This window comes from Phyllobates terribilis, unplaced genomic scaffold (genome assembly GCF_046119375.1).
Source record: "Phyllobates terribilis strain yellow unplaced genomic scaffold, ASM4611937v1 Scaffold_12__6_contigs__length_324123572, whole genome shotgun sequence".
NCBI classification, from domain to species: Eukaryota; Metazoa; Chordata; class Amphibia; order Anura; family Dendrobatidae; genus Phyllobates; species Phyllobates terribilis.
In genome coordinates, this window is record NW_027362772.1 from 37,047,919 (window position 1) to 37,190,248 (window position 142,330).

General features: G+C 45.8%; 1 protein-coding gene across 2 annotated transcripts; it reads right to left on the reverse strand.

Annotated features, from left to right (window-relative positions):
- Positions 1-5,824: 5,824 nt before the first annotated feature.
- Positions 5,825-76,954, reverse strand: LOC141171998 (sialic acid-binding Ig-like lectin 13). 2 transcript variants are annotated; one of them, XM_073655756.1, is made up of 11 exons: positions 76,808-76,954; positions 68,032-68,148; positions 57,451-57,834; positions 35,011-35,277; positions 32,790-32,828; positions 31,414-31,671; positions 30,565-30,606; positions 13,379-13,648; positions 10,885-10,981; positions 8,158-8,272; positions 5,825-7,581 (listed from the first exon to the last, which is right to left on the reverse strand). In XM_073655756.1, the coding sequence occupies exons 2-11, from the start codon at positions 68,072-68,074 to the stop codon at positions 7,432-7,434; spliced, it is 1,665 nt and encodes a 554-aa protein (XP_073511857.1). In that variant the 5' UTR covers positions 68,075-68,148; positions 76,808-76,954; the 3' UTR covers positions 5,825-7,431. The 2 variants fall into 2 exon arrangements, with proteins under 2 accessions (XP_073511857.1, XP_073511856.1); XM_073655755.1 differs by having other exon boundaries at positions 5,829-7,581; positions 10,885-10,984.
- Between the last annotated feature and the right edge of the window lie 65,376 nt (positions 76,955-142,330).

Genomic DNA, 142,330 nt, shown 5'->3' on the forward strand with positions numbered 1-142,330 from the left:
GAAACTGCACCACCAGTCTCTGTGATTCCTTGCTGCTCCAGCACCACTAGCACTGGGACCCTCACAACATCACTCCCATCATCATCCACATTAGCTGCCCTGAGGCAATACTTCTCCCGTGGGGAGTCAACCCATACTCAGCTGCGCAAACAACATCAGCCTCAGCGGTCTGCAGCGCAGCGGCGGTCCCCACTGACCGCAATCCACGGGTGGCGTAGTCGGACACTAATTACCATACAAATAGACTGCCACTGGTTTGACCACCCTGGGCACGGACCGGGTCACCGCCACGGAGAACTACAACCCCCAGCGATCCGGCTCCGGGTATTCCCCTTGCACAGCAGCAGCAACACAGGCCCAGGGGGCGCGTCACTGGCATCCAGCATGCCATCCTTCAGAGACACTGCAGAGCGCAGGCATGCTTGCGACATTTGTCGGCACCGCACGCGCAGGAAAATTTTCCCACGCTGTCAGTGACGTGCATGAGGTGAGCTGAGTTCATTGGACATGAACTCGGCTCATTTGGATGCCGTCACAGCCAGACACTGAGGAGCTTCACTGAGGAGCTTCTCAGTGTCTGCGGCATGGCAAGCTAGATGGCAGCTTTCTGCTGCGGTCCAGCCTGTCATGTCATTGTAGCAGAGCTGAAGCCGCCCTGGGAACCATGGAAAGGTAAGGATGAGGTTGGTTTATTATTTTGCTTTTATTTCAGGAGATCGTTGGCTTCAGCTGGAATGGGGGTGACGGTAAGTAGAGTTTAATTTAGAACATTAAAGTATTGTGTCTTTATTTCAATTAAAGGATTTTATTCTGGCTGTGGGTGTTTTTATTTTACATTTTACTTACACTATGAAGTTAGTAATGGGGGTGTCTTATAGACGCCTCTCCATTACTAACCTGGGCTTGTTTTCAGCTGGCATTATAAGCTGACATCAACCCCAACCCTATTACTCCACTGCCACCCCTACAGGGCAGTGGGAAGATCGAGGCTAAGTGCCAGAATTGGCGCATCCTATGGATGCGCCATTTCTGGGGCTGCTGACAGCTGGTGTTCCTAGCCTGGGAGGGGGCCAATATTCATGGCACCCTTCCTGGGCTATTAATATCAGCCCCCAGCTGTCTTCCTAGCCTTTGCTAGGTATTAAAATAGGGGGGACCCTACGTCATTTTTTTTTGGGTCCCCCATTTTAATAGCTAGTAATGGCTAGGTATTCTGCTGGGGGCTGATATTAGTAGCCTGGGAAGCTCCATGGGTATTACCCCCTTCCCAGGCTTCAAACATCTGCCCCAGCCGTCTGCCTAACCTCCGCTAGAGACTAAAATTACGGGGAACCCCACGCCAATATTTTTTTAAATAAATCCTTTATTTTAACACTAAATGACAAGTACAGTAACCAATACTGTCACAGTACTTATTATATATGTGACTGACATGTTTCTATCTATATAATGTATGTGTGATGCTCTATTCTTCCTGTTCTAAATTGTCGGGTACCGATGTATGCCGCTGTTGAATTGCCGGCCGGCTTTTTTAAAGAGACAAACACACTATTATTTTTTTAAATAAATTCTTTATTTTAACACTAAATGACAAGTACAGTAACCAACACTGTCACTGTACTTATTATATATGTGACTGACATGCTTCTATCTATCTAATCTATGTGTGATTCTCTATTCTTTCTGTTCTATATTGTCAGGTACCAGTATATGCTGCTGCTGAATTGCCGGCCGGCTTTTTTAAAGAGACGGGTGCATGAAAATCGGAGGGCACTAGTGTGTTCCAAGTGCCCTGCTATGTTTTTTATTCACCCTCCTATATACCCTGCCTGCCTGTCTGCTTATATATACTGCCTGCCTGATGTTTAATTGAGCACTGTTCCCATCGATTTGGGCAATTTTTGACCTTCTGCAGACCGCCGGGGGGACCGCCAGAAAAATGCTCGAGTTTCCCATTGACTTACATTGGGCTCGTTGCTCGGGTCGAGCACCCGAGTATTCCAATGTGCTCGACCCGAGCTTCGAGCACCTGAGCATTTTAGTGCTCGCTCATCGCTAATCTTTATAAGATGTTGGTGGACCGAGGGCCGTACTAAGGATAGGGAGGTGTGATGATGACATAGCAGTGGGCATGTATTGGGGGGTGATGCGCAGCAGCAGGTCACGTGGGGGCGGCTCACACAGGTAGTCATGGTGATGATTGAATGCTGTATAATGTAAAGACCTAATATGGGGGAAGAGGATGCTGGACATAGTAAGTAAACGAACCTGTGGAAGAGACAGGTACTAGCAGGGGGAGTGGAATACATTAAGGGAAGGAAGGTAGTAGATAATCCCCTTGTATTGGGGAGCTGCAGCCGGTGGGGGAGGATCTCCCAGGTAGTCATGGTGATGATGGACAAAGCATTGGGTAGTGTGTAAGACCTCACATAGATAAAGGGCTAGGGAGAGAACGCTGAACATAGCAGGTAATTACACCTGTGGGAATGTAAGGTTTAGGGATAGAGGTATCTTAGGTTAGGGGGGGCTTGTGGACATATGCATAAAAGGGTCTCAGGGGTGACATAGAGGTGAATTAATTGTAGGGGGGGGTAGAGCAAGTATAAATGACACTGTAAGTACTCACCCAAAAGGACGGGAGGTTTTCAGTGGGTCTGTAAAGGAAGGAATAAGTTAGTAAATCCAGACTATCTCCCTATTGAGTCCCCTAGGGGAGAGGGTTTGCAAGGTATAAATCCAGTAAGATTCCCGTTGTTTGAGAAGGCTGATGTGGTTACCACCCCGTCTGGGTCTGGCTACATGTTCTATAACCTGAAAGCGGAGTTGGGCTATGGTATGTTTGGCTTTTGAGAAATGGTCAGGTAATGGGAGCCAATTTTTGCTGCATCGGATGGTGGATTTGTGACTTGCAATACGGTCCCGTTTGTGTTGTGTCATCTCTCCTACGTAGAGTAGGCCGCAGGGGCACTTGATGACATAAATGACAAAATTGGAGTCGCATGTGAAAAAACCTTTGATGGGATAACTTTTGCCTGTCCTGGGATGGGTGACAGTGTCAGATTTAATGATATTGGAGCAAGCAGCACAATTTAGACAAGGGAATGTCCCGTTGCGACGTGTACTGAGTAGACGTTACGATGGGAGTGTCTGTGTGCTGCCGAGGTCTGCTCTAACGATTTTATCCTTGATGTTGGGTGATCTCCTAGTACACATAAGGGCAGGAGTTGTGAATGCCGGGATCTCTGGGTAGGCTTTGGACAGAAGAGGCCAGTGTTTTTTGATGGTGGCATGTATTTTTGGCATGAAAGGATGGTATGTGTGGACGAATGGTATCCGTTCGGTTTTTGTGGTGGGTGGGTGTTGAGGTATCGGGCCAGGGCCCGGTTTTTTTCTTGTAGGAGGAGTTTGGTGGGGTAGTTACTTTCCTGAAATATTTGTGACATGTCTTGTAATCGCTGGGGAAGGATATTGTGGTCTGAGACAATCCGGGTGACTCTGTGGAACTGAGAGCGGGGGAGACTATTCTTAGTAGTTTTAGCAAGGCAGCTGGAATAGTGTAGCAAGCTGTTGCAGTCGGTGGGTTTAGTGAATAAGTCAGTAGTGAGTTTGCCACTGCTGTCCTGGATGACTAGTGTGTCAAGGAAAGAGATTTTGTCCATGTCGTGGTTGAGGGTAAATTGTAACTCGGGTCTAATGGAGTTAAGATAGGTAAAGAAGGTGGTGAGAGGTTCAGCCGGTCCCTGCCAGATGAGAAAGACATCATCGATATAATGGTAGTAGGTGGTACAATATAATTTAAATAGATCATGGCTGTAGAAAAATTCCTCCTCGAATTTGTGCATATAGGCATTCGCATATGCTGGCGCTACGTTAGAACCCATTGCAGTCCCCCGTATCTGTATGAAGAATTTATCCCTGAATAGAAAGAAGTTCTCATGTAGTATTAGGGAAAGTAGTTCCAAGCAAAATTCAACCGACGATGGTGATAGGTTGGATTGTAGAAGGAGGTGTGAGGTGGCTTCTAAACCCTTGTCGTGAGTTATGGAGGTGTAGAGGCTGTTGACATCCATAGTGACTAGTCGACTACCTTGTGGGAGACAGGGGATATTTCTGCAGCCACCACACGTGGGACCCCCTACCTAGAGACGTCCATGACGCAGGAACTGCAGGTATATACTCGCCTCCACCAACGCCGTCCCTTTTCCACACTATTGACATCATTGGTAACTGGTATTACCTCTATTCCAGCTCTCCACAGGCTGATGAACCCTGGTACCACTGTGAAGGTATTCATATCCATTAATTTATGTGCTTTACCCTGTGCTCTATGACACTGACCTGTATCCCCTCATTATTTCAGCTTCTAACTGGAACATTCATCTATATACTATGGTGTCTTTCCATTAGCTAAACCAGATACAAGTAAGTAAACTCCCTACCCCTTTACTTAACACTTGGGCTCCCCCTGGTACTCATTGACTGTTTTTAAATGTTTTTACTGTTTTTTTATCTGTATATAACATCCCTCCGCCTCTCTCCCATCCTCATCCCCGACTATCCCCCCCCCCCTCCCTATTGGCACCACCTATCCCGATACCTTCTTTCCCTTTATTCTGAATTTTGTGTCCACTAAATTGTTTGCCTATGTATGACTTTAGCCATGCATTCTTTGTTATTTATTCTCACCATGTTATTTGTCTCTCTTGCAGTAGTGACTTAATGAATAAGGCCAGTGTGGCCGAAAGGTCTACCTACTGTCGCCTTCACCATTGTCTTTTTCCTGTCATTAAGAAACCCAGGCAGCAGAGTGGCAGACCTTTATGGTGTTACCAATTGTGGTTCTGTGCTCCCACCTGGTAATGGAGCAGGTCCTGTACTATGCTAATCCGGTCGCACAATGGAGAAGACCCTGGTGGAGCTCTCTAGTCTTACACAAGATCGATCTTCCAACAGAGCCTTCATCCATCAAGTCATTATAGCTCAATATTAAGTCGAAGGTCGTTAGATAAAACCCCCATAACTTACATACCAATGGACAATGGTCATTTAAATTATGTATAAAAGAAAAGAGGTCGATGGAGCACTAAAGTGATCACTGGAGAAAACAAATTTGGGGCTAAAAAAATTTAATATGCCCTTTCCACAACGCGTTTCGATAGTGAACTATCTTCATCGGGTGCTACAAGGGTATGAACATAGGATAAAACATATATGAGCAAAGCTTCACAATGATTGGTTGGTATACTAATTAGTTTTGCAAAAATTAATTCAAACGCTAATTAGTTGAACCTGGGTTCACAAGGAACCCTTCATGTGCCGGTGTGCATGTGCCTCCAACAGTCGAACATGGACAACTTTCACATGAATTCAAAAGCCGAAAATACATTGGATAAGAAATGGAATATAGCAATACATATTAATAGACAATATCAAGAAACACATTGTCAATTGCAAAATACACACAAGAATTATTGTGTTATAACATATTACATATTACTAATAAGTTTTGCAATAATTAGTTCAAACACTAATGAGGTGAACATGGGTTCACAAGGACCCCTACATGTGTCGGTGTGCATGGCCCCCAACAGTCGCACATGGACAACCTTTACATGAATTCGAGGATCAAAAACATATTAGATAAGACGGAATATGGCAAAACACATTGAGGGACAATATTGAAAAACCAGTATAAAATACACACAAGAATCGCAATATTGTGACATATTACAAATACAAAATTAATAATGAGAAGAAGAGGAGGAGAGGGGGAAGTAAAAAGTGGCAAATATAGATCATTCTAAAAGGGGAAGAACAATATCCCTAAGAGCTGGTCACATTTTCAAGGGCCAAATTCAGACCTTCAGGGGCTAGTGTGCCCAATTTGAAAATCCAAAAACTCTCTTTATTAATCAAACTCACCAATCGATCAGAGACGGTATCAGATACACGGTCAATGATAGTGAGCCTCATATCTCCTGGATCTTTTTGATGGACAATACTGAAGTGTTTCGATACACTATGTAATTGATAACCTATCTGGATATTGTGTCTATGTTTATTTAGACGTGCATGCATGGCTTGTATCGTGCAGCCCACGTTCTGGAGGTCACATGTACACTCCAGTAGGTAGATCACATGTGTTGATTAACAATTCACACCATATTTGATAGAGAATTTCTTTACTGTGGTGTGTGATGAGAAAATCTTTTGGGCGCCATTTTGAATGGCTCTACAACATAAACACTTTGGCATATTGCACGGAAAACACCCCGGACAGATGCCATCCTGTGGTGGCTGTATTTTGGACTTCAAAGATGTATTACTTGGTGCTATTAAACTTCGTAGATTTTTATTCTTCCTATAAATAATACTTGGTTTATTGGGTATGAAAGGCCCTAGAATTAGGTCACCCCTTACTAAACCAAAATTTATCCAGGATACTGTGAATGGCGACCCTAGATTGATTAAATGTAGTCACCATACTCCATCTAGTCAACTCTAAGGCTGTGTTATTTTTATTTTTACCAGTGGATGACTCAATCCTATCAATGCACATGTCCTGGGTAAGGGCCCTAATTTTAGAAAAGGCATCCTTCAATAATTTTTTGGGTTAACCTTTCTATATAAACCGTTTCCTCAATATTTTAGATTCCACCAAAAATTCAGAGTCTCTGGTGCAGTTTTTTCGGACCCTCCAATATTGCCCATAGGGAACATTGGTGATCCATTTTGGGAGATGTCCATTATCAAACCTCAAATAACTATTTACATCCACTAGTTTGAAGAAGGCTGATGTGAACAATCTTCTCATTGTGTCAAACTGCACCATCAGGTCCAAGAATTGTAGGGCAGTTTCAGAAAAAGTTGCTGTGAAGGATAAACCCCACGAATTGGAATTGAGTTCATCAACGAACTTCAATGCACTGTCACTAGTGCCCCTCCACAAGAAGAAAAAATTGTCTATATAACGGCGGTAAAACACCACATTGTCAACCGCCATGGGGGACTGTGCGATGAAGATGGACTCAAAGACCCCCATAAACAAATTAGCGTAACTGGGGGCGAATCTCGTCCCCAAAGCACAGCCCCTTATCTGACGGTAGACCACCCCTTCAAACGTGAATACATTATTGTTCAATATGAACATAATAGATGTTTTGAGAAAATTCTTTTGCTCAGCTAGTCATTTAAATGTCCATCTACGTGTTCTCTTCATCAAGGTCATCTACTGTATGTTATGAGCTTATGGTGCTTATACAGTTGGTAAATCCAGCTCCACATATATGAACAATCAGTAAACTGGAAAAATATGGGTCACGAGACTATGAAAAATATTACATACATATCTTACAATTTGTAAACCCATCCATTAGGAACAAAACAAAGTTTGTAAGTCATGATAGGATCACACGTCATCCTTGGATCAGTTTATTTCACGTTAATTTCTGCATATTCTGTTTCTGGTTGACTTGGAGGCACTTTGGAGGGTTTAGCAGTGAAAGCGATGGTGGAATAGTGAAGTTCATCGTCTGAAGTGACACCACTGGGATCCAGTTGAGCGCTGGCATCTGCGGACTCCTATGAAAAAAAGGAAATTGTAACTATCAAATATAAAACTTTTTCGCCCCAAAATTATGTGCACATCCAACGTAATGGACATTCATGGCAGAATACAAGAGTACCGACAACCTTTAGAGGGTTGGCATAACGGGATGAATGGTTGTGGCTTGATGCCACCTATGTGCAAAGTCTAAATTTTCAATGGTCTTGATCACTATTCACAGTGGAGATACCAATGACTTATCTTCAGAAAAAGCTAGAAACTGTACATAATGTTGTAGTGTGAATAAAATGTACACTTACATTGAGACTCTGATGGGATGATTTCCAATAACTTTTTATTAATTCATTAGCAAATTTCCTAATCATGCACAAACATATTTTCCTACTAAATTTCAAAATAATTGTGCAACTGTACCCACTGAATGGAGGTACAAACACCTATTTGAGTTGCTGATCTACCCAGTGTGTATAAATTAGGGTTCCCTATAGAAATACGCTCCTTTTCACACTTATGGTTTTGTGACAGTCATAGTTGCATATGCCATAGGAATAGTACAGAAGTCATCTATAGATTCTCATTACTCCACGTACCTCGGCTTTGTGCTCAGTATTGCTGACATTCATGTATATCTCATTTTCTGGCAGTTCCTGACTTGCAGATGGTTCTTTTGCTCTCTTATAGCTCTTGCCTTTCCGCCATTTTTTCCTGGAAACAAGTTAAATAGAAGATCAGAGAATGATATACAGTATATATTCCATAAAAGAAGCCGTCCTCCTCCTCCCATCAAAGTTTTCATAATCGTAATATATTGCAATCATCATATTATACAGCACTGTGTACTTACAATTGCTCATTTTGCCTTTCTACCCAATTAAAGTTCTCTTATCAATTAGCTCTATGAAATCACATGATTAAAATTGACTAGCTAAATAATTCTGAGCTCTTTGTAGATACAGGATGTCTCTTTTCCATGCATGAGTCATTATTAAAACTACAATTCTACATCACTGCACAGTCACTAGCAGGTGGGAGGAGGGGAGCAGCTGGGTCAGGAAGTGAAGATGGGGGTGGATCTGGGCTGCCAGGGACTTTAAAGTGATGCAGAATTGTAGTTCTGATGATGATTCATGCAGGAAAAAGAGAATTTCTGTTTCTACATAGCTCTTAGAAGGATTCAGCTAGTCAGTTTTTAATCACCTGATGTGTCACACATGTAGTGGAAAAGAAAATAATTAACTGGGTAGAAAGGCAAAATGAGCAATTGTAAGTACGCAGTGCTTTAAAATATGATGACTGCAATATATTAAGAGGATAACAAATTTGATGGGAGTGCTTCTTTAATACATATATCATATACTATTACCAAGAAAACCCCATGCTCAGTTTTCCTGAAGTCTCCCTAAAGTCTTCCAAAATCGTCACTGATCAGTGGCCAGTGGCATGGCATGGAAAAGCTGTCCATATTTGCGTGTTTGGTAGGGATAATCAAATCTTTGTAAATTCAAATTTGTCAGGTCTGACAAATACTTCTTAAAATTTTGATTTGCCTGAATCAAATTGCTGCAAATCGCAATATTTAAAAGTTTCTTATTGCTTGAGAAAGATGTGTGCAACACTCTGAGGTCTCTTAGGACTGCATCCAACTCTTTAAGTTCTTAGTAATATCGAATAGACCTCACCATAGAAAGAATAACATGGTGCACTGACAGAGTTTTCATTTTTTTTATTAAAAAATTATTCCAAATTTATCCCTCTCAATAGAGATTGTCAAATCTTTTGAAATTCAAATTGGCCAGAATATTACAAAAAAATAGATTCCAAGTAAATTGTTTTGTCGTGAATTGCAAAACTGCACAGTCTACTCTGAAAAGACACTTTGGGGACTTTTAGGACATTTCACACCCCTTTTCAATCTCTTTATTACAAAAACATCATCTTAATATTATCAAATCGATCTCATTATAGAAACAGATGGTTACTTGGTAGTAACTAACAGCCCACTTAATAAAACAATGCAGCGACAGAGATAGTTTTCATGTTTTTTAATTTTTTATTAAAAAACTGTCTAAAAATCATCACTCTCAGTTATTCGTGATCAGATCTACTATTCTGTGCAGGACACTAACTCAAACTGACGGTGTCGCTGCCAGAGGTAAAATTATTCTGCTGTAACTGAGACAAATAATATGCCATATATCGCATAATGTCTTCCACTTCTTTCATACTAATTCACTTGCAGGAGGCAAAGGATGGCAATTGGAGTCTGCAATTGAAAGTACTACTTCCCAAATGACTGGTGCCAATCGTGGTGTATAGGCTTCTGTTAGTGGCTCCTCCATTCCTAGGCATAGAACGGCTATAAACAAATCTGCAATATTTGTCCAATATTTAAGTCTTTTTCTTCCAATTGCTGATCTGTGAGCTCTGACATTTTCTCACTATCCTGAATCACCCTAAAATGGCTGCTGCATTTGGTTTAGCTTTTATAAAGACTGCGATATTTCCTCTTGATTGGCTATACTATATTATTATATTAAATCATGTCATGTGATTGCTCCAAGACATTATGGGAAAAGCTAGACTGTCACGCCTGAGGTCATGTAAGCTTTTGGTGATTGATGCAAGGTATAAATCGGTGGCAGATATTTTGGGGGTGATTCACATGAACTGAATCTCAAATTGTGTAAATTCACTGAAATCTACATGTTTAATAAAATTCAACATAAATTTTAATCATATTCAATTGATTTGATTGTCTCTAGCTTGTTTATTATCTGTAGCCATGATGCAAGATTTGAAGAGTCAGACATTGACTTTTGGGGTGCCACCTCAAATTGGTGCCATTTGCAAAAATTTTCTGTTCTCAAGAAAATTAATTTGCTTAGCTTTTCTCCCATGTTATATTGCCAATAAGACTCAACACAGATATTGTTGCACTTGGCTGGACATATTCTGAGATGTCTGATTTAATTGCTTTTAAAAATAAAAATAAAAAAAAACAAAAACATGATTTTATGATATTCTGTCAAGAGAATTGTGGCTATGAAGTGGCTATTATGTGAACTGTAGCCTGTCGAGTATTACATTTTAATTGTGAGAAGTTAGAGTCTTTATTCAATAAAAGGTAACAATTGACACAACTGTATTTAAACCAATCAGAGTTTCTGTTTGTTAACAGCACACCATGTGGTCAGGTGTAGTTTTGCAAGTGAATAAACTTTTGATTGCCTATACATACTTACATAAGTTGAAAAAACACCTAGTTCCATTCTTTCTCCATCAAATCTCAGTATTATTGTAACCAGATAGATTCTTACCTTGTAATTAACTTGTACACAAGAATAATTAAAATGGAAATACCCAGTCCACAAAGGAATGCAAGTGCTATACCTAGGTATGGACTGTGTGAAATATCTTCTGTCAAAAAAAAAGAAGAATAAAATTAAAGGTTTGCTTTTATTATTTTTGTTAAAAACTGTTGTGACACTTAGAGAGCCCGACACCATGATAAAACTATTAATCAGAATGTGTCACAGTTACATCCACTAAAAAAGTCACCAAAGTAAAAAATAGGGGAGGCACTTAATCGACTAAGCCAACCATAATATCTGAAAAGGATCATGTGACTCAATCTTTAACTGCTACTTTTATGGTGTTATGGATCATTTATTACATAAGATCTTTTACATAGTTTAGAGGGATCACTCAGATAAAAAAACAGAAAGAGAATGTGTAAGAGAAGTGTAAAAAAGAGGAGAAATAAAAGGTGATAAAGGAGGAGAAAGATACTTAAGAGTATGAAGGTATGAGTATGAGGGTGAAGAAGTGCAGAGAAAGGAGAATGAGAAGGCAGTGGATGATGAAGAGGAGGAGAAAGAAGAGGAGATGGAGGAAACAATCCAGAACAATGGAAAAAGAGATTTAGGAAGAGATTTAGGAAAAAGAGAATAATGAGAATGAAGAGTATGAGGAAGAAGAGCAGGGGTTGGAGAATAACTTGAAGTGGAAAAGAAACAAAAGAGAGGAAAAAAGGAAAGAAATACAAGAGGAGGTGAAAGAGGTGGTAAGTGGAAAGAGGAAAGAAAAGAGACCTAAGAGAATTGAGGGAAATGACTGGTAGAAAGTAGGGCAATTGGAGTGAGTGAAGTGAATGAGAAGGAAAAGGGGAAAAAGGAACCAAGCAAAGAACAGAGGAAATAAATTTAAAACAGAGAGGAAGGGGAGAAAAAGAAGAAAGTGAAGAAGAAAGGAGGAAAACGAGTTTAAGGAGGAGGAAAAGATATGAATGTGAGAAAGTAAAGTAAAAGAAAGTCAAACAGTTTAAAAGATGAAGAAAGTAACAAGGACGGAAACAGGAAAGGGAAAAAGAGGAGAAAAAGTTGGAAAAGAAGGAAGATAAAAAAAGATTGAGTTATGAGATGAGAAGAAGGAACAGGAATAAGAGGAAGAGGAGGAGATGGAGAAAGAGGAGCTAAAAGAGACAAGGATTAAGAAGAAGAGAGTGAGAGAAAAGTAGGAGATAGAGAAAGAGAAGAATGAGAAGCAGGAAAAAGAAAAGGAGGAGGAAAAGGATGAGGTTGAGTTGTTATCCTGATTCTCGACAACTCAACGCAATTGCCTAGAATAAGATATAAGATTCAGCTGCAGAACCAGTAATGCCTGTGGACAAGAGTGGAGCTGTACATAAAAAAGGAAAATAATTTCTCTAATAAAAATAATACTTCAGCCTCAGAATATCCTTACTATCACCTTTACATTTTTTTGGTGCCACATTTCCAGAAGCAGAGCACCCTCTAATGGTCCATGACCGTTCTTCCACATTCCATTGTGGAACTTCCTTTCTTAAGTTGTTCCTCCTCTAATGGTTAATATATTTACCGAGTTTTATCATTTATTTCATGTTGCATATTAAATCTATATTTTTAGATACCTATTTATTAACTTACTAGTACAATCACAAATAATCATTCTGTCTGTAACAGCTTAGAGGGTGATTCCAGATTGATCAAAATTGTGTTAATCTAATAATGAACGGTCCTGTACTATAATTTTTTTTTATATAAAGTGGGGGTCAATTTCCAAAATCTCTGCTTCTAGGCATTAAACCGCAGCCAACACTGTTCACATCCTGCGGGTAAAATGTAATTTGGTCATGAGATGCTAACATAGGTCGGTTTGGAAAAGCGGAGATTATGGAAAGCTTGAGATTCGGAGAGCATAAGCAAGGTTTTTTATTTCACCGACGCGTTTCAGACCATTTTTTCTATTTAATCTGAGAGCAGCATGATGTAGGGCTGAGACCCTGATTCCAGCAATGTATTACTTGCTAGGCTGTGTGTTGCTATTTTAATGAAATCAGTGTTTTCTCAACAGGAGATTATTACTTCAGGACTAGGTGTCTCATGCCTCCTAGTCCTGATGCTCTTGGAAGCTCCGCCCTTACATTGATTTTCAGCTTTTGGTCAATATACAGTGTACACATAAAGCAGCCAATCAGTGATGTGGGCGGGGTTATACACAGCTCAGCATTCTGAGCTCTTGTAGATCTGCAGCTGTGAAAACAATGATTGTATCACAACTGATGCACCCAGTAAACTAAGAAGATACATTGCCGGAATCAGGGTCTTTACCCCTACATCATGCTGCTGTCAGATTAAATAGCAAAAACCTGGTGACAGATTCACTGTAAAAAATTCAGCCATTCACTCACGAATATAACCAATTTATAACATCACATATATAAACTTCGGTTGGGCATTATTTTTGTTTTTTCATATATATATATAGATATAATAAAAGTAATAATACAACCTGGTTTAAGACTTGTTATGTTATGTTTTATGCCAACTTGAATGCGCTGTTCTTTGAGTCCAAATGCATTCCATGCCAAGCATCTGTATACATCGATTATTGAGGATGTCACATTTATTATTGCTGATGATGCACTTTTATTAGTTTCCACTTCAACTTCTCCCTTCACCCAGACCACTGAAGCGGGTGGGTTACCATCCACGTTACACACTAGACTCAGTGATTCAGTTTGGTTGATAATAACTGATTGATTTGCTGGAAGTTTTTCACCTGTGAACATTTAGTCAGAAAGAAAGAAATTAAGGAAAATACTGTTGGTTACAGTTTCTACAGGGGGTCAGTATTGGGTCCTCTTCTTTTTTAATATAATTATTAGTGAACTTGTAAAGGGCATGCAGAGTAAAATGTAAATATTTTTAGATGATACAAAACTCTTCAAGGTATTAAACACAAAGGTGGATAATTTACTATTGCTAAGCGATTTGGAGAATCTGAAGGATCAGGCCAAGAAATGGAAATTATGGTTTAACATAGATAAATGTAAGGTTATGCACTTGGGTGGAAGAAGCAAAATGTAAAATTATAAATAGTAAAACATTGTAATATTGTCACTGAAAAAAAAACTTTTTTTGTACTACTGGACAACAAACTTTCCTTTTAATGACCCATACCAGGCAGCTGCTGCTAAGGCAAATAAAATGAAGGGATGCATTAAAAGAGGTAGAGATTCTACAGACAAGAGCATAGTTTTGCCTCTATACAAGTCAATTGTCTGACAAAAATATTAATACTATGTTCAATTTTGGTCTTCGGTGTATAAGAAGGACATAGCTGAAATAGAGCGGATGCAGAGATTAGAGATCAACATTGTTAAGGGAATGGGTTAACTGCAGTACGAAGACAGATTATCAAATTTGGGGTAATTCACTTTGGGAAAACAAAGACTTAGGGGTGATCTCATTACAATGTACAAATATATGAGGGGATTGTATATGAGTGAAATGTTTGTAAAGATCTTTTTACACCTAGGACGGCAACAAAGGCAAGACAGTATTTTCTACATTTTAAGGATAGAATGTATAAAAATAAATACAGATAGTAATCCTTTAATGTGTGAGCGGTGAAAACTAAGGATTCTGCACTGTATAAGCAGTAAGACTCTGAATGATTTACTGTACGAGCAGTAAGACTATGGATCCTTTACTGTAAGAGCAGTAAGACTATTGATTCTTTAGTGTAAGTGCAGTGAGACTATGGATTCTTTACTGTAAGAGCAGTGAAACATTGGACACTTTACTGTAAGAACAGTGAGACTATGGATTCATTACTGTAAGAGCAGTGGGACTATTGATTCTTTACTGTAAGAGCAGTGAAACATTGGACACTTTACTGTAAGAGCAGTGAGACTATGGATTCATTACTGTAAGAGCAGTGGGACTATTGATTCTTTATTCTTAGAGCAGTGAGACTATTGATTCTTTACAGTAAGAGCAGTAAGACTATTGATTCTTTACTGTAAGAGCAATGAGACTATGTGTTATGCTCGCACCCAGACTGACTGGCGTGAGCGTGATTAGTGATCCCACTGTATCATGAACCGAGGAGTGCCTGGAGGGGCGTAACTAAGTATCAACTCGGTCCGACCAAGGTCACACGGCGTCTCAGTCGACTCCTTGAACCAGGGAGGAACCGAGCAGAGGGACCAGGTGCTATTCCAGGTCAGACTCCGGTCACAGCTGTTGACCCACACCGGGGAATGCAGGAACAGGCAAGTTAGGCTGGTATACAGACAGGTGGGTACTGGCTGGCACGGCTGGTATGAAGACAGGTGGGTATTGGCAGGCACAGCTGGTATGCAGACAGGAGAGGACTGGCAGGCTCGACTGGCATGCAGACAGGTGGGCACTGGCAGGCACGGCTGGTATGCAGACTGGCGGGTACTGGCAGGTAGGAATGCAGGTAGGATAGGGACCAGTTCAGACTGGGACACAGGAACGGAGCCACAGGTGTGGTGGACAGCAGAGCAGAGTGAAGCCGCACATGCGGTGAACAAGCAGAGCAGAACCACCGGAGCAGTGAGCAAACAGAGCAGGGCGAAACCCCAGATGCGGTGAACAAGCAGAGCGTAGCAAACCGCAGGTGCAGTGAACAAGCAGAGCGAAGCAAAACCGCTGGAGCAGTAAACAAGTAGAGCGGAGCAGAACCGCAGGTGCGGGAAACAAGCGGAGCAGAGCGGAACCGCCGGAGAGGTGAACAAGTAGAGCGGAGCAAAACCGCAGGCGCGGAGAACAAGCAGAGAGGAGCAAAACCGCGGGAGCGGTGAACAAGCAGAGCGGAGCAGAACCGCAGGAGCGGTAAACAAGCGAGCAGAGCGGAACCGCAGTTGCGGTAAACAAGAGGAGCAGAGCGGAACCGCCGGAGCGGTGAATAAGCAGAGCAGAGCGAAACCGCAGATGCGGTAGACAAGCGGAGCAGAGCGGAACCGCCAGAGCGGTGAGAAAGCAGAGCAGAACTGAGTAGAAGGTGAAGGCAGACAGGAGAGGGCTCTGTTCACATGGAACAGACTGGAAGATGCAAGAAGATAGCTAGAACACAGGAGGTAGATACAGAGACAGGGAAACAGAACGAGCAGAACCAGATACACACAAGGTACTTGCAATGAAGTAGCGAGTGGACACAAGACTCACCAACAGAAGTACAGAAACAACGAGTTGGAGTTAGGTGCAGGTTCAGACACTGCAGGAAAAGGGAAGGTACAAACATAGAGACAAACAGGTAACGGACTAGGACACTGTTCAGACAGGATCTGAACCAGGAACAAGATACAGGAACGAGCCTGGGAATTCAGCCCCCAGGGTGGCGGAAACTGACTAAAGTCACAAGTACAGGTAGCAGGCCTGGGTATACAGCCCCCAGGGTGGCAGAAACAGACTAGATACAGGACAGGACCTGGCAATTCAGTTGCACAGACAAACTGATTGAAGGTGTTGCTCAGGCACCTCCCACTGGGTGGAGGGGGTTTAAGTATCCAGTGACTCACAGCAATAGGCTGGGGATGCATTAGGACTGTGCCCACAGTAGCTATAAGAAACAAGCAGAAAGCCGCGCTGACGCCCTAAGCAATCAGACAAGAGAAATGGACAGAGCAGGTACTGGAGCAAAGTGTGCAGCATGGACTGACAGGTAAGATTGCGGTCTTGCATGGTGGTAGGTGGTGCACTATGCAAGCATGCCGCCAGTGATGTTACATTACCCCCCCCTTTACACCCCCTCTTCCTCCAGCCTGCAAGAATTTTCTGCAGAGAATTTCGGGGCCTATCCTTCTCCTTAAGAAGATTTCCTCTTCTGTCCACTAGAGGGAACAAAGCTGGTTTCATCATCTTGGTAACTAGGATGCTTCCTTCCATCGGGCCATCCTCAGCAACAGATGAAGTGGGCGAGGTACCAGGAACAGGACACAGGAAAGTCTCTCTCCACTGATCAATATCGGGTAGCACCCCAAAGGATTCACGGGACAACTGGAGGTCCTCCACCAGGTTGGAGGGGTGCAGAGACTCGGGGTTAACCACCACTCTGACGTACACTTTGCCAAGCTTACTGGATGAAGTGGGCGAAGTACCAGGTACAGGGTGCAGAAAAGTCTCTCTCCATTTGATATCAGATAGCACCCCAGAGGATTCAGGAGGCAACTGGAGGTCCTCCGCCTGGTTGGAGGGGTGCAGAGACTTGGAGGTAGCCAATAGAGATGAGCGGTGTTTGACTCGAACTGTTCGCCAATCTCAAATTCGAGCTGTTTTGGGCGGTGTTCGAGCGGTGCGGCGAACACGAACAATTTGAAAAAAATTCGGCTGTTCGAGGTTATGTTCGATAACTGTTCGTGCACCAAAATCATAACTGGATTTTTTCTCAGTAATGCTGAAAATTAATGTTAATACGCAGTTTGAGTGTACAGCGGGGCGGGGGGAGGGGCAGGGGATGGATCTCTGCATAAATAATGAAGATCTCCATTTTTTTTCTCTTTCCCGCATTTACAGTGGGCAGGTGCAATCTGTCAGCCTATCAGCAGCACACACACGGAGCGAACTGCTTTTTTTCACACAAGCAAGGGCATGTGTCATTGGCTGTGTATGTCACATGTCCTTGCCCTATAAGACCCAGCCATTTTCCCCGTCAACACCATTTTCTCACTGCTGCAGCTGCGTATTAGGCGGCACCGCTGTTGCTGTGTGCGCTATACTTTCAGTGTTAATTTCAAGCCAATTTTCGCACAAATCTACAGATAGCTTGGGAGCAGGGAATAGTTGTGATTGCAGTCCTTTTGAGGACTAGGTTACATCATTTCCTACGACTTTTATCAGGCAGGTTTGTGCTCTTAAATAGATAGGTTGGGAATAATGACTAATTGTAATTGCAGTCCTTTTGAGGGCTAGGTTACATCAGTTCCTATCACTTTTTGCCAGGCAGGTCTGTGCCAGTGCTGTGCAAGTTTTTTTCACAGCATTTGGTTAAATCTAGCAAAGCAAATCCTTTTTGGCCTCTTGCAGTGTGTGTTAGTCAGTGGAGTAGCCTATCTGTGTTGCAAGCTACACCACATGTGTATAGAACACAAATTTTTTTACTGCACCTAGTGAAGTAAAACCTTTTGGGCATAGCATCATTCTATTAGTCCATCTATATTAACCTCCACCAGGTTGCAAATTCAAAATAATTTTTATCTGCATCTAGCTCTGAAAAAATATTTTGGCTTCGGCTTGTAGCAGTGTGTGGGACTTATTCTATTAGTCCATCTATACTAACCTCCACCAGGTTGCAAATTCAAAATCATTTTTATCTGCATCTAGCTCTGAAAAATTATTTCGGCTTGTAGCAGTGTGTTGGACTTGTTCTATTAGTCCATATATACTAACCTCCACCAGGTTGCAAATTCAATATAATTTTTATCTGCATCTTGCTCTGAAAAAATATTTCGGCTTGTAGCAGTGTGTGGGACTTGTTCTATTAGTCCATCTATACTAACCTCCACCAGGTTGCAAATTCAAAATAATTTTTATCTGCATCTAACCCAGCCAGTACTTTTGGGCTAATACCACAGTTTGGCCATTCAGCTCTGCTCGGTTCCCATCCATTGCTTTTTGTGCAAACAACTCCAGAGTTGTCAGTTAGTTAACCACCAAAATGAGTGGAAAAAGGCCTGCTGCTGGTGCAAAGGGGAATAGGCGTGTTGGGAAGGGAAAAAAAGGTTGTATCCGTGGGGTAGGTGTTAAAGCAACAGTAACATCTGAAGAAGAAAGACCATCTTCCAGCCAAACTAAGATGTCTACTTCTTTTAGCGGACAATGTGATACGATCCCTTTCTTACAGCCACGCCAATCGCTACAAATTTCAGATGAGGCACAAAAACAGCAGGTGCTTCAACGAATATCAAGTGCTCCTTTAAGTGGGCTCTCCTCCACCTCAACTTCAACATCACAAATAATCCAGTCCTCATAGGTGTCACCCCAATTGCACTTGCTTCCTCACAGCTCCCAAGTCTCCAGCTGCCCGTCTGAGTATGGGGTAGAACAGATGGTTGAGTCTGCAGAGCTGTTTACTCATACTATAGCCTGGGAATCTGAGGTCGGCTCCAGAGCTTCTGTGAATCCAGACGAGGAAATGATCTGCACTGATGCCCAGAATCTTTATGAGTCGGATCCAGGACCAGACGCAGAAGGTTCTGACCATAATGTAGACCCTCGTACCCAAACTGTAACTCCTGTTGGTGGAGACAATGAGGAAGACGATGATGAGACTCAAATACCTGATTGGAGCTACAACTTGAGTTTTTTGTCAGGGCTGGAAGAGGTTTGCTCTGAGGACGACGGGTGTGATAACACACAGGGTGATGATGACGAGGTTGGAGATCCCACTTACTGTCAACCCACAGTCAGCCAGTCGATGAGGTCAGCAGAGGAGGTGGAGGAGCATGCTAGTGACGACGAGGTCAGGTTGCGCCTTCCTGGACAGAGACGTAGTACTGGAAGCACGTCAACAACTGCATCCTCAAACACAACTCTGCCTCTGACCACAAGTCGTGGTGGCTCTTCAGGTCGCATGGGTGCTAAGCCTTGCATAGCCTGGGCATTTTTTCAGATCGATAAGGATGACCCAACTCGTGTTATCTGTAACATTTGTCAGCAAAAGCTAAGTAGAGGCCAAAAAATACATAGCTTGAGTACTTCATGCATGAACCGGCACATGGATATGAAGCATAAGTTGCAGTGGGAAGCTCACTGTGCTACAATGTGGCCTAGCCGGCCGGGCCAACCACCGTCTGCCACATCTTGTACATCCACAGCCTTTTCATCCTCTGTGACTGGGGGGACAGCAGTCACACCTGTTTTGGGACGCAGACCTGCCACCTCTTTACCCGCAACAGCCAGCGTGATTGGCAGGTCATCATTTTCTTTGGAGGTGGAAATATCAGCTGGTGTTCAGCGCTGTCCGATATCGATAGCACCACCTTTGGATCAAGGCAACCTAACATGTCCACCTGCATCTTCCTCACAGACCGGCAGTTTGCCGGCGACACCCTTCTCAACCCCGTCTAAGCACAACACCCAGCCCTCGGTCCCTCAGATGTGGACAAGGAAAAGACCATTTCCTCCTAGCCATGAGAAAGCTAAGAGGTTGAATTTCACCATCTGCAAGCTCTTGGCTACAGAAATGATGCCTTTCCGCCTGGTGGACACAGAGGATTTTCGAGACCTTATGTCCGTCGCAGTGCCCCAGTACCAGATGCCCAGTCGGCACTACTTCTCAAAGAAAGGTGTGCCTGCGCTCCACCAGCATGTCGCACACAACATCACCGCTTCTTTGAGAAACTCTGTGTGTGACAGGGTGCATTTCACCACAGAAACACGGACGAGTAGGCATGGACAGGGGCGTTACATGTCGCTGACTGGGCACTGAGTAACTATGGTGACAGCAGGACAAGGGGCTGCTGTTCAAGTCTTGCCATCCCCACGAGTTGTGCGGCAATCCTCTTTATCTCGAAGTGCCTCCACTGCTTCTGCCTCCTCAACCTCCTCTCGGACCTCCACCTGCACCCAAAGCCTGTCTGGTTATGCCACAAGCTTTCTAACTGCGCAGAAGGGATCCTGCACACCTCCTTACAGTGCTGGCAGCAGGGCTCAATGTCATCAGGCAGTTTTTACTTTGAAATGTCTGGGAAATGTGAGTCACACAGCTGAGGAGTTGTGGTCAGCTCTGGAGAACCAGTTTCATGAATGGTTGTCTCCACTGGACCTGAAACCAGGGAAGGCCGTGTGCGACAATGTTGCAAACGTGGGTGCGGCCCGTCGTCGGGGCAATGTCACACACGTGCCTTGTATGGCTCACGTGTTGAACCTGGTTGTCCAGCAATTTTTAGCCCACTATCCCAGACTAGATGGCCTTCTGCAGAGGACATGTTCGCTGTGTGCTCACTTCCGCCATTCGCATCCCGCAGCTCAGCGACTTACATCTCTACAGAAGTCGTTGGGCCTACCACTTCACCGGATAATATGCGATGTGCCTACCCGGTGGAATTCAACTCTGCACATGTTGCAGCGACTGTGGCAGCACCGACAAGCCCTGGTGCAATACGTTCTGACGTATAGCCTGGGCCAACGAGATCTAGAGGTGGGGCAAATCATGCTGGAGGAGTGGTCTCAGATCAAGGACCTATGCACCCTTCTGCACAGTTTTGAAATGGCGACGAAGATGTTTAGTGCTGACGATGCCATTATCAGCATGACTATTCGGGTGATTTACATGCTGGAGCACATGTTAAACAGAATTCGGAGTCAGGTGGTGGCACAAGAGCAGGTGGAGGAAGTAGAGGAGGAGGAGTTGTATGCGGAAGGTCTAACATCTGCAAGGTCCAGACGGTCAGCAGCACCAAGGCGGCAGGCATGTGAGGGTGGGGGAGATGGTTTTACCAGGGCCCATGGTAGCAGCCAAACTAGTGAGGAAGGTGCAGGAGCCCAGGAAGAAGTGGAGGACGAACAGATGGAAGACTCATCAGATGAGGGAGACCTTGATCACATTTCTGTTGTGCAAGGTTGGGGGGAGAGGGCAGAGGAAGGAAGCATGATTGTTACCTCGCCACCAACACAACAGGGACTTGTGAGGATGCGCAAGACACATGAGTGCCTTCTTGCTGCACTACATGCAACATGACCCTCGAATTGTGAGAATTAGAAATAATCCTGACTACTGGGTTGCCACACTGTTAGATCCCTGGTACAAAAGTAAATTTGCAGAAATTATTCCTGCCATAGAAAGAGATGCACGGATGCAGGATTATCAGCAGAGACTGTTGAAGAATCTTACATGTGCTTTTCCACAAAACACTAGTGGTGCACGTAGTGAATCTCACAGTTCCAACTTGCCAACCGTGGGACCGTCGAGTGTTCAGCACTCAAACCGTAACAGAAACACAGTATCTGCTGATAACATCAATTTTGTGGAATCATTTCAACACTTTTTTAGCCCATCCTTTGCAATGCAACAGGAGACAAGAAGTCTGACACATAGTCAATGCCTAGAGACGATGGTACAGGAGTATCTCCAAGTAAACATTGAAGCCATGACTGTGTCACTGGACCCTTGCTCTTTTAGGGCTCTTATACGGATAAATGGCCCGAGCTCGCCACTTATGCCTTGGAGATCTTGTCATGCCCCGCAGCCAGCGTTCTGTCTGAACGTGTGTTCAGCGCTGCTAGTGGTGTGCTGACAGATAAGCGCACGCGGCTCTCCACTGATAATGTAGATAGACTCATGTTCATAAAAATGAACAAATCATGGATCCGAAACGACTTTTCTACCCCTGTGTCATCCTGGGGAGAGTAAAAGCTTAATGATTTGTTAAAATCACCTCACCAACCATTTTAAGCTTTCAAATTACTAATCATGTTTATCTGTATCTTGGCTGGAAAATAATTTGGGCCTTGTAGCAGTGTGCAGTACTGATTCTATTAGGCCATCTATACTAAACTCCACCAGATTTAAAATTACTAAACATGTTTATCGGTATCTTGGCTGGAAAATAATTTGGGCCTTGCAGCAGTTTGCAGTACTGATTCTATTAGGCCATCTATACTAAACTCCACCAGCTTTCAAATTAATAATCATTTTTATCTGCATCTAGCCCGGAAAATAATTTTGGGGCTCATAGATGCGCAAGACTTATGAGTGCTTTCTTGCTGCACTACCTGCAACATGACCTTCAGATTGTCAGAATTCGAAATAATCCTGACTACTGGGTTGCCACACTCTTAGATCCCCCACACTCTTCGATCAACCTTTTCAATTTAATAAAGAACAAAAAAATGGTCATTTTTGAAATTATAAGCATTATCAGGTTATTAGAAACTGAAATCAAACAGTTTTCAACTCAAAACTTTATTCTAGGTGATGTTACATTTGCACATAGGACCCCTTTTTCAAAAGGAGCTTCTGAACTCTCTCGTGCATTGAATTTTTCAGGCTTTGGATGGTTTCTGCTTCAATTGTTTTGCATGAGGACAGAATAGCCTCCCAGAGCTGTTGCTTAGATGTGAACTACCTCCCGCCATCATAGACACTCCTTTTGATGATGCTCCAGAAGTTCACAATGGGGTTGAGGTCAGGGGAGCATGGGGGTCACACCATAAGTTTGTCCCCTTTTATGCCCATATCTGCCAGAGATGCAGATGTGTTATGTGCAGCATGAGACGGTGCATTATCATGCATGAAAATGATCTTGCTGCGGAATACACGGTTCTTCTTCTTGAACCATGGCAGGAAGTGCTGTTTGAGAAACTCCACATACATTATGGAGTTCATCTTTACCCCTTCAGGAATCCTAAAGGGGCCGGCAATCTCTCTCCCCATGATTCCAGCCCAAAATATTACTCCACCTCCTCCTTGTTGGCGCCGTAGCCGTGTTTGCATGGGATGTCCATCAACCAGCCATCCTCCACTCCATCCATCTGGACCATCGAGCGTTGCACAGCACTCATCGGTGAGCAAAACAGTTTTGAAGTCAGTCTTCATGTATTGTTTGGCCCACTGGAGCCATTTCTGCTTATGTACAGTGGATAGAGGAGGTCGACAGGATGGCTTATGCACAGCTGCAAACCTCTGAAGGACCCTGCATCTTGTTGTTCGGGGGACGTTGGACGCACCACCAGCTTCAAAAACTTGTCTGCTGCTATGACAAGGCTTTTTTGCCGCTGCTATGACAAGGCTTTTTTGCCGCTGCTCTTTTAACCTGTCATAATTGCCTGTAGGAAAGAGTCCTCAATATTCCCTTATCAGCACGCACACGTGTGTACTGTGAATCAGCTACATACTTCTTGATTGTGCGTTGATCAGGATGAAGTTTCTTGGCAATGTTGATTGTAGTCATGCCTTGACCTAAACACTCCACAATTTGTTGCTTCTCAGCAGCCGACACATCCTTTTTCTTTCCCATTTTGGCAGAAAATGTAGGCTGCTTAATAAAGTGGGACAGCCTTCTTAAGTAGTCTTGCCTTTCATTGGACACACCTGTTAAACTAATTAGCACAGGTGTCTGCAATTGCTTACAGTGATATAAAGAGCACTGACACACATCACCATCAATGACTTTAAGTGACAAACAAAAAAATTCTTACCTTATCACTCCTAAACTTTTTGCATAATAATTTGGAACACAGTGTACATGTGCTTTTCCACAAAACACCAGTGGTTCACGTAGTGAATCTTACAGTTCTAACTTGCCAACCGTGGTCTGTATGGAGTTGTTCAATGAAGGGCCCAAAATTAAGATAACATAAATGGGAGAGGTCTCTATGAATACAAATTCCTAAGTATTTGATACCCTGTGAGGGCCAGGCAAAGGGAAAGTTGGACTGGATGGAATCCTATATGGATTTGGGGAGGGAGACATTGAGGGCCTCAGACTTCGCTGCATTGATTTTAAAATTTGACCATGTAACAAAGTGATCTATTTCAGCCATAACAGCAGGGATGGATATATGTGATTGAGTGATATATACTAGGACATCATCAGCAAATGCAGAGCACTTGTACTCGGTGCCTCCCACCTCAATCCACCTAATATTGAGGTTATGGCGAATTGATGAGAGCAGGTGCTTCGTCACTAGGATGTATAAGAGAGGAGACAGAGGACATCCCTGCCTTGTCCCATTGGTGATTATGAAAGGTGATGAAAATGTTCCATTTATCTTCAACCTAGGTGACGTATTGCGATACAGGACCGTGGTTTTGCCTATAAAAGGGTCCCCTAGACCCCTACCCCAAGCTTTTTAAGAGAATAATATATGGCGTGCCAGGAGACTCTATGGAATGCTTTCTCAGCATCGAACGAGAGTATCTAATTACAAATTTTTAACTGCATCTAGCCCAGGAAATATTTTGTGCCTAGTAGGAGTGTCTGCTAGTCAGCGGATTATCCCAGCTGTTAAGCAAGCTACACCACCTGTAGTTTGGACACTTAATTTTTTCAAAGGAATTGGTTCGGGCCCCCGGGACACTCAGTGAAGAGCATCAGAGAGGCACCCCAAGGCACAGGGGCTGGGACTGGCGGTAGGATGCCTTGCAGTGGACCGCCAAGCTCGATCCTTATAAAAGCTTTTTAACTGCAGCAGCTTTAGTGGACGCTACTGGAGCTGGAATTACCGCGGCTGCTGGCATGAGACTTGCCCTTCAATAGGTCCTTGTAAAAGGATTTAAAGTGTACTCATTCAAATTAGAGAGACAATATAAATTAAAAAGATTAGACCTGCCTCCACCGCAGGGGGGCTCGCTCGACCCACCAGCTGACAGGCACCAGTTTTGGGAGAGGTGGGCTGGCCGTCAGGGTCCACCGTGGCTCTGGCACAAACCCGGAGACACGGAGGTCGCACAGGCAGAAACGGACTGGCCGTGTCGGCTTCGCACTTTTTTGGCTTTAAAAGTGCATGACATGCCTATATCTGTGTCTCCCCCTCCTTTTACTCCTCCACCTCTTTTCTTTTCGCATGACTATATGTACTTGTCACTTTTCCATGTGTTAGTTATGTCTTCTGAGCAGTTTGTCACTTTTGGACACCTTTGAAGGTGTTTTCTATGTGTTTCTATGTGTTTTTGCTTGCCTGCCATTGGTTTTAACGGTGTTCGAAGGTGTTCGACGAACAGTTCGACGCACAGTTCGGCGAACATATGGGTGTTCGACAAACCGAACCGAACTAGAACACTACGGGGGTGGCTCAACACTAGTAGCCACCGCCTTTATGGACTTATTGCCAGATTTATTAGAGATGGAGGATCCTTGATTAGGGACCAACTTCAGTTTGGTTTCTGAGATGACATGTCTGTGAGGCGGAGCGGTGCCTAAAGCCAGATCATTGGTACAATCATCGAGACTGTGTGGGAACAATGCCTCCGCTTCTCTTCCTTCGGAGACTTCAGTGCACAGTGAGTCAGCGACTAGCAGATCTGGTGAAGAAGAAGAAGAAACTGCTGACTGTCCTGAAGATATGGGGACTGGACATATCTTTCACCTCAGCAGTCCCCCTGGAAACACCATACAGGATCTCCAGACCTGATCGGGCACTAGATCTCTCGGCTCTGGACGACCTGTGGGTAAACCAGACAACACCTGGAATGTGAACTTCTTCATGTATAATGCTCCAATCTGGAGCTTAATTTGTACAGACATATTTTGACTGTTTCTGAGTAGGGCTCGTCCTTCTGCTGACAATGCCCAAACCGGCTTCTGGAGTTGTCGGACGGGAATCAGACACCGACTCTTCAAGGCTTTAAGCCCGAAACTTCCGGTTAATCCGAGGCCTTCACTTGCCACGGAGACAGTCATGGTCATCTGTGGAGAGGAAACACTAACGCCAAGGGCAGCCTCTCCTACAGGCCTAATGTCTTGGGATTCTCCAACCTTCGCTGTACAAAGACCGTCAGGGGGTCCCAAACAACCGCAGCGGGACCGCAATCCGATTTTGTGACTGAGTTCTGGCCTCTGCTTTGCCTGACGAACATAGTCATCCTTCATGGATTCTGTGCGGAGAGCTGCCTCTACAGCCTGGGGAACAGGAGGTCTTTGGGAGGACAGAACTTGGCGTGACGGTTTACCTCTACGCCTTGCACGTCTGGACTGCCTCTTGAGGTTGGGAAGGAAAGTATTCTGTGAAGCATTGTCATCCTGTGTGGGTTCTGTGTGGGCAGCAGTCTCTTCAGGCTGGAGAGCTGGTAGGCTACCTACACACATTACCCATCGGGGCTGCTCCGGGATACTGGGAAGGGAAGCTTTAGCAGAAGCCTCAGGGTTAAGGTCATCGAAGACCATTAAAAAGGCCACCAGGAAGGCCTGCAGGTCAGAGACGATAGGATCCCATGCTTGCCATAGGGGGGTGATCCATTTCAAGGCATCACCCACTAGGTAGGAATTCATGAATGTTACTTTAACCCGATCAGTAGGAAAATAGTGAGCATAGAATTTGAAATGCAGCATGCATTGCTCTACAAGTGCAAGGCTTCGTTTTGGATCCCCATAGTACCATGGTGAATCCGCAGGAACGAGTGCTGATAGATCCATTTGGGCTGGTGCATAAATTGCCTGGGCCACAGCTTGAGAAAAAAAGTTTTTCTTGGTGCACGTATTAGCCAGACAAGGATTCAAAATGTCTCTGAGAGCGAAGGGCTGTGGGGCTCAACGGGAACCATGGCCTGAGCAAACTGTTACGCTCGTGCCCGGACAGACTGGCATAAGCGTGATCCCACTGTACCATGAATCGAGGAGTGCCTGGAGGGGCGTAACTAAGTAACATCTCGGTCCGACCAAGGTCACATGGCGGCTCAGTCAACTCCGTGAACCAGGGATTAACCGAGCAGAGGGACCAGGTGCTACTCCAGGTCAGACTCTGGTCACAGCTGTTGACCCACATCAGGGAATGCAGGAACAGGCAGGTTATCCTGGTATACAGACAGGTGGGTACTGGCTGGCACGGCTGGTATGCAGACAGGAGAGGACTGGCAGGCTGGGCTGGCATGCGGACAGGTGGGCACTGGCATGCACGTCTGGTATGTAGACTGGCGGGTACTGGCAGGTAGGAACTCAGGTAGGATAGGGACCAGTTCAGACTGGGACACAGGAACGGAGCCGCAGGTGCGGTGGACAGCAGAGCAGAGCAAAACCGCAGATGCAGTGAACAAGCAGAGCAGAACCACCGGAGCGGTGAGCAAATAGAGCAGGGTGAAACCGCAGATGCAGTGAACAAGCAGAGCGTAGCAAAACCGCAGGTGCGGTGAACAAGCAGAGCAGAGCAAAACCGCTGGAGCGGTGAACAAGTAGAGCAGAGCAGAACCGCAGGTGCGGGAAACAAGAGAAGCAGAGCGAAACTGCCGGAGAGGTGAACAAGCAGAGCAGAATAGAACCGCAGGTGCGGTAAACAAGCAGAGCAGAGCGGAACCGCCAGAACGAGGAACAAGCAAAGCGGAGCAAAACCGCAGGCGTGGTGAACAAGCAGATCGGAGCAAAACTGCAGGCGCGGAGAACAAGCAGAGAGAAGCAAAACCGCAGGAGCAGTGAACAAGTAGAGCGGAGCAGAACCGCAAGTGCGGTTAACAAGCGAGCAGAGCGCAACTGCAGGTGCGGTAAACAAGTGGAGCAGAGCGGAACCGCCGGAGTGGTGAATAAGCAGAGCAGAGCGAAACCGCAGATGCAGTAAACAAGCGGAGCAGAGCGGAACCGCCGGAGCGGTGAGAAAGCAGAGCAGAACTGAGAAGAAGGTGAAGGCAAACTGGACAATGCTCTGCTCACATGGAACAGACTGGAAGAAGCAGGAAGATAGCTAGAACACAGGAGGTAGATACAGAGGCAGGGAAACAGAACGAGCAGAACCAGATACACACAAGGTACTTGCAATGAAGTAGCGAGTGGACACAAAACTCACCAACAGAAGTACAGAGACAACGAGTTGGAGTTAGGTGCAGGGTCAGACACTGCAGGAAAAGGGAAGGTACAAACATAGAGACAAACAGTTAATGGACTAGGACACTGTTCAGACAGGATCTGAACCAGGAACAAGACTGGGAACTCAGCCCCCAGTGTGGCGGAAACTGACTTAAGTCACAAGTACAGGTAACAGGCCTGGGTATACAGCCCCCAGGGTGGCAGAAACAGACTAGATACTGGACAGGACCTGGCAATTCAGTTGCAAAGACAAACTGTGTGAAGGTGTTGCTCAGGCACCTCCCACTGGGTGGAGGGGGTTTAAGTATCCAGTGACTCACAGTAATAGGCTGGGGATGCATTAGGACCATGCACACAGTAGCTATAAGAAACCAGCAGAAAGCCATGCCAATGCCCTAAGCAATCAGACAAGAGAGATGGACAGAGCAGGTACTGGAGCAAAGTGTGCAACATGGACTGACAGGTAAGATTGCGGTCTTGCATGGTGGTAGGTGGTGCAATATGCAAGCACGCCACCAGGGATGTTACACTATGGATTCTTTACTGTAAGATCAGTGAGACTATGGATTCTTTACTGTTAGGCTGTGTGCCCATGATGCGTTTTTTAAATGTTTCTGCAGCGGCAAAAACGCTGCAGAAATGCTTAAAAATGCATGGTAGAAGGCCTGCCATGTTCCCCAATGATAATCCGCATGTGATGTTCACATGCTGCGGAAATTTCCGCTGCGGATTATCATTCTGGAAAAAAACGCAGCACTACCAATTATTTTGTGGAAGCGCTGCGTTTTCGCCGCCATTGACTTGCATTGAAACGCATGGATTCCGCATCACTGCATCTGTACATGCGCATTCCATGCATTCTAATGTGCGGATGGTACCCAGGTCTGGAGGACAGGAGACTCTCCTCCGGACCCGGGTACCATAGAACCTGTGAATAAAAGAATAAAATAAAAAATAAATGTTATATTTACCTTCTGATGGCCCGCGGTGCGCTCGTCCTCCCTTGCCGGCAGATCACGGTGGACTGAAGGACCTGCGCTGACGTCATAGTCATGTGACGGCAGGTCCTTCAGTGTAGTGTACCACGAGCTGCCGACAGCCAGGACGGAGCGAAGCAAGACTACAGGGGCCATCGGAAGGTAAGTATGTATTTATTTTTTTATTTTTTACCATTCTTTTACGGTCACACTATATAAATCCATGCCGGCTGCAAGGATTTATATAGTGTGACCAAGTTGTCAAGCACTTTCCAAGTGATGCTAAAATCGCTTGGAGAGCGCTTGTCAACCCTACATGTGGAAATGCATGTGAAGAACGCTTAACATCCGCTTGTCCCTGGCAGGAAAAACGCATGTACAATCCACATGTACAATCCGCATGCGTTTTTTTCTGCCAGGGAGATGCAGAAACGCTCAGGAAAATCCAGAGCATTTCTGCATCGTTGGCACATAGCCTAAGAGCAGTGAAACATTGGATACTTTACTGTAAGAGCAGCGAGACTATTGATTCTTTACTGTAAGAGCAGTGGGACTATGGATTCTTTACTGTAAGAGCAGTGAGACATTGGATACTTTGCTGGAAGAGCAGTAAGACTATTGATTCTTTACTGTAAGAGCAGTGAGACTATTGATTCTTTACTCTTAAGAGCAGTGAAACTATTGATTCTTTACTGTAAGAGCAATAAGACTTTTGATTCTTTACTGTAAGAGCAGTGAGACTATGGATACTTTACTGTAAGAGCAGTAAGACTATTGATTCTTTACTCTTTAGAGCAGTGAAACTATTGATTCTTTACTGTAAAAGCAGTAAGACTTTTGATTCTTTACTGTAAGAGCAGTGAGACTATGGATACTTTACTGTAAGAGCAGTAAGACTATTGATTCTTTACTCTTAAGAGCAGTGAAAATATTGATTCTTTACTGTAAGAGCAGTGAGACTATGGATTCTTTACTGTTAGAGCAGTGAGTCAATTGGTTCTTTACTGTAAGAGCAGTGAGACTATGGAACTCTCTGCCAAAACATATTGTGATGGTGGATTCATTGAACGAGTTTGAGTGCGGCCTGGATACCCCTCTTGCTGTATGTGTAATTATATTACCACTAATCAAGGAAATGATTCTGATCGGGAAGGAAGGTAACCAGCAGTGGTACATTGCAGATCCAGTCGCATACTATAACTCATAGATTACATATGTGTTCAAAACATATACAATACCTTTGGAAGACTGAATGGTAATTTCCATATTTCTAGGTGGGTCTGTAAGAAAACAATATATTTTATACATATATTTTATAATACTTTCCTATTTCTTTCAGGTTTTAATAATGCCTAATTGGCAAAAAAAAAATTGACATACGTCAACACACAAAAAAATAACTATTAAAGGGGTTATGCTATTAAGAGGAGGGGAGTTCCCCACTTCAGAGTCAGAATGGAGACAGTATAACAACACAAGTAAATGATAATAACTACTTCAACATTGTTGTGTGTCCGGAGACATAGTAAAGAGTGTGGAGGAGCAGCACCAGACCAGATGGTGATTGTAGGTTTTATAATTTTTTTTCCTTTGCCCCTGGCCCGTAAATATTAACTTATACAGTTTTGAAGAACCCCTTTTAACAGTCAGAGTGCCCCATAACATTGACTATCCCATTGCCCCATAAACGTAATAAGCTTAGCAAAAGTGCGCCAAGTGCTCCCGTAGCACTTAAAGCACCCTTGTAACTTTGACAATTGGAGTATACTTATGAAGAGGAAAATCAATTTTAACAAGGTGCCCATATAACAGTGCCAGACACAGGTTCTCCATATTAATCGTTTCATCAACACTATTTACAAAAGGGATACTCTTCAGAGTCTTTATAAGAAAGAGAAGGCTTTAAGGAGTTGTCCGTTAATTTAATATTAATGGCCTATCAACACCAGATCAGTGGGGGTGCAACACCTTGCTCCCCCGCCAATCAACCGGTGGCGGCTGATTTCTGTCAACTGTATAGTGTCCGTGGCCGGTTACTGCACGGTTATTATTATTTCCTCTAATCATTGTATAATAATGATACTTACATTGCACAGTTACATTGATATTTGTGCTTTTTATCACATAGTCAGTCATTACTGAACACGTGTAGACACCGGAATGATTAGTCGTCATGCTGTTTAGTTCTAGTTCCAGGTATTTTCCAGTCCCATTTTGGAGATTATCACTTTTCTCATTCGTCCAGATTATATGAAGAGTTAGGTTACTTTCTACTAAGCATTTCAATATCACTGACGCACCCTCTTCGGTTCTAACAATATTCTCTGTTTTATTTTTTTTCTTCCCTGGAAAAGAAAAAAATGTTAGAAATTAAAAGATTTTAAGTAAATAATTAAAATAAATAGCAGGTATCATAAGTCCAATGCGGCTGCTATAAGAGGGTGCATGGAGAGACAGCCAAGCCCAAGCTGCCAGGTTCTCCTGTGGAAGAACCTGACCACTTTGTCATTCAAACATACAGGGAATTACCACAATGATTGTGCACAGGAGACTGAACAAATAAGACCCAATTTCTTTGATCCCGGTGGGTTCAGAGATTGAAGATTTATTCTTAGAAGACATTCTCTATTATTCTAGATCAGGGTTCCCAAACTCCGGTTCTCAAAAGCTACCAACAGATCATGTTTTTAGGATTCCCTTAGCATTGCTCAGGTGATAATTCCTTCACCAGTCCAATACTAAGGAAATCCTGAAAACATGACCCTTTGGTGGCTTTTGAGGACTGGAGTTGGGGAACACTGATCTAGTGCCTCAAATCAAATCAAATATCAAGAAATCTAGAGAAAAATGTTGCTACATTAGCCATTTTTACACCAGTTTCTTCTAACATTGCCAAAATGGGTGGAGTTGGGCAGGACAGAGGGGGGAGGAATGTGGCGTTTCTTATGCCAGAAATCTTACTCCGGACCCTGATCAAGATTGCTGGTCTTGATCAATTGGGGCCTAAGGCCAGTTTATGCTGGTCTTGATGAGGGGGTTTGTTGAAATCAAGTAAGAAAGTAAGATTTCTGGCACAAGGTACACCACAGCTCATCATGAATTAGATGAGCTGTCGTTTCACATCCATATTTCTCCTCTGTCTCCCTCCCTAGCTCTACCCATTTTGGCATGAAAGCAACAAAAGTCACAAAACTTTTCCGCAACTTTACAGTATGATGTCTAGAAAAACTTTTTAAGAATTCTTGTTACTTTAAACCATCCAATTTTACTACTACAAATGTAGCAGAACTGAGAGCTCTGGTTGTGTTTTGGCACTTCTGGTCCAACATGCAATGGTAGGTATGGTATAAGACAGAATTAAATCTCCAACATCTATAGAGATTATTCAGTTATCTGAACACACAAGTTAGAAAGAACCGTGGCAAATTATTTTCTGTTCATTAGGTAATAAATACAGCCTTACCACCTACAATATCCCATGTGATTCCAATAATTGTAGGACCTGCAACAGAATAAAGAGGAGAAGTAAAAATCTAATCTTAAAATTCATAAATGTTCACATCATGGCTCCAATAGCTATCTCAAACTCCATAATATAAAAATTGACTAATTATTTATCATTCATATTTACCAAAATTAACTAAGCACTCCAGTGCTGGGATCTTATATTTATGGAAACTTAAGGAGTTGGACCATGAATGCGAAGGCTAGGTGATATTTTGCTGATTTCTGTTGGTCAACTGCAGAAACTCCCATGATCACGAGAATGGTGCTTGTCTATCTCTAGCCATCCTAAAGACTATGTATGGACCAATTGTGTGCCTGCTAGACTATCATTCCATTGAAATCGGGTATGGACCATTGATCGTTCCTGTATGACCCCTAGGTATAGCTAAGTTATCACCTATTATGTGGATAGGTGATAACTTCCATTTGTGGTCCAACCCCTTTGATAAGAATGGACCTTATACTGTGATGCTGTTCCAATGCAGAGGAAATGAAGAGTCCCTCACTCTTAGGTCTTGGCAAAACGATCTCAGGGTTCCTATCTAATCACGAGAGGAGAACCAGCTCTTTGCAAGGCAAAGATTTCTAAAAAGAGTCAGGCCCCTAAGCTACAGGGATAAGCTTTTACAGTGTCATAGGGATCCATAGACATACGCTGAATAGCTCCTATGGGGAATTTGGAGAGAGGGATCAAAGGCTTGGATGGCAGTACCCCTCATTTTAATGGATGTGTGAGAACTTTTGCAGAGATTTATCTTCACAGAACTACAATGTTAGCCAAGAATAATGGAATAGAGATGAAGAACCAAGCTTCCAGCTGGTGAATGGCAATCAGCTGGTACCAGTTGGTGGACTGATGATGACACCAGCTCTAGAAGATGTCCAATTTCAATATTGTGCTGTAGGCCTGTGTCACCTCTATTTAAAGGGGTTGGCCAGTACTTTATATTACCCCCCAATGTAGCATTTGTGAACTTCCGGGCCGGTAACAGCTTGTTGCAGGAGTGCCGTGGGTCCTACCCCCATCAATCACATACTAATGGCTTATTCTATGACTAGGCCATCAATAAAAAGTGGTGGCCAAACCCTTTAAGTTACTGTAGGGAGCATTTATATTTTAGTGTTTTCACCAAAATCAGTTGTAGATGCCTCGGCTAACATAATTTCCGATTTCTGTAACTTAAAACAAATGAAAGAAAAAAATCTAACGCTATTAGATTTTTTTAAATATCATCCCTGGTTAGTTTGTTCTGTGTTTGGTGTACATGACTGATGGAACCTAGTCTTAAGCGATTACATTTGAGGAAAATCCAATTTTCCTCAATTTAAAAATTTTGCAAAATCAATTTAAATATTCCAGAAAACAACATTTTTGCTATTCTGATTTGTTACTATCCGGCAAAATAGTGTCTGGCAATTTCCTGAATTCTGAAGAAGCGGGAAAGGGCTGAAAAACTTAGAAAAAAAATAATATTCACATGGCTCTCACGTGTATTCTTTTGTCCAGTCATTGGTGTGGTCTTCGCTGGGCCATCTTCTCTGACTTATGGCACCTGGAGTCTTCTGCACTGACTTTGCTGTGATTCATTATGAAATACATCGTCATCCTTTTGCTGTCTAGGTAGCGCAGGAGAAACGGAAGATGCCAGGTGCCGGAAGTTGTTAAATATGGCCAAGTAAATTCTGTACCAGTGATTGGACTGTAGATGAAAACTGGGGCTGTGTGATGGGACAAATGAGGATATTTTTTATATTTTTATGTATTTTTCTTATGCTTTGAGGTCTGAAGAAGGCTCAAAGCATAGTAATGTACATTTAATTTGCATTGTGTAAAATGTTAATCAAATATAAGCGAAATGCAGAATTCAAATTCTAGTAGCTCTGCTCATCACTAATGTAGACTCAAGTAGAAATGTTGGGAGAGTTAAGGATGGTGTCAGACTGAGGTTCTTGGAACCTTCTTGTATTTGCATCCCAAATTATATCCACAGGACAAATCATCAATCAGATCTAAAGTTATTAGTGAATCATCCGATATCTCAAAATGAGGTTGTCTTCTGCTGAACCTTTAGACCAATTACTGAATCAGAATATGAGACTACCAGAGGATATTTTGATTTTTTGGAGGGCCTCTGCAAACCTGACAATGGAAATTTGCAAAACTAAAATGTACTTACAGCAAACATCAAGAAGAACGTTTTTTCTAGTTGTGTTCCCCTTGGAGCTTGTCACCTCACATGTGATGTTCTTCTGGTGATCATTTAGAGATGGAGTAAATGTTACAGTAGATGAATTCTTCATCCAGACATCGGCCACATCACTTTTCTTCCACTGGAAATTTAATGATGTCGGAGAGCAATTTCTTGGAGGAAAGCAGGTCAGGGTCTTATTGATACCAGCATTCACCGTCCCAAGATCTGAGATGACCGGCTCTTCTGTAAGATCTACACAGTAAAATATGACTTTATCATGATTTCTGTCAATTAAATAATTACAAGAATGTATCCAACAGGAATAAATTGAATTGGAATTGTGGTTAAAATAACCGATCACTTGACTATAAATTATTCCATGAAGCCAGTGCATATGGGGCTAATAAGTTATTTTTTCCACATGGAATCCATGACAATAAGCAGCATGTTACCTATTCTTGTATTTTTTTCTACAGAGAACAATTTACGCTGATTACACTGTTCTACATATTTTCAAAAGTTGTCAGGTTCAGTTATGAAATGAGCCGTTTCTTAATGATTTTGACCTCCTGTATTCAAATCTGACAATGAAAACTTTTAGTTGCCTCTTGTTTTTTTTTTATATCAAAGAGATTTCCCTTTACTGCTATATATAATTAATACTTAAAAGTTTCAGTACTTTGAAATATTATTTTTGCAAACAAAAAAATGCAGAGTATTTTGTTAAGCCAATTTTCTGATATTTAGAGGAAACTTAGCAATTCAAATAAGTAAAACATCTAAACACTATTGCGAATTATAAACAGTTACAAAAATTTCTCTACAACATTTGTTCCTCTTTTTTGCTTGTCTCTTGTACTCCTGCATCGGATCATCTCTTACAATTGTAAAACAGTTATCTGCAAGTATTGATGGATTCCATGTTCCTTCCTATCTTTTCTCCATAGCCAAAATATCTTGGTGAAATCTCTCACTGTGCTCATCGTTCACTGCTCCATAGTTTTGTGGAAAAAAGTCTAGATGCGAATTTAAGAAATGAATCTCTAAGGAGTGGACATGTTACGGCAATGTGGTGGGCATTATGGAAGCCTGGCAGGACGAAAGCCAGGACTGGGTGACAAATGTAGAGGGTCACCACTGAGCAAGACACAGAAGTACTAGGTATTCAGTGCTCAGAGACACAGCCGACGTGAGGAGGGTGGAACTGACCACCATTGAGCAAGACACAGAAGTACAATGTGTCCAGTGCTCACAGACACGCCAAGGTGTGGAGGCTGAGCCCGACCATTGCTGAGCAAGACTCAGAAGTGGAAATGTCAAAACTAGAAAATATCTGAAGACAGATTGTTCACAGGTTTTATAGACTGATGACATGAAAGTGACTTTTGACCAACCAGATGGATGGGCGTGGCTGGATCAGTAATAGGCTAAGACTTTGATGCTGTTCAGACGCCATAGAGCGGTCACAAATTTGATTTACATTTATTTTTTGTTCATCCACTTTACATTTTGTTAATTGATATAAATAATTTACTAAATAGAGATGAGTGGATTGATCTGCAAAGGATTGAGTTTGAGTCAAATTCCCTGAAATTTGGTGTTTCACACAAATTTGAATACTTTAAGATTCCAGTTGCAGATTGCAAATAAAAAAACAACTTGCCCAGCACCAGTTCTGACACTGCTGAAACATTTTGCATTGATGCACAACCTCCTCATAATGATCTGCAGTGATGACATCTAGCAGATAGTAATGGGCGAGCATTAAAATGCTCGGGTGCTTGTTGCTTGGGTCCAGCAAATTGGAATACTCGGGAGCTCGACCCGAGCAACGAACCCAATGTAAGTCTATGGGAAACTCGAGCATTTTTCAGGTGGCTCCCCCCGGGGGTCTGCAGAGGGACAAAAAATTGCCCAAATCGATAGGAACAGTGCTCAAATGACATGGCAACAGCATGGGGAAGCATCTCTGAATCCCAGGTCACTGCTGCCAACAGCGTTGTCAGAGGTATTAAGCCACTTTTACGGACTCACAATAAAACATACAAAAATTAAACCAAAATGGATTTTCCTGGGAAAGATGTTAAGGAACATCCTTTCTAGGGTAATGACTTGTATATAAGGCAAAATAAATAACCAAAACCAAAAATACTCTTCCACATCTTGGGCTATGTTCACACGTAGTGTTTTTGATGCATTTTTGCACTTTTGCATTGCTTTCAACCAAGACAAATGCATTCACTGGGAAATGTAATTTTAACATTTTACAACCTTATCTGGCCATGTGGTGTGTGAGACATCATCAGAGACATGCATACAGTGCTGAAAAGACATGGGAACAGCATGGGGAAGACCCCTGGAAGCATCTCTGACTCCCAGGTCACTGCCTAAAAGTGTGCCCATCATAAGTGATCCTTGGCCCATGCCAATATGCCTCCCGCCATACACCTGTCGCTGCAGATTTGCAACAATCACCATCCATGTTCTTGTCTCATTGCAGCGTTCAGTTGTCCCTACCCCAGGCTGCAATACTTTACTGCCAAATTTTTGACAGCTGCATGCACTTGAAATGTGGCCTTTTAGGCTCGTGGAGGCGGAAGCCGTCCACAACCTTATGGCGGCGCTGACCGGGTATCCATACTCGGTCCCCAGCCACCACTATTTGTCTCGGTGTTGTCTCCGCCTTCCACAAGCACGGGTCCCACATTACCCGTGCCCTCCGCAGTGCGCTAACTGGGAAGGACCCCCTAACCACAAACACGTGGACAGGTGAATGTGGCCAGGGATTGTACGGAGCCAGTCCACATTAAAATAGCAGCCATAGAGTGTCCAGGAACCTTCCCACACACCTTTCTTAGCCAGGGCTGCTTCTCGGCAGGGTTGGACGGGCCCACCAGAGAACTGAAGACTCCTCCGGTGGTCGCTGGCTTCTCCTTCAGGATAGTTCATACTGCCGAGGTGAGGCCATGATGATGATAAAGGCCACCATCTGCTTAGTTTTCTGTTACTTGAAATGCAAGCACAAGTATGCAGCCAGCCAAAACAGGCCACAATACTAAACAACCTCATTCCGGCAGCAGTCGGGTGTCCATACTTGGTCCCCAGCCGCCACTATTTCTCCCGGTAACGTCTCCGCCTTCCATAAGCACAGGTCCCAAAACATTACTCATGCCCTCCCCAGTGCACTTACTGGGAAGGACCGCCTAACCACAAACATGTGGTCAAGTGAATGTGGCCAGGGACGGTATGGAGCCAGTCCACAGCTTTTTTTGCTGAGAGTTGTATTTCACCACAGCCATATTCTTTAGCTTGGTGAAAAGGGTTGAGAAACCATATCTACTCCAGCTGTCATTTCTCCCAGGAAGTCCTCTAAAGCTGCGTGCACTTGAAATGTGGCCTTTTAGGCTCGTGGAGGCGGAAACTTTTCACAACCTCATGCCGGCGGCAGCCGGGTGTCCATACTCGTTCCCCAGCCGCCACTATTTCTCCCTGTATTGTCTCTGCCTTACACAAGCACGGATCCCACAACATTGCCTGTGCCCTCCCCAGTGCACTTACTGGGAAGGACCGCCTAACCACAAACATGTGGACAGGTAAATGTGGCCAGGGATGGTACAGAGCCAGTCCACATTAAAAATGCAGCCATAGAGTGTCCGAGAACCTTCCCACACACTTTTCTTAACCTGGAATGCTTCTCAGCAGGGCCTTTTAGGCTCGTGGAGGTGGAAGCTTTTCATAACGTCATGCCCGCGGCTGTCCGGTGTCCATACTCGGTCCCCACCCGCCATTATTTCTCCTGGTATTGTCTCCGCCTTCTACAAGCGCGGGTCCCTGAACATTACTGCTGGTAATTTTCTGTGGGAATCTGCTTGCCTCCTACCAGCCTGGAATTTTTCCAGTAAACTATGGTACAACGCCATGGTATTAGCACTGCCCCCAGTACCAGTAGCAAAGCCATCCCCAATTTTGTTCTCAGGAATTTTATTTGGTAGACTGAGTGGCCAAATACATTAGTTTCTCACAAAGGAGCTAAAAAAAGAGTGGCAGTAGGTGCAAGTTTCTCCAGCCTGTTCAGAGGGTGAACGGCAGCACATTGGCTCAGTGGTTAGCACTGAAGCTTTGCAGCGCTAGGATCCTAGGTTAAAATCCCAGCAAGGACAACATCTGCAAGGATTTTGTATGTTCTTCTCGTGTTTGCGTGGGTTTCCAACTCAGCAAAAAAGCAGCCATAGGGTGCCTGGGAACCTTCCCACACACTTTTCTTAGCCAGGACTACTTCTCAGCAGGATTGGACAGACCCACCAGAGAATCCTCTGGTGTGCCCTGGCTTCTACATCATGAGAGTTCATGATAGCGCTAACTTTGCAGCTGCTATGGGGCTCTTGAGCGGGGGAGAAAGGTTAGCCCTAAGAATCAAATCCTCTGGTGGGCACAATGTTTTTCAATCTGAAACAGCTTCTCATTGGGAGTTGTATTTCACCACAGCCATATTCTTTAGCTCGGTGAAAGGACTGTCATAGTGGGAAACCGTATCTACTCTGGCTGTCATTTCTCCGTCACCAGGTTCCGCCCATTGTCACACACGACCATGCCTGGCTGTATGTTCAGGGGTGAGAGCCAGAGATCAGGCTGCTGTGTTATAGCTTTCAACAACTCTGCAGCGCTGGGCGGTTTGTCACATAAAGCATGTTATCTTCTTCAGTACAGCCTGTTGCCGCTTGGCCAAGGCAGTGCTGCAGTGCTTTCAGATTGTGACTGATGTGGTCATTTCGGAGATAGAGGAGGAGGTGCAGGAGCTGAACAATGAGATTACATTGAGGTTAAATTGGCGACTCCATTTTTTATACTAAAGAAAGATCCTACTGTATTTTGTTTTTTTTATGGTATTTTTTAAGACAAATGCATTCACTGGGAAATGTCATTTTAACATTTAACAAACTTATCTGGCCATGTGGTGTGTGACACATCATCAGACACATTCTGTTTCATTTATGATGGAGGGACTCTGAAGTCACAAAGCCTATTTTTATAGGGCCATCAGGGGGAGCTTACTATTCTTAAAAGGCCAGAAGTCAGCCCTCGCTATTGTTAGAGAGCCATCAGACGGCTATGCTTTGTTGTTCCCATTATTAACCAATGGGTCTCATATACTGTTATTGCATATGAAGTCACTGTTAGGGCTGCCATAAATTCGGACACAACCCAATACCCCTTTGAATCGGCATAGAGGAGAGTCTCAGTAAAAAAAAATATTCCCATTATAAAGGAGCGGGTCTCCTTTAGTGGTAATGCCCATGCTGTGACTGCAAGGGCTGCCAAAATTTGGGAAAAACCCCACTAACAATTTAAAGACACATAGATCAGGGCCACAGTAACAAATATGACATGTTCCCATTACAAAGGAGCGGGTGTGCTATACAGTTATAGGGTATGCAGTGAGTCCAACGGCTGACCAAATTTAGGAAAAACCCCACTAACAATTTAAAGACACATAGAGCAGGGCCACAGTAACAAGTATGACATGTTCTCATTTGAAAGGAGAGGGTCTGCTATACAGTTGTAACGCATTCAGTGAGTCCAACGGCTGACAAAATTTAGGAAAAACCCCACTAACAATTTAAAGACACATAGAACAGGGCCACAGTAATGACATATTTCCATTACAAAGGAGCGGGTGTGCTATACAGTTATAAGGTATGTAGTGAGTCCAACGGCTGACCAAACTTAGGAAAAACCCCACTAACAATTTAGAGACACCTAAAGCATGGCCACAGTAATGACAAATTCCCATTAGAAAGGAGAGGGTATCCCATAGTGTTGGCCTATGCAGTGAATGCACAGGCTTCCAAAAATTGGGAGGAACTTCAATGCCCCTTGGAAGAGACGTACAGGGCCTCATGAAAAAATGTTCCCATTATTAGGAAGTGGGTCTCCCATAGTGTTGCATTGAATGCAAGGGCAGTCAAAAATTGGGAGGCTCTCCAATGCCCCTTGGAAGAGACGTGGAGGAGGGCCTCATAAAATAATGTTCCAATTAGAAATAAACGGGTGTCCTATACTTGTAATGCCCATGCCCTAAGTGTATGGGCTGACAAACATTTACCCCGGGGGGGGGGGGATACATGAACATACTGTGTAAAATATTTTTTTACGGGCATAGTTAACACCCTTTAAAAAACTTATGTGGATATTGCATCACAGTCCACAGTCACCGTGGTGATATCTTGGTGGAGGACGAGGATGAGGAGAAGGAGGAGGACAAGAGCAAATAGCCAAAATCAGGAAGCGTATACCGATGTGTAGGTGTGAAAAGGTTCATAGGAATAGACCTCCCAATAAAAGACACAGGATTTGAGTTTATGTTACCCTGCTTCCATTCGGTGGTGTTGAGAAGTCTGGCCCAATCCAGCCCTTGATCATTTTTATAAGAGTCAGCCTATCAGCATTGGTAGTTGACAGGCGGATGCGTTTATCAGTTATAATTCCACCAGCGGCACTAAAAACCCACTCTGATAAAACACTAGCAGCAGGGCAGGCCAGGACCTCCAATTCGTAGAGAGCAAGTTCATTCCACGTATCCAGCTTGGAGACCCAATAATTCTAAAGCACAGAGGAATCACGGAGGATGTTGGTACGGTCGGCAAGGTATTCCCTCAGCATCTTCCCAAACTTTGCACTCCTTGTGAGAGTACCTCGCGCCTCAGGGCCTGTTCGATGAGAGGGGTTGTGAAAATTTTCCAAGAACTTTGACAGTGTTCCCCAGCCTCTGCTGGATTGGATTTGTGTCTCTCTAACCTGTTCTCCTTGGTTGTCCAACGAAGTGTGACTTCTGCCGCCAGTGTTTTCAGATGGCTATTTTTTTAATAGTTCTGCAACAAGGGCCTTCTAGTACTGCCCCATTTTTGTAGACCTGTCCACCTCAGGAATAAGAGATATAAAGTTCTACTTCTAGCGTGGGTCTAGAAGTGTCACCAACCAGTAATCACTGTCACCCAAAATTTTGAGAACGCTTTTATGGGAAAGGCAGCGTAACATAAACTCAGTCATGCGTGCCAGACTGCTAACAGGCAAGACTTCCATTTCCTCACCAAGAGGACGAGTGACCATGCTCTCCTCCTCCTCTCTGTCATCAGGGCATCCACGCTGAACAAACAGTATGACAGTGGTGCAAGTAGTACCGTCTTTAGCGTATGAAACTAGCTCCTGTTCTTCTTCCTCCTCCTCCTCTTCCTCATTGTCACCCAATCCACGTTGGGATGAGATGAGGCTGGGCTGTGTGTAATCACCCTGTATGGTTCCTTTCTCCATCTCATCGTGCTCCACCTGCAATGCATCCTCTTTGATTGTGAGCAGAGAGCGTTTCAGAAGACAGAGAAGCTTAATGGTGACGCTAATTATGACGTTATCGCCACTCACTGTTCCTGGACCCTGGGTTTCGGCCCACAAAGTTTGGCGCTTTTTCTGCAATGTGCCTGATCATGCGGGTGGTGGTCAGGCTGGTCGTTTTGCCACTCCTGCTGATGCTGGCCTGGCAGGTGGTGCAAATGGCCTTGTTGGGGTTATCGGCAGAATTTTTAAAAAACAACCAGACTCGGGAAGACTTAACAGTTGCACTGGCAACTTCCATTGTGTTGCTGTTACGAGGAACGGTGGCCTGCCTTCTTTCTGCAGCCACCACACTGCTTCTTCCTGCCTGTTGGGATGCTCTGCCTCCCTCCCCCTGTGTGCTGCTCTCCTTGCTCTGCATGTCCTCCTGCCAGGTTGGGTCAGTTACTATATCATCCACCACTTCGTCTTCCACTTCCACACATTGGTCCTCCTCCTGACTTTCTGGCAATTGTGTCTCATCATCGTCCACTTCTTGTGACACTTTCCCAGCATCACCTTCATGTTACTGTGGCTGCTCAAATGTTTGGGCATCGCTACATGCGATCTCCTCTTTCTCCGCTTCAAGTGGACCGAGCGAGAGGCCTGAATCTATAAATGGAGAAGTGAACAGCTCTTCGGAGTGTACAAGTGGGGGATCAGTTGTCTCTGGCCACTCGACATGTTTGGATGAAGGAGGTTCAGGGTGAGGAATATGCGGTCCAGACTCACAGCTACTGAGACTTGACTGTGTGGAAGACAGGGTGGGGGTGGTGGCTAAGTAACTGGAAGCATTATCTGCTATCTAGCCAATAACCTTTTCACACTGCTCTGTGTTCAATAGTGGTGTTCTGTGGTCCCCTATTAATTGGAAAGGAAGGGACAGGAAGGTTGAGCGAGAAGATGTGGGTGCTTGTTGTGGCACAATTTCGGCTTGCCCACGGCCTCGGCCTCTGCATGGACCATTAGCATCACATCCAGTTCCCCGTCCCTTGCCACGTGCCTTGCCCATTTTAAATGGAGGACAGTATCTTCTGTGGCACCCCAGGGGTCTGGTTTCCACAGTAACAGCTATGTTATGTCTGAGAGCAGATGGGAGGTCTCTTGGTCAGGGATCCTATGCATGCCACACCTCCTGCCCAGTCCTGGGAGGGGAAGAACTTCCCCTATATAAACCTAGGGCTGAGGCAGGGTTAGTGAGTAGAGAAGAAGTAGAGACAGAGAAGAGCAGCAGATATAGGAGAAGAACATCAGGAGCTCTGTGGGAGCAGTGCTATAAGGAGTCAGGGGCTGGCAGCTGCAGAGCTCGCCCTGACTGAGAAGCTATCACCGGACCCGGAGTCCGAGGCTGTGGGGACTAATCTTTATGACGCGCCCCCTGGGCCAGTGTTGTTTTGGGGATACCCAGGAGCCGGATCACATGGGGGTTGTAGTCTCCGAGTGGCGGTGACCCGGTCCGTGCCCAGGGTGTCAAGCTCAGTGTGTGGCAGTCCTTACAGATGTTATTAGTTCTTAGTGTCGACTACGCCACCCGTTGATTTGCGGTCAATACGGCCGCCGCTGCAGCAGGGTCCGCTGAGGCTGGTGGTATGTGTGCAGCTTCGGGTAGTATAACCCCCAACGGGAGGGGTATAGCCTCAGGGGGTCAGGTGTAGAGGATGGTGGTAGTGGTGGTGCAGTGTGGATGATAAGAAGACTCAGAGTCGGGCTGTGCAGTTCAGGGTTTTTACTTACTGCTGTTCTGTTGGTCACTCTGGCCTTGAGTGACCGCCCGAGCCGTGCTGCGTCCACCAGGTCCTGGACTCGGCCAACCCCCAAGCAATTCTGGAGCGTGGTCCTGAGCTCCCTTTCTGACTGTCCTCTCTACTGGCCTTTCTCACCAGGGGTCCACTTATATCCGGCTCCCTCGGGCCTCTTGGTGGGTGCACCTCTTCGGGGTTCCCTGACCCTATACCTGGTGTGCCTTCTTAGTGGACTTAGTGAGGGGCTGCTCCAACTGTAATGCCGCAGCCTCCGGTTCTTAGCTGAGGGTTGTTTCTCTCCTCCACTAATTTGGGATCCGGTTCCCTTGCGTGCCAACCCTTCACCCTTCTGTTCTAATTCTGGGTTCTTGGGGTTCCTTCTTCTCCCCCTCTGGGTCCTTCTCTCCTCCTCTCTCTCTTCTCTCTGCAGGCTCTCCTGGACCTCTCTACAAAAGACTGACTAACCCTCTACAGAAGACTGACTGTCTGACTGACCCTGATCTAAGATGGTTCCCACCTTATATACTCCCTCTATGTGTGAGCTCAGGTGACCAGCACCCAATGAGCTCCTAGCATTACCCAGACTGCTCCCCCTATCTGCCCCTACACTACTGGGATGTTCCACCCCCCTCCCACTCCAGCCAGGGACAGACACTGTCGTACCTGCACATATTCCTAGTGGGAGTACCATCGGTCTGTCCCTCGGAAATGGGATGTATGTAGTGCATGCAGCTAACTGAGCTCAGTTCCACACTCCATCCTTACCCGGGAGTGGAATATCACACCTCTGGGTTGAGGTGCAATACCCCTGTAGCAGCCGAATCCTCAGGGTGCTACATTTACCCAGCAGCAGAAACCGCCCGGCAGGGGATTTCAGGTCCTCTGGCCAAGAAACCCGAAGGCACGGTCACCCGCGTGGGACCAGCACCGCCGTCGTGGAGCGGACGCCACTAGAAGGCCCCGAGTCACCGGCCCTACGGGTGAGCACCACACGGTACACTCAGGGACGTGGGCTACTTATACCCGCCTCTAGCAAGGTAGCTAGAAGAGTACAGTCAGTTTGGGAGGCCTACAACTCCGCCTGGCCAGGGGAGATCCCATCTGCTCAAGGACTGACCAGGCCCCGATCGCTAGCCAGTACTCCGGGAGAGTCTATCTTTATCACCAGTAAAGACCCTGAACTACACCGCATCGTCTCTGAGTGATTCCTGCTACCCCCATCATCCACGTCGGCTGCCCTGAGGCCATACCCCTCCCGTTGGGGGTGATACTACCACGCTGCACAATCCTACCACCGGCCTCAGCGGTCTGCCCTGCAGCGGCAGCTCCTTCGCTGCATTCAACGGGTGGCGTAGTCGCCCAACATCTACCGCTAATACAACGCCACTTAGTCTGACTCCCTGGGCACGGACCGGGTCACCGCCACGAGACTACAACCCTCAACAGATCCGGCTCCGGGTAAGCTCCTGCATGCTCAACGCTGTGCGACACAGGCCCAGGGGTGCGTCAACTTTTGGCGTAGTCGGCAGGATTTCGTGCCCGCAACCACCGGGTACTGCGTGCCTGAAAAAGACTGTTCAAACTTACCAGTGGTGAAGATTCCCGCCATCCGTGGAGGTTTCCCGCCATCCGGCGCCATCTTCTACCTTCTTCCCGCCATCCGCGAAGTTTTCCCGCCATCCGGCGCCATCTTCTGCCTTCTTCCCGCCATCCGTGGAGTTTTCCCGCCGTTGGACGCCATCTTGAAGACGCCGCGCGGGAAGAAGAGGGGCGTGGACTCCGAAAGCGCGCGAGAACTGAAGCCCCGCCTCACGTCCGGACGTTGCGTAAGGTCCTGGAAGGAGCCCAGCAGACGCCGACGTCACAGGAGCGCGACGGAAGGTCCTCAACCCTGACGATCCACTGCGGAGCCGCGGCCTACGGAAGAGGATCATCGCAAGGTAGGCCACGGTCCACTAGGGGGGAGGAAGATGTCGGATACGGAGGAGAGCTTCACTGCCTCAACCCCCGCCAGCGCCACCGCTGCTGCAGTCATGCCTTTCACCATGCCCTATATCCCGGGAGCGGCCTGGCTACCCCAGTACTCAGGGGAGTCACATACCCTGCATGACTTTAGAGAAAAGCTGGATAGCCTCTTCCAGGTGTACCCCCTCACAGAAGAGCAAAAAAGTGAGCATCCTGGTGGCCCAATTAACCGGGGCAGCCCAAAGGGAGGTAAAGTCCTGGCCACCTGGGGGGAGGACTGTTGCAGGGATACTAACCCGGCTGAGGGACACCTTTGATACCCGCACCTCAGCCGAGATCAAGCTTAGATTCTACGGGTGCAAGCAGCGAGCATACGAGAGTATAAGGGACTATGCCCTGAACCTACAAGAGGCCCTGAGAGCCATTAAGCAGACCGACCCTGACGGCGTGGGAGACGAGGACAGGCTGTTGACTGAACAATTTATAGAGGGTTTATATTGCAATGCCCACCGAACCCAGTTGCGGGCAATGGCCTTACAGGACCCTCATCTGGGATTTGCACAGTTCAAGGACAGAGCCATCCGGGTGCTCCGAGAACCGGCACCAGGTGGCGTTGTGACCCACAGACGCCCCACTACCACTTACCACCAGGAGGCGGCGCCCTTGTCGGCAGGGCCTGTGGGAGCTGATGCGCAGGCTTTGAACAATGACCCGGCTCCAGACCTGCACCATCAGGTCCAAGAGCTAGCTAAAAGCGTTGCCGCACTAACCCGAACTGTGCAGTCTTTACAGGTTTCCACTCCAGGGAAGATCCAGCTGGCATCCGGACCGGAGGACATCCCGTGGCGTCGACCAAGGAGGACCCCACCGGCCAGAGGAAGACCCAGCGACCGATACAACGAGGACGGACAACCCATCTGCCGCCGCTGCAATCAACCCGGACATATGGCAAGGTACTGTCCTTTAAACTGGCACAACCTGGGGTAGAGGGCCAAACCCCAGGAAAAAGATCATCAGGCCCATCGAACTGGCGCGACAAATATGTGGGAGGACGTCCAGTCTTGCCTGTGGTACTGGATGGCATCCCTATGAGTGCCCTACTGGACACCGGGTCACAGGTTACCACTATCACGTACGTGCTCTTCAAGCAGTACTGGAATGACTCGGATATCACCCGCTACCCTGACGACGATTTGAGTATCATCGCCAGCAATGGTCAGCCCGTGCCACAGATTGGATTTAAAGAGGTGACCATTAAAATCGGTAGAGTTGAACTGGCGGCACAGGGACTGATCATTGTAGACATTGACAAGCACGAGAGTCACCCAAAGATAACTCTAGGAACTAATGTAATTGAAAATTGTCTTGAAGAGGTGATTTTCCTTTTACAGCAGGTTGCCAAGAACGCCAGCTCCGGCCAGCAGCGAGTGCTCCAGAAAGAGATCCGGGCACTGATGCGACGGCAACAGATAGAACTCTCCGGTGGTGAGATTGGTAGCGTAAGAATGTGTGACCCTTTCCCTATTGCCATGCCCCCAAAAAGTGAAATGATGATTTGGTGCCGGGCAGCTATTGGTCTGAGAGGTAGAGATTACCAGGCAATGGTAGAACCAGTTTACTCAGACAGTAGGCCCACCATTTTGACAGCACGGGGGGTGGTCAATGTACGCCATGGGAGGGTGCCCGTTCGCATAATAAATATCGGGAAGAGGGAAGTGTACCTGCCCCGGTATGCCACGCTAGCCAAATTGTATACCATCAATCAAAATTCCATACAGTCCGTAGAACCCTTGCCTCCATCTTCCCCGGAGGAAAGTAACGGCTCTAAGGAAACAATGGAGGACTGGTGTCAGCAACTACATTTGGGTACTGACTCCACTCCCTCACACCAGAGACAGGGAGTCTATCGGGTGGTTCAAGAGTACGAGAGAGTGTTTAGTAAACACCCGTTAGACTTCGGGCGAGTCAAGGGGGTAGAACATCGCATCCCCACGGGAGACCATCTTCCCATAAAAGAGAGGTATCGACCCGTACCCCCTGCACACTACCAACACGCCAAGGGGATGCTTAGGGACATGAAGGAGGCTGGGGTGATCAGGGATAGCTGTAGCCCCTGGGCAGCTCCACTAGTCTTAGTCCGAAAGAAAGACAACACCATGAGGATGTGTGTAGATTACCGGAAAATCAACCGTATCACACACAAGGATGCGTACCCCTTACCAAGGATAGAGGAGTCTTTGGCTGCTTTAAGATCTGCTAACTTCTTCTCTACCTTGGATCTCACTAGTGGGTACTGGCAGGTTCCTGTAGCAGAGGCGGACCGGGAGAAGACCGCATTCACCACCCCGATGGGACTTAGCGAGTTTACCTGCATGCCGTTCGGACTCTGTAACGCACCAGGAACCTTTCAACGATTAATGGAGTGCTGTCTGGGCCACAAAAACTTCGAGACGGTCCTGTTGTACCTGGACGATGTCATCGTATATTCCAAGACTTATGAGGACCACCTGAAACACTTGGCGGAAGTGTTCGAAGCTCTGGCAAACTACGGCCTAAAGGTAAAACCCTCCAAGTGTCACCTCCTAAAACCAAAGGTGCAGTACCTGGGACACGTGGTGAGCGCTGACGGAGTGGCTCCCGACCCTGATAAGATTACCGCAATTAAGAAATGGCCAAGTCCCTCCAGTGTAAAGGAAGTGCGGCAGTTTCTCGGGTTGGTAGGCTATTACCGCAGATTCATCCCCGGTTTCACCAAAAAGGCAGCTCCTATGCAGGACCTCCTGATAGGCCAGTCCCGGAAGGCCAAGAACCAGAAGCCGCCCTTCAAATGGGAGAAGTTAGAAGAAGAGTCCTTCCGCCAGCTGAAGATGGCCCTCACGGGGGATGAAATCCTGGCGTACCCTGATTACAGCCAGCCCTTTATCCTTTACACCGACGCAAGTAACATCGGGCTAGGAGCCGTACTGTCCCAGATCCAGCAGGGGAAAGAACGAGTAATCGCTTACGCCAGTCGAAAACTGCGACCCACCGAAAGAAACCCTGAGAATTACAGCTCATTTAAGCTAGAGTTCCTGGCAGTGGTGTGGGCAGTCACCGAACGCTTTAAGCACTACCTCGCTTCTTCCCGGTTCACCGTGTACACGGATAACAACCCGTTGACACACCTGGACACGGCAAGACTCGGTGCCCTAGAGCAGAGATGGATGGCCCGTCTGTCCAACTACGAGTTCACAATCAAATACCGGGCAGGACGCTCCAATACCAACGCGGACGCCCTGTCCAGGATGCCAAACCTACCGGACGTAGGAGAAGATCCAGAGGGACTGGAAGAAGTCGAACTCCCCGCGTTCCACCGTCATGGGACTATCCAGTATTCCCATCGGGTAAGGAGTAAGCAAGCCGCTACGTTTAACCCCTTGCCTCACTACAACTGGGAGGAAACGCAAGACAGTGACCCTGCCGTCCGACTGGTGAAGGAGATGCTGACTCGGCCAGAGGCTCGCCTTGACCCAGACGCTCCGGAGGAAGCCAAACAACTGTGGGCTGAGAAGAGTCGACTGTTCCTTTACAAGGGGAAGTTGTGCCGCAGAATGGTTAACTCCCGGACGCATGAACTAATCTGGCAAGTAGTGGTGCCACGAAGAGACGCAGCCATGGTGATGGAGGCATACCACGACGGGGCTGGACACTTCGGGTGGAAGAAGCTGGAGTTCCTGCTGCGCGGGCGGTTCCACTGGGTAGGCATGAGGGGAACCATCGAGAGGTGGTGCAGAGACTGTGGCCCGTGCAACCTAAGAAGGAAGGACCGTGCCAGCCAGAAGACCCCCCTTCAGTCCATCGTCACCAAGCAGCCGTTGGAACTGGTAGCCTTGGATCATGTAAAACTGACCCCAAGCAGAAGTGGCTACGTCTACGCACTAACCATCGTGGATCACTACTCCCGGTTCTTGGTTGTCGTCCCCGTCAAGGACTTAACAGCTCGAACAGCAGCTAGAAACTTCCAGCAGCATTTCTGCCGTCCACACGGGTACCCGGACCAAGTGTTGACAGACCAGGGACCTGCCTTTGAAGCGGAGGTCTTCCAAGAATTCTGCACTCTGTATGGCTGCCGGAAGATATGGACAACACCCTATCATCCGCAAACTAATGGACTTTGTGAGAAAATGAACCAGGTGGTAATGGATCTTCTGAAAACGTTGCCCCTGGAAGAACGCAGTCTGTGGCCTGAGAAGCTGCCCGACCTGGTGGACCTATACAACTACATCCCTGTAGGTTCCACCAACTGTACCCCGGCTTACCTAATGAGGGCACGGCCTGGTAAGCTACCTGTTGACCTGGAGATGGGAGTCCTGACACCCGAGGACACTTCACCGGAAGCAGACTGGGACACAGAGAGGCAGCAGCAGTACCGGAAAGTACAGGAGAGCGTGGAGCGAAGTCTCTGTCTCGCTAGGGAAAGACAAGAGAAAACTTACAACCAGTATGCTCCCGCTGTTCCCCTGGTACCCGGAGAGCAGGTCTTGAAGAGGAAGAGACGGCTCCACAAGTTGGACGACCAGTGGGAGAAGGACCCGTACACCGTACTGCCCTCAAGCCACGACAACCCAAAGGTTTGTACCATCAGTAAAGACGGAGGGGAAACCACAGCCATTGTATCCCGGGATCACCTGAAGAAGTGTCCCGAACAGCTACGGAACCCAGAAGGAGAGCAAGAAGACCCTCGACCCGTAGAGGAAAGGGAAGATATGGTTAGTACTGTGCTCGGAGACTTCCCTCGGTCCTGGACTCAAGTCAATGGTGCAGTTGTGGTACCCGTCCTCACGTTCCTCCAACCAGCATCCCAAGTGCCTACGGAGCAACAGGTAGAGCTGGAAGAGCAGCCGGTCCAGGAGGCAGCAGACTCCACACAAGCAGAACAGGAGGATCAACCCTCTGCTCATAGTGAGCCTGCCGTACCCCTAGTGAGCCAAAGAGCCCGTAAACAGCTGCCCAGTTTACCCTTGACAGCTCCTACACCCTGTAGTTCAGGGCCAGACAGTCAGCTCCGTAGGTCCACTAGGGCCACTAGAGGCCAGTTACCCGCACGTTGGAGGATTTGAAGTGTTTAAATTGTTTTATTGAGGTCACCTGTCTGTTACTTGTAAATAATTATGTGTTTCTAGTTATTTTTAGGAGTCCTTGGTGGGTTTACCGGGAATCCTTGTACAATTGGTTGGAGCGTAACCTAGGAATGGACTAAAGACTGTTAAGGACTCGGGGCAGGACAGACCCCTACCTGGTTACGTCTCCCTGTTTTGGTGAAATGGACACCTTGCTTTTCTTCAAAACTGCACCCGGTTGCGGACACGCCGTAACCATCTTTATGTGTTTTTCTTATTGTATTATTATTGTTTTTACCTTGTTATGTTTTTCTAAAAATATGTTTATTCCTGGAGTACTAAATTTCACTAGGGGGGAATGTGGCACCCCAGGGGTCTGGTTTCCACAGTAACAGCTATGTTATGTCTGAGAGCAGGTGGGAGGTCTCTTGGTCAGGGATCCTATGCATGCCACACCTCCTGCCCAGTCCTGGGAGGGGAAGAACTTCCCCTATATAAACCTAGGGCTGAGGCAGGGTTAGTGAGTAGAGAAGAAGTAGAGACAGAGAATAGCAGCAGATATAGGAGAAGAACATCAGGAGCTCTGTGGGAGCAGTGCTATAAGGAGTCAGGGGCTGGCAGCTGCAGAGCTCGCCCTGACTGAGAAGCTATCACCGGACCCGGAGTCCGAGGCTGTGGGGACTAATCTTTATGACGCGCCCCCTGGGCAGGGGATTTCAGGTCCTCTGGCCAAGAAACCCGAAGGCACGGTCACCCGCGTGGGACCAGCACCGCCGTCGTGGAGCGGACGCCACTAGAAGGCCCCGAGTCACCGGCCCTACGGGTGAGCACCACACAGTACACTCAGGGACGTGGGCTACTTATACCCGCCTCTAGCAAGGTAGCTAGAAGAGTACAGTCAGTTTGGGAGGCCTACAACTCCGCCTGGCCAGGGGAGATCCCATCTGCTCAAGGACTGACCAGGCCCCGATCGCTAGCCAGTACTCCGGGAGGGTCTATCTTTATCACCAGTAAAGACCCTGAACTACACCGCATCATCTCTGAGTGATTCCTGCTACCCCCATCATCCACGTCGGCTGCCCTGAGGCCATACCCCTCCCGTTGGGGGTGATACTACCACGCTGCACAATCCTACCACCGGCCTCAGCGGTCTGCCCTGCAGCGGCAGCTCCTTCGCTGCATTCAACGGGTGGCGTAGTCGTCCAACATCTACCGCTAATACAACGCCACTTAGTCTGACTCCCTGGGCACGGACCGGGTCACCGCCACGAGACTACAACCCTCAACAGATCCGGCTCCGGGTAAGCTCCTGCATGCGCAACGCTGTGCGACACAGGCCCAGGGGTGCGTCACTTCCATGCTGACTATAAATGACTGAATTTGGAGCCAACTTATATGTGATCCGTGTGACGGAGAATACACAGTTTTAAATACCTGGCCTGTCGGTAACAATTTTGAACAACAAACTGGTGTCAATAGCTTCACTGTGACATACTGAAACAAATTTTTAATGGAGGCTAGAAATGTAGCGCTGTATTCTGCAGTGCCAACAAGCAAATGGCACAGAAAAAACAGTGTTCTCTGGATTGCTTTTTAAGCAAATAATGAGGATTAAGATCCAAAAAAAAATTATTCCTGGCCCCTGAGACCTGAGCCTATTTCTAGAAATATCTAAAAGCAGCAGCAGCAGCAGCAGACAGAATTGGAATGGAGTCTCTTGTGCTATATGCACTGCAGTCTGCTATATACTCTGCCTGATATCTCTGCAGATAGATTAGTCCTCAGAAGGACTGTTTGTTGAGATTGATATGGGTCTCTAATATAGTTTGGTACACCTACACTAACTAGAAACAATCAAATCTCTCCCTAGCTCACCAGCATCTACTCCCTACACTGTCTGAATCCGGGGTGACTGTGACGAGCATGGCGGTGCCAGGTCTGATATAGACCTGATGACGCTGTGCGGCCAGCCAATCACTGAAATGCCACAACCAACATGGCTGCAGCATTACAGTGAGTGGCAGACAATCCCTGCATGTTCAATGGCTCTGAACAGAGCGCCAAACATGCAGGGAGGAGACCCGAGCTCTCGTCGAGCAACCCCGGAAATACTCGGCGAGCGCCGAGCATCTCGAGCAGTGATGGTGCGGCAGAGTCATCTTCTATCTCCAGAGTTACTGGGTAAGTCTCTCTGTCCTGTAGAGTGTAAGCTCTTTTGGTCAGCGAGGTCCTCTCTCTCTCTCTCTCCTGTAAATGGTAAGCTCTCATGGTCCCTGGGCTCCTCGCTCTCTCCTTTAGAGAGTAAGCTCTTATGGTCAGTGGGGTCCTCTCTCTCTCTCTTGTAGATTGAAAGCTCTTATGGTGAGCGGGGTCCTCTGTGTTTCCTGTAGAGTGTAAGCTCTTATGGTCAATGGGGTCCTCTCTCTCTTCTGTTGAGTGTAAGCTCTTATGGTGAGCGGGGTCTTCTCTTTCCTATAGAGTGTAAGCTCTTATGGTCAGCAGGGTCCTCTGTCTCTCTCTCCTGTAGAGTGTAAGCTCTCATGGTCCATTGGCTCCTCTCTCTCACCTGTAGAGTGTAAGCTCTTATGGTCCATGGGCTCCTCTCTCTCCTGTAGAGTGTAAGCTCTTATGGTCCATGGGCTCCCCTCTCTCTCCTATAGAGTGTAAGCTCTTATGGTCAGCGGGGTCCTCTCTCTCTCCTGTAGAGTGTAAGCTCTTATGGTCAGAGGGGTCCCCTGTCTCTCTTGTAGAGTGTAAGCTCTTATGGTCAGCAGGGTCCCCTCTCTCTCCTGTTGAGTGCAAGCTCTCATGGTCCATTGGCTCCTCTCTCTCTCCTGTAGAGTGTAAGCTCTTATGGTCCATGGGCTCCTCTCTCTCTCCTGTAGAGTGTAAGCTCTTATGATCAGCGGGGTGTTCTCTCTCTCCTGCAGAGTGTAAGCTCTTATGGTCCATGGGCTCCTCTCTCTCCTGTAGAGTGTAAGCTCTTATCATCAGTGGGGTCCTCTCTCTCTCTCTCCTGTACAGTATAAGCTCTAATAGTCAGCATGGTCCACTCTTTCTCTCTTGTAGTGTAATAGTAATGGTCAGTGTGGTTCTTTCTCCTGTAGAGTGTAAGCTCTTCTGATCAATGGGGTCCTCTCTCTCTGTGTAGAGTGTAAGCTCTTATGGTCAATTGAGCCCTCTCTCTCTTCTGTAGAGCGCAAGCTCTTATGGTCAGTGGGGTCCTCTGTCTCTCTCTTTCCTATAGAGTGCAAGCTCTTATGGTCAGCGGGGTCCTCTGTCTCTCTCTTTTGTATAGAGTGTAAGCTCTTATGGTCAGCGGGGTCCTCTCCCTCTCTCCCGTTGAGTGTAAGCTCTTATCATTGTCAGGATCCTCCCTCTCTCTCCTGTACAGTGTAAGCTGTTACGGTCCATGGGCTCCTCTCTCTCCTGTAGAGTGTAACCTCTTATGGTCAGCGGAGTCCTCTCTCTCACCTGTTGAGTGTGAGCTCTTATAATCGTCAGGATCCTCCCTCTCTCTCCTGTAGAGTGTATGCTCTTGTTCTTTCTCCTGTACAGTGTAAGCTCTTATTATCATGAGGGTTCTCTCTCCTGTAGTGTAAGTTCTTATGGTCAGCAGGGTCCTCCTTCTCTTCTGTAGAGTGTAATCTGCAATCTCTTATGGTCAGCAGGGTCATCTCTCTCTCTGCTGTAGTGTGTAAACTCATATGGTCAGTGGGGCCCTCTCTCTCCTGTAGAGTGTAAGATCTTATGGTCGGCGAGGTCCTCTCTTTCTCTCTCTCCATCATTTCCAAATATTCCTTTCCCAAGCAAGTACAAGTTTTTCATTGTTGAGATTCATGCAAATCCAATTCTTATGGAAAATTTGGTAAAGCTGGCAAATTCAAATTTCAAATGTCATCAAACTACAGAGGCATACTGTATTAACCTGCATGAAAGCTGTAGCTGAAGAACTATATATACAGTGCTGGCCAAAAGTATTGGCACCCCTGCAATTCTGTCAGATAATACTCAGTTTCTTCCTGAAAATGATTGCAATCACAAATTCTTTGGTATTATTATCTTCATTTAATTTGTCTTCAATGAAAAAACACAAAAAGAATTGTCCTAAAGCCAAATTGGATATAATTCCAGACCAAACCTAAAAAAGGGGGTGGACAAAAGTATTGGCACTGTTTGAAAAATCATGTGATGCTTCTCTAATTCGTGTAATTAACAGCACCTGTAACTTACCTGTGGCACCTAACAGGTGTTGGCAATAACTAAATCACACTTGCAGCCAGTTAACATGGATTAAAGTTGACTCAACCTCTGTCCTGTGTCCTTGTGTGTACCACATTGAGCATGGAGAAAAGAAAGAAGACCAAAGAACTGTCTGAGGACTTTAGAAACCAAATTGTGAGAAAGCATGAGCAATATCAAGGCTACATATCCATCTCCAAAGACCTGAATGTTCCTGTGTCTTCCGTGTGTAGTGTCATCAAGTAGTTTAAAGCCCATGGCACTGTGGCTAACCTCCCTAGATGTGGACGGAAAAGAAAAATTGACGAGAGATTTCAATGCAAGATTGTGCGGATGGTGGATAAAGAACCTCGACTAACATCCAAACAAGTTCAAGCTGCCCTGCAGTCCGAGGGTACAACAGTGTCAACCCGTACTATCCGTCGACGTCTGAATGAAAAGGGACTGTATGGTAGGATACCCAGGAAGACCCCACTTCTTACCCCTAGACATAAAAAAGCCAGGCTGGAGTTTGCCAAAACTTACCTGAGAAAGCCTAAAACGTTTTGGAAGAATGTTCTCTGGTCAGATGAGACAAAAGTAGAGCTTTTTGGAAAAAAGCATCAACATATAGTGTACAGGAAAAAAAAAGAGGCATTCAAAGAAAAGAACACGGTCCCTACAGTCAAACATGGCGGAGGTTCCCTGATGTTTTGGGGTTGCTTTGCTGCCTCTGGCACTGGACTGCTTGACCGTGTGCATAGCATTTTGAAGTCTGAAGACTACCAACAAATTTTGCAGCATAATATAGGGCCCAGTGTGAGAAAGCTGGGTCTCCCTCAGAGGTCATGGGTCTTCCAGCAGGACAATGACCCAAAACACACTTCCTAAGCACTATAAAATGGTTTGACAGAAAGCACTGGAGACTTCTAAGGTGGCCAGCAATGACTCCAGACCTAAATCCCATAGAACACCTGTGGAGAGATCTCAAAATGGCAGTTTGGAGAAGACACCCTTCAAATATCAGGACCTGGAGCAGTTTGCCAAAGAAGAATGGTCTACAATTCCAGCAGAGCATTGTAAGAAACTCATTGATGGTTACCGGAAGCGGTTGTTCGCAGTTATTTTGGCTAAAGGTTGTGCAACCAAGTATTAGGCTGAGGATGCCAATACTTTTGTCTGGCCCTTTTTTGGAGTTTTGTGTGAAATGATCAATGATTTGATTTTTGCTTCATTCTCTTTTGTGTTTTTTTCCTTGCAAGCAAATTAAATGAAGATAATAATACCAAAGAATTTGTGATTGCAATCATTTTCAGGAAGAAACTGAGTATTATCTGACAGAATTGCAGGGGTGCCAATACTTTTGGCCAGCACTGTATATATAGTGTGCAAAGCAGTCATCAAAGCAAAAGGTGGCTACTCTGAAGAACCTAGAATATAAGACATATTTTCAGTTTTTTCACACTTTTTTGTTAAGTATATAATTCCACATGTGTTAATTCATAGTTTTGATGGCTTCAGTGTGAATGTACAATTTTCATAGTCATGAAAATACAGAAAAATCTTTAAATGAGAAGGTGTGTCCAAACTTTTGGTCTGTACTGTATATATATATTCATTATGCATCAACTAATTTGAATAAACCTGAAGATTTTGTAATGAAAGGTATATTATTGTTAACCTTTCTTTCATTTTATGGGTTAAAAAAATCTGCTATAAAACTCTATCTCAGTCCTGTCAAAATTTTTGAAATCTTGTGTTCAGTGAGATATTGATTAAAAATTTACTATTAAAAGGGGGTATGCTCATTAACTCTGGGCACTGGATATACATATATATATATATGAATCAGGACTGTGTTCATATAAAAATGTGATAGAATAACATGGTTATAATGTGGAGGATGCAAATACTTTATCAGGAGTGGCACAAGTGATATTAGATGTTATATAACATGTAGTACTACAGTGACACAGAGCAGATACACAGCACAGTTATATCTCACCGATACTGCCAGATACCCTCACACTTACCAGTCACAGTAATGGCGGTTGTTGCTTCTTTGTTATAACCATATTTCACTTTACTCTCTTTACTTTCTTCAAATCTGTAGTAATACGTCTCCTCATCTTCTTTCCTGGCGTCAGTGATGGTCAGGGTGCAGTCTCCAGTATCTGGATTTCCCGTCAGATGGAAGTTTGATTTTTGCACCTTACTTGATTTATTATTTGTAGCTACGATATAATAAGGAGATAAAGGTTCCTTCTTCCATATCTGTATCCAGTATCCAGTGGAATTACTGAATGTCTTTCTACTGTCAGCGATGAAGGTGCAAGGAATCGTCACACAGAGACCCTCCTGTACACCGACATCAGGAGACACTCGGATAGAATAGCCCGCCAGCTGGCACGTGATACCTGTAGGAAGATGAAAATTGTCATTGTTACATATCAGGAATTTTATTTTTCCAATAAATCACAAATATATTGAGTTTTTGTAACTATTCGCTATCTGATTCATAATTCAATAAAACTCAACAAAAAAGGATTGCCCACTTCTTTTATAGGATATCAGATCGGTGAGGGTCCGAAAACAGGCCCCCCCACCAACCTGCTGTTATCAGAGGCAGTCGGATGTACACAATGTTCAAGAAGATCACCTCTTCTCCATCACACTGTTTCGTGGTCGGCCATCCCATCTCCACCCAATTTGGCCGACACTAGAATTCCAGCAAAACCACCTTCATCGTGGGGTTTTGTATTTTTGATAAGGTTTACTATAGGTTTTAAAAAGTTTTACATTTCCATAGATTGAACCTGAAAGTGTCAAATATGCTTTTTTTTTTTACTTTTTAAATGTTATTATTTTTAACTGGGGGAAAAGGGGTGATTATTGATTATAGATTTTTTTTTACATTTTTTAAATGGTTTTAATTTTTTTTCCCATTATATTTTTTTTTGATCACCACAGGCAATTTGAATCTGCAATTATTTGTTTAATACATTGCAATGTTTTCAGTGTTGCTGTATATAGTGAAAATAACAGTCTACTATGAAGCCCAGCCTGTGGCCAGGCTTCACTGGCCATTGTCAGGCACCTTCAGCAGGCACCCAGCTGTCCTGGCCCATGCATCTATTTATGACCCCCATCCGTAGCATGATCACAAGGCGGATGGAGCGACATTGGGTGCATGAACAGAGGTGTGGATCATACAGTTTGCTAGTGATTATCAGTGGCATATAAATAGTCAACAGCAGCAATTGGAGATAGCTCAGATCGCTGCTTATAGTGGCTGCAAGGCAGCTGGAACCTGCACTATGTGATTTTTATATCCATGATGGAGTATGATTCCATCCGTGCCCCCCATGCATCCTCAGTATAACACAGAATCAATATATAGGCACTAGTGTTGATCGAGCACTAAAATGCTCGGGTGCTCGAAGCTCGGGCCGAGCTCGCTGTGATACTCGAGTGCTCGACCCGAGCAACGAGCCCAATGTTAGTCTATGGGAGACCCGAGCATTTTTGCGGTGGCACCCCCGGCAGTCTGTAGAAAGCCTAACAAGTGCCCAAAACGATAGTGACAGTGCTCAAATGACATGGGGACAGCATGGGGATCGCTCCAGGAAGCATTTCTGACCCCCAGGTCACTGCTGTCAACAACATGGTCAGAGGTATTAAGCCACTTTTACGGGCTCACAATAAAACGTTCAAAAGCGAAACTGAAACTTTTTTCCTGTGAAATATGTTAAGCAATTTCTTTTCCAGGGTAAAGACTTGTATATAAGGTAAAATAAATAACCAAAAACAAAAATACTCCTCCACACCTTGGGCTATGTTCACAAGTAGCACTTTTTATGCGTTTTTGCACTTTTGTATTGCTTTCAACCGTGACAAATGCATTCACCGAGAAATGTCATTTTAACATTTTACAACCTTATCTGGCCATGTGCTGTGTGACACATGCATAAAGTGCTGAAAAGACATGGGAACAGCATGGGGAAGACCCCTGGAAGCATCTCTGACACCCAGGTCACTGTCTAAAAGTGTGCCCATCAGAAGTGATCCTTGCCGCATCAGAAGATGCAGACTTGCAACTATCCCCGTGCAAGTTCTAGTCCCAGGGCAGTGCTCAATTGTACCTCCCCCATTCCTTGCAATGCAAGCGCAACTATGCAGCCTGCCACCTACCCACCCCAGGCTGCAATACTATACTGCTTGCTTGCACTTGAAATTGGGCCTTTTAGGCATGTGGAGGCGGAATCTGGCCACCACGTCATGGCTGCGTTGGTGGCCTGGAATCCATACTCAGTCCCCAGCCGCCCGGTGGCTGGGTGTCCATGCTCGGTCCCCAGCCGCCCCACGGCCGGGTGTCCACACACGCTTCCCAGCCGCCTGGGGGCAGCCGGGTGTCCATAAACGGTCCCCAGCCGCCCCTATTTCTCCTTGGAACATCCCCCCACACACTTTTCTTAGCCCGGCCTGCTTTAGGGCAGCATTGGACGAGCCCACCAGAGAACTAGACTCCTCCGGTGGGCCCTGGCTTCTCCATCAGGGGAGTTGAGAGTGCCAAGGTGAGGAGCATGATGATGATGACAGAAGTTAGCATCTGCTTTGTTTTCTTTTAATTCAAGTGTAAGTGTGCAGCCTGCCACCCACCCACCCCCAGACTGCAATGCAATACTGCTAGCTTGTACTTTAAATGGGGCCTTTTAGTTTGGAGGAGGCCGAAGCTGGCCACTACCTCATGGCTGCTTCGGCAGCGAGGTATCCATACTCAGTCCCCAGCCGCCCCTATTTGTCCTGGTGTGCCTTATACATAAGATTAAGCGCGTATACCAAAACATTACCTGTGCCCTCCCCAGTGCATTTAGTGGAAAGGAGAGCCTATTCCGCTGTAGTGTGTGCATGCCAAACACCTGTTCATGGTACATGCGAAGATGCCTCCCACCCTGCACCTGTCATTGCAGACTTGCAACTATCCCCGTTCAAGTCCTTGTCCCAGGGCAGTGTTCAATTGTACCTCTCCCATTCCTTGCAATGCAAGCGCAACTATGCAGCCTGCCACCCACCCACCCCCAGGCTGCAAAACCATACTGCTTGCTTGCACTTTAAATTGGGCCTTTTGGGCATGTGGAGGCGGAATCTGGCCACCACGCCATGGCTGCGTCGGCGGCCTGGTATCCATACTCAGTCCCCAGCCGCCCGATGGCCGGATGTCCCCGCTTGCTCCCCAGCCTCCAGGGGGCAGCAGCGTGTCCATACTCGGTCCCCAGCCACCCCTATTTGTCCCGGTAACCTTTCCCACACTTTTCTTAGCCTGGCCTGCTTTAGGGTAGCATTGGCCGAGCCCACCAGACAACCAGACTCCTCTGGTGGCCCTGGCTTCTCCATCAGGGGAGTTGAGAGTGCCAAGGTGAGGAGCATGATGAGGATGATAGAAGTTAGCATCTGCTTTGTTTTGTTGGAATGCAAGCGCATGTATGTAGTAGCGGCTAGGCCTGAGGTGGTCAGCGTTTTGGCTCATATCCTACCTCCTCCGAGGATTGCTGGATGTTTTCCTGCTACTAACCAAGTTCTATGACTCCCGTTAAAACAAAGCTTCAGGTGATAAATGATGGATGAGGTGGTGGCAAAGGAGAAAGAGCAGGAGGAACAGGGGCCATTCACATCAATATCAGGCCAGTCAACCAGATATGTCTTGTAGGATATGTTTCTGTAACAAAAGGAGCGGTTCGGCTACACAGCTATAGGGCATACAGTGAGTGCAATGCCTGCCAAAAATTTCAAGGCACTCCAATGCCCCTTGGAAATGACATGGAGGTCAGAGGGCCTTAACTAAACCTTTTTTTTCATTTATAGCAACTGGGTCTCCTGTGCACTGTTGGCCTAAGCAGTGAATGGAAGGCTTTCCAAAAATTATGAGGAACTGCAATGCCCCTTACAAGAACCATGCAGTACAGCATATTACAAACATAAGTCCCATTATTGGGGAGTGGGTCTCCCATAGGATATGCTTATGCCTTCCAAGCAAAAGCTTCCAAAAATTAGGATGGAGCAACTTGCAATGCCCCTTACAAGAACCATGCAGTACAGCATATTACAAACATTAATCCCATTATTGCGGAGTGGGTCTCCCATAGGATTTGCTTATGCCTTCCAAGCAAAAGCTTCCAAAAATTAGGACGGAGAAACTTGCAATGCCCCTTACAAGAGCCATACAGTACAGCATATTACAAACATAAGTCCCATTATTGCGGAGTGGGTCTCCCATAGGATTTGCTTATGCCTTCCAAGCAAAAGCTTCCAAAAATTAGGATGGAGCAACTTGCAATGCCCCTTACAAGAAGAATGCAGTACAGCATATTACAAACATAAGTCCCATTATTGCGGAGTGGGTCTCCCATAGGATTTGCTTATGCCTTCCAAGCAAAAGCTTCCAAAAATTAGGACGGAGCAACTTGCAATGCCCCTTACAAGAACCATGCAGTACAGCATATTACAAACATAAGTCCCATTATTGCGGAGTGGGTCTCCCATAGGATTTGCTTATGACTTCCAAGCAAAAGCTTCCAAAAATTAGGATGGAGCAACTTGCAATGCCCCTTACAAGAACCATGCAGTACAGCATATTACAAACATAAGTCCCATTATTGCGGAGTGGGTCTCCCATAGGATTTGCTTATGCCTTCCAAGCAAAAGCTGACAAAAATAAGGGCGGAGGAACTTGCAATGCTGGCACCCTGGTGGTATAGTGGTGGTGGAGGCTGAGGATATGGAGAAGAACATAAAACAGCCGAAATGAGGAAGCGTATACCCATGTGTGGGTGTGAAGCGGTGCATGTGAATACACCTCCCGAAATAACACAGTGGATTTGACTTTATGTTACTCTGCTGTCATTTGGTGGTGATGAGAAGTCTGGCCCAATCCAGCCCTTGTTCATTTTGATAAGGGTCAGCTTGTCAGCATTGTCAGTTGAGAGACGAGTGCGCTTATCAGTTATAATTCCACCAGCGGCACTAAAAACACACTCCGATAACACGCTAGCGGCAGGGCAGGCCAGGACCTCCAAGGCATACAGAGCGAGTTCATTCCAAGTGTCCAGCTTGGATACCCAATAATTAAAAGGCACAGAGGAATCACTGAGGACGCTAGTACGGTCGGCAAGGTAATCCCTCACCATCTTTTGAAACTTTCCACTCCTTGTGAGAGTACCCCGCGCCTCAGGGCCTGTAAGCTGGGCGGGTGTCAGAAATCTGTCCCAGAACGTTGACAGTGTTCCCCTGCCTCTGCTGGATTGGAATTGCATCTCTCTCGCCTGTATGCCTTGGTTGGGCAACGAACTGTGACCTCTGCCGCTAGCATGTACAGATGGGAATTTTTTTAAGAGTTCTGCAGCAAGGGTCTTCTGGTACTGCCCCATTTTTGTAGACCTCTCCACCTCAGGAATAAGAGAGTGAAAGTTCTCCTTGTAGCAGTGGTCTAAAAGTGTCACCAACCAGTAATGACTGTCACCCAACATTTTGACAACGCGAGGGTCACGGTTAAGGCAGCGTAACATATAGTCAGCCATGCGTGCCAGACTGGTAACGGGCAAGATTTCCGAGTCCTCACCCAGATGACGACTGACCATGCTCTCCTCCTCCTCCTCCTCCTCTCCCCTGTCCTCAGGCCACCCACGCTGAACCGACAATATGACACTTGTACAGGTACTACCGTCTACAGCGCATGATAACAGCTCCTGTTCTTCCTCCTCCTCCTACCCTCATTGTCCCCCAATGCATGTTGGGATGAGATGAAGCTGGGCTGTGTGTAATCGCCAACTACGGCTTCTTGATCCATCTCATCATACTCTGGTTGCAATGCCTCCTCTTTAATTCTCTGCAGAGAGTGTTGCAAAAGACAGACAAGTGGGATGCTGACACTAATGATGGCGTCATCGCCACTCACCATCTTGGTGGCCTCCTCAAAGTTTGTCAGGATGGTACACATGTCAGACATCCAGGTCCACTCCTGAGGACTTATGTGTGGAGTCTGACCTGAATATCGACGGCCTTGTTGCATCTGGTACACCACAACTGCTCTCTTCTGCTCACAAATCCCTTGCAACATGTGGAGGATAGAGTTCCAACGTGTGGGGACATCACACACCAGTCGGTGTGCCGGAAGCTGCAAACGCTGCTGCAACACAGCAAGGGCGGCGGAAGCTGTAGCCAACTTGCGAAAATGAGCTGACAGGCGGCGTACTTTCACGAACAGATCTGGCAACTCGGGGTACGATTTAAGAAACCGCTGAACCACAAGGTTAAGCACTTGAGCCAGGCATGTTACGTGTGTGATCTCACCTCGCCTCAGAGCCGCCACCAGGTTACGGCCATTGTCACACACGACCATGCCGGGATGTAGGTTCAGCGGTCTCAGCCACAGGTCTGCCTGCTCTTTCACAGCTGTCCACAACTCACAAGCAGTGTGAGGTTTATCACCTAAGCTTATGAGTTTCAGCACAGCCTGTTGCCGCTTGGTGGAGGCAGTACTGCAGTGCTTCCAGCTTGTAACTGATGTGGTGATATCTGAGATGTAGGCTGAACATGAGGAGAAGGAGGAGGAGGAGGATGATGCGCAGGAGCTATACACTGTGGGGGCAACTATGACTGACAAAGGGCCCGCAATCCTCGGTGTGGGGAGGACGTCTTCCATCCCAAGGTCAGACTGGGTCCCGGCTTCCACTATGTTTACCCAGTGTGCCGTCAGAGAGATGTACCGTCCCTGGCCACAAGCACTTGTCCACGTGTCCGTTGTCAGGTGGACTCTCCCAGTAACTGCGTTGTTGAGGGCATGGCAGATGCTTTGGGACACGAGCTTGTGTAGTGCGGGGATGGCACACCGGGCAAAATAGTGTCGGCTGGGGACCGAGTACCGAGGGACGGCCACCGCCATAAGATTGCGGAAGGATTCCGTCTCCACCAGCCTAAAAGGCAGCATTTCCAACGCAAGCAGTCGTGAAATGTGCAAATTTAGGACTGTGGCCTGTGGGGCATTATCTGCGAATTTTCGCTTTCATTCAAAGGTCTGGGATATGGACAATTGAACGCTGCGGTGGGACGTGGACGTGGACGTTGATGCTGTTTCTTGAGAAACTGCCATAACAAGTGAAGACTGAGAGGAGGAGGCTTCTTTACATGCAGTATGGACAGGGGATTGCCTTGCACACACAACAGGGGGTTCTATTGCATGCACAACAGTGGAAGAAGCAGTGGTGACACCCGCTGACACTGGTCGTGGACCCTGGGTTTGCCCCACAAAGTCGGGTGCTTTGCTGCCATGTGCCTGATCATGCTGGTGGTGGTCAGGCTGGTAGTTTTGACACCCCTGCTGATGCTGGCCTGGCAGGTGGTACAAATGGCCTTTTTGGGGTTATCAGCAGAGTCTTTAAAAAAATCCCAGACTCTGGAAGACCTATCGGTTGTACTGGCAACGTCCCTCGTGTTGGTGTTACGGGGAAGAGTTGCCCGCCTTCTGTCTGCGGCCACCACACTGCTTCTTCCTGCCTGTTGTGGTACTCTGCCTCCCTCCCACTGTGTGCTGCTGGCCTCACTCTGCATGTCCTCCTGCCATGTTGGGTCAGTTACTAGATCATCCACCACCTCCTCCTCTTCCACTTGCGCACCACGATGCTCCTCCTCACTTGCTGGCAATTGTGTCTCGCCATCGTCCACCTCTTGTGACAAATTGCCAGCGTCGACTTCCTGTGGCCATGGCTGTTCAAATATTTGGGCATCGCTACATGGGATCTCCTCTTCCACCACTTCAAGCGTATCAGGCGAGGGGCACAAATCTGGAAATGGACCAGTGAACAGCTCTTCAGAGTGTCCAAGTGTGGGATCAATTGCTGTCTGACGACACGCGGCATGGTGGGAGGAAGGAGCATCAGGCTGAGGAGGAGTATGCGGTCGAGACTCACGGCTACTAAGAGTTGACCGTGTGGAAGACAGACCGGAGGTGGTTGTGCCCAGGTAACTGGAAGTATTATCTGCTATCCAATTAATAACCTGTTCACACTGATCAGTTCTCAATACTGGTGTTGTTCTGTGCTTCCCTAGTAATTCGGTCAAGAAGTGGGAGCGAGAAGATGTGGCTGTTGGTTGTGGCACATTTTCACCTTGGCCACGGCCCCGTCCTCTGCACGAACCATCACCAGAACGTCCACTTCCACGTCCCGTGCCACGCGCCTTGCCCATTGTAAAGGAAGTAAAATAGCTTACACTTGCACTATCAATGGAAAAAGGGTAATAAAAAGTAAATTAGAACCGTGGAAGAGGAAAACCACAGTTCTATTTCTCTGGCCTACACCCGACTCTTTTAAACAATCTGAACAATCAGGGAGAAACTATTACTGTTTTTCTTTACGTAAAAAATACCAAAACCTGAATAATAGAGATTTTTTTACCGTGGGATGGTAAAACCACAGTTATTGTTCACTGGGGTATACCAGACTTTTTTAAATAGATATAATTGTGGCTGAACAGTGAGCAACACACTCAAACTGTGTTTTTTTAGATACCAAAGGCCCAAAACTGGATAGTACAGAGATTTGACCTGTTCAACTGCAAAACCACACTGGGATTTGTCAGGCCTACACCAGACTATTTTCAACAGATATATTTTTGTGTCACAACAGTCAGGAGACACTACTGTTTTTCTTTACGGAAAATATACCAAAACCTGAATAATAGAGATTTTTTACCGTGGGATGGCAAAACCACAGTCATTGTTTACTGGGGTATACCAGACTTTTTTAAATAGATATAATTGTGGCTGAACAGTGAGCGACACACTCAAACTGTGTTTTTTTAGATACCAAAGGCCCAAAACTGGATAGTACAGAGATTTGACCCATTGAACTGCAAAACCAAACTGGGATTTGTCGGGCCTACACCAGACTATTTTCAACAGATATATTTTTGTGTCACAACAGTCAGGAGATACTACTGTTTTTCTTTACGGAAAATATACCAAAACCTGAATAATAGAGATTTTTTACCGTGGGGTGGCAAAACCACAGTTATTGTTTACTGAGGTATACCAGACTTTTTAAAATTGATATAATTGCGGCTGAACAGTGAGCAACACACTCAAACTGTGTTTTTTTAGATACCAAAGGCCCAAAACTGGATAGTACAGAGATTTGACCCGTTGAACTGCAAAACCACACTGGGATTTTTCGGGCCTACACAAGACTATTTTCAACAGATATATTTTTGTGTCACAACAGTCAGGAGACACTACTGTTTTTCTTTACGGAAAAAACTACCAAAAGCTGAATAATAGAGATTTTTTACCATGGGATGGCAAAATCACAGTTTTTGTTTACTGGGGTATACCAGACTTTTTTAAATAGATATAATTGCGGCTGAACAGTGAGCGACACACTCAAACTGTGTTTTTTTAGATACCAAATGGCACATAAGTGGATAATACAGAGGTTTGAACCGTGGAAGTGCAAAACAACACTTCTGTTTCTCTAGCCTACACCTGACTATTTTCAACAGATATATTTGTGTCCGAAAAATCAGAGACACGCTTTTTTTTTGGTGGGGGGGACACCAAAAGGTTAATAAGATGGGTATTTGTACAGTGTGAAGGAGAAAAAAAAAAGAGGATTTAGATGAAAAAAAAAGGATTTTTCCTGTCCCCTGAGACCTGGAGCTAAGTCCAGCAATTTCAGCAACAGGAGCAGCACACAGGACTGTAATGCAGCGTTTGCTGGTATAACCACTGCGTCTCCTATACAGCCTGCCTGCCTGATATCTGGGATGGATATTAGTCCTGAGAAGGACTGTTTGTTTGATCTAGCAGTCTTTACAGACCCTATACTACCTATTTCGCACTATATATCCCTCCCTAAATCAGCAGCGCTGTCCCTACACTGTCTAATCCGGAGCGACTGTGTCCAAGATGGCGGCGCCCGCTTTTAAATACTCGAGGTGACGCTGTGCGGCCAGCCAATCACTGTAATGCCCACAACCAACATGGCTGCGGCATTACAGTGACTGGCTGGCAATTCCTGCATGTTCATTGGCTCTGTAAAGAGCGCCAAACATGCAGGGCGGAGACCCGAGCTCCCGCCCGAGTAACGCAGAAATGCTCGGTGCTCGCCGAACATCCCGAGTAGCGTGATGCTCGGGCGAGTACCGAGCAGTGTCGAGCATGTTCGCTCAACACTAATAGGCACATAATTCACAAATATATGGAGAGGTCTTTCGTCTCCAGCTCTCACTGGAACAGTTAAACATAAAACTTTTATTAAATAAGATATAAAAAAATATTGTAACTTCTCACCAGGAAAACCCTGATGGCTAAGAACAAGTTGCTATTTTTTAAAGAAAAATTGGCCATTGCCTTCCTGGATCTGGGGTTATGATTGTAAATTAATCTCATATAATAAAACTTTTATGTTTTATCTATTTGTTCAATTGCCAAAAACTAAAGAGTATCCAAACATCAGTGGAACATTAACGTCTGCGGAACAGGCAGAAAAAGCTGTGTGATCTATAATGTGTCTAAACAAACCTCACCTTACACCATATCCAAGATATCAGTATGGAGGACTTACCTTTCCAGAAGAGAGGGAGGATAACCAAAATACTGATCCTCATGGTGTGGGGCTTTATGTGCCTCTTCTTTATACTGAGATGAACTTTTGGTTGAGATGTTGGATGGATTGTAGAATCTATGGAACAAATTATATTTCACTTTCTGTCTGTTCTGTTGAACTTTAGGAGTAAAGTAAAAAAACTACTCTATCTATCTATGTAATTTATCTATCTATCTATCTATCTATCTATCTATCTATCTATCTATCTATCTATCTATCTATCTATCTATTATCTGCTGTGAGGGAAATAATTATTTGATCCCTTGCTGTTTTTGTAAGTTTGCCCACTGACAAAGACATGAACAGTCTATAATTTTAAGGGTAGGTTAATTTTAACATTGAGAGATAGAATATCCCCAAAAAAATCAAGAAAATCACATTGTATAAATTAGATATTTTTTTTTGCATTTTGCAGTGAGAAATAAATATTTGATCCCCAAAAACCATTATGAGTTCTGGCTCCTACAGACCAGTTAGACGCTCCTAATCAACTCGTTACCTGCATTAAAGACAGCTGTCTTACATAGTCACCTGTATAAAAGACTCCTGTGCACAGACTCAATTAGTCAGACTCTAACCTCTACAACATGGGCAAGACCAAAGAGCTTTCTAAGGATGTCAGGGACAAGATCATAGACCTGCACAAAGATGGAATGGGCTACAAAACCATAAGTAAGACACTGGGTGAGAAGAAGACAACTGTTGGTGCAATAGTAAGTAAATGGAAGAAATATAAAATGACTGTCAATCGACATCGATCTGGGGCACAATGCAAAATCTCACCTCGTGGGGTATCCATAATCATGAGGAAGGTGAGAGATCAGCCTAAAACTACACGGGGGGAACTTGTTAATGATCTCAAGGCAGCTGGGACCACAGTCACCAAGAAAACCATTGGTAACACATTACGCCTTAAAGGTTTAAAATCCTGCAGTGCCCACAAAGTTCCCCTGCTCAAGAAGGCACATGTGCAGGCCCTTCTGAAGTTTGCCAATGAACACCTGGATGATTCTTTGAGTTATTGGGAGAAGGTGCTGTGGTCAGATGAGACAAAAATTTAGCTATTTGGCATTAACTCAACTCGCCATGTTTGGAGGAAGAAGGCGGATAAGTACAACCCTAAGAACATTGTCCCAACTGTGAAGCATGGTGGGGGAAACATTACAATTTGCTTTTCTGCAAAGAGGACATGACAAGTGCACTGTACTGAAGGGAAGATGGATGGGGTCATGTATCGTGAGATTTTGGCCAACAACCTCCTTCCCTCAGTAAGAGCATTGAAGATGGGTCATGGCTGGGTCTTCCAGCAAGACAATGACCCAAAACATACAGCCAAGACAACAAAGGAGTGACTCAAAAAGAAGCACATTAAGGTCATGGAGTGGCCTAGCCAGTCTCCAGACCTTATTCCCATAGAAAACTTATGGAGGGAGTTGAAGCTCCGAGTTGCCAAGTGAAAGCCTCAAAATCTTAATGATTTAGAGATGATCAACATAGGGATAGGGGAGTGGACCAAAATTCCTCCTGACATGTGCGCAACCCTCATCATCAACTACAAAAAAATGTCTGACTGCTGTGCTGCCAACAAGGGTTTTGCCACCAAGTATTAAGTGTTGTTTGCCAGAGGAATTAAATACTTGATTTTTTTTGGGATATTCTATCTATCAATGTTAAAATTAACCGACCCTTAAAATTATAGAATGTTCATGTCTTTGTCAGTGGGCAAACTTACAAAAACAGCATTGGTTCAAATACTAATTTCCCCCACTGTATATACAGTATTATCTATCTATTATCTATCTAAATAATAATCTTTATTTTTATATAGCGCTAACATATTCGGCAGCGCTTTACATACATTATTGGCACTGTACCCATCGGGGCTCACAATCTATATTCCCTATCAGTATGTCTTTGGAGTGTGGGAGGAAACCTGAGTACTTGGAGGAAACCCGCACAAACACGGGGAGAACATACAAACTCCTTGTAGATGTTGTACTTGGTGGAATTTGAACCCAGGATCCCAGCGCTACAAGGCTGCAGTGCTAACCGCTGAGCCACCATGCTGCCCAATCTATTATCTATCTATTATCTATCATCTATTATCTATCATCTATTATCTATCTATTATCTATCATCTATCTATTATCTATCTATTATCTATCTATTATCTATCATCTATTATCTATCTATTATCTATCTATTATCTATTATCTATTGTGAGGCAGTGACCGGGATCATATATGAGGGATGTTATATATCCCCCAGAATGTGTACAGAGACCTATTAAATCCATTGGAGTGCATTGCAGTCACAAAATCACCTGCGGCTGCAATGCAGGAATGAAGGTGAGCATTGACCAGGTCAGGCTATCTGGCTAAGGCAGATTAGTAAAACCCAGCAGGTCCTTCATTTCTTGGCGGAGGCCACAGAAGGCAGTGGGACGGCCTCCTCCCTCCAACCCAGGTTTTCCAGTGGCTCTTGCCACAGGTCCTTTAAAAACCCTGCACTAAGGATTAGTGTTGCTCAGTGTTGGGACCTGCTAGCAGTATAGTAGGAAAGCTCGGTGGCCTGTGTGTAGCTGAACCCCCACCTGGGAAGGCTCTGCACCCGTCAGGTTATGAGCATCCCGGCGCAGCCGCAGCCCACGGCAACCATTGTTTAAGGACTCATGTTAACCCAGCTGCGAACCGGAGGACTTTTCTGTTTACCCGTGAGTTGCTGAATAAAGCTGTTTATGTTGGACTTGCTTGGGTCCCTGCCTCAGTTACTGCACGATGTGTACATCGCCGCCTTACAGCTTGGTGGAGAATGCGGGCAGTTAGCAACCACATGTTCCGGCCCCTGACACCGCCAGCACCTAATGCTGGAGGTACTGTTAGGTCTTATGACCGTTTGGGAGGGAACCGGTCTCCTGCCACTCTCACTCCGGGGTACCCCTTCAGCATGGGTATGGTGCTGACAGTCCTCAGCAGAGGGACGCGACTCCTTTCCTGGTTCCTTTGTTGGCAGGGATCGGCGCGAGGGGGCAGAGTCTTGGATAAAGTCCTGAGTGGCCGAGTAGCGCTCGATCAGGCTGACCACCTGGTCGAGGGTGCTGGGGTCCCCTTGCCCTACCCAACGTTGGATAGCGGCCGGCAGAGTACTCACCAGCCGGTCGACCAACACCCTCTCCACCATCTGGGCTGGAATCAAAAACTCAGGCTGGAGCCATCTGTTTACCAGCTGCAAAAGGTCATAAGCCTGAGACCGGGAGGGGTGGGTCTCCACATAGGCCCATGAGAATACACTCTGAGCCTTCACGTATGTATTGACCCCCAGTCTGGCAAGGATTTCACCTTTGAGCCTCTGGTAGTCCTGGGCGTCCTCCCGACTGAGGTCGAAGTAGGCCTTTTGGGCATCGCCGTCCATAAACGGAGCCACCACTTCTGCCCACTGGCCGGTTGGTAGGTTTTCCCGCACTGCTGTGCGCTCATAAATGGTCAGGAAGGCTTCCACGTTATCCTCCGGTCCCATCTTCCTCAACGCTGAGCGAACCTTGTCCCAGGCCTCTCGACGTTCCGGGGCTGGTGCCGTCGGCGTCTCCCGCAGGGCTGTGAGCTGTTGCACGATCAGCTTATTGGTGTGCTGCTGCTTGAGCTGCTCCTGCTGCTGCCGCTGCATGAGGACCAATTGTCTTAAAAGCTCCTCCATTTTGTCCACAGGGTTGGGCTGAAAGGTGGCAGGCCGGATTGTGGTCATGCAGCTGCTGGTGGAGTATTCCTCAGTCACAATACCTGCATTCTCCACCAGGGTCAGAGCCTGATGGGTGCAGAGCCTTCCCAAGTGTGGGTTCAGCTACACACAGGCCTGCCAAGCTTTCCTGCTATGTTTGTAGCAGGTCCCAACACTGAACAACACTAATCCTTAATGCAGGGTTTTTAAAGGACCTGTGGTAAGAGCCACTGGAAAACCTGGGTTGGAGGGAGGAGGCTGCCCCATGTCTTCTGTAGCCTCCGCCAAGAAATGAAGGCCCTGCTGGGTTTTACTAATCTGCCTTAGCCAGATAGCCTGACCAGGTCAATGCTCACCTTCATTCCTGCATTGCAGCCGCAGGTGATTTTGTGACTGCCATGCACTCCAATGGATTTAATAGTTCTCTGTACACATTCTGGGGGATAAATAACGTCCCTCACATACGATCCCGGTCACTGCCTCACACTATCTATTATCTATCTAGCTATCTATCTATCTATTATCTATCAATCATCTACAGTTGTGCTCAAAAGTTTACATACCCTGGAACAATTTTTCCTCTCTTGGCCTTGTTTCAGAGAATATGAATGATAACAAAAAAACTTTTTCTCCACTTATGGTTATTGGTTTGGTGAAGCCATTTATTGTCAAACTACTTTGTTTTCTCTTTTTAAATCTTAATGACAACCAACAACATCCAAATGACCCTGATCAAAAGTTCACATACCCTGGTGATTTTGGCCTGATAACATGCACAGAATTTGACACAAATGGGTTTGAATGGCTACTGAAGGTAACATCCTCACCTGTGACCTGTTTGCTTGTATTCAGTGTGTGTGCATAAAAGCTGAGTGAGTTTTTGGGATCCAGACAAACTCTTGCATCTTTCATCCAGCCACTGACATTTATGGATTGTGAGTCATGGGGAAAGCAAAAGAATTGTAAACAGATCTACGGGAAAAATATAGCACAGGAAAGGGATACAAAAAATATCCAAGGAATTGATAATGCCAGTCAGCAGTGTTCAAACTGTGATTAACAAATGGAAAATCAGGGGCTCTGTAAAAACCAAACCACGGTCAGGTAGACCAACAGAAAGTATGGCCATAACTGCCAGGAAAATTGTTCGAGATGCAAAGAAAAACCCACAAATAACATCAGCTGAAATTCAGTACTCTCTGAAAACTAGTGGTGTGGCTGCTTCAAGATGCACAAAAAGGAGGCACTTGAAGAATAATGGGCTGCAAGGTCGAGTCGACAGAAGAAAGCCATTACTGCACAAATGTCACAAAGTATCTCGCCTACAATATGCCGAACAGCACAGAGACAAGCCTCAAAACTTCTGGTACAAGGTAATTTGGAGTGATGAGACCAAAATTTAACTTTTTGACCACAACCATAAACGTTACATTTTGAGAGAGGTCAACAAGGCCTATGATGAAAAGAACACCATTCCTACAGTAAAGCACGGAGGTGGATCGCTGATGTTTTGGGGATGTGTGAGCTACAAAGGCACAGGAACTTGGTAAAAGTTATCAGCAAATACTGGAGGCAAATTTGCACTCATCAGGCTGGAAGCTGCGCATGGGACGTACTTGGACCTTTCAACATGACAATGATCCAAAACACAAGGCCAAGTTGACCTGTCATTGGCTACAGCAGAACAAAGTGAAGGTTCTGGAGTGGCCATCTCAGTCTCCTGACCTCAATATCATTGAGCCACTCTGGGGAGATCTCAAGCGCGCAGTTCATGCTAGACAGCCCAGGAATTTACGGGAACTGGAGGCTTTTTGCCAAGAAGAATGGGCAGCTTTACCATCTGAAAAATTAAAGAGTCTCATCCACAACTACCACAAAAGACTTCAAGCTGTCATTGATGTTAGAGGGGGCAATACACGATATTAAGAACTGGGGTATGTGAACTTTTGATTCAGTGTCATTTGGATGTTTTTGGTTGTCATTAAGATTTAAAAAGAGAAAACACAGTAGTTTGACAATAAATGGCTTCACCCAACCAATAACCATAAGTGGAGAAAAAGTTTTTTTGTTATCATTCATATTCACTGAAACAAGGCCAAGAAAGGAAAAATTCTGCCGAGGTATGTAAACTTTTGAGCACAACCGTATCTATTATCTATATATTATCTATTATCTGTTATATATTTAATGGGGATAAATGTAAGGTAATGCACTTGGGCAGAGGAAATAAAATGTATAATTATATGCTTCATTGTGAAACACTGGGCAAAACTGTCACTGAAAAAGACCTGGGTGTATTGGTGGGCGACAAGCTCACGTTTAGTGGCCAGTGTCAGGCAGCTGCTGCAAAGGCAAATAAAATAATGGGATGCATTAAAAGAGGCATAGATGCTCATGAGGAGAACATAATTTTACTTCTATACAAGTCATTAGTGCGACCACACTTAGAATACTGTGTTCAGTTCTGGTCTCCGGTGTATAAGAAAGACATAGCTGAACTAGAGCGGGTGCAGAGAAGAGCAACCAAGGTTATTAGAGGACTGGGGGGTCTGCAATACCAAGACAGGTTATTACACTTGGGGTTATTTACTGTGGAAAAACGAAGGCTTAGGGGTGATCTTATTACTATGTACAAGTATATGAGGGGACAGTACAAAGACCTTTCTACTGATCTTTTTACTCTGAGGCCAGAGACGGGGACAAGGGGGCATCTTCTACGTCTGGAGGAAAGAAGGTTTAATCATAATCACAGACGGGGATTCTTTACTGTAAGAACAGAGAGACTATGGAACTCTCTGCCGCCTGATGTTGTAATGAGTGATTCACTACTAAAATTGAAGAAGGGCCTGGATGTCTTTCTTGAAAAGTATAATATTACAGGTTATATATACTAGATTCCTTGATAGGGCGTTGATCCAGGGAACTAGTCTGATTGTCGTATGGAGTCGGGAAGGAATTTTTTTCCCCAATGTGGAGCTCAGTGTTTACCATATGTTTTTTTTTACCTTCCTCTGGATCAACATGTTAGGCTATGGGTTGACCTAGATGGACTTAGTCTTCCTTCAACTTTAAAAGCTATGTTACTATGTATTATCTATCTATTATCTATCTATTATCTATTATCTTTCTATTATCTATTTATTATCTATCTATTATCTATCTATTATCTATCTATTATCTTTCTATTATCTATTATCTATCTATTATTTATTATCTATCTATTATCTATCTATTATCTATCTATTATCTATTATACATTTATTATCTATTTATTATCTATTATCTATTTATTATCTATCTATTATCTATCTATCTATCTATTTATTATCTATTATCTATATATTATCTATAATCTATCTATTACCTATCTATTATCTATTTATTATCTATTATCGATCTATTATCTATTTATTATCTAATATCTATATATTATCTATAATCTATCTATTATCTATCTATTATCTATTTATTATCTATCTATTATCTATTTATTATCTATCATCTATCTATTATCTGTCTAATATATATTATCTCTGTTAATTATCTATCTATTATCTATGATCTATCTATTATCTATCATCTATCTATCATCTATCATCTATCTATGATCTATCTATCATCTATCTATTATCTATCTATTATCTATCTTCTATTTATCTATCTATCTATTATATATTATCTATCTATTATCTATTTATTATCTATTTATTATTTATCTATTATTTATTTATTATCTATTTATTATCTATCTATTATCTATTTATTATCTATTTATTATCTATTACCTATTTATTATCTATCTATTATCTATTATCTATCTGTTACCTATCTATTATCTATCTATTTTCTATCCATTATCTATCTATTATCTATCAATTATCTATTATCTATCTATTATCTATCTATTATACAGGGTGGTCCAAAAGTAGGTGGACAGAAAGTGTAATAAGGTTATGAAGGGGGAGATTCATCAAACATGGTGTAAAGTGAAACTGGCTCAGTTGCCCTAAGCAACCAATCAGATTCCACTTTTCATTCCTCACAGACTCTTTGGAGAATGAAAGGTGGAAACTGATTGGTTGCTAAGGGCAACTAAGCCAGTTTCACAGATCTAGTTTTCACAGATAGATCTCCCCCAAATCTGTTTTCTTTTCAGATAATTCAGATAACACATAATGGCAAATAATTTAAACACAGATCAAAGAAAATGGATTTTAACAGAGTTTTGGAAATCTCAAAATGCTGAAACCATTAGAGCAAATTAGGTTGAAACATTTGGTACTTAAGCCCCAAAGAGAGAAACCATTTACCGCATTCGTGACAGATTCAATGCCACTGGCTCAATCCTTAATGCTCCAAAAACTGGTCGACCCAAAACAGTCTGTCCAGAAGATAATAAGCAACTTGTTGCTGAAATATTTGTTCGGAGTCCAAAAAAGTCCACCAGAAGAGCCTCTTTGGTATTGGGAATTTCACAAGCTTCTATCATGCGAATCCTGAAATCTATTGGGTGGAAAGCTTATCATCCACGTCTAATTCATGGTTTATTGGAGGATGATCCAGACAGGCGGCTGCAATTTAGTGTTTGATAAATCTCCCCCTTCATAACCTTATTACACTTTCTGTCCACCTACTTTTGGACCACCCTGTATATCTATCTATTATCTATTATCTATTTTCGATCTATTATCTATCTATATCTATCATCTATCAAACTCAAATTCAAAGAAGCTTTATTGTCAGGACTAAATACATATTAGTTTTGCCAAAGCAAGTGTACAGTAGAGATAGAGACTGTAGTAATGATGGATGGGGCACGTCCAGGGTGGGGGCTATGGAAGTCCATGACATATCATAGTTCCCTTTCTTGCAGCCTATACTCCCATACTGCGCTGCTATCTATAAAAATATCTGATGTAAGTCTTGTAATATCCTGCGCTTTCTTTCTGGTTTAGATTAAATAGAACAAATAGAAGCTTCTCTCTTCTATATATAAAGGTAGAGAACAATCTGCACTCACCTTGTAAAGTCTATAATATCAGGAGTATAGAGCCGGCATCGCTGATCTCCGCTCTGTCCTTCTGTACCGTGTTTCTTCTTCTGTCTCCGGATTCTTCCTCTTGCTTTGCTTACTATGATCTTTCTGTCACTCATTGCTTAATGTTTCTATTTTGTAATTTCCTCCCGGCCGCTCTTCCTTCGCTTCCTCTTTGTTTTACTAAAGTGTCCTCTCCTCATTTGTTTTATGTAGTATACAACACTTTTCTATTGTGGTAGCATTAATTATATTTTATATATTGTAGATTTTAACACGTGATCAGGTCATGTAACGCGCAAAAAATTGTAGAATTCCATTTTTGGCTCTTTTGCCAAATAACCCAAAAAAACAGTGAAGCAGAGTTAAATGGTTCTATTCTTCACTGCTATAGCTCCCGCCTAGAGGGAATATTATAGCAGTCATTTATAATTTCGTTTGAAAACTAATTTTTCTTTCTCTCTATATATTTATAATGACCAAAGCTCCCTGATTTTACTGTCTCTTTTGTTTCTCTGCATATTCAACTTTGATGTGGTCATAAATCAGCTGAGAGGAACCTAGAAAGAGTCCGCATAGTCACCACCAGTATTGCTGTGCTCACCTGAAATGTTCTGCTCCTTTTCTCACTTGTAATTTTGCAAAAATAGAGAAAGGGACCAGAGAGATCTGCTGTGAATATTAAAAGTATCCCTTGTAAAAAAAAAGACTAATATTCTAAAAAATTTTACATACTTTTTCTAACCCTATCTAGTGCTAGGATTAGGGTAAGGGCTAGGGTTAGAGGTAAGACTAGAGTTAGGGCAAAGGTAATAAGATATATGTGTAAAAACATGTAAATATATATAAAGAAATTGCAACAATATAAAACTTTTAACTTATTTTGGATTTCAGTAAAAGGCAATAAAAATTATAAAATCAAAGCACAAGCTGTAATTCATTGACATTTTCAAAAAATACAACGCGGTAGGAAATTTGAACTTTACGGATTTATATATTTTTTAATCGTTGCAACTATATAACTATGTATGTGCTTGGAGGATAAGAGTTACAATAATGAACTTGTGGTGGGAGTCATGGAGCTCTAGTGGTCTATGGGTTAAGGTGTGGAAAATATCTGCCTTGTCCCGGATACTAGGAACTCACACTACACAAATACATATCACCAGTAGATCTGTATCGTCTCTTTATATATACAGTTTAACTCTTCTTATGAAAAAAGGGTGTAATATTCACACAAATAAGTTTTCTAACACAGCACAGAAATAGAAGGAATTTAGTTTAATTCTTTTTTTGGAATAATGTTTTTGGTATTATAATCTCAACTTTGAAAGTAAGGGTAAAGGTTCAAAATGACTTTATTATTGAAAAAAGAAAAGTTTAGAACTTTTGCATTATCCTGCAAACCTCACAGTAGGACGCTGAGTAAAATCCACAGTAATTCTTCTAGAACTGGGTTAATAAAGTTCAAACATCCAATTTTATTGTTAGGAAGACCTTAGCTAAAAGATCTCTAGAAAAGTTTACTATCCTTCCCACCCCAAAAAATTAGAAGGTTTGTCCAATATTTTTTTTTTAACATATCCACAGAATAGAGGTTTAATGTACGATAAGTAGGAATCTAGCATTTGCAACCACCATTCGTAATGAATAGAGGAGTGATAAAACATGCTCAGATCTTCTCCACATTTGCATCCTTGAGATTCCTGGACTCTAACCTCTCCTTCAAACCACATATCCAAGCCCTTTTCACTTCCTGCCGACTCCAACTCAAAAACATCTCCCTGGTCCGCATATTCCTCAACCACGAATCTGCAAAAGCACTAGTGCACGCCCTCATCATCTCTCGCCTTGACTACTGCAACCTCCTGCGGCCTCCCCTCTAACACTGTCGCACCCCTCCAATCTATCCTAAACTCTGCTGCTCGACTAATCAACCTGCCCCCCCACCATTCCCCGGCCTCTCCTCTCTATCACTGGCTCCCCATTGCCCAGAGATTCCAGTTCAAAACCCTAACCTTGGCATGCAAAGCCATCCACAACCTGTCTCCTCCATACATCTGTGACCTAGTCTCCCGGTACTTACCTGCACGCAACCTCCGATCCTCACAAAATCTCCTTCTCTACTCCCCTCTTATCTCCTCTTCCTATAATCACATACAAGATTTCTCTCATACAACCCCCCTACTCTGGAACTCTCTACCCCAACACATCAGACTCTCGTCTACTGTGGTAACCTTCAAAAGGAAACTGAAGACCCACCTCTTCCGACAAGCCTACATCCTGCAGTAACCCTCGCTCCACCATACCGCTGCATGACCAGCTCTACCACTACCTACTGTATCCTCACCCATCCCTTGTAGACTGTGAGCACTCGCGGGCAGGGTCCTCTGTCCTCCTGTACCAGTTTGCCGTTGCATTTTTGTTCAAGATTTTGGTAATTGTTTTTGCTATGTATACCCCTTTTTTCACATGTAAATTGTCATGGAATAAATGGAGCTATAATAGTAAATAATAATAATAATCCCCGTTGTCATGATTGCAGGGGTCCCACTGGTTGGTAGAAGTCATACATTTATTATCTATCCTGTGGATAGATAACATATATTGTTTATGGGACAACCCTTTTATTTAGGAATCTTGGCTGGAAACTTTTGGAATCCACTGGAATTGATCTCATAGATCAAATGGCTACTAGTTCCACCACTTTCTTGAGATTGCCAGAATCAACCTGCTCTATAGATGCAAACCAGAAGTTTTACCAAAGATTTGTTTAAATTGCAACTAGACTTGGTCAACTATGTGGGGGCAGATGATTTTACAATCCTATTCTTAGGTCTACTGTTGCCTGATAATGTTCTCTATCGTACCCAAACTGTTTTCATTCTTTCTCCAACACATATTTCTGTTCTTTAGTCTTGCAGTCCAAATTCTCTTCATTTTCGACAACTTCTCCTTTATACCATTTCCCTATTCTATATACTGAGAACTGTATTGCCACATCTGTCCATATCTCATGTGGCACCCCAGAGGGTCTGGTTGCCACAGTGGTAGTAATACCATGTCTGGGAGCAAAACAGGAGTTTCCTTGTCAGGAAAACATTACATGCAACACCTCCTGCCCCAGACCAGAGAGAAGAGGATCCTGTCCTTTATAACTGGATCTGGAGGCGGGGTTAGGTAGTCTGAGTCTGGAGTTCAGTGTGTGGAGTCAAGTAGGACACGAAGGAGTAAAGAGCCAGGGACTGGAGCTGGAGTTAGCTCGTCCTGGATAGTATCCACAGAGGACCGGACGCCGGCGCCCGAGGCTGTGGGGATTGCATACCCAGCAGCAGATACCGCAGGGCAGGAGATTGCAGGTCTCCTGGCCCATCAGAAGCCCGGAGGCTCAGCCACATGAAAGGAAACGTACTGCCACAGAGGAGCGAGGAATACACAATGCCCGAGTCACCAGCCATACGGGCGAGCGCAGCACGTTACACTCAGGGACGTGGGCTACAACACGACTATAAGCAGGATAGCCAAAGAGTATAGTCAGTACGGCAGGCCTACAACTCCAAAGTGTCCGTGTTGTCATTACTGATACCTTGCACTACTACCATCATCATCCAGTCACGCTGCCCTGAAGTTACACTCCTCCTGTGGGGAGTCACATCACCTTGCTGCACATACCACCAGCTTCAGCGGACTGCTCGGCAGCGGCGGTTACCAATAACCTCATTCCACAGGTGGCGTAGTCGGACATTAACATTTGTACACATAGACTACTACCCTGGTTTGACTGCCCTGGGTCACGGACCGGGTCACCGCCACAGTGACTACAACCCCCAGCATTTACAGGCCCGGCTCCGGGTACCCCATGGCCCAGGGGGCGCATCAACTTTGGCGTAGTCGGCAGGATAGTGTGCCCGCTACCACCGGGTACTGCGCGCCTTCACAGACTGTGTCGCATACCGTGGTGAAGATTTCCCGCCATTTGTCGCCGTTTTCCCGCCATTGTCCGCCATTTTCGGAACGCAGCGCAGGAAGAAGAGGGGCGTGATCACTGGAAACACGCAAAGTCCAAAGCCCCGCCCCACGCACCGATGCAGCGCCAGGTCCTGGAAAGAGCCCAGCGAGTGCTGACGTCAGACGCGTGTGACGCCAGGTCCTCGACGGTGATCATCACCTGCGGAACTGCGGCCTACGGAAGAAAAGAGAAGGAAGGTAGGCCACGGTTCACTAGGGGGGGAAACCCACGAAATGGAGGGAACTTCAACCACCGGCGTGGCCGCTGCCGCAGTAATGCCATTCACCATGCCTTATATACCGGGGGCAGCGTGGTTGCCCCAGTACTCAGGAGAGTCGCACACCCTGAGTGACTTCAAGGAGAGACTAAGCAGTTTATTTAAAGTATATCCTCTGTCCGAGGAGCAGAAAGTGAGCATCCTCATAGGCCAGTTGATTGGTGCAGCCTAGAGAGAAGTAAAGTCCTGGTCAGCCTGAGAAAATGGGACTGTAAAGGAGATACTGGCCCGCCTAAAGGACACTTTTGACACCCATACTACGGCAGAGATAAAGATGAAGTTTTATGGGTGCAAACAACGGGCACAGGACAGTGTACGGGACTATGCTTTAAACCTGCAGGAGGCGCTGAGGGCCATCAAACAGGTAGACCCTGACAGTGTGCGTGATGAAAACAGACTGTTAACCGAACAATTTATTGAGGGTTTACTGTCCAGCACCCACCGAACCCAGCTGCGCATAATGGCTCTGCAAAACTCTGACTTGGACTTTGCTCAATTTAAGGACAGGGCCATCCGGGTGTTTTGAGAACCAGCACCAGGTGGCGCTACAGCTCACAGGCGCCTAGTTATCACCTACCACCAGGAGGTGGCACCCTTTTCCCTGGAGCCTGTAGGAGCTGATGCACAGACTCTGGACATTGCCCCATCTACAGACCTGCACCATCAGGTCCAAGAGTTAACTAAAAGTGTAGCTGCGCTAACCAAAACTGTGCAGTCCTTGCAGGTGTATCCCAAAGGGAAGATCCAGCTGGCTTCCAGTCCGAAGGACGTCCCGTGGCGACGACAGAAGAGGATTCCACCATCCAGAGGGAGGAACAGCGACAGGTACGACCAGGACGGACAACCCATTTGCCGCCGCTGCAAGCAGCCAGGACATTATGCAAGGTACTGTCATTTAAACGAGCAAAACCTGGGGCAGAGGGCCAACCCCCAGGCATAAGATCACCAGGCCCATCAAGCTGGCGAGACAAATATGTGGGAGGACGACCAGTCCTACTAGTCGTGCTGGACGGCTTTCCAATGAGCGCGTTACTGGACACTGGATCCCAGGTGACCACTATCCCCTACATTCTTTTCAAACAGTACTGGACTGATTTTGACATTACCCGCCGTCCAGACGAACATTTGAGTATTTATGCTAGTAATGGTCAACCCGCACCTCAGGTGGGATACAAAGAATTGACCATAAAGGTTGGCAAAGTCAAACTGCCAGCACAAGGACTGATTATTGTCGACATTGATCGCCGAGAAAGTCATCCCATGATAACCCTAGGTACTAATGTCATTGAAAATTGTCTTGCAGAAATAATTGTCTTGTTACAACAGGTTGCGGAAACCGCCAGTCCCAGCCAGCAGCGGGTTTTACAAAGAGAGATCAGAGCCCTGATGAAAAGACAACAGGTAGAACTGTCTGGTGGTGAGATTGGCAGTGTTAGGATGAGTGACCCATTCCCTATTGCCATGCCCCCAAGAAGTGAAATGCTGATATGGTGCCAGGCAGCAATCGGTCTCCAGGGTAGTGATTACCAGGCCCTGGTAGAGCCCGTCTACTCTGACAGTAGGCCCACCATTTTGACAGCCAGGGGGGTGGTTGATGTCCGCCATGGGAGAGTGCCAGTCCGCATCCTGAACATTGGGGAAAAAGAAGTCCATTTGCCCCGGTATGCCACCCTAGCCAAGCTATTCACCGTCAATCAAAATTCTATAAAAACAGTGGAACCCTTACCCTTATCCAACCAGGCGGAGGGTACTGGCTCAAAGGGACAGATGGAGGACTGGTGTCAGAAGCTGCATGTGGGCACTGACTCCACCCTTCAACACCAAAAACAAGGAGTATAACGGGTGGTCTTCAGTAAACACCCACTCGACTTCGGGCAGGTAAAGGGGGTTCAACACCATATCACCACGGGAGACCATCCACCCATTAAAGAAAGGTACCAGCATGTACCGCCAGCACACTACCAAATGCCAAAGAGATGTTGCGAGAGATGAAGGAGGCAGGGGTAATAAGAGACAGTTGTAGCCCCTGGGCAGCTCCATTAGTTCTTGTCAAGAAAAAGGATGGCACAATGAGAATGTGTAAGACTACAGGTAAATTAACCGCATAACACATAAAGATGCATACCCGCTACCCAGGATAGAGGAGTAGTGTTGAGCCACCCCCGCAGTGTTTGAGTTCGGTTCGTCGAACACCCATATGTTCGCCGAACTGTTCGTCGAACTGTTCGTCGAACACCTTCGAACACCGTTAAAACCAATGGCAGGCAAACAAAAACACATAGAAACACATAGAAAACACCTTCAAAGGTGTCCAAAACCTGACAAACTGCTCAGAACACACAACTAAGACATGGAAAAGTGACAAGTACATATAGTCATGCGAAAAGAAAAGAGGTGGAGGAGTAAAAGGAGGGGGAGACACAGACATAGGCATGTCATGCCCTTCTAAAACCAAAAAAGTGCGAAGCCGACACGGCCGGTCCGTTCCTGCCCGTGCGACCTCCGTGTCGCCGGGTTTGTGCCAGAGCAGCGGTGGACCCTGACGGCCAGCCCCCCTCTCCCAATACTGGTGCCTGTCCGCTGGTGGGTCGAGCGAGCCCCCCTGCGGTGGAGGCAGGTCTAAGATTTTTAATTTAAATTGTCTCCCTAATTTGAATGAGTACACTTTAAATCCTTTTACAAGGATCTATTGAAGGGCAAGTCTGATGCCAGAAGCTGCGGGAATTCCAGCTCCAGTAGCGTCCACTAAAGCTGCTGCAGTTAAAAAGCTTTTATAAGGATCGAGCTTGGCGGTCCACAACAAGGCGTCCTACCGCCAGTCCCAGCCCCTGTGCCTTGGGGTGCTTCCCGATGCTCTTCACTGAGTGTCCCGGGGGCCCGAAGCATTTCATTTAAAAAAATTAAGTGTCCAAACTACAGGTGGTGTAGCTTGCTTAACAGCTGGGATAATGCGGTGACTAGCAGACACTGCTACTAGGCACAAAGTATTTCCTGGGCTAGATGCAGTTAAAAATTTGTAATTAGATACTCTCGTTGGATGCTGAGAAAGCATTCCATAGAGTCTCCTGGCACGCCATATATTATTCTCTTAAAAAGCTTGGGGTAGGGGTCTAGGGGACCCTTTTATAGCCAAAATCACGGCCATGTATCGCAATACGTCACCTAGGCTGAAGATAAATGGAACATTTCATCACCTTTCATAATCACCAATGGGACAAGGCAGGGATGTCCTCTGTCCCCTCTCTTATACATCCTAGTGACGGAGCACCTGCTCTCATCAATTCGCCATAACCCCAATATTAGGTGGATTGAGGTGGGAGGCACCGAATACAAGTGCTCTGCATTTGCTGATGATGTCCTAGTATATATCACTCAATCACATATATCCATCCCTGCTGCTATGGCTGAAATAGATCACTTTGTTACATGGTCAAATTTTAAAATCAATGCAGCGAAGTCTGAGGCCCTCGATGTCTCCCTCCCCAAATCCATACAGGATTCCGTCCAGTCAAACTTTCCCTTTGCCTGGCCCTCACAGGGTATCAAATACTTAGGAATTCATATTCATAGAGACCTCTCCCGTCTATGTTACCTTAATTTTGGGCCCTTTATTGAACAACTCCATACAGACCACGGTTGGCAAGTTAGAACTGTAAGATTCACTACGTGAACCACTGGTGTTTTGTGGAAAAGCACATGTACACTGTGTTCCAAATTATTATGCAAAAAGTGTTTAGGAGTGATAAGGGAAGAATTTTTTTGTTTGTCAGTTAAACTCATTGATGGTGATGTGTGTCAGGGCTCTTTATATCACTGTAAGCAATTGCAGACACCTTTGCTAATTAGTTTGGCAGGTGTGTCCAATGAAAGGCAAGACTACTTAAGAAGGCTGTCCCACATTATTAAGCAGCCTACATTTTCTGCCAAAAGGGGAAAGAAAAAGGATGTGTTGGCTGCTGAGAAGCAACAAATTGTGGAGTGTTTTGGTCAAGGCATGACTACAATCAACATTGCCAAGACACTTCATCCTGATCATCGCACAATCAAGAAGTATGTAGCTGATTCACAGTACACATGTGTGCGTGCTGATAAGGGAAATTTGAGGACTCTTTCCTACAGGCAATTACGTCAGGTTAAAAGAGCAGCGGCAAAAAAGCCTTGTCATAGCGGCAGACAAGTTTTTGAAGCTGCTGGTGCCTCCAACGTCCCCCGAACAACAAGATGCAGGGTCCTTCAGAGGTTTGCAGCTGTGCGTAAGCCATCCTGTCGACCTCCTCTATCCAGTGTACACAAGCAGAAACGGCTCCAGTGGGCCAAACAATACATGAAGACTGACTACAAAACTGTTTGTTCACCGATGAGTGCCGTGCAACGCACGATGGTCCAGATGGATGGAGTGGAGGATGGCAGGTTGATGGACACCCCACGCAAACTCGGCTATGGCGCCAAAAAGGAGGAGGTGGAGTAATGTTTTGGGCTGGAATCATGGGGAGAGAGATTGTCGGCCCCTTTAGGATCCCTGAAGGGGTAAAGATGAACTCCATAATGTATGTGGAGTTTCTCAAACAGCACTTCCTGCCATGGTTCAAGAAGAAGAACCGTGTATTCCGCAGCAAGATCATTTTTATGCATGATAATGCACCGTCTCATGCTGCACATAACACATCTGCATCTCTGGCTTATATGGGCATAAAAGGGGACAAACTTATGGTGTGACCCCCATGCTCCCCTGACCTCAACACCATTGAGAACCTCTGGAGCATTATCAAAAGGAGTGTCTATGATGGCGGGAGGCAGTTCACATCTAAGCAACAGCTCTGGGAGGGTATTCTGTCCTCATGCAAAACAATTGAAGCAGAAACCATCCAAAACCTGACAAATTCAATGGACGAGAGAGCACAGAAGCTCCTTTCGAACAAGGGGTCCTATGTGCAAATGTAACATCACCTAGAATAAAGTTTTGAGTTGAAAACTGTTTGATTTCAGTTTCTAATAACCTGCTAATGCTTATAATTTCAAAAATGACCATTTTTTTGTTCTTTATTAAAATGAAAAGGTTGATCGAAGAGTGTGGGGGATCTAAGAGTGTGGCAACCCAGTAGTCAGGATTATTTTAAATTCTGACAATCTGAGGGTCATGTTGCAGGTAGTGCAGCAAGAAGGCACTCATGTGTCTTGCGCATCTAGGAGCCCCAAAATTATATTCCGAGCTAGATGCAGCTAAAAATTATTATTAATTTTAAATCTCGTGGAGCTTAGTATAGATGTCCTAATAGAATCAGTACTGCAAACTGCTACAGAGCCCAAATTATTTTCCAGCCAAGATACAGATAAACATGATTAGTAATTTTAAATCTGGTGGAGTTTAGTATAGATGGCCTAATAGAATCAGTACTGCACACTGCTACAAGGCCCAAATTATTTTCCAGCCAAGATACAGATAAACATGATTAGTAATTTTAAATCTGGTGGAGTTTAGTATAGATGGCCTAATAGAATCAGTACTGCACACTGCTACAAGGACTAAATTATTTTAAAGCCAAGATACAGATAAACATGATTAGTAATTTGAAAGTTAAAAATGGTTGGTGAGGTGATTTTAACAAATCATCAAGCTTTTACTCTCCCCAGGATGACACAGGGGTAGAAAAGTCGTTTCGGATCCATGATTTGTTCATCTTTATGAACGTGAGTCTGTCTACATTATCAGTGGAGAGCCACGTGCTCTTATCTGTCAGCACACCACCAGCAGCGCTGAACATACGTTCAGACAGAACGCTGCATGCGGGGCATGACAAGATCTCCAAGGCGTAAGTGGCGAGCTCCAGCCATTTATCCAGATTGGAAGCCCAAAAAGAGCAAGGGTCCAGTGACACAGTCATGGCTTCAATGTTTACTTGGAGAAACTCCTGTACTATCGTCTCTAGGCGTTGACTATGTGTCAGACTTCTTGTCTCCTCTGGCCTTGCTAAGGATGGGCTAAAAAAGTGGTGAAATGATTCCGCAAAATTGATGTTACCAGCAGATATTGTGTTTCTGTTACATTTTGAGTGCTGAACACTCGACGGTCCCACGGTTGGCAAGTTGGAACTGTGAGATTCACTACGTGCACCACTAGTGTTTTGGGGAAAAGCACATGTAAGATTCTGCAACAGTCTCTGCTGATACTCCTGCATGCGTGCATGTCTTTCTATTGAAGAATAATTTCTGCAAATTTACTTTTGTACCGGGGATCTAAGAGCGTGGCAACCCAGTAGTCAGGATTATTTCTAATTCTCACAATTCGAGGGTCATGTTGCAGGTAGTGCAGGAAGAAGGCACTCATGTGTCTAGCGCATCCAGGAGCACCAAGTCCCTGTTGTGTTGGTGACGAGGTAGCCATCATGCTTCCTTCCTCTGCCCTCTCCCCCCAACCTCGCACAACAGAAATGTGATCAAGGTCTCCCTCATCTGATGAGTCTTCCATCAGTTCGTCCTCCACTTCTTCCTGGGCTCCTGCACCTTCCTCACTAGTTTGGCTGCTACCATGCGCCCTGGTAAAACCATCTCCCTCACCCTCACATGCCTGCCGCCTTGATGCTGCTGACCGTCTTTACCTTGCAGATGTTAGCCCTTCCGCATACAACTCCTCCTCCTCTACTTCCTCCACCTCCTCCTGTGCCACCACCTGACTCCAAATTCTGTTTAAGATGTGCTCCAGCATGTAAATCACCGGAATAGTCATGCTGATAATGGCATCGTCAGCACTAAACATCTTTGTCGCCATTTCAAAACTGTGCAGAAGGGTGCATAGGTCCCTGATCTGAGACCACTCCTCCAGCGTGATTTACCCCACCTCTGGATCTCGTTGGCCCAGGCTATACGTTAGAACATATTGCACCAGGGCTTGTCGGTGCTGCCACAGTCGCTGCAACATGTGCAGAGTTGAATTCCACCAGGTAGGCACATCGCATTTAAGCCGGTGAAGTGGCAGGCCCAACGACTTCTGTAGAGATGTAAGTCGCTGAGCTGCGGGATGCGAACGGCGGAAGTGAGCACACAGCGACCGTGCCCTTTGCAGAAGGTCATCTAGTCTGGGATAGTGGGCTAAAAATTGCTGGACAACCAGGTTCAACACGTGAGCCATACAAGGCATGTGTGTGACATTGCCCCGGCGAAGGGCTGCACCTAGGTTTGCAGCATTGTCGCACACGGCCTTCCCTGGTTTCAGGTCCAGTGGAGACAACCATTCATGAAACTGGTTCTCCAGAGCTGACCACAACTCCTCAGCTGTGTGACTCACATTTCCCAGACATTTCAAAGTAAAAACCGCCTGATGACGTTGAGCCCTGCTGCCAGCATAGTAAGGAGGTGTGCAGGATCCCTTCTGCGCAGTTAGAAAGCTAGTGGCATGACCAGACAGGCTTTGGGTGCAGGTGGAGGACAGAGAGGAGGTTGAGGAGGCAGAAGCAGTGGAGGAACTTCGAGATAAAGAGGATTGATGCACAACTCGTGGGGATGGCAAGACTTGGACAGAAGCCCCTTGTCCTGCTGTCACCATAGTTACCCAGTGCCCAGTCAGCGGCATGTAACGCCCCTGTCCATGCCTACTCGTTCAAGTGTCTGTGGTGAAATGCACCCTGTCACACACAGAGTTTCTCAGAGAAGCGGTGATGTTGTGTGCGACATGCTGGTGGAGCGCAGGCACACCTTTCTTTGAGAAGTAGTGCCGACTGGGCATCTGGTACTGGGGCACTGCGACAGACATAAGGTCTCGAAAATCCTCTGTGTCCACCAGGCAGAAAGACAGCATTTCTGTAGCCAAGAGCTTGCAGATGGTGAAATTCAACCTCTTAGCTTTCTCATGGTTCGGAGGAAATGGTCTATTACTTGTCCACATCTGAGGGACTGAGGGCTGGCTGTTGTGCTTAGACGGGGTTGAGAAGGGTGTCCCTGGCAAACTGCCGGTCTGTGAGGAAGATGCAGGCGGACATGTTAGGTTGCCTTGATCCAAAGGTGGTGCTATCAATGTCGGACAGCGCTGAACACCAGCTGATGTTTCCACCTCCAAAGAAAATGATGACCTGCCAATCACGCTGGCTGTTGCGGGTAAAGAGGTGGCAGGTCTGCGTCCCAAAACAGGTGTGACTGCTGTCCCCCCTGTCACAGAGGATGAATTGGCCGCGGATGCACAAGATGTGGCAGACGGTGGTTGGCCCGGCCGGCTAGGCCACATTGTAGCACAGTGAGCTTCCCATTGCAACTTATGCATCAAATCCATGTGCCGGTTCATGCATGAAGTACTCAAACTATGTATTTTTTGGCCTCTACTTAGCTTTTGCTGACAAATGTTACAGATAACACGAGTTGGGTCATCATTATCGATCTGAAAAAATGCCCAGGCTATGCAAGGCTTAGCACCCATGCGACCTGAAGAGCCACCACGACTTGTGGTCAGAGGCAGAGTTGTGTTTGAGGATGCAGTTGTTGACGTGCTTCCAGTACTACATCTCTGTCCAGGAAGGCGCAACCTGACCTCGTCGTCACTAGCATCCTCCTCCACCTGCTCTGCTGACCTCATCTCTTGGCTGACTGTGGGTTGACAGTAAGTGGGATCTCCAGCCTCGTCATCATCACCCTGTGTTTTATCACACCCGTCGTCCTCAGAGCCAACCTCTTCCTGCCCTGACAAAAAAAACTAAAGTTGTCGCTCCAATCAGGTATTTGAGTCTCATCATTGTCTTACTTATTGTCTCCACCAACAGGAGTTACAGTTTGGGAACGAGGGTCTACATTATGGTCAGAACCTTCTGCGTCTGGTCCTGGATCCGACTCATAAAGATTCTGGGCATCAGTGCAGATCATTTCCTCTTCTGGATTCACAGAAACTCTGGAGCCAGCCTCTGATTCCCAGGCTATAGTATGAGTAAACAGCTCTGCAGACTCAACCATCTTTTCTACCCCATACTCAGATGGGCAGCTGGAGACTTGGGAGCTGTGAGGAAGCAAGTGCGATTGGGGTGACACCTCTGAGGACTGGAGTATTTGTGATGTTGAAGTTGAGGTGGAGGAGAGCCCACTTAAAGGAGCACTTGATATCCGTTGAAGCACCTGCTGTTTTTGTGCCTCATCTGGAATTTGGAGCAATTAGCGTGGCTGTAAGAAAGGGATCTTATCACATTGTCCGCTAAAAGAAGTAGACATCTTAGTTTGGCTGGAAGATGGTCTTTCTTCTGCAGATGTTACTGATGCTTTAACACCTACCCCTCGGACACAACCTATTTTTCCCTTCCCAACACGCCTATTCCCCTCTCCACCAGCAGCAGGCCTTTTTCCACTCATTTTGGTGGTTAATTAATTCACAACTCAGGAGTTGTTTGCACAAAAAACAATGGATGGTTACCGAGCAGAGCTGAGTGGCCAAACTGTGGTATTAGCCCAAAAGTTTTGACTGGGTTAGATGCAGATAAAAATTATATTGAATTTGCAACCTGGTGGAGGTTAGTATAGATGGACTAATAGAACAAGTCCCACACACTGCTACAAGCCGAAATATTTTTTCAGAGCTAGATGCAGAAAAAAATTATATTGAATTTGCAACCTGGTGGAGGTTAGTATAGATGGACAAATAGAACAAGTCCCACACACTGCTACAAGCCGAAGCCAAAATATTTTTTCAGAGCTAGATGCAGATAAAAATTAAATTGAATTTGCAACCTGGTGGAGGTTAGTATAGATGGACTAATAGAACAAGTCCCACAAACTGCTACAAGCTGAAACATTTTTTCAGAGCTAGATGCAGAAATAAATTATATTGAATTTGCAACCTGGTGGAGGTTAGTATAGATGGACTAATAGAACAAGTCCCACACACTGCTACAAGCCGAAATATTTTTTCAGAGCTAGATGCAGAAAAAAATTATATTGAATTTGCAACCAGGTGGAGGTTAGTATAGATGGACTAATAGAACTAGTCCCACACACTGCTACAAGTAAAAATATTTTTTCAGAGCTAGATGCACAAAAAAAATATATTGAGTTTGCAACCTGGTGGAGGTTAGTATAGATGGACTAATAGAATGATAATATGCCCAAAAGGTTTTACTTCACTAGGTGCAGTAAAAAAATTTGTATTCTATACACAGATGGTGTAGCTTGCAACACAGATAGGCTTCTCCACTGACTAACACACACTGCAAGAGGACAAAAAGGATTTGCTTTGCTAGATTTAGCCAAATGCTGTGAAAAAAACTTGCACAGCACTGGCACAGACCAGCCTGGCAAAAGCTGATAGGAACTGATGTAACCTAGCCCTCAAAAGGACTGCAATTACAATTAGTCTTTACTCCCAACCTATCTATTTAAGAGCACAGACCTGCCTGATAAAAGTGATAGGAACTGATGTAACCTAGCCCTGAAAAGGACTGCAATCACAATTAGTCTTTATTCCCAACCTATCTATTTAAGAGCACAGACCTGCCTGATAAAAGTCATAGGAAATGATGTAACCTAGTCCTTAAAAGGACAGCAATCACAACTCTTCCCTACTCCCAAGCTATCTGTAGATTTGAGCGAAAATTGGCTTGAAATTAACAAAGTATAGCGCACACAGCAACAGCGGTGCCGTCTAACAGGCAGCTGCAGCAGTGAGAAAATGGTGGCGACCGGGAAAATGGCTGGGTCTTATAGCACAAGGACATGTGACATACACTGCCAATGACACATGCCCTTGCTTGTGTGAAAAAAAGCAGTTCGCTCCGTGTGTGCGCTGCTGATAGGCTAACAGATTGCACCTCCCCACAGTAAATGTGAGAAAGAGAAAAAAAATGGAGATCTTCATTATTTCTGCAGAGATCCATCCCCTGCCCTCCCCCCGCCCCGCTGTACACTCAAACTGCGTATTAACATTAATTTTCAGCATTACCGAGAAAAAATACAGTTATGATTTTGGTGCACGAACAGTTATCGAACATAACCTCGAACAGCCAAATTTTTATAAAATTGTTCGTGTTCGCCGAACGGCTCGAACACCGCCCAAAACAGCTCGAATTTGAGATTGGCGAACAGTTCGAGTCGAACACCGCTCATCTCTATAGAGGAGTCACTAGCTGCGTTAAAATCTGCTAATTATTTCTCTACTTTGGATCTTACTAGTGGGTATTGGCAGGTTTCAGTAGCAGAGGCGGATAAGGAAAAGACCGCATTCACCACCCCGATGGGCCTCAGCGAGTTAAACTGCATGCCATTTGGGCTCTGCAATGCCCCAGGAACCTTCCAGCGGTTGATGGAGTGCTGTCTAGGGCATAAGAATTTCGAGGCAGTCCTGCTGTGCCTGGATGACGTCATAGTATACTCCAAGACATATGAGGATCATCTGAAGCACCTGGCGGAAGTGTTTGAAGCCCTGGCTGGCTTTGACCTGAAGGTGAAGCCGTCAAAGTGCCACCTGCTGAAGCCCAAAGCACAGTACTTAGGACATGTGGTAAGCGCTGACGGTGTAGCACCAGACCCCGACAAGATCACCATAATCAAGGACTGGCCGAGACCTTCCACCATCAAAGAGGTGCGGCAGTTCCTCGGGTTGGTAGGCTACTACCGAAGGTTTATACCAGGCTTCACCAAGATGGCGGCACCCATGCAGGACCTCCTGATAGGCCAGTCCAGGAAGGCCAAGAACCAGAAACCACCATTCAAATGGGACAAGCTGGAAGATGAGTCCTTCACCAGGTTGAAGATGACCCTAACAGGAGACGAGGTCCTGGCCTACCCTGATTATGGCCAACCCTTCATCCTTCACACGGACGCGAGCAACGTGGGACTAAGAGCGGTGCTGTCCCAGATCCACCAAGGCAGAGAAAGGGTGATAGCCTATGCCAGAAGGAAGCTCCGGCCCACAGAAAGAAACCCAGAAAACTACAGCTCTTTCAAGTTGGAGTTCCTTGACATCGTCTGGGCTGTGACGGAGCGCTTCAAACATTATCTCGCCTCTTCGAAATTCACTGTGTACACGGATAATAACCCGCTGACACACCTGGACACTGCATAACTTGGTGCCCTGGAACAAAGATGGATGGCCCGACTGTCTAATTACGAATTCCCCATCAAGTACCGGGCTGAACACAAGAATGCAAACGCAGATGCGCTGTCCAGAATGCCTAACTTGCAAGACAGGGGAGAAGTCCCAGAGGAGCTGGACAAGATAGAAATCCCCGCGTTTCACCGCCATGGGATAATGCAGTGCTCCCATTGTGTGAAGAACAGGTGCTCTGCCAACAGGGAGGCCACATTCAACCCATTGCCACACCATGGATGGGCAGAAACACAAGACAGTGACCCGGCTGTTCGCCTAGTCAAAGAGTTGCTGACACGAGCTGACTCCTACCTGTTCATCTATGAAGGGAAGCTGTGTCGAAGAACTGTCAACTCCCGGACACATGAGCTGGTCTTGCAGGTGGTAGTCCCGAGACGAGATGCGTCTATGGTCTTGGAAGAGTACCACGATGGAGCGGGACATTTTGGATGGAAGAAACTGGAAGTCCTGCTACGTGAATGGTTCCATTGGGTTGGCATGAGGACAGCAATCGAGAGCTGGTGTCGAGAATGCGGACCATGCAACCTGGACCATGTGAAGCTAACCCCAAGTAGGTCAGGCTATGTCTACGCTCTCACTATCGTAGACCACTACTCCCGATTCCTGGTAGTATTGTCCATCAAGGACCAACTGGCTCAGACAGCAGCCAGAGCTTTCCAACAGCACTTATGCCGCCAGCATGGTTACCCAGAATGTGTGCTAACTAACCAAGGTCCGGCCTTTGAAGCGGAGGTATTCCAGGAATTCTGCAACCTGTACAGCTGCAAGAAGATCCGGACAACGCCTTACCACTAGTGTTGAGCCACCCCCGTAGTGTTCGAGTTCGGTACGGTTCGTCGAACACCCGTATGTTCGCCGAACTGTTCGTCGAACTGTTCATCGAACACCTTCGTACACCATTAAAACCAATGGCAGGCAAACAAAAACACATAGGAACACATAGAAAGCACATAGAAAACACTTCAAAGGTGTCCAAAAGCTGACAAACTGCTCAGAAGACACAACTACCACATGGAAAAGTGACAAGTACATATAATCATGCGAAAAGAAAAGAGGTGGAGGAGTAAAATGAGGGGGAGACACAGATATAGGCATGTCATGCCCTTCTAAAACCAAAAAAGTGCGAAGCCGACATGGCCAGTCCGTTCCTGCCCATGCGACTTCCGTGTCGCCGGGTTTGAGCCAGAGCTGCGGTGGACCCTGACGGCCAGCCCCCCTCTCCCAATACTAGTGCCTGTCCGCAGGTGGGTCGAGCGAGCCCCACTGCAGTGGAGGCAGGTCTAAGCTTTTTAATTTAAATTGTCTCTCTAATTTGAAGGAGTACACTTTAAATCCCTTTACAAGGATCTATTGGAGGGCAAGTCTCATGCCAGAAGCTGCGGGAATTCCAGCTCCAGTAGCGTCCACTAAAGCTGCTGCAGTTAAAAAGCTTTTATAAGGATCGAGCTTGGCGGTCCACAGCAAGGCGTCCTACCGCCAGTCCCAGCCCCTATGCCTTTGGGTGCCTCCCGATGCTCCTCACTGAGTGTCCCAGGGGCCCAAAGCATTTCCTTTGAAAAAATTACAGGTGGTGTAGCTTGCTTAACAGATGGAATAATCCGCTGACTAGCAGACACTGCTACTAGGCACAAAGTATTTCCTGGGCTAGATGCAGTTAAAAATTTGTAATTAGATACTCTCGTTGGATGCTGAGAAAGCATTCCATAGAGTCTCCTGGCACGCCATATATTAATCTCTTAAAAAGCTTGGGGTGGGGGTCTAGGGGACCCTTTTATAGCCAAAATCACGGCCCTGTATCGCAATACGTCACCTAGGCTGAAGATAAATGGAACATTTTCATCACCTTTCATAATCACCAATGGAACAAGGCAGGGATGTCCTCTGTCCCCTCTCTTATACATCCTAGTGACGGAGCACCTGCTCTCATCAATTCGCCATAACCCCAATATTAGGTGGATTGAGGTGGGAGGCACCGAGTACAAGTGCTCTGCATTTGCTGATGATGTCCTAATATATATAACTCAATCACATATATCATTCCTGCTGTTATGGCTGAAATAGATCACTTTGTTACATGGTCAAATTTTAAAATCAATGCAGCGAAGTCTGAGGCCCTCGATGTCTCCCTCCCCAAATCCATACAGGATTCCATCCAGTCAAACTTTCCCTTTGCCTGGCGCTCACAGGGTATCAAATACTTAGGAATTCGTATTCATAGAGACCTCTCCCGTTTATGTTATCTTAATTTTGGGCCCTTTATTGAACAACTCCATACAGACCACGGTTGGCAAGTTAGAACTGTAAGATTCACTACGTGAACCACTGGTGTTTTGTGGAAAAGCACATGTACACTGTGTTCCAAATTATTATGCAAAAAGTGTTTAGGAGTGATAAGGGAAGAATTTTTTTGTTTGTCAGTTAAACTCATTGATGGTGATGTGTGTCAGGGCTCTTTATATCACTGTTAGCAATTGCAGACACCTGTGCTAATTAGTTTGGCAGGTGTGTCCAATGAAAGGCAAGACTACTTAAGAAGGCTGTCCCACATTATTAAGCAGCCTACATTTTCTGCCAAAATGGGACAGAAAAAGGATGTGTGGGCTGCTGAGAAGCAACAAATTGTGTCGTGTTTGGGTCAAGGCATGACTACAATCAACATTGCCAAGACACTTCATCCTGATCATCGCACAATCAAGAATTATGTAGCTGTTTCACAGTACACATGTGTGCATGCTGATAAGGGAAAATTGAGGACTCTTTCCTACAGGCAATTACGTCAGGTTAAAAGAGAAGCGGCAAAAAAGCCTTGTCATAGCAGCAGACAAGTTTTTGTAGCCGCTGGTGCCTCCAACGTCCCCCGAACAACAACATGCAGGGTCCTTCAGAGGTTTGCAGCTGTGCGTAAGCCATCCTGTCGACCTCCTCTATCCACTGTACACAAGCAGAAATGGCTCCAGTGGGCCAAACAATACATGAAGACTGACTTCAAAACGGTTTTGTTCACGGATGAGTGCCGTGCAAGGCTCGATGGTCCAGATGGATGGAGTGGAGGATGGCTGGTTGATGGACACCCCATGCAAACACGTCTACGGCGCCAACAAGGAGGAGGTGGAGTAATGTTTTGGGCTGGAATCGTGGGTAGAGAGATTGTCGGCCCCTTTAGGAACCCTGAATGGGTAAAGATTAACTCCATAATGTATGTGGAGTTCCTCAAACAGCACTTCCTGCCATGGTTCAAGAAGAAGAACCGTGTATTCCGCAGCAAGATCATTTTCATGCATGATAATGCACCGTCTCATGCTGCACATAACACATCTGCATCTCTGGCTGATATGGGCATAAAAGGGGACAAACTTATGGTGTGACCCCCATGCTCCCCTGACCTCAACCCCATTGAGAACCTCTGGAGCATCATCAAAAGGAGTGTCTATGATGGCGGGAGGCTGTTCACATCTAAGCAACAGCTCTGGGAGGGTATTCGGTCCTCATGCAAAACAATTGAAGCAGAAACCATCCAAAACCTGACAAATTCAATGGACGAGAGAGCACAGAAGCTCCTTTCGAACAAGGGGTCCTATGTGCAAATGTAACATCACCTAGAATAAAGTGTTGAGTTGAAAACTGTTTTATTTCAGTTTCTAATAACCTGCTAATGCTTATAATTTCAAAAATGACCAATTTTTTGTTCTTTATTAAAATGAAAAGGTTGATCGAAGAGTGTGGGGGATCTAAGAGTGTGGCAACCCAGTAGTCAGTATTATTTCGAATTTTGACAATCTGAGGGTCATGTTGCAGGTAGCGCAGCAAGAAGGCACTCATGTGTCTTGCGCATCATGGAGCCACAAAATTATTTTCCGGGATAGATGCAGCTAAAAATTATTATTAATTTGAAAGCTGGTTGAGCTTAGTATAGATGGCCTAATAGAATCAGTACTGCAAACTGCTACAGAGCCCAAATTATTTTCCCGCCAAGATACAGATAAACATGATTAGTAATTTTAAATCTGGTGGAGTTTAGTATAGATGGCCTAATAGAATCAGTACTGCACACTGCTACAAGGCCCAAATTATTTTCCTGCCAAGATACAGATAAACATGATTAGTAATTTTAAATCTGGTGGAGTTTAGTATAGATGGCCTAATAGAATCAGTACTGCAAACTGCTACAAGGCCCAAATTATTTTCCAGCAAAGATACAGATAAACATGATTAGTAATTTGAAATCTGGTGGAGTTTAGTATAGATGGCCTAATAGAATCAGTACTGCAAACTGCTTCAATGCCCAAATTATTTTCCAGCCAAGATACAGATAAACATGATTAGTAATTTTAAATCTGGTGGAGTTTAGTATAGATGGCCTAATAGAATCAGTACTGCACACTGCTACAAGGCCCAAATTATTTTCCAGCCAAGATACAGATAAACATGATGAGTAATTTGAAAGCTTAAAACGGTTGGTGAGGTGATTTTAACAAATCATCAAGCTTTTACTCTCCCCAGGATGACACAGGTGTAGAAAAGTCCTTCCGGATCAATGATTTGTTCATGTTTATGAACGTGAGTCTGTCTACATTATCAGTGCAGAGCCGCGTGCGCTTATCTGTCAGTAAACCACCAGCAGCGCTGAACACACGTTCAGACAGAACGCTGTCTGCGGGGCATGACAAGATTTCCAAGGCGTATGTGGCGAGCTCCGGCCATTTATCCAGATTGGAAGCCCAAAAAGAGCAAGGGTCCAGTGACACAGTCATGGCTTCAATGTTTACTTGGAGATACTCCTGTTCCATCGTCTCTAGTCGTTGACTATGTGTCAGACTTCTTGTCTCCTGTGGCCTTGCAAAGGATGGGCTAAAAAATTGGTGAAATGATTCCGCAAAATTGATGTTACCAGTAGTGTTGAGCCACCCCCGTAGTGTTCGAGTTCGGTTCGGTTCGTCGAAAACCCGTGTGTTCGCCGAACTGTTCGTCGAAATGTTCGTCGAACACCTTCGAACACCGTTAAAACCAATGGCAGGCAAAGAAAAACACATAGAAACACATAGAAAACACCTTCAAAGGTGTCCAAAAGCTGACAAACTGCTCAGAAGACACAACTAACACATGGAAAAGTGACAAGTACATATAGTCATGCGAAAAGAAAAGAGGTGGAGGAGTAAAAGGAGGGGGAGACACAGATATAGGCATGTCATGCCCTTCTAAAATCCAAAAAGTGAGAAGCCGACACGGCCAGTCCGTTCCTGCCTGTGCCACCTCTGTGTCGCCGGGTTTGTGCCAGAGCCGCGGTGGACCCTGACGGCCAGCCCCCCTATCCCAATACTGGTGCCTGTCCGCCGGTGGGTCGAGGCCCCCCACGGTGGGGGGGGGAGTAACATCTGCAGAAGAAAGACCATCTTCCAGCCAAACTAAGATGTCGACTTCTTTTCGTGGACAATGTGATACGATCCCATTCTTACGGACACGCCCATCGCTACAAATTCTAGATGAGGTACAAAAACAGCAGGTGCTTCAACGGATATCAAGTGCTCCTTCAAGTGGGCTCTCCATCACCTCAATTTCAACATCACAAATACTCCAGTCCTCAGAGGTGTCACCCCAATCGCACATGCTTCCTCACAGCTCCCAAGTCTCCAGCTGCCCGTCTGAGTATGGGGTAACACAGATGGCTGAGTCTGCCCAGCTGTTTACTCATACTATAGCCTGGGAAACGGAGGTCTGCTCCAGAGATTCTGTTAATCCAGATGAGGAAATGATCTGATCCGATGCCCAGAATCTTTATAAGTTGGATCCAGGACCAGATGAAGAAGGTTCTGAGCATAATGTAGACCCTTGTTCCCAAACTGTAACTCCTGTTGGTGGAGACAATGATGAAGACGATGATGAGACTCAAATACCTGATTGGAGCGACAACTTGACTTTTCGGTCAGGGCAGGAAGAGGTTGGCTCTGAGGGCGACGGGTTTGATAACACACAGGGTGATGATGACGAGGTTGGAGATCCCACTTACTGTCAACCCACAGTCAGACAGTCGATGAGGTCAGCAGAGGAGGTGGAGGAGGATGTGACTAGCCCTGGGGATGGGGATGACTCGGTACCCGGGCATTTGCCTGGCCTTGGGGATGTCGCGGTGGTCGGCTCCCTGGCCCGTACCCTGGGGTCTCTCTTTAAAAGGGTGGATAATTGTTAATTTTATAAGAGTTCATGACGCCACCTGTGGTATCTGGTGACAAGCACCAGCGCTGCAGCAGTCCACTGAGGCCGGTGATAAGGCAGCTCGATGGTATAGCTCCCCACAGGTGGAGCTAGGTCTCAGGGCAGCGTATGCAGGGGGAATGCAGGACAGGCGAGACCCAGCTGGGTCAGAGCAAGAACGAGAACGGACACGGTAGTCACTTCAGTACCTTTTACTGGTGGAAATTCAGGCACATCCCGGAGCACTGTAGGGTGAAGGGTGCATATCAGGATCCTCCCCAATGAGCGGGTGTAGGGCCTCCTGTTTCTTGCCTCTGCGTAGTAAGTTTCTGACCTGCCTGGAGCTAGGCCTAACTTTGTCTCTGTCCTGCGCTGGCTGACCTTGTGGTAGGGCCTTCTCTTGGAGTTCACGCTCCCAGTATGCGGGGCCTAAGCGTCTCCTGGCTCTGTTACATATCAGCACCTTAGCGATCCTGGGACTTGTAGTTCTCCAGGGATTCCGGTTATGCCTTACTGGGTCATAGAGATACCGGTAAGCTCGGATCCTGTGTCCGGTAAATGCTTCGGGGTGAGCTGGTTAAGCTCCTCTGCCCCTTATGTACTAACTCTCCACTCGCCTTCGGCCTACTCGGGCCCTCACTAGGCTATACACACTAACGGCAGCTTGCCGCGCTTCACTGATCTTACGGCACCGTCACACCTTAAGCTCTATCTGGGCTCCCTGAATCTAGCAAGCAGGAGCCTCGTGCTCCACTGCTGAACTATTGACTGCGTTCTCTAGACTAGACTGAGCTCCACTGCAGACTGACCTCTCTTAGGCTTCTCTACTGCAGGAACTCTTCAGAGGAACTGAACTGCCTAGCTCCACCTGCCCTATTTATATCCCTAACGGGCTCCCTCTGCTGGTCTGAGGTGGAAGGTGGAGATGTGTGAATGTTTATGGGGGCCTCTTGTGGAGGATTCCATCAATGCACTCTTGTAGGATCTGTGATACCAAGCGCAGCGGAGCATCACAGATGCTATTGACGACGAGGTTAGGTTGCGCCTTCCTGAACAGAGATGGAGTACTGGAAGCACGTCAACAACTGCATCCTCAACCACAACTCTGCCTCTGACCACAAGTCGTAGTGGCTCTTCAGGTCACATGGGCTCTAAGCCTTGCATAGCCTGGGCATTTATTCAGATCGATAAGGATGACCCAACTCGTGTTATCTGTAATATTTGTCAGCAAAAGCTAAGTAGAGGCCAAAAAATACATAGTTTGAGTACTTCATGCATGTACCGTCACATGGATATGAAGCATAAGTTGCAGTGGGAAGCTCACTGTGCTACAATGCGGCCTAGCCGGCTGGGCCAACCACCGTCTGCCCCATCTTGTGCATCCGCAGCCTCTTCATCCTCTGTGACTGGGGGGACAGCAGTCACACATGTTTTTGGACGCAGACCTGCCACCTCTTTACCCGCAACAGCCAGCGTGATTGGCAGGTCGTCAGTTCATTGGGAAGTGGAAACACCTGCTAGTGTTGAGCGCTCTCCGACATCGAGAGCACCACCTTTGGATCAAGGCAACCTAACATGTCCGCCTGCATATTCCTCACAGACCGGCAGTTGCCGGGGACACCCTACTCAACACCGTCTAAGCACAACAGCCAGCCCTCGGTCCCTCAGATGTGGAAAAGTAAAAGACCATTTCCTCCTAGCCATGAGAAAGCTAAGAGGTTGAATTTCACCATCTGCAAGCTGTTGGCTACAGAAATGATGCCTTTCCACCTGGAGGACACAGAGGATTTTCAAGACCTTATGTCCATCACAGTGCCCCAGTACCAGATGCCCAGTCGGCACTACTTCTCAAAGAAAGGTGTGCCTGCGCTCCACTAGCATGTCGCACACAACATCACCGCTTCTTTGAGAAACTCTGTGTGTGACAGGGTGCACTTCACCACAGACACTTGGATGAGAAGGCATGGACAGGGGCGTTACATGTCGCTGACTGGGCACTGGGTAACTATGGTGACAGCAGGACAAGGGGCTGCTGTCCAAGTCTTACCGTCCCCACGAGTTGTGTGTTAATCCTCTTTATCTCGAACTTCCTCCACTGCTTCTGCCTCCTCAACCTCCTCTCGGTCCTCCACCTGCACCCAAAGCCTGTCTGGTAATGCCACCTGCTTTCTAACTGCGCAGAAGGAATCCTGCACACCTCCTTACTATGCTGGCAGCAGGGCTCAACGCATCAGTGTTTACTTTGAAATGTCTGGGAAATGTGAGTCACACAGCTGAGGAGTTTTGGTCAGCTCTGGAGACCCAGTTTCATGAAAGGTTGTCTCCACTGGACCTGCAACCAGGGAAGGCCATGTGCGACAATGCTGCAAACCTGGGTGCGGCACTTCGCCGGGGCAATGTCACACACGTGCCTTGTATGGCTCACGTGTTGAACCTGGTTGTCCAGCAATTTTTAGCCCACTATCCCGGACTAGATGGCCTTCTGCAGAGTGCACGGTCGCTGTGTGCTTACTTCCGCCGTTCGCATCCCGAAGTTCAACGACTTACATATCTACAGAAGTCGTTGGGCCTGCCAGTTCACCGGCTGAAATGCGATGTGCCGACACAGTGGAATTCAACTCTGCACATGTTGCAGCGACTGTGGCAGCACCGACAAGCCCTGGTGCAATACGTTCTGACGTATAGCCTGGGCCAACGAGATCCAGAGGTGGGGCAAATCACGCTGGAGGAGTGGTCTCAGATCAGGGACCTATGCACCCTTCTGCACAGTCTTGAAATGGCGACGAAGATGTTTAGTGCTGACGATGCCATTATCAGCATGACTATTACGGTGATTTACATGCTGGAGCACATGTTAAACAGAATTCGGAGTCAGGTGCTGGGACAAGAGGAGGTGGAGGAAGTAGAGGAGGAGTCGTATGCGGAAGGGATAACATCTCCAAGGTCCAGACGGTTGGCAGCACCAAGGCGGCAGGCATGGGAGGGTGGGGGAGAGGGATTAACCAGGGCGCATGGTAGCAGCCAAACTGTTGAGGAAGGTGCAGGAGCCCAGGAAGAAGTGGAGGACGAACTGGCAATGGGCATGGAAGACTCATCAGATGAGGGAGACCTTGATCACATTTCTGTTGTGCGAGGTTGGAGGGAGAGGGCAGAGGAAGGAAGCATGATTCTTACCTCGCTACCAACACAACAAGGACTTGGTCCTTCTGGATGCGCAAGACACATGAGTGCCTTCTTGCTGCACTACCTGCAACATGACCCCCGGATTGTCAGAATTCGAAGTAATCCCGACTACTGGGTTGCCACACTCTTAGATCCCCGGTACAAAAGTATATTTGCCGAAATAATTCCTGGCATAAAAAGGTATTGACGAATGCAGGAGTATCTGTTGCAGAATCGTACATGTGCTTTTCCACAAAACACCAGTGGTGCACGTAGTGAATCTCACAGTTCTAACTTGCCAACGGTGGGACTGTCGAGTCTTCATCACTCAAACAGTAACAGTAACACAGTATCTGCTGGTAACAGCAATTTTGTGGAATCGTTTCACCACTTTTTTAGACCATCCTTTGCAAGGCCACAGGAGACAAGAAGTCTGACACATAGTCAATGCCTAGAGAGGATGGTACAGGAGAATCTCCAAGTGAACATCGAAGCCATGACTGTGTCACTGGACCCTTGCTCATTTTGGTATTCCAATCTTGAAAAATCGCCGGAGCTCGCCACTCACGCCTTGGAGATCTTGTCATGCCATGCAGCCAGCGTTCTCTCTGAACGTGTGTACAGCGCTGCTGGTGGTGTGCTGACAGATAAGCGCACGCGGCTGTCCACTGAGAATGTAGACAGACTCACGTTCATAAAGATGATCAAATCATGGATTCGCAAGGACATTTCTACCCCTGTGTCATCCTTGGGAGACTAAAAGCTTGGGGATTTGGTAAAATCACCTCACCAACCGTTTTAAGCAACAGTGGGGCAATTGATGCCACTTAACCCTAGAACGCATGACCATAAAAATCTACACTTTCACATACCTGGGGCCCTTTAGGCCCGTGTGCAAATAACATGGAATAACTCAAACTCAAATGACAAACAACTACATACATGAAGAATACCTAGAGTTTCAAAATTCTAACTAAAGCAATCTTGCAGAAAATAGAAAACAATTAACTGGGCGGGCCTGCAAGGCCACAGGTATGCGTTCTAGGGTTAAGTGGTGTCTGTGCCACAATTTTGGGAGTCCCCTTGCTGTGTCTTACGTGACGTTGGCATCGTCAATTCCAGGTGGGTTGGGTCGCACCCCCCCCTTTTAACTGTAAGAAACTACATACACTATGGCTTGGGGTAACACAGATGGTTGAGTCTGAAGAGCTGTTTACTCAGAGGTCTGCTCCAAATCTTCAGTGTCTGCTAGTCAGCGTAGAATTTTTAACTGCATCTAGCCTAGGCAATACTTTGGGCGTAGTAGCCCAGCTGCGAAGCAAGCTGCACCGCCTGTGTATCTAATAAGAATTTTTAAATTAATCTAGCCTAGGCAGACTGTGGGGACCCCCAACCAAATCCAGATGCTCAGCCCCCCTACCGCCCCCCTTTCATGGACAACCAAATAATGTAACTCTTACAACTGGATGGGTGAGGATCGGTCACAGCTTTATTAACTCTTTATACTCATTCCATTAGAAAGGCATTTTATTTATAAAATAATTCAGCTTGTTGCAGCATGCCCTGGGTCCCCACTCCGGCAAGTTGGCCAACAAGTGTAACTCTCCAACATGTCCTTTCTATTTCCAGGCCACGGAGGATCCAGCGTACTCGTATGCAGGACTCTGACCCCCACCCATCACTCTTAACGCTTGTTCCACTCCGTCCTGGAGTCCTGACAGGAATATGTCCAGTCCAATATCTATTAAGTGAACACCGTCGGGCCGTATGAGGCCTGCTTTATCTCCTTCCAGTTGTCGGTGTCGTATCACTACACCGCCTCTGTCTCTTCTAAATTTTGCCATCCGAATATTTATTACCCGCCTTGTCCATTCGATGGCCGTGATGTCTCGCGCACCTTGCCATACCGCTATCGGCACAATCTCTGACCATACTATAGCTAATTTTGTGAAAAATTCTCTGAAGCGCTCAGTGTCTAGTTTCATTATTGCCATTAGTTGTGCGCTCTTGTGATGACCTAGGTTGTTTCCCCCGGCCTGTATAACTAAGATGACCGGACCTCTTGCCTCTCTCCCTACCTTGATTACCTCCATTAGTACCTGTGGCCATAGCAGGCCTCTAATACCTCTCCAGTTGAAATATGTGTTATGAAACTCTAATTTCCTCCCGCCTGGGCGAACTTTCGCCCTTTTTTGTGCCCAATATATATACGAGTGGCCTATCACTCACACTGTTGGCTTAGCGTCACCTGTAAAAGAAACAAACCACGTTAGGATAACAAGTCCGGTCTTATGTATCTCGCCAAACACGTGGATCGCCATCTCCCTATCCTCTGAACTTCCGTTTCTGACAGTCCTGCTCTTGCTGCTTCCGTGGCCGCACCTATGCGGAATGAGTGTGTCCCGTAATCTTTGGGGTGGTTCCCTGCCGATGTTATGCATTTATTAAATATAGCTTGGAACAGGTATCTTGATAATGGCGTTCCATCAATGTGTGATACGAAGAAATTACTTTGTGATCTGATGGTTAGATATGTTTTTACTATTGTTACCCGACTCAGTGTACCGTTTGTGGGTTGTAGAAGTACCCAAGTACCCCTGCCCGCTGGAACCGTTTTCGATTGGTGTATGCGTACACATATTGCATTATTGGCTATGACTACTTCCTGGTGTAATAAGCGTCCACTGGTGGTAATTTTTGATTGAGGGACTAATTCGCTTATACATAGCGCCCCGAAGAAGGCGATCACAAATGCAGTAGACATTAGTGTTGCTTCAAATTGTGAGTGTCATGTTAATGGTGTTAGGGATAAGATGTGAGAAATCAGTTTTAGTGACACGGGACGGGACGTCTACATTCCTGACTTGGCTGACCCCTTTTCTATCCTTTTATGGATTGTCTGATGATGAATCTTTGTCACATCTCCCCAATTCAGTAGTTGGAAGTGAAATGCTACTCCGGTCAGACACCGCTGCGCTGACGCCCCTGATATGCCCCTCATCATTAGCTGGTGGAGAAATTCTATGGTGACTTGTGATCTGGCTTGTTCACATTGGTCAACCCGTCTGCCTGCTACTAGTCGTGTCCACTCTTCCCATCCCTTACCGTATGCTTGCCACGTTGACGGGGCAACTGACGCTCTGATTAATGGCATCAACTATTCGCCACTAGATCCCATAGGGAGGGTGGGCAACTGTTGCCCGATGGGTGGGCGTTGTGGAAGAGCTCTGTGAAAATCTGCCAATTGAATTGTTATAAAGCGTTAGCAGCAGCTTTATACCCCTCAGCATAGTGGCTAGCGCGGACCCATACATTGTGTTTTAGGCACAGGAATACTAGCATGCGTAGTAGGCCTAGCACTGGGAGAGACGATGATGCCATCTTATTAATGCAGTGCGCTAGGCTGGTGTTTTGTGTTATGAAGCGTATATTTTTGTTAGCCAGGCGCGCGCCCCATATTTCTATTGCTACCACTATTGGGAAAAATTATTTTCAGGGCTAGATGTAGCTAAAAAATATTATTAATTTCAAAGCTGGTGGAGCTTGGTATAGATGGCCTAATACAATGAGTCCCACACACTGCTAGAAGCCCAAATATTTTTTCAGAGGTAGATGCAGATAAAAATTATTTTTAATTTGCAACCTGATGGAGGTCAGTATACAGTCATGGCCAAAAGTTTTGAGAATGACACCAAAATTATATTTTCACATGATCTGCTGGCCTCTGGTTTTTATTAGTGTTTGTCTGATGTTTATATCACATACAGAAATATAATTGCAATCATATTATGAGTACCAATAGGTTATATTGACAGTTAGAATGAGTTAATGCAGCAAGTCAATATTTGCAGTGTTGCCCCTTCTTCTTCAAGACCTCTGTAATTCTCCCTGGCATGCTCTCAATCAACTTTTGGACCAAATCCTGACTGATAGCAGTCCATTCTTGCATAATCAATGCTTGCATTTTGCCAGAATTTGTTGGTTTTTGTTTGTCCACCCGTCTCTTGATGATTTACCACAAGTTCTCAATGGGATTAAGATCTGGGGAGTTTCCAGGCCATGGACCCAAAATCTCTATGTTTTGTTCCATGAGCCATTTAGTTATCACCTTTGCTTTATGGCAAGGTGCTCCATCATGCTGGAAAAGGCATTGTTGGGTGCCAAACTGCTCTTGGACGGTTGGTAGAAGTTGCTCTTGGAGGGCATTCTGGTACCATTCTTTATTCATGGCTGTGTTTTTAGGCAAGACTGTGAGTGAGCCGATTCCTTTGGCTGAGAAGCAACCCCACACATGAATGGTTTCAGGATGCTTTACAGTTGGCATGAAACAAGACTGGTGGTAGCGCTCACCTCTTCTTCTCCGAATAAGCTGTTTTCCAGATGTCCCAAACAATCAAAAAGGGGATTCATCAGAGAAAATGACTTTGCCCCAGTCCTCAGCAGTCCACTCCCTGTACCTTTTGCAGAATATCAGTCGGTCCCTGATGTTTTTTTCTGGAGGGAAGTGGCTTCTTTGCTGCCCTCCTTGAAACCAGCCCTTGCTCAAAGAGTCTCCGCCTCACAGTGCGTGCAGAAGCACTCACACCAGCCTGCTGCCATTCCTGAGCAAGCTCGGCACTGCTGGTAGTCCGATCCCGCAGCTGAAACAGTTTTAAGATACGGTCCTGGCACTTGCTGGTCTTTTTCGGGTGCCCTGGAGCCTTTTTGACAACAATGGAAGCTCTCTCCTTGAAGTTCTTGATGATGCGATAGATTGTTGACTGAGGTGCAATCTTTGTAGCTGCGATACTCTTCCCTGTTAGGCCATTTTTGCGCAGTGCAATGATGGCTGCACGTGTTTCTTTTTTCATGGTTAACTGAAGAGAAACAATGATACCAAGAACCAGCCTCCTTTTAAAGTGTCCAGTGATGTCATCCTTACTTAATCATGACTGATTGATCGCCAGCCCTGTCCTCATCAACACCCACACCTGTGTTAATGGATCAATCACTAAAACGATGTTAGCTGCCCCTTTTAAGGCAGGACTGCAATGATGTTGAAATGTGTTTTGGGGGTTAAAGTTCATTTTCTGGGCAAATATTGACTTTGCAAGTACAGTAATTGCTGTTAAGCTGATCACTCTTTGACATTCAGGAGTATATGCAAATTGCCATTACAAAAAATGAAGCAGTAAACTTTGGAAAAATTACTATTTGTCTCATTCTCAATACTTTTGGCCATGACTGTAGATGGACTAATAGAGAAAGTCCCACACACAGCTAGAAGCACAAATATTTTTTCAGAGGTACTGTAGATGCAGATAAAAATTATTTTTAATTTGCAACCTGATGGAGGTCAGTATAGATGGACTAATACAACAAGTCCCACACACAGCTAGAAGCCCAATATTTTTTCAGAGCTAGATGCAGACAAAAAATTATTTTGAATTTGCAACCTGATGGAGGTCAGTATAGATGGACTAATAGAGAAAGTCCCACACACTGCTAGAAGGCCCAATATTTTTTCAGAGGTAGATGCAGAAAAAAATATATTCAGTTTGCAACCTGATGGAGGTCTGTATAGATGGATTAATAGAACAAGTCCCACACACAGCTAGAAGCCCAATATTTTTTCAGAGGTAGATGCAGAAAAAAATATATTCAGTTTGCAACCTGATGGAGGTCAGTATAGATGGACTAATACAACAAGTACCACACACAGCTAGAAGCCCAATATTTTTTCAGAGCTAGATGCAGACAAAAAATTATTTTGAATTTGCAACCTGATGGAGGTCAGTATAGATGGACTAATAGAGAAAGTCCCACACACTGCTAGAAGGCCACATATTTTTTCAGAGGTAGATGCAGAAAAAAATATATTCAGTTTGCAACCTGATGGAGGTCTGTATAGATGGATTAATAGAACAAGTCCCACACACAGCTAGAAGCCCAATATTTTTTCAGAGGTAGATGCAGAAAAAAATATATTCAGTTTGCAACCTGATGGAGGTCAGTATAGATGGAATAATACAACAAGTCCCACACACAGCTAGAAGCCCAATATTTTTTCAGAGGTAGATGCAGAAAAAAATATATTCAGTTTGCAACCTGATGGAGGTCATTATAGATGGACTAATACAACAAGTAACACACACAGCTAGAAGCCCAATATTTTTTCAGAGCTAGATGCAGACAAAAAATTATTTTGAATTTGCAACCTGATGGAGGTCAGTATAGATGGACTAATAGAGAAAGTCCCACACTGCTAGAAGGCCACATATTTTTTCAGAGGTAGATGCAGAAAAAATATATTCAGTTTGCAACCTGATGGAGGTCTGTATAGATGGATTAATAGAACAAGTCCCACACACAGCTAGAAGCCCAATATTTTTTCAGAGGTAGATGCAGAAAAAAATATATTCAGTTTGCAACCTGATGGAGGTCAGTATAGATGGACTAATACAACAAGTCCCACACACAGCTAGAAGCCCAATATTTTTTCAGAGGTAGATGCAGAAAAAAATATATTCAGTTTGCAACCTGATGGAGGTCTGTATAGATGGATTAATAGAACAAGTCCCACACACAGCTAGAAGCCCAAATTTTTTTTCAGAGGTAGATGCAGATAAAAATTATATTCAATTTGCAACCTGATGGAGGTCAGTATAGATGGACTAATAGAACAAGTCCCACACACAGCTAGAAGCCCAAATATTTTTTCAGAGGTACTGTAGATGCAGATAAAAATTATTTTTAATTTGCAACCTCATGGAGGTCAGTATAGATGGACTAATACAACAAGTCCCACACACTGCTAGAAGCCCAATATTTTTTCAGAGGTAGATGCAGAAAAAAATATATTCAGTTTGCAACCTGATGGAGGTCTGTATAGATGGATTAATAGAACAAGTCCCACACACAGCTAGAAGCCCAATATTTTTTCAGAGGTAGATGCAGAAAAAAATATATTCAGTTTGCAACCTGATGGAGGTCAGTATAGATGGACTGATACAACAAGTCCCACACACAGCTAGAAGCCCAATATTTTTTCAGAGCTAGATGCAGAAAAAAATTATATTCAATTTGCAACCTGATGGAGGTCAGTATAGATGGACTAATAGAATGATGCTATGCCCAAAAGATTTTACTTCACTAGGTGCAGTAAAAAAATTGGTATTCTATACACAGGTGGTATATCTTGCAACACAGATAGGCTACTCCACTGACTAACACACTCTGCAATAGGCCAAAAAGGATTAGCTTTGCTAGATTCAGCCAAATGCTGTGAAAAAAACTTGCACAGCACTGGCACAGACCTGCCTGGCAAAAACTGATAGGAACTGATGTAACCTAGTCCTGAAAAGGACTCCAATTACAATTAGTCTTTACTCCCACAACCTATCTATTTAAGAGCACAGACCTGCCTGATAAAAGTCATAGGAAATGCTGTAACCTAGTCCTTAAAAGGACTGCAATCACAACTATTCCCTACTCCCAAGCTATCTGTAGATTTGTGCGAAAATTGGCTTGAAATTAACAAGGTATAGACCACACAGCAACAGCGGTGCCGTCTAACACGCAGCTGCAGCAGTGAGAAAATGGTGGCGACGGGGAAAATGGCTTGGTCTTATAGGGCAAGGACATGTGACATACACTGCCAATGACACATGCCCTTGCTTGTGTGAAAAAAAGCACTTCGCTCCGTGTGTGCGCTGCTGATAGGCTGACAGATTGCACCTCCCCACTGTAAATGCGGGAAAGAGAAAAAAAAAATGGAGATCTTCATTGTTCCTGCAGAGATCCATCCCCTGCCCCTCCCCCCACCCCGCTGTACACTCAAACTGCGTATTAACATTAATTTTCATCATTACTGAGAAAAAATCCAGTTATGATTTTGGTGCACGAACAGTTATCGAACATAACCTCGAACAGCCGAATTTTTCTCAAATTGTTCGTGTTCGCCGAACGGCTCGAACACCGCCCAAAACAGCTCGAATTTGAGATTGGCGAACAGTTCGAGTAGAACAACGCTCATCTCTAGTTACCAGCAGATATTGTGTTTCTGTTACGTTTTGAGTGCTGAACACTCGACGGTCCCACGGTTGGCTAGTATGAACTGTGAGATTCACTACGTGCACCACTGGTGTTTTGGGGAAAAGCACATGTAAGATTCTGCAACAGTCTCTGCTGATACTCCTGCATGCATGCATCCCTTTCTATGGCAGGAATAATTTCTGCAAATTAAATTTTGAACCGGGGATCTAACAGTGTGGCAACCAAGTAGTCAGGATTATTTCTAATTCTCACAATTCGAGGGTCATGTTGCAGGTAGTGCAGCAAGAAGGCACTCGTGTCTTGCGCATCCAGGAGCACCAAGTCCCTGTTGTGTTGGTGGCGAGGTAACAATCATGCTTCCTTCCTCTGCCCTCTCCCCCCAACCTCGCACAACAGAAATGTGATCAAGGTCTCCCTCATCTGATGAGTCTTCCATCAGTTCGTCCTCCACTTCTTCCTGGGCTCCTGCACCTTCCTCACTAGTTTGGCTGCTACCATGCGCCCTGGTAAAACCATCTCCCCCACCCTCACATGCCTGCCGCCATGGTGCTGCCGACCATCTGGACCTTGCAGATGTTAGCCCTTCCGCATTCAACTACTCCTCCTCTACTTCCTCCACCTCCTCTTATGCCACCACCTGACTCCGAATTCTGTTTAACATGTGCTCCAGCAGGTAAATCACCGGAATAGTCATGCTGATAATTGCATCGTCAGCACTAAACATCTTTGTCGCCATTTCAAAACTGTGCAGAAGGGTGCATAGGTCCCTGATCTGAGACCACTCCTCCAACATGATTTGCCCCACCTCTGGATCTCGTTGGCCCAGGCTATACGTCAGAACATATTGCACCAGGGCTTGTCGGTGCTGCCACAGTCGCTGCAACATGTGCAGAGTTGAATTCCACCGGGTAGGCACATCGCATTTTAGCCGGTGAAGTGGCAGGCCCAACAACTTCTGTAGAGATGTAAGTCGCAGAGCTGCGGGATGCGAATGGCGGAAGTGAGCACACAGCGACCGTGCCCACTGCAGAAGGCTATCTAGTCTGGGATAGTGGGCTAAAAATTGCTGGACAACGAGGTTCAACACGTGAGCCATACAAGGCACGTGTGTGATATTGCCCCGGCGAAGGGCTGTACCCAGGTTTGCAGCATTGTCGCACACGGCCTTCCCTGGTTTCAGGTCCAGTGGAGACAACCATTCATGAAACTGGTTCTCCAGAGCTGATCACAACTCCTCAGCTGTGTGACTCACATTTTCCAGACATTTCAAAGTAAAAACAGCCTGATGACATTGAGCCCTGCTGCCAGCATAGTAAGGTAGTGTGCAGGATCCCTTCTGTGCAGTTAGAAAGCTTGTGGCATGACCAGACAGGCTTTGGGTGCAGGTGGAGGACAGAGAGGAGGTTGAGGAGGCAGAAGCAGTGGAGGAACTTCGAGATAAAGAGGATTGACGCATAACTCATGGGGACGTCAAGACTTGGACAGCAGACCCTTGTCCTGCTGTCAACATAGTTACCCAGTGCCCAGTCAGCGACATGTAACGCCCCTGTCCATGCCTACTCGTCCAAGTGTCTGTGGTGAAATGCACCCTGTCACACACAGAGTTTCTCAAAGAAGCGGTGATGTTGTGTGCGACCTGCTGGTGGAGCGCAGGCACACCTTTCTTTGAGAAGTAGTGCCGACTGGGCATCTGGTACTGGGGCTCTGTGACGGACATAAGGTCTCGAAAATCCTCTGTGTCCACAAGGCGGAATGGCAGCATTTCTGTAGCCAAGAGCTTGCAGATGGTGAAATTCAACCTCTTAGCTTTCTCATGGCTAGGAGGAAATGGTCTTTTACTTGTCCACATCTGAGGGACCGAGGGCTGGCTGTTGTGCTTAGACGTGGTTGAGAAGGGTGTCCCCGGCAAACTGCCGGTCTGTGAGGAAGATGCAGGCGGAAAAGTTAGGTTGCCTTGATCCAAAGGTGGTGCTATCAATGTCGGACAGTGCTGAACACCAGCTGGTGTTTCCACCTCCAAAGAAAATGATGACCTGCCAATCACGCTGGCTGTTGCGGGTAAAGAGGTGGCAGGTCTGCGTCCCAAAACAGGTGTGACTGCTGTCCCCCCAGTCACAGAGGATGAAGAGGCCACGGATGCACAAGATGTGGCAGACGGTGGTTGGCCCGGCCGGCTAGGCCGCATTGTAGCACAGTGAGCTTCCCACTGCAACTTATGCTTCATATCCATGTGCCGGTTCATGCATGAAGTACTCAAACTATGTATTTTTTGGCCTCTACTTAGCTTTTGCTGACAAATGTTACAGATAACATGAGTTGCGTCATCCTTATCGATCTGAAAAAATGCCCAGGCTTTGCAAGGCTTAGCACCCATGCGACCTAAAGAGCCACCACGACTTGTGGTCAGAGGCAGAGTTGTGTTTGAGGATGCAGTTGTTGACGTGCTTCCAGTACTACGTCTCTGTCCAGGAAGGCGCAACCTGACCTCGTCTTCACTAGCATCCTCCTCCACCTCCTCTGCTGACCTCATCGACTGGCTGACTGTGGGTTGACAGTAAGTGGGATCTCCAACTTCGTCATCATCACCCTGTGTGTTATCACACCCGTCGTCCTCAGAGCCAACCTCTTCCTGCCCTGACAAAAATCTCAAGTTGTAGCTCCAATCAGGTATTTGAGTCTCATCATCGTCTTCCTCATTGTCTCCACCAACAGGAGTTACAGTTTGGGAACGAGGGTCTACATTATGGTCAGAACCTTCTGCATCTGTTCCTGGATCCGACTCATAAAGATTCTGGGCATCAGTGCAGATCATTTCCTTGTCTGGATTCACAGAAGCTCAGAAGCCGACCTCTGATTCCCAGGCTATAGTATGAGTAAACAGCTCTGCAGACTCAACCATCTGTTCTACCCCATACTCAGATGGGCAGCTGGAGATTTGGGAGCTGTGAGGAAGCAAGTGCGATTGGGGTGACAACTCTGAGGACTGGAGTATTTGTGATGTTGAAGTTGAGGTGGAGGAGAGCCCACTTAAAGAAGCACTTGATATCCGTTGAAGCAACTGCTGTTTTTTTGCCTCATCTGGAATTTGTAGCGATTGGCGTGGCCATAAGAAAGGGATCTTATCACATTGTCTGCTAAAAGAAGTAGACATCTTAGTTTGGCTGGAAGATGGTCTTTCTTCTGCAGATGTTACTGTTGCTTTAACACCTACCCCACGGAGCCAATCTTTTTTTCCCTTCCCAACACGCCTATTCCCCTTTCCACCAGAAGCAGGCCTTTTTCCACTCATTTTGGTGGTTAACCAATTGACAACTCTGGAGTTATTTGCACAAAAAACAATGGATGGGAACTGAGCAGAGCTGAGTGGCCAAACTGTGGTATTAGCCCAAAAGTATTGGCTGGGTTAGATGCAGTAAAACAATTTTATTACATACACAGGTGGTGGAGGTTAGTATAGATGGACTAATAGAACAAGTCCCACACACTGCTACAAGCCGAAATATTTTTTCAGAGCTAGATGCAGATAAAAAATATTTTTAATTTGCAACCTGGTGGAGGTTAGTATAGATGGACTAATAGAACAAATCCCACACACTGCTGCAAGCCCAAATATTTTTTCAGAGCTAGATGCAGATAAAAATTTTATTTAATTTGCAACCTGGTGATGGTTAGTATAGATGGACTAATAGAACAAGTCCCACAAACTGCTACAAGCCCAAATAATTTTTCAGAGCTAGATGCAGATAAAAATTATTTTTAATTTGCAACCTGGTGGAGGTTAGTATTGATGGACTAATAGAACAAGTCCCACACACTGCTACAAGCACAAATATTTTTTCAGTGCTAGATGCTTATAAAAATTATTTTTAATTTGCAACCTGGTGGAGGTTAGTATAGATGGACTAATAGAATGATCCTATGCCGAAAAGGTTTTACTTGGCTAGGTGCAGTAAAAAAATTTGTATTCTATACACAGGTGGTGTAGCTTGCAACACAGATAGGCTACTCCACTGACTAACACAGACTGCAAGGATTTGCTTAGCTAGATTTAGGCAAATGCTGTGAAAAAAACTTGCACAGCACTGGCACAGACCTGCCTGGCAAAAAGTGATAGGAACTGATGTAACCTAGCCCTCAAAAGGACTGCAATTACAAATAGACCCTACTCCAAACCTATCTATTTAAGAGCACAGACCTGCCTGATAAAAGTCGTAGGAAATTATGTAACCTAGTCCTCAAAGGACAGCAATCACAACTATTCCCTACTCCCAAGCTATCTGTAGATTTGTGCAAAAATTGGCTTGAAATTAACACTCAAAGTATAGCGCACACAGCAACAGCGGTGTCGTCTCACACGCAGCTGCAGCAGTGAGAAAATGGTGGCTACGTGGAAAATGGCTAGGTCTTATAGGGCAAGGACATGTGACATACACTGCCAATGACACATTCCCTTGCTTGTGTGAAAAAAAGCAGTTCGCTCCGTATGTGCGCTGCTGATAGGATGACAGATTGCACCTCCCCACTGTAAATGCGGGAAAGAGAAAAAAAAATGGAGATCTTCATTATTTATGCAGAGATTCATCCCCTGCCCCTCCCCCCACCCCTCTGTACACTCAAACTGCGTATTAACACTGATTATCAGCATTACTGAGAAAAAATCCAGTGATGATTTTGGTGCACGAACAGTTATCGAACATAACCTCAAACAGCCGAATTTTTTTCAAATCGTTCGTGTTCGCCGAACGGCTCGAACACCGCCCAAAACAGCTCGAATTTGAGATTGGCGAACAGTTCGAGTCGAACACCGCTCATCTCTACTTACCACCCCCAGACCAATGGGAGTTGTGAAAAGATGAACCAGGTGGTAATAGACCTACTGAAAACGTTGCCCCTGAAGGAACGCAGCCTGTGGCCAGAAAAGTTGCCAGACTTGGTGGATCTCTACAATCACATCCCAGTGAATTCCACCAACTGCACACCTGCTTACCTGATGAGAGCAAGACCTGGTAAGCTGCCCATCGACCTGGATATGGGAGTTCTGACACCAGAGGACGCCTCACCAGATGCAGATTGGGATGTTGAGCGGCAGCAGCAATACCGCAAGGTACAGGAAAGTGTTGAAAGAAGTCTGTCCTAAGCAAGAGAAAGGAAAGAGAGGACTTACAATCAACATGCACCCGCTGTTCCCCTGTCACCTGGAGAGCAAGTCCTAAAGAGAAAAAGGCGGCTCCATAAATTGGACGACCATTGGGAAAAAGAGCCGTACACCATTCTACCATCAAGTCATGATAACACCAAGGTGTACCTCATAAGTAAGGATGGAGGAGAAACGACAGCAACAGTTTCCAGAGACCACCTGAAGAAATGTCCTGAGCAACTACAGCATGCTGAAGAAGGCCAAGATATTCCTCTACCCACAGAGGAAGTGGAAGAAATGGTCAGCACAGTACTCGGAGAATTTCCCCGGTCATGTACGCAAGTGAATAATGCCATTGTTGTGCCAGTCCTTACATTTCTCCAACCAGCCCCTCAGGGATCTGTAGAAGTCCCAGTAGAGTTGGAAGAACCATTGGCCCCAGAGACAGAAGTTTCCTCATCGGCAGACGAGGAGAATCTACCCTCTGCTAGTAGTGAACCTGTCTTACCCACGGTAAGCCAAAGGATCCATGGGGAACAGCCCAACCTACCAGAGACACCTCCAAATACCTGTAGTGAGGTGAACATTGAGCCCACCACACCAGGGGTAAATACAGGGGACCAAGGTAGAACACAGATAGACAGTGTGTTACGTAGATCTACCAGAAGCACCAGAGGTCAAATCGCTACTCGCTGGAGGATTTAGATGTAACCCATAACTGTAGTATTGCAAATGTTGAAATGTTTTATATGTGTGTACTGATTATGTTTTTCCAGTTACCCGAAAGGGTTCAAAGACTTTCAGGTTATGGACAGTGAATAACCAAGAACTTTCACTTGTAAATAGTTGCACCTGTAAAGTGCCCCTTTGCAACAGACCACGGAACAAAAACCCGTTGTAGATGGGGCCGAAGACGTGGTCCAATATCTGGATCATCTATGCCCTGCAGCCACCCCAGGGCCTACGTTGAGGGTTTGGGACGGGTCCCTCAAATTGCACCTTGTTTCAGTGAAATGGACACCTGGTTACGGATGATACCGTGACCTATAAGGACTGTAATGCCTGTAAATATGTTCATGTATTGTTAGTGCTATTGTTTATTGTTAGCTGTTATGTTTTTGCAAAATATGCTCAGTCCCGGAGTACTGAAATTTACTAGGGGGGAATGTGGCACCCCAGAGGGTCTGGTTGCCACAGTGGTAGTAATACCATGTCTGGGAGCAAAACAGGAGTTTCCTGGTCAGGAACACATTACAACACCTCCTGTCCCAGACCAGAGAGGGGAGGATCCTGCCCTTTATAACTGGATCTGGAGGCGGGGTTAGGTAATCTGAGTCTGGAGTTCAGTGTGTGGAGTCAAGTAGGACACGAAGGAGTAAAGTGCCAGGGACTGGAGCTGGAGTTAGCTCATCCTGGATAGTATCCACAGAGGACCGGATGCCGGAGTCCGAGGGTGTGGGGATTGCATACCCAGCAGCAGATACCGCAGGGCAGGAGATTGCAGGTCTCCTGGCCAATCAGAAGCCCGGAGGCTCAGCCAAACGAATGGACCCGTACCGCCACAAAGGAGTGAGGAATGCACAAGGCCCGAGTCGCCAGCCATACGGGTGAGCGCAGCATGTTACACTCAGGGACGTTGGCTACAACACGACTATAAGCGGGATAGCCAAAGAGTATAGTCAGAACGGCAGGCCTACAACTCCACCTGGCCAGGAGGACTCTAGGATTGTTCCCAGACTAATCAGGCCCTCATCACTAGCCGGTACTGCTGTTGGGGCCCATATAATTGCCAACAGTAAAGACCCTGGGACTGCACTGCAAAGACTCCGTGTTGTCATTACTGATACCTTGCACTACTACCATCATCATACAGTCACGCTGCCCTGATGCTACACTCCTCCTGTGGGGAGTCACATCACCTTGCTGCACATACCACCAGCTTCAGCGGACTGCTCCGCAGCGGCTGTTACCAATAACCACATTCCACAGGTGGCGTAGTCGGACATTAACATTTGTACACATAGACTACAACCCTGGTTTGACCGCCCTGGGTCACGGACCGGGTCACCGCCACAGTGACTACAACCCCCAGCGTCTACAGGCCCGGCTCCGGGTACCCCACGGCTCAGGGGGCGCGTCACTCATATGAGAAAAATTCGGCCAAATATAGTTTCTTTTAGGAAGATTTACAGTACGTAATGCAACATACATTAATCAGGACTCTCACTGTGTGCTAAACTCATAATTCTGAGAAAGAGCTGAGATATTCTGTACAGCTTTACAGAGCGGAAGATGGTATTTTAAAGCATTATCTGGTTTTGGACACCCTACTAGATAGCACAGGGTCAATAGAGAGAGTGTAAGGACGCAATAGAGAGGGGTGTAAATCTCCCAGATATTTTTTAAAGTAAACAATAGTGATGGGCGAGCACTAAAATGCTTGGTTGCTCGATGCTCGGGTCGAGCACATTGGAATACTCGGGTGCTCGACCCGAGCAATGAGCCCAATGTAACTCTATGGGAAACTTGAGCATTTTCCAGGAGGCTCCGTCCCCGGTGGCCTGCAGAGGGCCTAAAAATTGCCCAAATCGATGGGAACAGTGCTCAAATGACATGGAAACAGCATGGGGAAGACCCCTGGAAGCATTTCTGACTCCCAGGTCACTTCTGTCAACAACGTTGTGAGAGGTATTATGCCACTTTTATGGACTCACAATAAAACATACAAAAACAAAAACAAAATAGATTTTCCTGGGAAATATGTTAAGGAACATCCTTTCCAGGTTAATGACTTGTATACAAAGCAAAATAAATAACCAAAAACAAAAGTACTCCTCCACACCTTGGGCTATGTTCACACTTAGCATTTTTGATGTGTTTTTGCACTTTTGCATTGCTTTCAACCGTGACAAATGCATTCACTAGGAAATGTAATTTTAACATGTTACAACCGTATCTGGCCATGTGGTGTGTGAGATATCATCTGACACATCGTGTTTTATTTATGAAGGAGGGACTCTGAAAGTCACGAAGCCTATTTTTATAGGGCCATCAGGCGGCCTTTACTATTCTTAAAGGGCCAGCAGTCGGCCCTCACTATTTTTAGAGAGCCATCAGCCAGCTATGTTTTATTGTTCCCATTACTAAAGAGTGGGTCTCCTATACTTTTATTTCATATGCAGTGAGTGGAAGAGCTGCCCAAAATTAGAGCGCACCCCAATACCACTTTGAAAATTTGGACGCACCCAAATACCCCTTTGAAGAGACTTAGAGGAGGGCCTCCTGAAAGCAATGTTCCCATTATTAGGAAGTAGGTCTCCAATTGTGTTTTCCTATGCAGTGAATGCATGGGTTTGCCTAAAATTGAGAGGCACTCCAATGCCCCTTGGAAGAGACGTGGAGGTCAGAAGGCCTCCTGAAAACAATGTTCCCATTATTAGGTAGTGGGTCTCCCATTATGGTTGCCTATGCAGTGAATGCAAGGGTTGCCAAAAATTTGGAGGCACTCCAATGCCCCTTGGAAGAGAGTTAGAGGAGGGCCTCCCTAAAAAAAATGTTGCCATTATTAGGAAGTGGGTCTCCCATTGTGTTTGCCTATGCAGTAAATGCAAGGGCTGGCAAAAATTGAGGGGCAATCCACTGCCCCTTGGAAGAGACATGGAGGAGCGCCTCATAAAAAATTTTGCTATTAGAAAGGAGCGGGTCTCCTATACTTGTAATGCCCATTCCCTAAGTGTATGGGCTGACAAACATTTGCCCCTGGGGGGTATGCATGAACATACTGTATAAAATTTTTTTTTTACGGGCATCATAAACACCCTTTAAAAAATTATGTGGGTGTGGCATCAGGGACCATGGTCACCCAGGTGATATGGTGGTGGAGGATGAGGATGAGGAGAAGGAGGAGGACAAGGGCAAATAGCCAAAATCAGGAAGCGTATACCCATGTGTGGATGTGAAGAGGTGCATAGGAATACACCTCCCAAAAAAAGACACTGGATTTGAGTTTATGTTACGCTGCTGTCATTCGGTGGTGTTGAGAAGTCTGGCCCAATCCAGCCATTGTTCATTTTAATAAGAGTCAGCCTGTCAGCATTTTCAGTTGACAGGCGGATGCGCTTATCAGTTATAATTCCACCAGCAACACTAAAAACCCACTCCGATAAAATGCTGGCGGCAGGGCAGGCCAGAACCTCCAAGGCGTAGAGAGCCAGTTTATTCCATGTATCCAGCTTGGATACCCAATAATTATAAGGCACAGAGGAATCACGGAGGACGTTGGTACGGTCAGAAAGGTGCTCCCTCAGCATCTTCCCAAACTTTGCACTCCTTGTGAGAGTACCCCGCGCCTCAGGGCCTGTGTGATGGGAGGGGCTGAGAAAATTCTCCCAGAAATTTGACAGTGTTCATTTGCCTCTGCTGGAATGAAGTTGTGTCTCTCGCACCTTTACTCCTTGGTTGTCCAACGAACTGTGACCTCTGCCGCCAGCGTTTTCAGATGGGAATTTTTTCTGGTACTGCCCCATTTTTGTAGACCTGTCCACCTCAGGAATAAGAAATATAAAGTTCTCCTTGTAGCATGGGTCTAGAAGTGTCACCAACCATTAATGACTGTCACCCAAAATTTTGAGAACGTGAGGGTCCTAGGAAAGGCAGCATAACACAAACTCAGCCATGCGTGCCAGACTGCTAACAGGCAAGACTTCCGTGTCCTCACCAAGAGGATGACTGACCATGCTCTCCTCCTCCTCTGCCTCCTATCTGTCCTCTGGCCATCCACGATGAACAGGCGTTATGACAGTTGTGCAGGTAGTACCGTCTATAGCGCATGAAACTAGCTCCTTTTCTTCCTTCTCCTCCTCCTCTTCCTTATTGTCACCCAATCCACATTGGAATGAGAGGAGGCTGGGCTGTGTGTAATCAACCTGCATGGTTCCTTGCTCCATCTCATCGTGCTCCGCCTGCAATGCATCCTCTTTGACTGTGAGCAGAGAGCATTTTAGAAGACAGAGAAGCAGAATGGTGATGCTAATTATGGCATCATCGCCGCTCACCATCTTGGTGGAGTCCTCAAAGATTTGGAGGATGGTACATATGTCTGACATCCATGTCCACTCCTAAGGTCTTATGTGTGGAGTCTGAACTGAATACCGATGGACTTGTTGTTGCTGGTACTCAACAACTGCCCTCTTCTGCTCACAAATCCTTCCCAACATGTGCAGTGTAGAGTTCCAACCTGTGGGGACCTCACACACCAGTCTGTGAGCTGGAAGCTGCAAATGCTGCTGAAACACTGCAACGGCGGCAGAAGCTGTAGGTGACGTTCTAAAATGGGCGGCGTACTTTAACAAGCTGATCCGGCAGCTCCGGGTAGGATTTGAGAAACCGCTGAACCACGTGGTTAAGTACATGGGCCAGGCATGTTACGTGTGTGAGCTCGCCTCAGAGCCACCACCAGGTTCCGGCCATTGTTACACACGACCATGCCTGGCTGTAGGTTCAGCGGTGTGAGCCACAGATCTGCCTGCTCTTTCAGAGCTGTCCACAACTCTTCAGCATTGTGCAGTTTGTCACCTAAGCATGTTAGCTTCAGCACAGCCTGTTGCCGCTTGGCCGAAGCCGTGCTGCAGTGCTTCCAGCTTGTGACTGATGTGGTAATTTCGGAGATGGAGGCTGAAAAGGAGGAGGCTGAGGGGGATGAGGTGCAGGAGCTGTAGACTGTGGGGGCAACCCTGATTGACCTAGGGCCCGCAGTCCTTGATGTCGGGAGGACGTGTTCCATCCCAAGGTCCAACTGGGTCCCGGCTTCCACTATGTTAACCCAGTGTGCCGTCAGCGAGTTGTACCGTCCCTGCCCACAAGCACTTGTCCACGTGTCCGTGTTTAGGTGGACTTTCCCAGAAAATGTGTTGTTGAGGGCACGGCTAATGTTTTGGGACATGTGCTTGTGTAATGCGGGGAGAAATAGTGGCGGCTGGGGACTGAGTACCGAGGGACGGCCGTCGCCATCAGGTTACGTAATGGTTCCGTCTCCACGAGCCTAAAAGGCAACATTTTGAGCGCAAGCAGTCATGAAATGTGTGAATTTACTAGTGTGACCTGTGAGGCTATGGCTCCGTGTTTGCACTTGCGTTCCAAGGACTGGGGTATGGACAACTGAACGCTGCACTGGGACAAGAACGTAGACATGCTTCCTGATGCTGCTACTTGAGAGTGTGCAATGACAGGTGCAGGGCAGGAGGCATCTTTGCATGCACCATGGACAGGGAATTGGCTTGCATGCACAATAGTGGAAGAAGCAGTGGTGCCACCCGCAGACACTGTTCCTGTACCCTGGGATTCGGCCCACAAGGTCGGGTCCTTTGCAGCCATGTGCTGGTGGTGGTCAGGCTGCTAGTTTTGCCACCAATGATGATGCTGGCCTGGCAGGTGGTGCAAATGGCCTTTTTGTGGTTATCCGCAGAGTCTTTAAAAAACAACCAGACTCGTGAAGACCTAACAGTTGTACAGGCAACCTCCTTTGTGTTGGTATTACGGAGAGCGGTTTCTTGCCTTCTGTCTGCAGCCACCACACTGCTTCTTCCTGCCTGTTGGGGTGCTCTGCCTCCCTCCCCCTGTGTGCTACTCTCCTCGCTCAGCATGTCCTCTTGCCAGGTTGTGTCAGTTACTATATCATCCACCACCTCGTCTTCCACTTCCGCACCCTTTTCCCCCTCCTGACTTTCTAGCAATTGTGTCTCATCATCGTCCACCTCTTGTGACACTTTCCCACCGTCACCTTCGTGTGACAGTGGCTGCTCAAATATTTGGGCATGCGATCTCCTCTTGCCCCGCTTCAAGTGGACCGGACGAGAGGCCTGAATCTATAAATGGATAAGTGAACAGCTCTTTGGAGTGTCCAAGTGTGGGATCACTTGTCTCCGGGCACTCGGAATGGTGGGAGGAAGGAAGAATAGGGTGAGGAATATGCAGTCCAGACTCACAGCTACTGAGACTTGACCGTGTGTTACGCACACGCCTGGACAGACTGGCGTGAGCGTGGTTAGTGATCCCACTGGACCATGAACCGAGGAGTGCCTGGAGGGGCGTGACTAAGTATCAACTCGGTCCAAACAAGGTCGCACGGCGGCTCAGTCGACTCCGTGAGCCAAGGAGGAGCAGAGCAGAGGGACCTGGTGCTACTCCAGGTCAGACCCCGGTCACAGCTGTTGACCCACACCGGGGGATCCAGGAACAGGCAGGTTCGGCTGGCATACTGACAGGTGAGTACTGGCAGGCATGGCTGGTATGCCGACAGGTGGGTACTGGCAGGCACGGTTGGTATGCAGACAGGTGGGTACTGGCAGGCACAGCTGTTATGCAGACAGGTGGGTACTGGTAGGTAGGAACGTAGGCAGGATAGGGACCAGTACAGACTGGGATACAGGAACAGAGCTGCAAGTGCGGCAGACAAGCAAAGCAGAGTAAAACACGCAGGTGTGGTAGACAAGCAGAGCAGAGGAAAACCCGCAGGTGCAGTAGACAAGCAGAGCAGAGCAAAACCCGCAGGTGCGATAGACAAGCAGAGCAGATACACACAAGGTACTTACAATGAAGTAGCGAGTGGACACTAAACTCACAAACAAAAGTATAGAGACAACGAGTTGGAGTTTGGTGCAGGTTCAGACACTGCAGGAAAAGGGAAGATACGAACATAGAGACAAACAAGTAACCGGCTAGGACACTGTTCAGACAGGAACTGAACCAGGAACAAGATACCAGAACGAGCCTGGGAACTCAGCTCCCAGGGTGGCGGAAACAGACTAGAAGTCACAGATGCAGGCAACGGGCCTGGGTATACAGCCCCCAGGGTGTCAGAACAGACTAGAAGTCACAAATACAGGTAACAGGCCTGGGTATACAGCCCCCAGGGTGGCAGAAACAGACAAGATACAGGACAGGACCTGGCAACTCAGTTGCACAGAACACACTGAAGGAAAGTGTTGCTCAGGCACCTCCTACTGGGTGGAGGGGGTTTAAGTATCCAGTGACTCACAACAATAGTCTGGGGACGCATTAGGAGTGGGCATACAGTAACTATAAGAATCAGGCAGTAACCGCGCCGCCGCCCTAAGCAATCAGACAAGAGACATGCACACAACAAGTACTGGAGCAAAGTGTGCAGCCTGGACTGATAGGTAAGATGGCGGTCTTGCATGATGGGAGGTGGTAAGCCATGCCAGCATGCCGCCAGGGATGTTACACCGTGTGGAAGACAGGGTGGTGGTAAAGTGACTGGAAGCATTATCCGCTATCCAACGAAAAACCTTTTGACACTCCTCTGGGTTCAATAGTGGTGTGGTGTGGTTCCCTAGCAACTGAGACAGGAAGGTCGGGAGAGAAGATGTGGGTGTTTGTTGTGGCACAATTTCAGCTTGCCAACGGCCTCGGCCTTGGCCTCTGCATGCACCATCACCATCACGTCCGGTTCCCCGTCCCTTGCCACGCGCCCTGCCCATTTTAAATGGAGGACAATATCTTCCACGCTCACTACAAATGGCTGAATTTGGAGAGAAGTTATATGTAATCCGTGTGACGGAGAAACCACAGTTTTAAATACCTGGCCTGTAGGTAACTATTTTGAACAGCAAACTGGTGTCAATTGCTTCACTGACACACTGAAACAAATTCTTAATGGAGGTTAGAAATGGCAGTATTTTCAGCGCAATTATATGTGATCCGTGTGACGGAGAAAACACAGTTTTAAATAGCTGAATTTTTAGCGCTGTAATATGGAAAGGACCTGGCTGTATTCTGCAGTGCCAACAAGCAAATGGCGCAGAACAACGGTGCTCTCTGGATTGCTTTTTAAGCAATTAATGAGGATTAAGATCCAAAAAAAAATTATTCCTGGCCCCTGAGATCTGGGCCTATTTCTAGAAATATCTAACAGCAGCAGCAGCAGACAAAACTGGAATGGAGCCTCTTGTGCTATGTGCACTGCAGTCTCCTATATACCCTGCCTGCCAGCCTATAAACACTGCCTGCCTGATATCTCTGCAGATGGATTAGTCATCAGAAGGACTGTTTGTTGAGGTGGATATGTGTCTCTAATATAGTCTGTACACCTACACTAACTAGAAACAAGCAAATCACTCCCTATCTCAGCAGCAGCTCTCCCTACACTGTCTGATTCCGGAGTGACTGTGACGAGCATGGCGGCGCCAGATGTGATATAGATCTGATGACGCTGTGCAGCCAGCCAATCACTGTAATGCCACAACCAACATGGCTACAGCATTACAGTGAGTGGCAGGCAATCCCTGCATGTTCATTGGCTCTGTAAAGAGCGCCAAAATGCAGGAAGGAGACCCGAGCTCCGCCTAGCAACCCCGGAAATACTCGGCGAGCACCGAGCATCTCGAGCAGTTAGATGCTCGGGCGAGCACCAAGCAGTAGCGAGCATGCTCGCTCATCACTAGTAAACAAGAATATTTATTGCAAGTATTTATTTGTTTAACAGCCTTCGGCTTGATCTCCAGTAGAGATAAGCGGACCCCTGGAAGTTCGTGTTCGTAGTGTTTGGCCAAACTTTATTCCAAAGTTCGATTTGGATACCAGAATCTGACCCAAACTTGACCCTGGACCTGTACTTCATATAAGTCAATGGGGACCCGAACTTTGGTGGTGTAAAATGACTGTAAAATGATCGTTTTAAGGGCTATGAAACTGAAAATGGGAGCAAAATGAAGATAAGAGCAGGATAATTGCCCTGCAAACAAATGTGGAAAGGGAAATTACTTAAAATAATATATAATAAAAAAAAATAGTGTAGTTTGTAATGATGAGCGAGCATACTGGCAAGTACTCGGTACTCGCCGAGCATCTCAGTACTCGAGATGCTTGGAGCTCGCCGAGTACTTGTGAGATGCTCGGGCGGATGCTCGGGTCCCCTCCCTGCATGTTTGGTGCTCTTTAGAGAGCCAATCAACATGCAGGGATTGCCTGCCACTCACTGTAATGCTGCAGCCATGTTAGTTATGGCATTACAGTTATTGGCTGGCCGCACAGCGTCATCAGGTCTATATCAGACCTGGCGCCGCTGTGCTCATCAGTCTACTCTGCAATCAGACAGTGTAGGGGAGCTGCTGCTGAGCTAGGGAAAGATTTAACATAGTAACATAGTAACATAGTTGTTAAGGTTGAAGGAAGACTAAGTCCATCTAGTTCAACCCATAGCCTAACTTGTTGATCCAGAGGAAGGCAAAAAAAAAACCATGTGGCAAACACTAAGCTCCACATTGGGGAAAAAAATTCCTTCCCGACTCCATACGACAATCAGACTAGTTTCCTGGATCAACGCCCTATCAAGGAATCTAGTATATATAACCTGTAATATTATACTTTTCAAGAATGGCATCCATGCCCTTCTTAAATTTTAGCAGTGAATCACTCATTACAACATCATGCGGCAGAGAGTTCCATAGTCTCACTGCTCTTACAGTAAAGAATCCCCGTCTGTGATTATGATTAAACCTTCTTTCCTCCAGATGTAGAAGATGCCCCCTTGTCCCCGTCTCAGGCCTCAGAGTAAAAAGATCAGTAGAAAGGTCTTTGTACTGTCCCCTCATATACTTGTACATAGTAATAAGATCACCCCTAAGCCTTCTTTTTTCCACAGTAAATAACCCCAAGTGTAATAACCTGTCTTGGTATTGCAGACCCCCCAGTCCTCTAATAACCTTGGTCGCTCTTCTCTGCACCCGCTCTAGTTCAGCTATGTCTTTCTTATACACCGGAGACCAGAACTGTACACAGTATTCTAAGTGTGGTCGCAATAATGACTTGTATAGAGGTAAAATTATGTTCTCCTCATGAGCATCTATGCCTCTTTTAATGTATCCCATTATTTTATTTGCCTTTGCAGCAGCAGCCTGACACTGGCCACTAAACGTGAGCTTGTCGTCCACCAATACACCCAGGTCTTTTTCAGTTACAGTTTTGCCCAGTGTTTTACAATTAAGCATATAATTATACATTTTATTTCCTCTGCCCAAGTGCATTACCTTACATTTATCCCCATTAAAGCTCATTTGCCATTTATCAGCCCAAGCTTCTAGTTTACATAGATCCTCCTGTAATATAAAATTGTCCTCCTCTGTATTGATTACCCTGCAGAGTTTAGTGTCATCTGCAAATATTGAAATATTACTCTGTATGCCCCCTACGAGGTCATTAATAAATATGTTAAAAAGAAGGGGGCCCAATACTGATCCCTGTGGTACCCCACTGTTAACTGAGACCCAGTCTGAGTGTTTTCCATTAATAACCACCCTTTGTTTCCTATCACTGAGCCAATTCTTAACCCACATACATATATTTTCCCCTATCCCCATTGTTCTCATTTTATGTATCAACCTTTTGTGTGGAACCGTATCAAAAGCTTTTGAAAAGTCCAAATACACAACATCCACTGCATTTCCTTGGTCCAGTCCAGAACTTGCCTCCTCATAAAAACTGATCAGATTAGTTTGACAGGAACGGTCCCTCGTTAACCCATGTTGATATTGGGTCATGAGGTTATTCTTCTTCAGATACTCTATTATAGCAACCCTCCAGGATTTTACCCACAGTTGAGGTTAAGCTTACCGGCCTATAATTTCCAAGTTCAGTTTTTGTCCCCTTTTTGAATATTGGCACCACATTTGCTATACGCCAGTCCTGTGGTACAGACCCTGTTATTATGGAATCTTTAAAGATTAAAAATAATGGTCTATCTATGACGTTACTTAATTCTTGCAGTACTCGCGGGTGTATCCCATCCGGGCCCGGGGATTTGTCAACTTTGGTTGTGTATTAGGTAGTGTAGGGAGAAAACAAGTACAATACACATATCCATCTCAACAAACAGTCCATATGAGGACTAATCCATCTGCTGAGATATCAGGCAGGCAGTGTATATAGCCAGGCAGTCAGTGTATATAGCAGACTCCAGTGCATAAAGCACAAGAGGCTCCATTCCAGTACTGCCTTCTGCTGCTGTTAGATATTTCTAGAAAAAGGCCCAGGTCTCAGGGGTGAGGAATAATTTTTTTGGATCTTAATCCTCATTATTTGCTTAAAAAGCAATCCAGAGAACACGGTTTTTCTGCGCCATTTGCTTGTTGGCACTGCAGAATACAGCCAGGCCCTTTCCATATTACAGCACTAAAAATCTGTCTGTCATTTGTCCGTCACACGGACCACATATATGTCATGGTTGTGTCGCCACGAAGATCGTCACGATTGCACAGCCTGACTTCTCGCAGCTGAGTTTTTGGTGTCTTGTGCTTTTCGGCAGTGAGGGAGTTAACTCTCTCTCTCTGTGCTAGACAAGGTCCAGCCTCGCCCAGCTGCAATCAATTCTGCTGTAGTGAGATTCCTTCATATGTCTGCTGCTCTGTTAGGGAAGTTGTTGGTGAAAGCATTTCATGCAGACTAACAGAGCGGATCGTGGTATTTGGAGTTTCAGAGCTAAGTGTATTTGGAGTGTTTTTTCCCTTCCTCGCTTTATCATTTATCTCCTTTCCCGTTGGTGTTCCCTCTGTTGTAGTTGTGTAGTTTTTGTATGCAAGGTGGTTTTGGTTTTACCCTTGTACTGTCTCGTTCGTCTAAGTACTGAGTGTGGGCATATTATTACCTGTCCTCTTTTGTTGTGATCGGGGTCCTTCTCAGGACTAGATTACTTAGGTGCAGGGATCCTCAGGAGGTAGGGGTTACGCTGGTGGCCTGGACCTCTGTACCTTTAACAGTACCTCCAGGTAGAGGGATTAGTCAGGGCCCCAGCTTAGGGTCAGCTTAGGCCCCCTACCTCCAGTACGCAGAGATAGCGTGACATTTTCACCGACCGCTTAGATTTTCTCCAGCTACCATGGATCCAGTAGCCGGTCTAGCTCGGCAGTTGCAGAGTTTGTCCATTGAGCTGGCGGACGTTAGGTCCAAGGTTTTGTATCCTCAGGAGCAAGCCGGACCAGAACCTAAAGTAGCTCTCCCTGACAGGTTCACTGGGGGGCGGGACAAGTTTTTTGTTTTCCGGGAGGCATGCACGTTGTACTTTCGGCTGCGGCCTCGGTCATCGGGGAGTGAAGAACAAAGGGTGGGAATTGTCATCTCGCTCCTACAAGGGGACCCACAATCTTGGGCGTTCTCTCTTCCCCCGGGCTCCCCGGCTCTCCAGTCAGTGGATAGGTTTTTTGCTGCTCTGGGTCTTGTATATGATGACCCGGATCGGATCTCCCTTGCTGAATCTAAGTTACGTAGGATCCAGCAGGGAGATCGTCCGGTGGAGGAATTCTGTTCGGAGTTCCGTAGGTGGGCCACTGACACCCAGTGGAATGACCCGGCTCTTAGGAGCCAGTTTTGTCAAGGTTTATCCGACAAATTAAAGGATGTGTTGGCACAGTATGACTCTCCCGCGTCACTGGAAGCTGCTATGGCCCTTGCTATCCGCATTGACAGACGGCTTCGGGAGAGGTGCGGGATAACTCCACCCCCTGTGATGACTCCACCTCCTACAAGGTCCCCTCATATGGTGGTTCCCCTGGTCAGTCCAGAGGAGCCTATGCAATTAGGAGGGACATCATTTCGGGGGAGGGGACCGGTGGCACACCACAAGACTGGAAGGTGTTTCTTCTGCGGGAGAAAGGGACATTTTATTGGGGGGTGTCCATCCCGTCCTTTGCAGAGTAAAGAGTCGTCTGAAAACTTTTAATCCCAGGTTGTGTGGTGGACGGCAATCTGGGAGTAGGTATTTCTTCCCTATGGTCATCTCAGTTTCTCGTACCAGTGGAGGTGGTGGTGGGTACGAGAACTGAGAAGATATCTGTTCTTTGAGATAGTGGGGCCGGGGCTAATCTGGTGGACGCTCGGTTTGCCCGGGTTCAAGGTATGCATTTGAGTGAGTTGGCTAAACCCATCCCCATATTCTCGATCGATGCCAGGCCCCTCGGTCAGGGAAGTTTTTTGCATGTTGTGCATAACGTAAAACTTCAAATGGGGGCGATACATAAAGAACTGTTGTCTTGCTACGTGTTGGAGGGTCTTCCCACTCCTATAGTGTTGGGCCTTCCTTGATTAACTAAGCATAACCCGGTTATTAATTGGCAATCCAGAGAGATAAGCCAATGGAGTAATTTCTGTAATAAAAACTGCATGAATACGGTCATTGGTGCTGTCACTCCTAGGGTCTTACCTCCGTTTCTGGCGGACTTTGAGGATGTATTCTCGGAGAAAGGGTGTCAGGAACTACCTCCTCATCGCGAGTATGACTGTTCTGTAAAACTGCTCCCTGAGGCCAAGTTACCTAAATCTAGGTTGTATAACCTTTCTGGTCCTGAGAGGCAGGCCATGAAGGATTATATTTCTGAAAGTCTGGCTAAGGGGCATATTAGACCTTCATCTTCCCCGGTGGCCGTGGGGTTCTTCTTTGTGAAGAAGAAGGATGGAGGCCTACGCCCTTGCCTGGATTTCCGTGAACTTAATCGGATTATGGTCCGAGATCCGTACCCGCTCCCACTTATTCCCGATCTCTTTAATCAGATCGTGGGCGCCAACTGGTTCTCTAAGTTGGATCTCAGGGGGGCGTACAATCTGATTAGAATGAAGGAGGGGGATGAGTGGAAGACGGCGTTTAACACTCCGGAGGGGCATTATGAGAACCTTGTCATGCCATTCGGTCTGACTAATGCCCCGGCGGTGTTCCAACACTTTGTTAATGACAGTTTTCGCCGCCTGGTTGGACAGTTTGTTGTCATATATCTGGATGATATCTTAATTTACTCGCCTGATCTGGTGTCTCATCAGGAGCACGTTAGGCAGGTGTTACAGATCTTGCGGGATAATAAACTGTATGCTAAATGGGAAAAGTGTGTGCTCGCCGTACAGGAACTCCAGTTTTTAGGTTTCCTGGTTTCAGCGTCTGGTTTTCGTATGGACCCTGGGAAAGTGCCGGCAGTTCTTGAGTGGGATCTGCCTGAGAATCTTAAGGCACTACAACGTTTCCTGGGGTTTGCTAATTATTACCGGAAGTTCATTCGTAATTTCTCGTCCATGGTTAAACCTCTCACTGACATGACAAAAAAGGGGACGGATTTTTCTAGGTGGTCTGACAAAGCTTGTCAAGCTTTCTCCTCCTTGAAAAAATGTTTTGCCTCGGCACCCATACTCATTCAACCTGATGCGTCACAGCCATTGTTTGTAGAGGTAGACGCTTCCGAGGTAGGGGTGGGAGCAGTGTTGTCACAAGGTTCGTCCCCTGGTAAGTGGCATCCGTGCGCCTTTTTCTCTAAAAAATTGTCGTCCGCCAAGAGGAATTACGATGTCGGCAATAGGGAACTCTTGGCCATTAAGTTAGCTTTTGAGGAGTGGCGCCATTTTTTGGAGGGGGCAGTCCATCCGGTCACCGTCATCACCGATCACAAGAACCTGCTTTATCTGGAGTCTGCAAAACGTCTGAATCCCAGACAAGCCAGGTGGTCGTTGTTTTTTACCAGGTTTAATTTTGTCGTTACGTTTCGTCCTGGGTCAAAGAATGTGAAGGCGGATGCCTTATCTCATAGTTTCCCTGGGGCCGGGAATACGGATGACCCGGTTCCTATCCTTCAAGAGGGGGTGGTGGTGTCGGCAGTATGCTCTGAGCTTGAGGAGGAGGTATTGGAGGCTCAGGGGGACGCCCCTATTGGACCTCCAGGGAGACTGTTTGTTCCAGATCAGCTACGACAAAAGGTGATCGAGGCACACCATAACTCAGCTTTAGCAGGACACCCAGGGAGTAAAGCAACTGTGGATCTCCTCTCGCGTCGGTTTTGGTGGCCTAACTTACATAAGGAGGTGGTAACTTTTGTTGCGTCCTGTGGGGTTTGTGCGCGCTCTAAGACCCCACATACCCGTCCGTCTGGGGCCCTCTTACCTTTGAAGATCCCGGAGCGTCCTTGGACTCATCTGTCTATGGACTTTATTACGGACCTCCCGCCGTCTTCGGGTAAAACTGTCATTCTCGTTGTAGTAGACAGGTTCAGCAAGATGGCACATTTTATCGCTCTTCCTGCTCTTCCTAATGCTAAAACTCTTGCGCAGGTGTTCATTGGGGAGATTGTGAGGCTTCACGGGGTACCCTCCGATGTGGTGTCAGATCGGGGGTCTCAGTTTGTGTCCAAGTTCTGGAAGGCATTTTATACTCGGCGGGGGATGCATTTGTCGTTCACATCGGCTTTTCATCCCCAGACCAATGGTCAGACGGAACGTCTGAACCAGAGTTTGGAGACATATCTCCGGTGTTTTGTGTCAGAGAACCAGGAGGACTGGCCTTCTTTCTTACCTCTGGCGGAGTTTGCTCTTAATAATAGGCGGAGTGAGTCCACTGGTAAGTCCCCGTTTTTTGGGGCATATGGTTTTCACCCCCAATTTTGTACTTTCAGTAGAGGGGGCTCTTCGGGGGTTCCTGAGGAGGAACGATTTTCGTCATCACTCGCTTCTGTATGGAGAGGGGTACTGAATAATCTGAGTACTATGGGGAACCGTTACAAACGTATGGCTGACAGGAGGAGAGTGTCTGGTCCGGACCTAAGTGTGAACGATCTGGTATGGTTGTCTACTAAGAATATAAAACTTAAGGTTCCTTCCTGGAAACTGGGTCCCAGGTTCATCGGGCCGTACAGGATCAGTTCTATAATTAATCCAGTGGCATTCCGTCTTGATCTCCCCCTACGTTTAAAATTCACAACGTGTTCCACAGATCGTTGCTTAAGAGGTATGTGGCGCCGGTGATACCATCACCTTTACCTCCGCCTCCAGTGGTGGTCAATGGTAACTTGGAGTTCCAGGTATCGAAGGTCATCGATTCACGCTTTAATCGTTGGTCCCTTCAGTACCTGGTTCATTGGAAGGGGTATGGTCCTGAGGAGAGGATGTGGGTTTCTGCGTCAGATATTAACGCGGACCGGTTAATTCGGGCCTTCCACACGACTCACCCGGATAAACCTGGCCCTGAGGGTCCGGAGGCCCCTCGTAGAAGGGGGGGTACTGTCATGGTTGTGTCGCCACGAAGATCGTCACGATTGCACAGCCTGACTTCTCGCAGGTGAGTTTTTGGTGTCTTGTGCTTTTCGGCAGTGAGGGAGTTAACTCTCTCTCTCTGTGCTAGACAAGGTCCAGCCTCGCCCAGCTGCAATCAGTTCTGCTGTAGTGAGATTCCTTCATATGTCTGCTGCTCTGTTAGGGAAGTTGTCGGTGAAAGCATTTCATGCAGACTAACAGAGCGGATCGTGGTATTTGGAGTTTCAGAGCTAAGTGTATTTGGAGTGTATTTTCCCTTCCTCGCTTTATCATTTATCTCCTTTCCCGTTGGTGTTCCCTCTGTTGTAGTTGTGTAGTTTTTGTATGCAAGGTGGTTTTGGTTTTACCCTTGTACTGTCTCGTTCGTCTAAGTACTGAGTGTTGGCATATTATTACCTGTCCCCTTTTGTTGTGATCGGGGTCCTTCTCAGGACTAGATTACTTAGGTGCAGGGATCCTCAGGAGGTAGGGGTTACGCTGGCGGCCTGGACCTCTGTACCTTTAACAGTACCTCCAGGTAGAGGGATTAGTCAGGGCCCCAGCTTAGGGTCAGCTTAGGCCCCCTACCTCCAGTACACAGAGATAGCGTGACAATATAATTGAGCTAAAAATACTGCCTTTTTTGGCCTCCATTTAAATTTTTTTTCAGTGTATCAGCAAAGTCTTTGGCACCAGTTTGCTGTTCAAAATAGTTACCTATAGGCCAGGTATTTAAAACTGTGGTTTGTCCGTCAACCGGATCACATATACGTTTTCTGAAAATTCTGCCATTTCTGGCCTCCATTCTAATTTTTTTTCAGTGTGTCAGCAAATTTTTTGGCACAGGTTTGCTGTTCAAAATAGTTACCTACATCCCAGGTATTTAAAACTGTGGTTTCTCAGTCACATGGATAACATATAACTTTTGCTCAAAATTCAGCCATTTGTAGTGAGCGTGGAAGATATTGTCCTCCATTTAAAATGGGCAAGGTGCGTGGTAAGGAACGGGGAACTGGACGTGATGGTGATGGTGCATGCAGAGGCCAAGGCCGTGGGCAAGCTGAAATTGTGTCACAACAAACACCCACATCTTCTCACCCGACCTTCCTGTCCCAATTCCTATGGGACCACAGCACACCAATATTGAACCCAGAGCAGTGTCAAAAGGTTGTTGGTTGGATAGCGAATAATGCTTCCAGTCACTTAGCCACCACCACCATCCTGTCTTCCACACGGTCAAGTCTCAGTAGCCGTGAGTCTGGACTGTATATTCCTCAGCCTGATCCTCTTTCCTCCCACCATGCCGAGTGCCCGGAAACAACTGATCCCACACTTGGACACTCTGAAGAGCTGTTCACTTTTCCATTTATAGATTTGAGCCTCTCGCCCAGTCCACTTGAAGCGGGGCAAGAGGAGATCGCATGTAGCGATGCCCAAATATTTAAGCAGCCTCGGTCACACAAAGGCGACGGTGGGAAAGTGTCACAAGAGGTGGACGATGATGAGACACAATTGCCAGAAAGTCAGGAGGAGAACCAGGGAGTGGAAGTGGAAGACAAGGTGGTGGATGAAATAGTAACTGACCCAACCTGGCAGGAGGACATGCTGAGCGAGGGCAGCATACATACAGGGGGAGGGAGGCATTGCACCTCAAAAGGCAGGAAGAAGCAGTTTGGTGACTACAGATAGAAGGCAGGCAACTGTTCCCCGTAACACCAACACAAAGGAAGTTGCCAGTACAACTGTTAGGTCTTCCCGAGTCTGGTTGTTTTTTAAAGACTCTGCCGATAACCATAAAAAGGCCATTTGCACCACCTGCCAGGCCAGCATCAGCAGGGGTGGCAAAACTAACAGCCTGACCACCACCAGCATGATCAGTCACATGGCAGGAAACCACCCAACTTTGTGGGCCGAACCCCAGGGTCCAGGAACAGTGTCTGCGGCTGGCACTATTGCTTCTTCCGCTGTTGTGCATGCAAGCCAATCCCCTGTCCATGGTGCATGCGAGGATGCCTCCTGGCCTGCACCTATCGTTGCACACTCTCAAGTAGCAGCATCAGGAAGCACTTCCACATCCTTGTCCCAGCGCAGCGTTCAAATGTCCATACCCCAGTCCTTGGAACGCATGCACAAATATGCAGCCAATGCCCCACAGGCCACACAAGTAAATTCCCACATTTCATGACTGCTTGTGCTCGAAATGTTGCCTTTTAGGCTCGTGGAGACGGAACCATTACGCAACCTGATGGCGACAGCCATCCCTTGGTACTCAGTCCCCAGTGGACACTATTTCTCCCAGTGTGCCGTCCCCGGTATACACAAGCACGTGTCCCAAAACATTAGCCGTGCCCTCAACAACGCAGTTACCGGGAAAGTCCACCTAACCACGGACACGTGGACAAGTGCTTGTGGGCAGGGACAGTACAACTCGCTGACGGAACACGGGGTTAACATAGTGGAAGCCGGGATCCAGTCAGACCATGGGACGGAACACGTCCTCCCGACGCCAAGGATTGCGGGCCCTAGGCCAATCAGGGTTTCCCCCACAGTCTACAGCTCCTGCACCTCATCCTTCTCAGCCTCCTGCTCCTCTTCAGCCTCCATCTCCAAAATGACCACTTCAATCACAAGCTGGAAGCATTGCAGCACTGCCTTGGCCAACCGGCAACAGGCTGTTCTAAATCTAATATGCTTAGGTGACAAACCGCACAATGCTGAAGAGTTGTGGACAGCTCTGAAAGAGCAGGCAAATCTTTGGCTCACACCGCTGAACCTACAGCCAGGCATGGTCGTGTGTGACAATTGCCGGAACCTGGTGTCCCATGTGCTTAACCTCATGGTTCAGCGGTTTCTCAAATCCTACCCGGAGCTGCCGGACCTGCTTGTTAAAGTACACTGCCTATATACCCATTTTAGAAAGTCACCTTCAGCTTCTGCCGCCCTTGCCATGTTTCAGCAGCGTTTGCAGCTTCCGGCTCACAGACTGGCGTGTGATGTCCCCATGCGTTGGAACTCTACACTGCAGATGTTGGGAATGATTTGTGAGCAGAAGAGGGCAATTGTTGACTACCAGCATCAACAAATCCGTCGGTATTCAGTTCAGACTCCACAAATAAGACCTCAGGAGTGGACATGGATGTCAGGCATATATTCCATCCTCTAAAACTTTGAGGACTCCACCAAGATGGTGAGCGGCGATAATGCCATAATTAGCATCACCATACCGCTTCTCTGTCTTCTGAAACGCTCTCTGCTCACAATCAAAGAGGATGCATTGCAGGCGGGGCATGATGAGATGGAGCAAGGAACCATACAGGGTGATTACACACAGCCCAGCCTCATCTCATCCCAATGTGGATTGGGTGACAATGAGGAAGAGGAGGAGGAGGAAGAACAGGAGCTAGTATCATGCACTTCAGACAGTACTATCTGCACAACTGTCATATCGCCTGTTCAGCATGGATGGTCAGAGGACAGAGAGGAGGAGGAGAGCATGGTTAGTCATCCTCTTGTTGAGGACATGGAAGTCTTGCCTGTTAGCAGTCTGGCATGCATGGCTGAGTTTATGTTACGCTGCCTTTCCCATGACCCTCGCATTCTCAAAATTTTGGGTGACAGTCATTACTGGTTGGTGACACTTCTAGACCCACGCTACAAGGAGAACTTTATAGCTTTTATTCCTGAGTCGGACAGGTCTACAAAAATGGGGCAGTACCAGAAGGCCCTTGTTGCGGAACTATTAAAAAAATACCCATCTGAAAACGCTGGCGGCAGAGGTCACAGTTCGTTGGACAACCAAAGAGTACAGGAAAGAGAGACACAACTTTAATCCAGCAGCGGGAATACTGTCAAAGTTCTGGGAGAATTTTCTCAGCCCCTCCCATCGCACAAGCCCTGAAGCGCAGGGTACTCTCACATGCAGTGCAAAGTTTGGTAAGATGCTCAGGGAGCACCTTGCTGACTGTACCAAATTCCTCCGTGATTCCTCTGTGCCTTATAATTATTGGGTTTCCAAGCTGGATACGTGGAATGAACTGGCTCTCTACACCTTGGAGGTCCTGGCCTGCCCTGCCGCCAGCGTTTTATCAGAGCGGGCTTTTACTGCCGCTGGTGGAATTATAACTGATAAGCGCATCCGCCTGTCAACTGAAAATTCTGACAGGCTGACCCTTATAAAAATGAACAAGGGCTGGATTGGGCCAGACTTTTCAAAACCACCGAATGATAGCAGCGTAACATAAACTCAAATTCAGTGTCTGTTTTTGGGAGGTGTATTCCCATGCACCTCTTCACACCCACACATGGGTATACGCTTCCTGAATTTGGCTATTTGCTTTTGTCCTCCTTCTCCTCATCCTCATCCTCCACCACGATATCACCAGGGTGATGGTCTGTGATGCAACACCCACATAATTTTTTTAAAAGAGTGTTTATGATGACCCTAAAATTTTTTTTTAGATAGTATGTTCTTGTATATCCCCCAGGGGTAAATGTTTGTCAGCCCATACACTTAGTGCATGGGCATTACAAGTATAGGAGACCCACTCCTTTCTAATGGGAACATTATTTTATAAGGCCCTCCTCCACGTCTCTTCCAAGGAGCATTGGAGTGCCTCCCAATTTTTGGCAGCCCTTGCATTCACTGCATAGGCAAACACAAGGGGTGACCCACTTCCTAATAATGGGAACATTTTTTTCAGTAGGCCCTCCTCTACGTCTCTTCCAAGGGGCATTGGAGTGCCTCCAAATTTTTGGCAACCCTTGGATTCACTGCATAGGCATACACAATGGGAGACCTACTTCCTAATAATGGGAACATTGTTTTCAGGAGGCCCTCCTCTAAGTCTCTTCAAAGGGGTATTGGGGTGCATCCAAATTTTGGGCAGCCCTGCCACTCACTGCATATGCAATAACAGTATAGGAGACCCACTCTTTATTAATGGGAACAGTACAACATAGCCCGTTGATGGCTCTCTAATAATAGTGAGGGCAGACATCTGGCCCTCTAAGAATAATAAAGGCCACCTGATAGCCCTATAAAAATAGGCTTTGTGACTTTCAGAGTCCCTCCTTCATAAATGAAACACGATGTGTCTGATGATATCTCACACACCACATGGCCAGATAAGGTTGTAAAATGTAAAATTACATTTCCTAGTGAATGCATTTGTCACGGTTGAAAGCAATGCAAAAGTGCAAAAACGCATCAAAAACGCTACGTGTGAACATAGCCCAAGGTGTGGAGGAGCATTTTTGGTTTTGGTTCTTTATTTTGCTTTCTATACAAGTCATTACCCTGGAAAAGATGTTCTTTAACATATTTCCCAGGAAAATCTATTTTGTTTTTGTATGTTTTATTGTGAGTCCATAAAAGTGGCGTAATACCTCTGACAACGTTGTTGACAGAAGTTACCTGGGAGTCAGAAATGGTTCCAGCGGTCTTCCCCATGCTGTTCCCATGTCATTTGAGCACTGTTCCCATCGATTTGGGCAATTTTTATGCCCTCTGCAGACCACCGGGGGGGGGAGCCGCCTGAAAAATGCTCGAGTTTCCCATAGACTTACATTGGGCTCATTGCTCAGGTCGAGCACCAGAGTATTCCAATATGCTTGACTCGGGCATCGAGCACCCGAGCATTTTAGTGCTTGCCCATCACTAGTAGTTAGCTCTATTTGTTAATAAATAAAAAAAATGAAAAAAACACATGGGGTGCGCCATATTTTTAATAACCAGCCAAGGGAAAACAGACAGCTGTTAGCTGGTCTTACTGTGCTTGGAAGGGCCCAATATCTATGGACCTTCCCAACCTATGAATATCAGCCCCAGCTGTCTGTTTTGCCTTAGCTGATTATTTAAAATGAGGGCACCCAAAAAAATGACGTGTGGCCCCCAATATTTTTAATAATCAGCTAAGGCAAAGCAGACAGCTCGGAGCTGATCGTAATGTCCCTGACCCTACAGTGCAGACTTTGTAGTGTTCACATCTTCACTCTTGTAGATTCTTACAGAGATCAGTCCCTTTTCACCATTGTCCAAATCTACTTTCTCAAATGTGATACCACTAAACTTTTATTTAGTGGACACAGTTCAATGTTATAGTAACTTTGTCATTACGCTCCTTGTCTCCAGTGTGTATTTCACTATTCCATTGTAGCAGGAGGAGGTTAACTTACATACTCTAATCCAGAATTTTCCCTGTTGTAGTCACCTATAGACATGATCCCTTTACCCCACTCTCCTAATATCATGAGTCTCTAATGGCCTTGGACCATACTAAGGGCAGCAAATAGTCTTATTGCTGAACTTTTGAGACTTTTACTCTGACAGAGCAGAGCCACTGATTTCCATGCAGCAATTTGTCATAATCAGCTGCCTAAGTGGCTTCTTTTCCCAGAAACTCCAGAATAACTTGAGCAAAATGACCTGGGCAGTAGAAAATTTGATGATGAAAACATAACTGGTTTAACTAAAAAAAAAACACTAAAGTAATGAATTTGTATTAGTTTTGGAACATGTAATTTTAAAAAAGGAACAATATTACATTATACTATTTCTTTTGGAAGTGTCCGCAGTACAGGATTTCATGACTACTGAGAGCAAGATATTTTTACCATCTTTGTGGTCCGGAGATGGTGCAAAACCACAAAGACTTTTTCCACTGTTGAAAAAAGAGAAAAAGAGAAAGAACCTTCTTGTTTTAATAAAACCAATCAAAAGTAAAGTAATGATATGAACATTTATTAGAAGTGACAAAAAGAGATGAGCGAACTGGAACGTCAAAGTTCGGCATTCGTACAGGACAGTTACTGTCCGGTGTTAAGTGTCGAACACGGACTTTCTCCAAAAGTCCATTGCAATGTTTGAAGTTACAGGGTAAGTCCATCAGAGACAGTTTTTCTGTTCCAAAGTTCGGCTCCCCATTGTTTTCAATGGGGCACGGGTTCTGGTTCAAGTTCGGGTACAGTTCTGGTACCTGAGCCGAACGTTGGACTAATCCGCTACCAGAACCCGAACGTCCACTGATCCGCTCATCCCTAGTGATAACTCTAACTAACAAGCTAAACTCCACGCGATCGTTATTTGCAGATTATCTGTTTATCTCGTTACTCAACAAAAGAGAATGATTTTGTTTGATATTTCAAGGACCCTTTAGATTAATGATCCCTATAACGTAAATCCATTTTGAAAGTATCCATAAAGGACAAAAAAAAGGTTTCTTCATGCTGACCTAGAACATTCAGAAAGCTGAAAATTTAAGGTAAGAGCAATGATATTCTTGCTTGAGAAATTCTTTAGATGATTTGTCTGAAGAAGTCTGAGAAGCAATTTTTGGAATTCTCCTATTATATAGGGTCTAGTTCTTTGCTCTTTTAACAATCTTATCTCCAACTTTTTACGGGTGCATTTAGCTAATGGTGTCCTAAGTGCAGCTCCTGGAGAATATTTTTCTATGAAGTTATTCTTGGTGTCCTCTCTATTCATCATATGTAAAGATAATAATGGAAGTCTTCAAACAATACACACAAGACACAATGGAAATCTTCAAACAATACACACAAGACACAATGGAAGTCTTCACACAGAGGCTGGACAGACATCTGTCTGAGATGGTTTAGTGAATCCTGCATTGAGCAGTGGGTTGGAGAAGAGGACCCTGAAGGTCCCTTCCAACTCTTACCTTCAATGATTCTATGATAAGATGAGCAAATCTATTCGTAACAAAACAAATTTGTTACAAATTTCCAAAAAGTCATTCTAGCAGCTCATTTCTCCAGGTCAGTAAAATAACAGTTGTATCAAACACGTTTTGTTTTTTTCATTGTTTTGTTCATTATTCTCTCAGCTTCAAAAATTTCTAAAATAAAACTTTAGCTTCTGTTGCCATTTTCAAAAATCTATATTGTTTTTTTTTTTTTTTACAGCATTTTTTGTAGTTTTATTGACACATTTTGGGTACATTTGATGCTTTTTTTAGCACTTCGTTTGTGGCAAAAAAAACAATTCTGTCATGTAAATTTTTATTTTTTTGCAAAACTTTTTCAATTATTTTCTATTGTAAATCTTCTTTACTGTACATACGAGGAGTTTCTTAAGATTTTTTTTTTCCTGAAGAGGTTTTGGAAAACTCCTGGAGGAAAAAAAAAAGAAAATGCATGTTGCAACTTTCAAGCGGATCCTGAACGAAGCTAAGCACTGTCCAATCAAATGGCTGAAAAAAAAAATACTTTAGGGAAAAAAAACTTTTCCTAAACTCTCTAAAACTTCTAAAAAAAGAAAAACTTCTTCTAAAAGTATAATTTTCTGAAAGTTATTTTTCAAAAAATCTTTTTCAAGCATAAACCTTTATCTGAAGACAGCCTTAGAGTGTGAAGAGTTTACTGCAGGTTTAGTTGTTAGTAAATTTTTCTTTAATGTTCTTAACAACCAATCCCAATAGAACTTTCATTTCTGAATCTTCTTTTAAAAAATTAGAACTTTGCTGTGATTGGTTGGAGTAAGAATTACTATGGCAAGGGTTCTATTATAGAACTATACAGTCAAGAAGGAGATCAATAGACAGGAAACACATTGGTCAGCTCCGAGACAGCACTGCAGATAAGGCAAAGACCACGTCCTCTTCCTTCAGCTTCTACATCCAGTGCTTCAGTGCCATCATGTAGAGCTTCACCCGCAAAGGAAACAGCAAGGCAGAGCAAGATTAACTGACTTAAGTAATACCACATTGCATAGGTAGACACCTAAAACTTCAGCCGATGACCATTCCCTTCATATTTAAAAGGCAGTTATATTGATATAATTTTCCTTTAAGTGCCATTTATTAGCTAATTTCCAATGAAGTCTGATCTGGGAGTCAGATGATTACGAAGCTTTACTACAGACACAAGTCATCTACCGCCATCTGTGGGTCCAGCAACGTTTAGCACACATCCACTGTATAACTTTATGGACAAGTAACACACAACTGTGCTTAAACCCTCAGTAACAAAGCTCAATTTTACAAATCTGATGTGTCAATGTGGTCACAATTGGGAAATCCCAGGCATATCCCAGGCGTCTAAGGTGTAACGTTTCTCCTCGTGGAGAGTGACAAGCCAAGTTTGGCAAGTCAGAGTGAGGAGACTTATAGGCCATGCATGCTCCTCTGGGAAATTAAATGTGCAAATTGCCTGTTCAAAGAGAAAGAGGACTAGAATGCTAGCGCCACCTATTGGAAGCAGTGATCCTAAAAGTCAATTGTTGAAGAGTCAATATTGACTTTTAGGAACACTGCTTCCAATAGGTGGGGCTAGATTTTAAATTCATCCAATTATATTATTTTAATGGTAAAAAACATACCAAATTGTTTTAAATATATACTGTATATCTTTATTTTCGTCACCATTTTCCAAGACCTGTAACTTTTTAAACTTTCAGTTAGCAGAGCTCTTTGAGGGTAATTTAAGTTTTTTTTTATTGATATTGTTTTTGATAGATAAAGCACAGTGATTGCTTCTTAAACCATTTTTTAATGTAATTTTGTTGTTTTTAATTTTTTCTTCTTTACAGTGTTTGTCAATTGGGTTAAGTAAACTTATATTTT

Excerpts from the sequence above, each read along its gene's own strand:
- LOC141171998 (XM_073655755.1), bottom strand. The coding sequence starts at position 68,074 with ATGAGGATCAGTATTTTGGTTATCCTCCCTCTCTTCTGGAAAG. Across the intron at positions 8,273-10,884 it reads GTGTACAAGTTAATTACAAG|GAAAAAATGGCGGAAAGGCA; the intron begins GTAAGAATCTAT and ends ACTTGTTTCCAG. Across the intron at positions 7,582-8,157 it reads ATACTGAGCACAAAGCCGAG|GAGTCCGCAGATGCCAGCGC; the intron begins GTACGTGGAGTA and ends TTTTTTTCATAG.